Genomic DNA, 111,691 nt, shown 5'->3' with positions numbered 1-111,691 from the left:
CTGTTACATTCTGTTTATCATTTACATATTAATAAAACATTTTTTAAATGAAGACTTTCTTCCACTAAACTTTTTGTCATTCCGTCACGGTCATTCCGTCACAGCAAATAGATGTTAATAACTGCTAGCCAACCTGAGGTTAATTTTCCAAATTCACAATTTACATTGCTTACACTTTATACTAAAAGTAAAAAATGGTTCAGGAAAATAATAGTTGCAAAATTCACAGAAACTACCAGTTCTAAGCGGCATGCCGAAAGCTTGGTTGCCAAAATGTCATTCCATCACACAAGTAAAAAGTTCATAAAATTAAAAATAAAAAAATACAAATTTTTTTTTTTTAGTTTATGAATCACATTATACCAATAATAATGATATGCATGAGAAAAAATCATGTTTATTTGAAATTAGATGCATAGAAACTTCAATTAATTGTCATCATNAAAAAAAATACAAATTTTTTTTTTTAGTTTATGAATCACATTATACCAATAATAATGATATGCATGAGAAAAAATCATGTTTATTTGAAATTAGATGCATAGAAAATTCAATTAATTGTCATCATGCAAGTCAAAATGTCATTCCGTCACATATGGAATTGCCCATATAGATTATATTAAAAATATATAAGATTATTTGGTTAAGTGCTGGAATTTTTTATGCAAATAGTAACTCTAAAAATAAAAATAATTTAAATCCCATGTTATCTGTATTAACAGATTGAAATAAAAAAATTTGAGAAAAAGAACAACTTATTAACGTTTCTTTTAAAGCTTTATATTTAAATTGAAGTAGATTGAAATAAAACTCTTATAGTGGTAAATATTTTGTTTAATTCGCTAGCTTCGTGAATGTTTCATTTATATTTTCATAAATTCTTTTAAAAAGAAAGAAATTTATATTTACATTACCAGCTCTACTTGTTCTCGGCTCGATCACTTTTTTTTGATTATCTAAAAACTGTGTCCTTAGATTGTTAACCTTTTTTTTCACATTATCAACATCTGTATCAAAAAGCTTTTAGCTATGTCATTCAGAGATTTCTCTCTTATGTATCGATCTGAATATGATTGTATATTACTGTCCCACAATTCCAGTATATCCTTGTCCTCAGCAATGAGTTTGTAAATGGCATTTTTATTCCATTCCATTCTATAAAAATAAGAAAGTACTTTCAATAATTTAATTTATAAATTAAAATATATCCGAAAAAATTAGATTTTTAAAAGTTTCACAAAATTATATTCCACAGGATTAAAATTGACGAAAACGATCGGGAGAGATTAAAATATATAAAAACTGACAGAATAACAGAATATATGAAAACTGACAAGAAACAATTATATATGCCCGCTTGTTGACGTCATTAAACCTAAGACGCTGATTGGTTAAGGGAGAAAAAACTTGGATGGAAAGTAGAGCATGCTCTACTATCGTCCAAGAAGTTGAACCAAGTTCTTGGATGGTTGTTTACACGATCCAAGCTCAAAGCAAAACAAGTTTCCCATCAATATCAATCAATCTCTGTCCAAGAAATTGGACCGTGTAAACAGGCCTTAAAGCCCCATTTTGAAATAAACCATAATAAGTACAAAGATAAATCGATAGATTTTTTTGAAAATAAACTTAAAAATTTGAATCAATCTCAAAAAGTTATGCGGGTTTTGATAGGAGGTGACAATATAAAAATAATAGAAGTTTCTTATCGTATTTCGCTGTTAATTGCGAAGTGCAGTGCAGCGGAAACCATTGGCGAAATTTTAATCAATTCTGCGGCTAAGATAATGGCCGAAATAATGATAGGAGAAAAAGCGAAACAAGCTTTTGATCGCGTTTCTGTCTCAAATAATACAGTTCACCGACGAAAAGTCCTTATTATGCATTATAAGTCGATGAGTCCACTGATATTATGAATTTTGAAAATCATACGGCGTTTGTTAGATACGAAAAAAAATCAAGAAATTCAGGATTACTTTTTATTTTGTCAGCCTTTATTAGGTCACACAACAGGAAAAGATATCTTTAATGTTATCAATAAATTTATGCAAGAAAACAAAATTACTTGAAATAGATGTATAGGAATAAGAACAGATAAAGTAAAAGATATGGTCGGGTCGGAATTAATAAAGGACTTATTGAGAGAATTAAAGATGTTGCGCCAAATGTCATATCCATACATTGTTGCATACAAAGAGAGGCTTTGGCCACAATTAAAATGACCGCTGATCTACAGAAAGTTCTGTATGAAAGTAGTTCGCTAAAATAGTTAACTTTATCAAAACTCGCCCTTTGAATTCACGACTTTTTTCGCTTATGTGCGAAGAAATGGGAAGTAGCCATACCCATCTTTTTTTTAATACGAATGTTCGTTGGCTATCACGAGGAAATATTTCAAGCAGACTATTTGAATTGAGACATGAACTTCAATGTTTCCTTAATGATAATTTTGAACTAAATAGTTGTTTATATGATTTTCAGTAAACTGTCATATTCAGCTGACATATTTTCAGTTTAAAATTGCTTGAATTTATCTTTACAAGGTAAAGAAATTACATTGTTTCATGTGCATGATAAAATAAACACTGCCATCGCAAAATTAAATTTATGGCAAAGAAGAGTTAGTAATGGAGAAATAGATTCGTTTCCCTTTCTTCACGAGTTTATAACAAGTTCCGCTACTACAATTGATGCTCATACTCTGAAATGCATAACACAGCATTTAGAGAGTTTGCATGCGAACTTGAAAAACTATTTCTCCCGTTAAAAAAAATATTGAATGGATTAGATATTCGTATAATATTAATACAGTATCCATGCCTTAAAGATTGTCGCAGGCTGAAGAACAGCAATTATTGGAATTGGCTTCAGACGGATTCTTGAAAAATAAACATGAGTGTACTTTAACATCATTCTTGCTGAAAATGAAAATATGTATCCAATTTTAACAGAAAAAGTTGTGAAATATATTTTGCCTTTTCCAACTTCTTTTAATGTGAAGTCGCTTTTTCAGCATTCGTGAAGATTAAGTCGAAAAAAAGAAATAGATTATTGGACGTGGAATCGCATCTCAGACTAAAATTGACCACAAGAGGACCGAATTATGATGAACTGTTATCACAGCAAAAACAAGATCATCCTTCTCACTGATGCAAATAAACTTATTAACAAAACTTTGAACCAAAAATAAAAAATAAACATATTGTTTAAAAAAAAAACATTAATTTTTTTATTAGTGGTACACAGCGTTACGAAAAATATAGAAAGGGTAACGCCGGTTCAAAATTAAAACGACACTCCTGAAAACATAATCAGTGTTGTTTGAATGAGAAATGATTGCAGAAGTGTCGTTTTAATTTTGAACCAGCGATAAATTTGGGAAACATTAACGTAGATAAAGAATCAAAACAAAATACACAGTCAATGTTATCACTAAGTTAGGCCTAACAACGATATCGGTTCACAAATAGCTTATAGCATATTAATCGCTGGGAATATAACCTATCGAACGAAGTGTACTAAGAATTTTATAAAATCACATAGATAAAGAAATACTTGGTTGTTATTAATTATGAAACATCAGTCACAAATAAAAGGACGTGAACATAAAACAACTGCACACAACAGCGTGACCACAGAGAATGTAAACATGCACTGAGTTGGATGGGGTTGCCAACACTACAATAAACTACATAATATTAAAACAGATTTAGACCAGTTACCTCTGTTGCACTTGCATCGAGCATACGTTAAACTTACTCGTCCGCGAATAGGTCACACCCGGTTAACACACCTTCATTTGGTATTTGGAGAACCTTCTTCTCAATGCCATACTTGTAATGTTCCGCTCACAATTCACCCCATTTTAATAATCTGCCCATATTTTAAACGACAACGTTTTATCTTTTTTAGGGAGTTCAATTTTATGCATACAGGATTTATTGAATGACATTCATCATCCTAACATTTTTGCTTTTTTACGTGCTGTTGGTATTTTTGACAATATTTGAATGTTTTAAGCATCTACAATTTTATTCAGTTTGCAAACATCGTATCATTTCACTCATTGTATTTTATATTGTATTCAAACCCCTTCATCTGACTTTATTTATACCCTTTATATGATTTTATAAACTTGTACCATTTTATCAATAAAAATTGTACAATGAAAATGTTGTATACACCTTGACCTTTGCTTTTAAACTGTTATACCGCTATTGTAAACTGTTATTGTTCGGCGCAGCATGTTCTTATTTGGACTTTGTGCCATTAAACCCTACATTCAATCAATCAACGATGCTTACACTATCAATAAAGTTATTAACTACTTCAACCTTTTCAGGAACAAGATCTTCTTCAAAATACCTCTTACCTAATTGCTTACCTCTACAAATTGTTAAATATCCTCAACACAAGAATAATTAGTACCCACTAGGAGTATCTTTTCATTTCGGAAAATAACATCTCTACTCAGTATAACTTCGTCTTGTTCTTCAAGATATATTCTATAACTATCTTTTTCTCCACAATATCCAACAAATATACCTTTGAGATACCCATTTCTTTCTGTTTTGCTTGGGTGCGTGAACAAAATATTCTGTCCCGGAAACTTTTACATGATTGATACTAGGAACTTTCTTGTTAAACCATAGTTCATATGGACTTTTCCCAGATGAAAACTCAGTTTTATTTAGAACATGTACAGCTGTATTTATAGCCTCAGCCCACAGTTTTAAGGGAAGATTCTTTGAGTGTAGCATAGTACGTGCACTTTCCAAAAGTGTACGATTCTCACATACAGCAGCAACATTCTGCTCTGGTGCATAAGCCATAGATATGTAAGAGGTCACTCCTTCACTTTCAAGAATTCTTGGATTTTATGCCCAGCATTTTTGGCTTCATTCATGAAATTGTGAAAACTCTTGGTTAGTTCATTTATTGCTTGTAAGATGTACACTCTGCGATACTTTGAAAAGTTATCTTTAAAAAACACAAAATATTTTGAATTACCAAGAGATTTATCATGCATGTGTCCAATTACATCAGCATGTATCAATTCTCCTGCTTTTGTTGGGTGTTCCCTAGTTCTAAACGGCTTCCTGCATTGTTTTCCAAAGCAACATCCTTCACTCAGTTCATTTTTACATGCAACTTTAATATCATGGTCTATTTAGAATCTCCTTAACATGTGCTTTATTCTGGTGACACAACCTTTCGTGCCACAATTGCAAGTCATTTCTTGTAGCAATGCAAACATTTGCAGAGACAACAGGTGCTTGGACTCTCAGTTCTAAAGCATATAGGCCATTAGCTGAGCAGACACCCTTTAACCGCACATTTCCATTTCCAATAAAAACAAATTCAGTTCTTGAGGCTTTAAACTTAAAACCTTTGGCTATAGTTTGTTCAATGGAAAAAAGATTTTTCGGAATTTCTTTTCGGAAAACGCGATTGCAAAATGCATAGGAAAAAGAAACCCGTGAAATTTGGATACAAGCTCTGGATGCTTTCGGTGCTTTTCATATAATACCATATGAAGGAGAAAAGAAAGATGTAGAGTCTAACAAGAAGAAAGAAAAAAAGTCATATCAAATGGTTATTGAAAATTTGCTATCAATAGTGGAAACTCTAGCAGAGCATAAAATGTATATGGACAACTTTTTCACATCTTATGATATTTTCTTTAGCCTAAAAAGTTAAATCTTCTTCGCTACAGAAACCGTTAGAGAAAATAGAATGGGAAAAAAATTTCCTTCAAAATTAGCTAAAATGTTGGGGAAGATAGATCGTGAAGCATTCGAGACTCAAGAGATGAAATTGCAGCTGTTCATTGGAATGAGAATAGAGTAGTGTTTGATTAGTACCAATTTTGAAGACACGAGGAGAACGTAGACATACCATCATGTGTTGTTTCGTATAAGAATAGAGTAGACTTGTTTGAAAATCTCATGCAAACATATTGTTCTTTTCTACAAGGAAAAAAATGCTATTACCCACTATGCATAAATCAGTGTTTCTTAACCTTTTCGGTATAATGAACCCTTTTTAAAATTTTTTTAACAAGTCATGGACCGCCCCCCCCTCCGTGGAAAAAATAATTGCAAAAAACATCTATTAGAAAACATTTAATTTTTTTAATCTAAAAGTATACAACATTTTTGAAGTTAAAATTTTTAATGTGAAGGTTGTTGCTGCTTCTCCTTGATTAATAAATTGAATTGAGAATCTTTTTCGACAAAGCAACATTCAAACGATTTCGCTGTTTTGTTTTTGTCACAAGTGTGGGAAATTCCGCTTCGCAAAGATACACTGTAGCAAACGGAATTATAGCAGCCATAGCTCGCTTTACAAGCAATGGGTAGGCTTCTCTCACAGATCAGAACTCTCCGAGTGTTTTTGAATAAAAATCCATCCATCTTTAGTAAGGACTTTGTTCTAGAATCAATACGCTCATCTTTGGCAAGGTTCATAACACCGATACAGTCAATATCACAAAGAAAAGGATTACGAATCCAAAACTCATCTTTTATACTTATCTCATCCAAATTGAAATATTTTTTAAATGAAACTTGAAGTACTTCCAAGTGTTCAGATTTCGTTTTTCAAGTTATTCAGTAACAAATTATCTTGCCGAGATCCTTTTTCAGAAAGCACTTCGTCCAATATTTGAAAGTTTGCATACATCCTATTTTGAATTTTATTTTTTCAAAGTGATGATTCAGTTTTTTGAATTTTAATTTTATTTCAGTAAGAATGCTTGTAGTTTCTCAGTTGCATCCATAATGGTGATATCAGATCCTTGAATTGAAAGACTTATATCGTTCATGTGGTTAAAAGTATCTGCCAGGTAAGCCAGATTATGCGTGAAAAATCTTTTTTTTTTTTTAGTTCAGTCTCGAAAATCCGAGATAATTGGGGCTGACACTACCTCGGATTACTGAAAACTCGAATTTTCCGAAAAAGTAGAAACTTTTTAACAACTACAAATGAAATTAAATAACATATTACCTTAAAATTAATTATTCTTTAATATAATGACGTAAAAGATTCTTCACAATTTAAAAAAATTGTCAATTTTTTGTTGCTTCAGTATATTACTTCTCTTTGTTGATGCGATAGTCAGCCAACGCTTCAAAAGCAAAACATCTGCAGAGGTGGCTTCAGTTTGCTGTTCTACATATTTTAAGGCTAGTTCTAAGGCTGCAGAACCTTCACTATGAGATTTTTTTTCCTGATAACGGAGAGTCGTTTTCTTCTGTTTCATATTCTTCCTCATCTTCCATCATTTCTATAATACTTGAGTCTGTTATTTCCAGCTTGTCGTCACTACTTAGCCATTCATTTAGATCAACTAACTGCATTAGAGTTTTCGCAGCCTGGTAATTCCTTCACCAAATCTTTCAAAACAATTGTTTCACTATCATCATCATTAATTTTCTCAATAGGCGTAACCAATTCAGGTAGAAACTTAGTTCACGATTTAATTACTGTCGTAGGTTGAACTTCTTCCCAAGAATCTGCTATCCAGTAGACAACATCTCTCAAAACATCCGCAACACTTTCATCATCAGACTGAACTAAATGTTGTAACAAACGGTGTCGATATTTTTTCTTTAAATTTTCCAATACGCCCTGATTCATTGACTGAATCAAACTTGTAACATTGGCAGGAAAAAATATAGCACGGATTTCACCACAACGTAGCTCATCATCGTCAGGATGAGATGGAGCGTTATCTAATAAACAAAATTGCTTTGCAAGGCAAATTTTTTTTCTCAATACATTCCGTGTTTCTAGAACAAAATGTTCTAGAAACCATTGTTTGAAAATTTCTCAATTCATCCATGCACTTTTCTGATTTATGTAATGTACTGGTAAGGCTTCTTTAGTGATGTTTTTCAAAGGTTCTAGGTTTGGCAGATTTCCAAATCACAGTCAGTTTCATTTTATGATTTCCAGATGCATTGGCGCATGCTAAAATGGTTAATCGTTCCTTCCGTTTTTTGTGACCTGGAGCTGAATTTTCCTCTTTTGGAGCAAGGGATTTTGAGGGCAGCATCTTAAAGTTCAAACCTGTTTCGTCACAGTTATATAACTGGTCAGGTGTGAGCTTTTCCGTCAATATAATGTCTTCAATCCGTTTTTGAAATGCCTGCACAGCTGACGTATCTGCCGAGAGTATTTCTCCGCAAATATTTAGTTAACGTACACCATATCGTTTTTTCCAACGGTCTAACCAACCAACGCTTGCTGCGAAATCTTCTTCACCTTCTTTGAACTGATTTCTGAAAAACACAGCTTTTTCCTGAAGAATAGGGCCACTTATAGGAGTACCTTTGCTACGCTGTTGAGTAAACCAAAGAAATAAAGCCTTGCTAGTTTTTTCATAGTCTGATGTTCTCATAAATTTTCTTTTTTCTCCTGGAGTCTCATTGCACTTCTGTGAACAAAAACTGCTCAATTTTTATTCGATTGCGACGCCAGTCACCAACTGTTACCTCTCCAACACCCAAATCGGTAGCAACACCTTTTATTGTATCACCTGCATCTAATTTTTTTATAGCGTTCAATTTAGTTATCATAGATACAAATTTTCTCTTATTTTTTCCACTCATTTTCACAGCAGGCACCTTAACGCAACACTTTCAAGAGCAATAAGTTTCCAAAATGATAAGGATCAAGCACGTGTATTGAGTCCCTAACTAGCATCTAAGCTACTAGTACAATTGAACTTGGAAGAATAAAACTCTTGTAGATCTGGTTTGAAAATTCCTTTCCAATCCCTACCTAGCCACCTTCCAAAACAAAGAGAACAAAAGGTGGTGGGTTACTGAAATTCTTTCCAGGACGAAACGAAAAATAACAACTGCATTCTTTCGGTTGCGAGAGGAAATGGGAAGAGCGCTTTTGGTTTCTAGAGGGGAAAATTTGGCACCTCGAATTAAGCGGAACCTTGGACTTCTGAGACTCGAACTTTCGAGACTCTACTGTATTAAGGTTATCTTTTTCTTCTAGAAAAAGTGATGCTTCTGTCTTCAACATGAAAATTCGTTTCAAAACCAGCCTTCGTGACAGCCAGCGCACTTCCGTGTGGTGACCTCATGCAGTGTTTTAAAAAGACGATGATTAAGAACTCTACTTCTAATAAAATTCACAATTTTTATAACTATTGATAATACTTCTTTTAAGCTGGTTGGAAGAGTTTTTGTAGCCTGTGCATGTCCATGTAAAAAACAATGAGTTACAAGAACATTAGGAACCTCTTTTTTTTACCATCAGGTACAAAGTAGATTTATTGCCAAGCATCACAGCTCCATCTGTACAAAGTGAATGAAGTTTTTCTTTCCAGTCGAAGTCGTGTTTGGACAAGAAAATATTTAACATTGCTTAAACCAGGGCTTCTTAAACTGTGGGTCGCGACCCCCAGGGGGGTCGCGAGACTACTGAAAGGGGGTCGCAAAGATCTGATACTTTTCAATCATTATAAATAAAATTTTAAAATTAGTATACACACTACGTACAAATATAAATACAAATAAAAATCATACAAAATACTATTGTAGTTTTATTATAACTATTTTTTGAAAAAAGTGGCAATGCAAAACTGTTATGTAGGGCCTATAAATGAAAATATGGAAGTAGCATTTAAAATAATAAATACAACGCGCTCCTCGATTTTCAACTGAACGTTCGACATTGATGTCTGGCCGCCGGCGTCAGTGTTTGCAAGATAACTTAGTGATTATAAGTACCCAGACGCCGCGTCGCCTTACAGCTTACACATACAATACGGAAGCATAATCAAGCTAGGCTAGGCGAATCGGCATATTATTTTTATAAAAGAATAATAAAAAAAATTAAATGAAAGCTTCTTTTTCGGCGTCTTTGTGATACGGTGCCTTTGTGCGCTGCACACTTTGAACACGCCATGCGTCGGGGTTGATCTGATCGTAATTTGTTGTCATTGCACTGGTAAAGATTCGAGTGTAGTTATTTTTCTGTTTGTACTTCAGTTTGGACTCAGCTTTGTCTTCGTAGTGACATGTGTGTATTTACTGTGTAATTTTCAGTTGGTGTTTTTAATTATTACGTTAAAGTTCAACTACATTTTGTTTAATTATTTATTATTATTTAACCATCATGGATAAATGGCTAATTAAAATTCCAACTAATAAGTCTGCCACGCCGTCACAACCAAGTTGCAGTGCTTCAAATCCGACTTCTAGCAAAACAAAAAAAAGAAAATATGACGAATCATATTTGCAGTATGGCTTCACATGCTCTTCTCACAACAATGAAGAACAACCAGTGTGCTTAATTTGCAAAGAAGTTTTGGCTGCAGAAAGCATGAAACCGTCAAAACTGCAACGACATTTGAATACTAAACATGCAACGTTATCAAAAAAGCCAATAGAATATTTTGAGCGTCTTTTGCAAACATCAAATAAAGAAAAGAACACTTTGGAGAAGTATGTTACTTTGAATGATAAATATCTATTGGCATCGTATGAAGTTTCGTATTTGATAGCAAAAACGAAAAAGCCTTTTACTATTGGAGAGCAACTTTTACTACCTGCAGCTATAAGAATGTCTGAAATTGTTCATGGAAAACAGTATGCTGCTGAAATTAGTAAAATTCCATTATCAAATGACACTGTGTCCAAAAGAATTTCAGACATTAGCAATGATCAATTTCAACAGCTTCTTATGAGGCTTAAAGACAGCTCAAAGTTTGCAATACAACTGGACGAGTCGACAGACATTTCAAAAATGGCACAGTTGTTACTTTTTGTAAGATATATTTATGAGGGAAGCATTCATGAAGATATACTGTTTTGTCGTCCTCTGGAAGGTCATACTCGTGGAAAAGATATATATAAAAAAGTAAATGAGTTTTTTGAAAAAGAAGGATTAAATTGGAAAAATTGTGTTGGTGTGTGCACGGACGGTGCTGCAGCAATGACCGGACAAGATCTTGGTTTTACAGCATTTGTTAAAGCTGGAAATGATCATATTACATTTACACATTGTATGATTCACCGAGAGGCACTTGTTGTTAAAAAAATTGCACCAGAATTAAACACTGTGTTTTTTGATGCAGTCAAAATCATTAACTTTATTAAAAGTCGAGCACTTAATAGTCGATTGTTTAAAAATTTGTGCATTGATATGGATTCGGATTATACAAGTTTATTGCTACATGCTGAAGTTAGGTGGCTATCAAGAGGTCGAAGTTTGAAACGATTATTAACTTTAAAAGATGAAGTTCTTATATTTCTAACAGAGCAAAATTCTAATTTGGCCGATTATTTTCAAGATAATTTATGGCTTCTCAAGCTATGCTATTTGGCAGATATTTTTGATAAAATCAATGATATGAATTTATCAATGCAGGGAGTCTGCGTTAATATGTTTATGTTAAAAAATAAACTTGAGGCCTTTGTTAAAAAAATTCTTATATGGAAGAACAGAGTGGAAAGTGGATCGCTCGAAATGTTTCCATTTACTGACGAGTATATAATTAGTAACAATATTTCAAAAAAAGATACTCCTATAACAAAAATTATAGTTAATCATTTGAAGGATATGGAAGTTTACATGCATAGGTATTTTCCCAATGATATCGATACACAACAATGGATTTGCAATCCATTTTCAATTGAAATGGAAGAAATTAATTTTTTAAACTTAAAAGCACAAGAAGAATTTGCCGAATTAACAAGTGATACTACCTTGCGACTTAGATTTTCTCAAGTGCCTGTGCATGAATTTTGGATAGAAATCAAACCAGAATATCCCCTACTATCGGAAATGGCAATGAACAAATTACTGCCATTTTGAACAACATATTTATGTGAATCAGCCTTTTCCACATTAACTTACATAAAATCAAAATACCGTTCAACTTTAATAAACGTTGAAAATTTATTACGATCTGCACTAACTCAAATTGAGCCTAGATTTAATTATTCGTGTAAAAATAAACAATCACATCCGTCACATTAATATTGTTTGATGTTAATAATATGTTTTTATTAAAAGAATTGTTACAAAAGTTTATTTTTTCTATTGAATAAATATATATATAGTTTTATGTCATTCTATTTATTGTGTTTTATTACGACCGATATCCCGTCAACGTTTCCAATTATATATATGTGAAATGAATGGGTACGTATTCTTTAATCCTTATTTTATTTACATTGTAAAATAGTGCGATATTACATCGACATCTACGGTTAATATATATTTCATTATATGGAGGAGGGGGTCGTTTAAAATTTCCTAAGCTTGAAGGGGGTCGCTATATAAAAAAGTTTAAGAAGCCCTGGCTTAAACTATCAACTGCCTTTGTAGTTTGCAAGAGAGACTCAAAAATTAAGAACTCCTCTTTGAATCTGAAATAAATTCTAAAGAATTTCTCTCGTAACGAACAAAAACAAGAAATTGACTTCAATTCAAGATGTTTGTAGTTTCATCCAGTTGCATACTAAAGGGAAAAGGCGATGCTTTCAATTCATCGATGATCTGTTTCAAGATATTGCAAGAAATTTCAACTATTCTTGAATGTATCACATCATTGGACAATGGAATAGCGTCAAATTTTTTTTCTCTGTTCCTGTCCACAAACTAATTTAACCATAACGTTTCTTCAATAGTATGCGGTTTTTTGCTCTTGGCAATACGATATGCAACTTTGAAAGATGCCTCAACCAGTGCTTTTTGTGAAATACCACATCCAAGCTTGGTTAATGTTCCAGATTTCGAAAACTGGGCTTTCTTCTTAGTAAAAAATTCTAGATCTTTAGATGCGTTTTCAGGATTAAGAGATTTGAGATGCTCTATCAATTTTGCTGGTTTCATACTTGCGTTTGCTAAAACTTTTCCACACAGAAAACATTGGGGCTTTTCCGTACCATCCTTCATGCAACAGAATCCATATCGCTGGTTCAAAGTTAAAACGACACTTCTGCTCTCACTTCTCATGTTATTTGAATGAGAAGTGAGTGCAGAAGTGTCGTTTTAACTTTGAACCAGCGATATGAAACAAAATTTTCATCGTACATTTCGAATTAGAGTGGGGGCACAAAAAATATCAAATAATTATTAAATCAAATAATAATTGTACATAATCAAAAAAAAAACATTAAGAATTTAAATTATTCACAAATGAATAACTTGATTGAACTCACCCTCTAGTTGAAAAATACCGACGAAAAAAAAACACGTTACACGAAAAAAAAAATTTAAAAAAATCTTTAATTACAACTTATGAAAAAGTAAAACAAATATTTTGTTTTTATAAAAATTAGCACTTTACAAAAAACGTTACGGAACTGATTTTAACTTTATTTTCAATAGAATTGAAATTCGAAAGCTACTTTGTGTTTTTAAAATTTTTTTTATTTTTATAGGGTTTGCGAATGTTCTTTTCCTCATATTGTGGAAGATGACTGGCATATCTAAGAGGTCTCTATTGGGAAAGGGCAAAGGGACGTGTTAGAAACCGAAGGAGAATTCCAGTCAGTTCTTGGGCTCCATCTACCAGATGCTGGGTGCATTGGAAATAAAATAACACATAGTCCTTCTAAACACAAAAGAACATTTATTCAACAAAAATAAACAGCTCCGAAGTCAGAGCTTACTTCTCCGACGGAATCATAACATTGAATGACAAAAATCTGACGCCAAGCACAGAGGCGCGCATCGCCAACTCTTTCCTCACTTCAATTCATTTCACAACATCCTCCCCCTGTTGAAACTCAGAGTGAGTCTCAAGCTCATAAAATACATTATTAAACAAATCAAGATTTTTGGGGGTTCTTACACATCTTCCAGAGGAAGTATATCGCTGCATTACCGTCTTATCAGGTGCTGAACCACCTTTGATTTTACATTCAGCGCCAGAATTCGATTCCTCTACAACCTGTGTCTTATCTGCAATTATTGAAGCATCAGCAGCCTACAAATCAACTCTACAATAGTTGTATATTTTGATTAGATATGTTGTAATTCGAATTTTCATTAGGTTTCCAAAATTATTGTAAATATCGTAATTGAAGCGTTTTCCTTTTATAAAATTCCATAGTATTTCGAAACTTTTAACAAGTGGCGTCCGTAACAGGAGGATTATACAAGTGGCGAATATTGGTTTGAATATTGGAGATGTGGCTCTTCTTGAAATAAATTCTAAACGCATAAACTGGCCTTTAGGAATCATAGTTGAAGTTCTCCCTGGTGCAGATGGTCATTCAAGGTACGCCAAAGTAAGAACAGCTGAAGGAGAGAAATTGAGACCATTTCAGAAATTATATTCCTTGGAAATTGGTAGTTCTGAAATATCTAGACCTCTGCAACCTGAAGCTGTAGATGACCCCGATTCTAATGAAGATGATAAATTTCCCACCAAATTAGTAACAGATTTCGTCACTAGAATTGGTCGACGTGTTAAAATTCCCAATAGACTAAACTTATAAAATGTTGCAATCACCTGAATTGCAAGGTGGGAGGTTGTTGAAGTATCAGCAGCCTACAACTCAACTCTACAATAGTTGTATATTTTGATTAGATATGATGTAATTCGAATTTTCATTAGGCTTCCAAAATTATTGTAATTAAAGCATTTTCCTTTTATAAAATTCCATAGTATTTATTCTCTTTTCATCCGCCTGAATTTCTAGTGGGAAGATTCGTTGAATTGGACGTAAAATTGATTCATGCTGGGTCTTGAGTTAAACAGTGCGAATCTTCCCATCATGTTCTGGAATCAACTCAATAATTTTAGCCAAGGGCCAAAATAGACGTTTTTTTTATCATCTCCTATCAAGACTATTTCTCCTACACTGGGCTCACGAGATCGTTTCTCATTATGTTTCTGCACCAGCTGCCCAAGATATTCCTCTCTAAAGTGCTGTCGTAGGTCTTTTAATAATTTACTTCTATATTTTATTCTTTTATTAAGACTTAATGAATTTAATTCATCAATATGCTCAACATAGGAACTCTGGTTCTCTGTAAGAAACATGGCAGGTGTGAGAGGGATCAACTCCTGCGGATCTTCTGATACATAAGTTTAAGGTCTACAATTCATTACGGATTCACAATCACAAGTTAAACTATAGAGTTCTTCATAGGATAATACAGATTTACTCAAAGTGCGTTTTAACAGTTCCTTTACCATACGAATCAGCTGCCCCACCAAGCGGCAGTTGGGTGAATGAATTTCCAAAGAATTTTATCAGTCTCTTTTAAAATTTTAGTCCAATTTAGTTTTGGGTACCCTCGGCAGGACACTGGTGCTTATTGGAATGGAATTCGAAATGAAATTTGATTAAAATTCGAAACTGATTTTTTTTTTTTTTTTTAAATCTTGACTTTTGATTTGACAGAATTTTGAACTGATTTTTTGTTACGATCTTGAATTTCGATTTGATGGATTTTGAACTTACATTACTGAAAATTTGATTTGTGAACTTCCGATTTATGAATCTGAACTAGCTTTAATTTCGAATTGAAAATGGAATTAAATGCTTTGAAAACACAAAGAAAAGGACTGGAAAATTGCCTTCACTCACACCGTGAAGAAAATCGAAACGGAATTAGCCTAAGAAGTAAAAGATTTAAAAGCTCTATCGATTTTAAAGCTTCAACTTAATGATAAGTTCCAAAGACTTGAAGTTAGTCAAAATGCTATCTCGTAGCAGCGTTTGCAGAGTGAAAAGACAGAAAATGAATATGATGAAGATTTTGAAGAGTCTGAGAATTACCGAGACACGTTCTTAAATCGATGTGCTCAAATAAATTTGGAAGAACAACTATCCGTGCTGCCGACTGACAAGGAAACGAGAAATATAAACCCCCTAAAATAGAACTAAAAAAACTCTCAAGTGAAGCAAAAGATTACTTAACTTTTTAGAGTCAGTTCCAGAAAATTCACGATGACAAAACTATTGCAGACGAATATAAAATGCAGTACTTGCTACAATCCATGGAACCAAAATCGAAAGCAGAACGTCTGATTCTTAGTTTTCTTGCAACGGCGGCTAATTACTCTAAGGCTATTAAACAACTGAAAGAGCGTTTTGGGCGCAAGGATTTGCTGGTACAAATACATGCAAGCGATTTGTTAAATTTAGTCCAGAGGAACGCAGCAACAGAAAGAGCAAAAACTGATTTGCCATCCCTCTACGATGAACTTGAAGGCAAGCTACGATCATTTGAAAGCTTGGGAAGAACCCAAGAAAAATATGAGGACTTCTTGACACCCTTAGTTGAAAGTTGCCTACCAGAATAGGTACTGATTGCATGGGAGAGGAGTCGAAACCACGACTCCACTAAAAAGGAAGACCGATCTTTGGAACATTTGATGAATTTTCTTCGTCTAGAAGTGAAAGGAGAAGAAATGGCAGTGCTAGCTCGAACTGGTTTCGCCCCCCCCCACACACATACACCCGAGTCACCGTAAGAAAGATTGGCCGACTCGGCAACAGCAGCATCTCTGGTAAACTTCGATAATTCAACTAAGCAAATTCCAAATTGTATTTTCTGTGAGAGATCACACCCCAGTGAAAAAAAATTTTCCTCGAAGAAAATGTCATTACCAGAAAAACAACAAATATTATTAAAAAAGGGTGCTTGTTTTTCATGTTTGAAAAAAGCTAATCATATAAGTAAATTATGTGATGAAAAAAATCATTTAAAATGTTCTAATTGTAAAAATAACCATTTTGATATAATGTGTACTAAATTTAAAATTAATGACCAAAAAAGTATTTCATAAGAAAGTTCTCTTTTCTAAACGAAACAGTATATTTACAAACTCTTTTCGTTTTCATTAGATGTTAAGGTCGTGAGAAAATTATTCGATGCGCAATTGACACTGGGAGCCAAAGCAGTTATACCAGCGAAAATATTATGCATCTGCTTAAGGCGTGGCCTCTTAGGAAGGAGAGAGTGATCCATGCACTGTTCGGGGGGAATGAAACTAAACTAAAACAACGCGATGTATTTTTAATTGAAGTGGGAAATTTTAAATTTGGCCAGAGTGCCTCCTTTCAAAACCAATTGGCTCCAATAACGAATTTTGGTTACAGGGATGTGTATGATCCTGAAGAGGTCTCTGTGGCACCAGGTAATTCAAGCCCTCCAATAGCGCGTAGGACTAGGTCTCACGTAGCTACAATTCCATTAAACAACGATCAGACAGGCCCACTCGAGATTTGTGCATCTATCCAGTTGAAGATGTGTGTAAAACCATTTCTCCTATGAATCATTGTACAGATCCAATGGTTTATCCTCTACTTTTTCCTAGGGGAGAGAGTGGTTGGCATGTTGGAATGAGTCACGTGGAAGAGCGCTGCACTGCCAAACGTAACAGAGTTACTCAGCTACAATACTATGCCTACAGATTTGCAATTAGACACAGTTTCAGTCTTCTTCATTGTAGTGGGAAACTTTTTCAGCAGTTTGTTGTTGATGCATGTGTCAAAACTGAAGGATCGAGATTGAACTATTTGCGAACTAATCAAACAAATTTAAGAATAGAATTGTATCAAGGTCTGCTGGACGGTTTTCAAAATGAGGCATACTCAAATAACAAGAAGCTGGGAAAGTTGATAATATTACCTTCCACTTTTCAAGGATCTCCTCGCTCCATGCAACAAAATTACCAGGGTGCAATGACAATTGTGAGAAAATTTGGTAGGCCAGATCTTTTCATAACTTTTACATGCAATCCGGCATGGCCTAAAATTTGGAATGCATTACTGGGTTGCCAGCGTCCTGAACATAGACCTGATATTGTTGTTAGAGTCTTCAAAATCAAATTGACAGAACTTCTTGATGACATTATAAATCGGAAAATTTTTGGTATTGTTGCATCATTCATCTATGTTATTGAATTTCAAAAATGAGGCTTGCCGCATGCACATATATTATTGACATTAGATTCTGCTTCCAAAATTCGGACAAAGGATGATATTGGCAAATTTGTGAGTGCAGAATTGCCAGCTAGAACTCTTAACCCTTGACTTTTTGAAATTATTTCCAAGGGCATGATCCATGGTCCCTGTAGCACTCTGAATCAAAATTCACCGTGTATGAGAGATGGTTTGTGTACCAAGAGTTTTCCAAAAGATTTTTAAGAGACAACCCAAGAAAATATTGATGGTTATCTTGTCTACAGAAGAAGTATTATTGAGCCTATCAAAATAGGATAATTTGAAAATCGATGAGTTGTTCCTTATAACCATTGGTAGTCGAAAAAATTTAATGCCCACCTAAATGTTGAGGTTTGTGCATCAGTTAAAAGTGTGAAGTATCTTTACAAATATGTGTATAAAGGCCATAATGCTGCATCAATTAAACTTCAAATTAACAACGATTCTGTAGATCATAATAAAAGTATGACTTTTCTTGATGGCCTCTATGTTAGTGCACCCGAGGCTATGTCGATGGTTTATAAAGATACCGGCGCATCTGCAAATTTATAGTTTTGAGATTTGATTCATTTAAAGTTATTAATGAAAACTCTTCTGGTAAAAATGCTCCTATTCATTCAGTTTTCATTCAATCTGTATAATTTTTTGCACTTACCTATATTTCTACATTATCTACTAGGAAAATGAAACAAATTTCATATAAACCTTTAAATTTTGAAAATATTTGCAGATGTGTCATTATAAGATTTAAAGTTTTGCCCTGTAAGTGAGGCAAGTTTTATCTAGTATCGATGTATTCCATGTTATTTAAGTAGGCAAATTAAAAAAATTCAAATCTTTTTTAATTTAAATTTTTATTAAATAAATAAATATTATTAAATGATATTATTAGAACAAATAAATGTTAAACTAACTAACAAATAAATGGTACTTAGGTAACGTTAGGAACAAAATAAATAAAAAATGGTAATTAGGTAACGTTAGGAACAAAAATGACAAGGTTTACATATTTTCATAAAAAACTCGGTATGATTCTGGAATTACTCCTTTATCCACTAGTTGGATGATGGTGAATTTCTTATCATCCTTAACTTTCAGCTTTTTTTTGTAGAGATTTGGTAGGCCAACATCTTCCTTCTTAGCTGCATTCGATGGACGCCAATTTTCCTCCTCCCATTCGACTGACCCATAGTTGTTTTTGAAGAAAATTGTGCTTGGCTTGTTTTTCTTCATTTTTATCATGCATGCCAGGCTACTTTTAAAAGTATACAGTTTCACCGCTGGTAGTTTTTTGAAATTCTTAAAGTCCTTAAACACAAGTTCATTAACCTTATAGGGATTTCTTCTTCTTGCAGTTCTGATTAGTTGGTTGTACTGTTGGGGTATATAAATAGGGCCTGCTTCTAGTGCCCTTTTTATAGATTTCTCAATGCATGCATGCACTGAGTCCCCTTCATTCTGAGTATGGCCTGTTACTAAAAACTTGTGTGTGATGCTTGATAAGTGATCGTATTTTTTTAATGCATAGGAATACATTCGACGGACAAATTGATTTTTCTGCTGCCCAGAGCAGTTGTCAGAGTAGAATATGATGTCTAGAGGCTTTTTTTATTTGTAATGAGTACTCCTTCAAGCTTTCTAAATATTTCAGAAGGCAAGAAGCAATTTCACACGATCCTCTCATTCCATCAGCTTCCGTCCATGTATAGCAACACGTCTCCATGTTTTTTATGTTGCAAACAGTCAAATCATACATAGTGAATTTCGACACATAATAAAAAGAGGATATTTCCCCTCGTGGAAATGGCAAAGTTGCCTGAAGATCGTATACAGATACAATGGTTGTTTCTGATGTTTCTTTTTTGTCCGTTTCTTTTTCTAGCCTAGCAAGGTCTTTTTCTAAAATATGATTTTCATATTCGATTTGAAAATCTTTTCTTTTTTTCTTCTGGAATATTTTTGTAAGTGATACATGTATCACACTGGTCCTTTTTCGGCTTGTAAAAGCTTATATTGAAACTCTGGAAAATTTTATAATATTGGTGGTATGGCAGCACTTTTCTTCCTAAGGATTGTTGTTCCATTTCGTAATCTCTGTGAAGATCAGCANTGAGCTAGTGTCAGATTTTTTAAAATTATTAAAAACGTCTAACACGCATACTGAAACATCAATCCACGGAGGAATGATGCCTGTGTTAGTAAAAACCTCAATATCTAAAATGTTAAAATCATTTAAAATATTGGTGATTCTAATCCCAAACGAAACGAAGGTATATAAGATGGACGCGAGGAGAAGTGAGTGGTGTATTGTGGATGAACGACACAAGAGTATAGTGGATGAAGTGACTTCGATTTAATTTTAAAATAATAATCCAATGACAGTTTAGAGCGACGGAAATGAAGAGAGGGTTCCGAACATAACACATACAGACTTTCAACTGGTGAAGTCCTAAATGCACCTGATGTCCAGTGGAAGGTATCGATTCAGTCTCATTATTACGAGAAACCTCAAAATTATTACTATTACAGTCTTCATCAGTCTGGTGATTACCTGGAGCACAAGCTACAGCTACAGGTTCAGTCTCTTGATGAATTCCAGGAAAAGCTACAGTGTCAGTCTCATGATTTCCATTAGGTAACAAAAGATCACTTTTATAATTTTCAGTATCAACTGGCATCAGTTCAGTGTAAGTCAGTTCTGGTCCCATTTCAGCTTCCTGAACTGCTACGGGAGTTAATTGCAGAGGTTCCGGAATGTCAGCAACCCAGTCTGCAGTCCCTAAAAAATTAAAATACTGGAATGAAATCATCACTAGGTACCCTACATATTATACACACACCCACATAATATTCGTACAGACACTTTTAGAAACCCCTTTATTGTGTCTGATGATACTTGATGAGAAAAAACTACCTGCCAAGCTTAATCGTTTAATATAGGTAGGTGTAAATAGGAAAAAAATGATTATCCATTTATATTACGCTAATAAATAAATTGTACTTACTTTGATATGCCGAGGCTGCTGCATTATTAGATAAAACCTCCCACACATCATGCTCTTCATCCAGTAGAAACTGTTGTCTCGCCAATTTTACTATCAGTCTAGTTCGATTACTCATTATTATCTTACCTACAATGAAAAAAGGGAAAGCAATTTGTTGGTTTCAATAACTATTTAGGCAAATATAATTAGGACAGGTTTAGATTTTGAAAAGAAGGCCGCTTAGCTTTTAAAACTATGGCCAAAATATTATCTGCCATTAATAAGAAATTGACCTATAAGCACTATATGCGACTGTTAGATAAACTATTGTGCCACTGACGCACTCTGGCTAATGTCGATAGTGACTAAACTGCATGAAATGTCTTTGTAGCATAAAAGCAATGTTAATAGTAAGGGGGAAATTGAATCGTATAATGACATATTTGCAAGAAGTGTCGGTTTAGCATAAAAACAATATCAATATACAGAGAGACTTTAAAAAGATAATGACACAACAACCATTAGTTAAATTTACTCACCAGCTGCGTGACTTCTCCCATCAATGTTTTGCGAACGACTGACACAACGGACAAAGCGTCACTATCGGCTGCTGGTATAGGCTCCAAATCGCGCGTAAAATTAAAAACACTAAAGACACTAGTGCCTCCAGGAGGTAAATTTTTGAAGTTACAAAACTGTCGTTATCCTAGTAAAATAGAGCATAAAATTACAAATATTTTGATACCAAATACTCAAAAAGTCATTTTTTGCACTTGTGCCGGTATCTTTATAAACCATCGATGTGGCGACTGAATGAATTTCAGATGTCTGATAAGTCGCACAGTGTTATGCGTTTAGCTGTTCATTTACCAAATCAACAACAAATTGTTTATCATAGCGGGCATGAAGTTGAAGCTGTCGCTCGAGCCTCTACTAGAAACACAACTTTGACAGCATGGTTTGAGATTCATAAAACTGATGTGGAAGCTTGCAGTTATTACTATTCTGATATGCCACATTATTACGTTTTTGATAAAAGTAATAGATGGAAAAGACGGCAAAGAGGCGGGGATCAAATTATTGGCAGGATGCCTGTTGTCAGTATTCAAGACAGTGAACGTTTTTATTTGCGAATGCTGTTATTAAGGAAATCTGGTGCAATTAGCTTTGATGATTTAAAAACCGTTAATGGAAATCTCTGTGCCAGCTATCAACAAGCATGTAGAAAACTTGGTTTTCTTGAAGGAGATGAACACTGGCATAATACTTTGTGTGAAGCTTCACAAATACGTATGCCGCGCCATTTGCGAATGCTCTTTGCTGTTATCTGCGGATTCGGAGAAATTGAAAACATTCCTGAACTTTGGAGAGAGCATAGGGATCTTAGTGAAGATTTTGCACTCCAATACTCTGAAGAAACAGCAGTACAGTATGCTCTTGCTGAAATTAGTGAAATGTTAGTAGTTTATGGATTAACTTTACAGAAAGTTAACCTTCCAGAAGTCACCTTATCTGAAATTCGACAATGTTTACCAGTCTAAGATGTGATTCGAGAACATACAGCCGGCCAGAATAATTTTGAAAAGCTAAATGTGCAGCAACGTGCTGTAGTGGATAAAGTGTTAAGTGCAATTTACGAAAATAAACCTCAAAAACTGTGTTTCTTCGCTGGCCCTGTAGGCACATTTAAAACTTTTATCTATTCCACTTTGCTACATATAATTCGTGGCAAAGGGGATGCAGTTATTCCTGTAGCGTCAACAGGAATTGCAGCTACTCTCAAGTGGAGGGAGAACTGCTCATTCGACATTTAAAATTTCTATAATCCTAAATGATACGCCCACATGTAATTTAAATCTTCCATCTCAAGAGTCTACTTTACTGTTCGACTCCAAGCTGATTATATGGGACGAAGCTCTCGTGACTCATGTGCATGCTTTCTTAGCTGTGGATAGACTTCTACAAGACATCATGAATTGTTTACAACCATTTGGCGGGAAAGTTGTGCTGTTGGTTGGTGATTTTCGCCAAGTGCTGCCAGTGATTCCTAAAGGTTACCGCTCTCTGAGAGTTGCCAGCTGCTTAAAGAAACATCCACTTTGGGCTAAGTTGCAAGTTTTAATTTTGACCCAAAACATGCGTGCATTTACAAGTGAAAAGGAATTTGCAAATTGGTTATTAAGTGTTGGCAATTGCAAGGATGGAGAAGTGCTTATGTTGCCAGAAATTTGTTGTCCAGCAATCCAAGATCCTATTAAACAGTTATATTCTGACATTGATTTTAGAACAGTTACACCTCAACGACTTTAGGGTAGAGCAATTTTGACTGGCACAAATGATTCATTTGGGATAAGAATCATTAATATTTTCGATGATTTTAATATTTTCAATTTCGCAGCTTTTACTAATATAGAGACTATCGCACCTTGGATTGATGTCTCGATGTGTGCCATAGATATTTAAAATAATTTCAAAAAATCTGACACCAGCTCTAGTGTTTATATCCAAAAATTTTATGAACATCGTAATTATTAAAGTGATTTTAAACCAATTTTTATCGATGGTTCAAAACATGATAGCCATGTTGGTTCTGGTGTGGTTATTGAACATTGTACTATATCTGAACCATTGCACCAAGACTCATCAATTTTTACCGCAGAATGCTACGCGATTTTGCTATCTCTTAATTTTATCTCCGACCAAGCTCATCACAAGTGGATAATTTATACTGACTCTCGCAGTTTTATATCAAGTATTCCTCACAACGGGCGAAACCCCATGATTTGTCAAATTCAAAATTGCTTTACAAAATTGTGCGTTGGAGGGTTCCACATTACTTTTGTTGGATACCATCACATGTTGGCATACGCGGAAACGACTTTGCAGATATTACAGCTAAAACCTCTAAAAATGTAAGCAATAACCTTATAACATCTCTTGATTTTGAACGAATATGTAAAGCTTCAGAACACCAGATTTGGAAAGAACACTGGAATAAGCAAATTAATAATAAACAGCACGAAATTTATCCTAATCTTGACAACTTCAAAACAATAGATATTGATCGCAAAACCCAGATTATTATTAATAAACTGCGCATTGGTCATTCCCGTTTTACTCACATGCATTTACTAAAATCTGAACCTGCACCTAGTTGTTCTCTATCTCGTGTAAACAATACTATTAAACATATTTTAACAGACTGCGAACAATTCAAACATTTGAGGAACAAACTTTTTAACAGCTTTACTTGATGACCCTATACATCACAACCTTTTAAAGTTTATCAAAACTACAGGACTATATTCTCTGCTTTAAAATAATACAGTAGTTTGACTTAGAGACCGACTTATAACCTAGTGTCAGGCGCAGCATAGCCATTTCTGGCTCTTGTGCCAATAAAATCCAACCAACCAAGGTTATCACTCCCACAGGAATACCTCCCCATAAACTAAAAATTAAAAGAGGTGCCATAATTATGCCATTTCTATAATTTGATACCCTCTAAATGACTGTGTAATGGAACTAGATTAATTGTTACGAACCTTAGAAAGAATATAATTGAAGCTCGATTATTTGATGCTAAAGAAACTGAAACATTTTTTATTCCTAGGATACCTTTGATTCCATCAGACAACAACATGCCATTTTCTTTTAAAAGAAAACAGTTCCCAGTACGTCTGACTTTCTCAATGACTATAAATAAGTCACAAGGCCAGACTTTTGAAAGAATCAGTTTAGCAACTTTATGTTGGCCTCTCTAGGGTTAGATCATTTGACAGCCTAACAGTGATAGGTCCAAGTCCAGAAATTTATAATTGTGTGTTTAAGGAAGTTCTTAATCTTTAATAGTAATTATTTTTTTGTTATTAACAAAGCCCTTAATCTTTCTCAGTATTTGTTCGTATTAAGTATTTATTGCAAATTAATGTTTAGTTTCTGCAAGTTTTTCTTTTGTATGTCAAAGTTCTAAGACTTATACTTATGTTTTTAACAAAGTTTGTGAATCGTTCATGGTTATTATCTTTTAAAAACATAATGTTTTGTTTATGCAGGTTTTTCCATTGCAATTCACTTATTTCAATTTTTAAGAGATTTAATTTCAGCTAAAATTTTAACCTTTTTAAAGAGATATCAGTTTTAGAAATTTTATCTTAAGATTTTATACTATAGCACATTTCTAATAGGTTTAACGAATTACATGTCATTTATTTGAATCAAATTTATTTTAATGACTTAGTATTTACTAAAAAGATCTAGTTTATTTTTTTTTTAAAGTTGTTACATGGATTTGAATGATTGTTTTGAATTCTTAGAATTTTGTGCATTTGCAATGTACCTAAGTTAGTAGCGAGCGAAGCGAATTTGGTTTGCGAAGCAAACCATATAAGTATATTTATGCAACCAACTCTGCCTTTCATCATGTTCAACAACCTCAGTTTAAAAAAATGATTTCTGCTTTGAGACCAAGGTATACTGCTCCTAATGAAGTAAAAATAGGTGTTGCATAACTAGATTCTATAACCAAGAGAAAGCAATAACTAAATGAATAAATTGCGAACTTAAGCATAGATGGATGGTCAAATGTCCACAATGAACCAATACTCTGTGCTGTTGTAACCACTGAGAAAGGTGAAAATTATTTAGTGGATACTATTGATACAACAGGCTGTCCGTACACATCAGAGTACTTAGTAGAAGTTACTAAAAGTTCTATTATAAAATGCAAAAAAGAATTTAAATGTGTCGTTCGGAGCATTGTCACTAATGCTTCCAATGTGAAGGGTATGTGGAATAACATTCAAGGTGATCCTAATTTAAATCTGATCACATATGGCTGCTCTGCCCATTTGCTAAATCTTCTTGCAGAAGATATAAATACTTCGATTATAAAAGGACAAATATTACATTAAATGAAATATTTTAGGAAAAATCCATTTGGGAAATGCAAAGTGTAGAGAAGCTGGGGGATTGAAATTAATGATGCCTCCAGAAGTTATTTTGGAATACAATGGCTGACTGTATTTCGGCTAATTTGAAGAACTAGTCAATCATTGTTAAAGTTAGCGAAGAAAATCACAAAGATATTGATGATAATGCTCATAAAAAGTTACCAACCTTGGAATCAAACAAAATGCTGAAGATCTTTTAAGGCGTTTAAAACCCATTTTTGCAGCTCTAGATAAAATGCAACAGAAAGATTGCACCATTTCGAGAGCTGTTGATATTTGGAAAGAGATCTAAAAGAAGAGAGTCTTGATAAACCGTGTTCAGCAAAATTTTCAATCGCTTTAGTCAGGCGTTAGGCCCACCACATTTTCTAGCAAATTTGTAAGATCCCCGTTATGCTGGAATTAACTTGACCCCTGATGAAGACAGAAAGTTTAATTTTCATAAATGAAAAATACTCACAACCAATAATGCCTGTTATTATCAAATATCAGGCTAAGTTAGAGCTCTTTCATGAGTTCCTTTTCAACCCTAATATTGTCAATCAGGCAAGTCCTATAGATTGGTGAAATCTCAAATTGCCGGGAATGAGGATGTTAAAAAAGTTGTGTTAGATATGGTTTCACAGTTATTTACAGCGCAAGCGCAACAATGTTATCGATAGTCGATCTGCACTTGCAAAATCCACTTTAGAAGTCAGGGATTAGATGTTTCTTTTCTAGATAATAAAAGAGTCGAGAATTTACTATGGACTTGAGAGTTTTGCAGAAGCAACTCGTCAGCGCAATAGGGTGATGATAATTTATGGAATTAGTCAGATCTTTACCTGGTTTCAAGATGAGTTTGACAATTGTCTCAAGCCAATTAGAAGGATGAAACCTATATTCGGTTGAAAAGCTCGAGAATGTTGCCCAAGGAGACAGTATTTAAGCGGCGTAGCATGCCATATGTAATACAATCAAGGCCAGGACTTGTATTGGGAGCCTTTAGCGAGTGCTCGTTGTAATTCTGTAGAAGTAAATGCTTGATTATACTACAATTGCTGTCGAGTCTCAAAATTTAGTTTATTTATGGAATTGAAAAACTCGACTGTGACTGTCAGGACTGGAGACCGCAGCGAAAGCTTCACCTAGGATGTTACTCACGTCTACAGAATCTGAGTATGTAGTACCGTTTCTTTCAAACACCGGAAAATGGAATTCACGGTACATACCATTCGCCTTTGTAACTCTCGACCAGACTTGTCTGGGAGACGTTGTAGATGTGGTAGATGAAACGTAACACTTCCAAAACTCCCTTTGACTTTAGCGCCTTGTCCTACGAGAGAAAGCTCTAGCTCGTTTAAAAGCCACAAAATTAGCGCTTGTTGGATAGCAACGAAACATGTTCCACAATCTCTGCTTCTCTTTATGAGCAGCAGAGCATTTGGCATTCCACCAAGGTCTGCGGTGACGAGGAAGAGAGGTAGATGATTTTGGTATGCTAACTTCAGCAGCATGCATTATGACTGAAATTGAATTCTCAATTGCGTCATTTATATTGTTAGCTGCTCTGCTACTATATCTTCAGTGATATCTGCAAGCTGGTTGAAAAGACTCCAATCAGTCCGATGATGTATGAAAACAGGGGGTCTCGGAGTGATATTAACAGTTGCCGAATAAGAAATAATGATAGGAAAGTGGTCACTGTTATGAAAGTCATCATCGATCGAAAGGTAAAATTGTAAGTGACAGATCTATGCAACGGAAAGTCTGCGTGGGTGCATGAAAATTAGACCGTGGGCCGATTTTTGAATTCGAAACTTTCGGTAACTACCTAAGTTTCGGAACTTCGGTAACTACCTAAACTTTTTAAAGTCATATTTTTCATTGAACCAAAGTTTTAAAATCATAGTGTCTCCCACATTCAAGTTGCACATTTATTTTATAAAATGAGAAAGAATTAGAACTATTTAATGTTGACCTTATTACTAATTCATTGTTAGGCGAGGTTTGTTTCCACCGGTAGGTTGCGCTTTTTAATTTTCAAATATAGGAAAATGCATTTTAATCTATAAGATCAATTAAGAACATATTAAAAATAGAAATTAATATGCAAAAAACTTTATCACATTTCAGTTACGTATTTTAGATTATAAACAAATTTTAAAAATATTGTATTATTGCGCATTCGGTAGACAAAAAAATTGTAAACTAACAACTGATTTGATACAAGATATTTGACATAAGATATATATTTTTAAACTTTATTTACTATAATTTAACTTTTTACTATACCTTAACTTTTTACTCTACTATTATAATTTACTATAATTTAACTTGATTAAAGTTAAGTATGGCAAGTTTTAAAACTTGTAGCATCGAATGTGTCAGATAGCGAGAAATTGATAGTAAGTAGCGACTTAAGTTTAAATAGAATCATAGATTTTTCTCAGCAGTGGATTAATTTAGACGGTGTAGAGCAGATTGTGGCTTTTCAATTAGACAATTTGCTAAAAGAAGATGGTCCTACAATTTGTTATCATAGGAAATGCTACATGCGTTTTACAAACAAGAGCAGAGTTGAAAAAGCTAAGCAAAGATAAAGCCAGATGAAAATAATTTCAAACAAAAGCGTTTGAAACGTTCTGCCTGTGGCGCATATGCTTCACTTTTTCCCAATTCTTGTGTAATTTGTGAAAAAGACAATTATGTGTATACATTTGACAGAAAGAGAAAAAAAGAAAATCTTGCATTGTGCCAGACTTATAATGCTAGTGATGCATTGATTAAATCAGCTATATTAAAAAGTGATGAAATCCTTTTGTGCAAAATCCGTGATGAAGACTGTATTGCTAAGGAACTGAAATATCACAAAAGTTGCTTTCTGTCGTACACAAAAAGTTTAAGAAACAAAGACTCAATAGAGAATGGAGTCCTGCTGAACTTATTATGAAGAGAGAATCGACATTGTTGAATGAAAATTCTGCAATTAGTAATTCGACAATTAAAACGATGGCTGATGAAGGATTATCCTCAGCTGATTTTTGTGAAACCAAAGCAAAAAAACTTGTCAGACCTTGTGATAGAAATCAATATCCGAGCATGAAAGCTATAAGCTACTCTTTTTCATTTATAGTTTACTTAAGTTCATTTTTCGTATATTTTTTTTTAGTTGGCAACATACCAGATCAAAATAAAGATGTAAACTTGCAGCGTGTTCTTTTTACTCAGTGTTAATTGCTTATCATTTCTATTAGTAATAATGACTCTAAATTTTTTTTTCATCACGTTATCAGCACGAAGCTCTGTGTAAGTAAACATTAGAAATTCGGATGTAAGAAGATAGGCAGTAGAATAGCACAAATCGTCACCATGGAAGATTACAAATTGAAGAAGTTAAATGGTGAGAATTACCATGCATGGGCAATACGTGCTCGCGCACTGATGGTGCAGAAGAAATGCTGGGAGGCAGTGGAACCCGGCTACGGCCTTACAGAGATGTCCGAAAGTGAAACAAAAAAGAATGACGAGGCATTAACCCTAATGTTTTTGATAGTAGAAGACACGTTTTTGGATGATATCGGCGACTGCGCCAAGGCGAGGGACGCATGGGTTGTGTTGAAAGATATGCACAGTAAATTTGGATTGCTGCATGTTTTGCAGCTGATGAAGGATTTCTTCAACATTTCCTTGAAGCCAGGTGAAGCAATTCAATCATATTTGACCAGATTGATTGAAATACACCGAAAATTGTCGAGTGGTGGTTACGCTTTCACCGACAGAGAAGTTGCCCTTGTCATGTTAATAGGCCTGCCAAAATCATATGAAAGCTTAATCCTGAACTTAGAAAAGGACGAAGATAACTTGACAACAACCATTGTGAAGTCTAGACTCTTAGTCGAAGAAAAAAGAATATATAGAAATGTGCCCATTGCTGAAGAGCAGGAAGAACGTGCACTTCACACAAAAAACTACACTCAAAAAAGACCGATGCAGACAAACACTGTGAAGAAATGGGCAACGAAAAGAAACAATGAAACAGCTTCAAATTGGAAGAAAACTGTCAGGTGTTTTAGCTGTGGAGAATGGGGTCACATCTCCAAAAATTGTGACGAAGCTCAACAAAGAAATCAAAGTAGTGCCAAGACTGCTATAGATTTAAAAACGAACTTTGCCTTATTAACAAATAATTTTAAAGCTGAAGATTCAACAATCTGGATTCTGGACAGTGGTGCCACTGAACACATGTGTTCACAGAAAGAAAAATTCATGGAATTATTGCCATTAAGATCTAAGGTTGAAACCGCAAATGCTGAGAAAATGGAAGTTTGTGGGTCAGGTGATATTTTTTTGCAGCCCTCAATGAGGTGTGGTAAGGAAAATATTCATTTGACGAATGTGCTTTATGTTCCCCAGCTTGAAGGAAATCTCTTATCAGTTGGCAGAATCGAAGAAATGGGGATGACTGTTTCTTTTGAAGGGGGAAAAGCCATTATCAAAGATCCTAAACAAAAGAGAGCTATTCTCACTGCTTACAGATGTGGTAGACTTTATAAAATTGAAGAAAAACAAACAGGTAAAGCATTTATATCCAAACATGAAGAGCTTATGCATAGACGACTAGGACATTTGCATATTAATGCAGTCAAGAAACTAGTGAATGGTAGTGGATCTGAAGAAAAGCATATAAGAACTGGAGAGTGAAATTTGTTCTACTTGTGTTTTGGGAAAAATGAAAAAAATTCCTTTTCCAAAAGAAGAATCTGAAAGAGCTTCTAGACCACTACAGTTGGTACATAGTGATGTGTCTGGACCAATTACACCTACTTCCAGAGGAGGTTCTAAGTACATTGTCACCTTTATAGATGATTTTTCCAGATATACTGTCGTCAAGCCAATGAAATCAAAAGACCAAGTTTATGAGAAATTCATTGAGTATAAAAGCAGCGTTGAAAATTTTCATGGACTAAAGATTTCTACCTTACGAAGCGACAATGGTGGAGAATATTTAAGTCAAGCATTTGATGATTTTCTAACTGAAAATGGAATTGTGAGACAGCTGACTGTTCCTCGAACTCCGGAGCAAAATGGAATAGCAGAAAAAATGAATCACACCCTGTTTGACATGACTAGATGTCTCTTGATCGACTCTGGCATTCCAAATGATTTGTGGGCAGACGCTATAACCACTGCCTGCTATTTAAGAAACAAATGTCCATCCAAAGCCTTGCAGGGACAGATACCAGAAAATCTATGGACTAAGAAGCTGGTTAAAACTGACCACTTGAGGGTTTTTGGGTGTAGAGTATTTGCAAAGCTTGATAAAACTCAACTGAGAAGTAAATTGGATAAGCGTTCTCAGGAGTGTGTTTTTATTGGATACCCTGAAGGTGTAAAGGGTTACAAATTATGGAATATAGAAGAAAACAAGTTCTTTCTTAGTAGAAATGTGAAGTTCGATGAAACCTGTTCTTTACCATTCGGATAATCAGCCTCTGATTAAAGTTGTAAATAACAATTCCACTGAAACTTCATCTTCGAAATGGATAACATAGAAGTATCACAAAGTGATTACTACTTTGAAGATGAAGCAAGACAAAATCTTTACAAATCTGCTATATACTTATCAAAAATTAGAAAAAACTCACGATCAATAAATTGCGTTTGGCCGCCTACTGCAGTAGATTTAGATGAATCTAATTTAATGAAGATGATACCAGTTTTATTATTTAATTTTCTTGCCTGTGGTTCTAAAGAGACCGATGATGTTAAAACGAATCAAATTCCTGAACTTAAAAAAAAAAAAATACTAAGCATTGCCCAAGACATAATATATTTATCTTCCAAAGGCGGAAGCCAACGCCGAAGCATTCTTCTCTGGCCATGTCTATTCGTCATATCACAGGGTCTGCAAAATTAACAAATCTTGTGAGTGGACTAGGACATTGCATATCCCATACATCTGTATTGGAGTATGATACTGCTCTTGCAGAAATCCAACAAGATCAATATAACAATCTGCCTATTGGTATCGAAAAACAATTCACCACAATAGTATGGGACAATACTGATTTTCTTGAGGAGACCCAAAGTGGTCATGATACCACTCATCACACGAATGGTATTATAATCCAGCAGAACAATTTCAGTGCAAAAGTAAGCATTCCCAAGAGAGGTGTCAAATCTGGTAAAAGAACATTTGAACCACCACCCGGTAAATATTTTCGAGTATTTTGCTAAAAAAAACGCAATTGCAGTGCATTGGTAAGGCTTACGAACGCGCAATCGACGAACGGGTTTAAACTTTGGGAAGTGATCTGCATTCTAAGCGTAAGTGATTCGGCTATCTCGATGTAGTTCCTAATTATTAAGTTTACTCTATAATTATGTGCAGGTGTTTTTAGGTAAACATTAATGAATTTTTGAAATAATTAAGTTTCGAAACTAGAAACATTATAAATATGTAGTTATTAGGTTTGGTTAACGAAAGTTGATTTTTAAAAGCTTTCTGAGTTTCAGCTCACCGTCTATTACCCGCTGTCAAACTCGATCTGAATCCTTTGCCTTGTCACGTCTCCAAAGTGCAGATGTTAAACTTACCCGGCTCCGAATTGGCCATACAAGACTGATCCATCTTTATTTGTTATTTGGGGAACCTCTTCAATGCAACACTTGTAATGTTTTACTTTAATCATTTGCCCGTCTTTTAACAGACGTCTTACTTTTTTCGGTAGTTCTATTTTATTAATGGAAGATTTGTTAGATGACTCTCATCATCCTAACGTTTTTACGTGCTATTGTGTATAAGTTTTATTCTATTCATGACTTTATTCACTTTTAGAAGTATATTCTTACTTTTACACCATTTTACCTGTCTTACAAAATTTGACTTAATTGTAACTTCGACCTGATTTTATTCCATTATTGCCGTTTATTGTTTCTATATCATTTTATCAATGTTTAATGTATTTTAGAAATTAAATATGCACTTTATTTTCTGACATGTTTAAATATACAGTCAATTCACTATAACTCGAAGTACGATAACTCGAATATTACAAAAACTCGATTTTCTTATGAGGTTTCGACCCTTTTATCTTCAGTTTCATGTTAATTATTCTCGATTACTCGAATTTTACTGCCTTTAACTCGATTTTTTTAAAAAAAGATTACTGGATCTTTAAAGCAAGAACAAAATCCTAGGAGCTGATATCTTGCCCCTTTCTTTGCAACACACACACAATAGACTCAACTGGTCAGATAGAACAAGTTCAGTCAGAGTGAGAGAAAGGGATTAGTAACACCTGTGGGGAATGATAAATTTGTTTTCGGGACAGAACAAGTTTTCAGTGTGAGATAAAGGGATAACACTTGTGGGGAATGAGTAAACTTTTTTCTGGTTTGAACAAACTTTAAGCTTATGATTTGCTGTTAGAGATTGTGTGGAAGAAGTGTGTTAGATCTCAAAAATATACGCCTACGCGTTTTACCCTTATTGCGCCCCCCACTCCACTTTGCATCTCTGTCAGAGAGGCAAGCATTCGTTCACTCAAGAACTTCGAACAAGGAAGTTCACTTGTGAGCTCTCTCATGAGCTACCTTTCATTGTTTACTGCTATTGCAGCAGTCATAATAATTTTTTCGTGTACATAGTTCATTTGTTTTATTAAGTTTTGTCTAATAAATGTTAAATCAAACCATTACTGTCCGCTTTCTATTACATGTAATGCACAAAGTGTTTACCTCTGAAGACGTCGAAGCGAAAATTAAAAACTTTCAACTTGGAAGATAAAATTTATCTTATTAATGATGTAGATAGAAATCCAAACATGAAGAAAGATAAAGCGTTGAAGTATGGAATTCCCCCGAATACCCTTTCTACGATATTAAAAGAGAAAATATCCGATATGAATCTACGAACCCGCTGTCTAAAAGAATGAAAATGTGTGTCTTTCCCCAGGTGGAATCAGCTCTTCTGAAATGGTTTCAGCAGTACAGAAATCGAGAAAATGCTATTCCCATAAGTGGTGTTTTGCTGCGTGAGAAAGCGATAGATTTTGCTAAACTGTTAAAAATAGACAATTTTCACGCTAGTGCTGGGTGGCTAGAAAAATTCAAGAGCAGACACAATATTGTCTTTCGCACTCTGCATCTTGAAGCTAAAGCTGTCCCTCTTGAAGTATGTGAACAGTGGTTAAACGAAACGTTACCAAATTTACTTCAAGGATACAGTGAAAATGATGTTTTCAATATTGATGAAATGAGTTTATTTTTTAAATGTCTTCCAAATAAGACTGTGATGTTTAAGGATGAAAACTGCTCAGGGGGTAAAATGAGCAAGGAACGTTTGACTGTCCTAGTTGGAGGAAATGCGTCTGGGACAGAGAAATCGCCCTTACTTGTTATCGGAAAATACCGAAATCCCCGATGTTTCAAGAATGTAAAAACGTATCCTTTGGATTACAAGTCTAACAAAAAGTCTTGCATGACATCAATTTTATTTAAAGACTATGTAAGAAAATTGGATCGAAAATTCTTCGCTGGAAAAAGAAAAGTGATACTCTCTATGGATAAATGCACAGCGCATAGTGATCTACCTAATTTGAAAGCAGTAAACTTGCAGTTTCTCCCACCAAACACAACAGCAAAGTTGCAGCCGATGGATCAGGGTATCATAAAGTGCTTCAAACAGTTTTATCGTAAAAGGCTTGTCAGAAAAATGATAAACGATATTGAAAACAATATTTCTTGAAGCCATGAGGCTACTTTCCAGTGCTTGGAATAATGATGTTAGCGAAACGACAATAAGAAACTGTTTCCGAAAGTGTGGTTTTTTTAAAGAAACACAGAGTGAACCTGTGATAGAAGAGCTTCAAGATGAAGTAATTGAGAACTCCGATTTCATAAACTTCGATGAAAACATTGCTTTTTGTGGTGATATTTCCGACGAAGAATTTATACAGATCACAGAAGAAAATGACGAAAGTGCTGCTGAGGAAGAAGGTTCAGAAACGATAGTCTCAAACATACTTGAAGCGGCGTGCATCTCTTGAATTTCTTCAAAAGTTTCTAGAGAGTCGAGAAAGAATTGATAATTCTATGTTTGTGCACCTGCAGAAAATTGAAGATTTCTAGAGATTCAAAAAGGATTACCTCAACGTCAAGTGACGGATTACTTCAAAAAAACGTAAAATGTAGTAAAAATAATAAAGTAAGTTATTATATTATACTTTATAGTTTTTTCTTAAATATTGTAAGCATTTAGAAGATTTGTAATTAATAAGTATTAATTAAATAATCCGACAATATTTTGAAAGTCCAAAAGCGAAACTAACGGTAAGTCGAACTTCCGATAGGTTGAAGTTTTTTGTCAGTCCTATCAGATTTGAGTTATCGCGAATTCACTTATTATATGGCGCAGCATGTCCTCAATTGGATCTTGTGCCATTGAACTCTACATTCACTTCAATACGATCTAAAAACTGGCTACGTGCATCGGTAAGCAAACAATAAATAAAGCACTTCATCAACCTATTTCCAATGGCATAATCGAACGGACACGTTCTTTCACTGATGGCACATGCCACTTTGTTTGAGATTAGTCTTTTTCCCAATAAATGGCATGACTGAATCCTTCTAATCAAAAGCAAATTGTTTTATAATATCGTTTTTTTGTTGCAGTTAATTCGTAATCAGCTGATAGTTGAGTTTTGTTAAGGTAATTATTACTTTACAACAGCCATTTTTCCAAGCAACTGTACAAGTAAGCAGCTGTTATCCCAATATTGTGTCTGCTTTGTAAATTTTAAAAAAAAAAATGAAATTATTCTAATAACTTTTTGTGATATAAGTTTATTTTATATGTTCTTGTGAAAAAAAATAGAAATTAAAGATCTTTCGGAAAACGATGATGTCACCAAGCTTGATAAAGGTAACAAAAAACAAATTCCGGTGGGAATGGTTGGCTCAAGTGGATGAAGGCAACGAAAAGTTTGGTGTTGGTGCAAAAGATCGATGAAGCTGGAAAGTGTTTCTGTATTTGCTGCAACACCTCTATCAAGTATGCAAATGAAGGTTTAAAGTCTTTAAAAAAATCATTCAAAATCTCAGACGCACAAGCAAGCCCGCGAATCAGTTATTAGATCGCAAGTGAATGCTCTTTATCCAATTGATGGAAATATTTTTCAAAATAATGAAGATTAAGGCTGTCCAACTGGCGGCACGCCAACACATATTGTGCGGCCCGCCAAATTCTTATTCAGCATATTTCTTTTTTCGAAATTTTATGGTATCAAGAAGCATCCGAGACTACCATTCTTGGTCAAGCCGAGGTCATTGATCATGAAAAAGATCATACTTATGATTTAAAATATTTACTGTTCTTATAATTTTCTAACTGAACGAAACTAATTTCCAATTTAAAGCGCCATATTTTGCAAGTGCATAATAAAAAATATCATCATCAATGCATAGATTGTAATAAAAAGTTTATCCGAGCAAGTGATTTAAAAAGACATAGGGACTCTGTGCAGTTATCAGAAAAAATTGTATGTGAATTATGTAGCACAACATTCACCAGTCGGGATAATTTAGCAAATCATTTGAGCAATGGTAATTGTGCTCGAAAATTGGAAAGAGAATCTGCAAAGAAAAGAAAAACAGAGGACGTAATTATCTCCAGCAAGAGGGAAAAAACAGATCCATCTACATCTGATGTTCCTAAAACGGACTGTGGAAGTTCGTCTGTTAAAAACGTTCTTCTCAAACTTCCAAAAGAGACTAATAGTGTTTCTTCCGCTACAACATGTGATGAAATCTTAGATAATTCTGAAAATGTAATTGCTCTTCCAAAAGAGACTAAAAGCGCTTTCAAAAAAGCGTACAAAACTTTCGAACTCATGAACGACGATAGATCCCTGGGTATAAAAGATTTTTTACTCTTAAAAAGGAAGAAAGTATAATAATTTTTCAAAATGAGCGTAGAATCCATAAAGTTTTGAAAGTTAGCAAATGGATACACTGTATTTATGCTAAAGAAACCTATTCTGGAAAACAAATTAAGAACGTGGAGTTTAAAACTCCAAATAATGAAGTATTTCAGGAAACGAACCTAGATATTTTATATAGTTGCCGAAGCAGTTTGCCGAAACCAAAGCAATCATCAATGTTCTCAACAAAGATGACGCCCAATGCTTCAGGTGGGCCAGTCTTTCTGCTCTCTACCCCGCTATTAACCATGCGAACAAAACATCCAGCTATGTTTCACACGTTAACAAATTAAACTTTGAAGGCATATCCTTCCCAACACCTCTAAACGAGGCTAAGAAATTTTCGCAAAAGAACAATATTGCGATAAATGTGTATTTTTTTTTTTGAAGAGGATTTTAAAATATTTCCTCTTCTAGTGAGTGACTTAGTGTGCGAAAGACATGTTGACTTACTCTATTTAAAAAAGGAAGATTATGGGCACTATTGTTGGGTAAAAAACTTATCACGTCTTGTTTCGAAACAATTAAGTAAGCATCAACACAAGACACATATTTGTAGAAGGTGTCTAACAGGGTTTCAACTAGATAGCAAACTCCAACTTCACAAGGAAATTTGTGATGATAGAAGTCCAGCGAGAGTAGTAATGCCGTCCGCAGAAGGTAAGTTTTTGAGTTTCAGAAATTTTAATCATTGTTTGAAAATACCTTTTGTAGTATATGCCGATTTTGAATGTGTGACTATGAAATTGGATAGCTGTACCCCTGATCCTAAATCATCCTTTACGGATGCTTATCAAAAGCATGTTCCCGTAAGTTTTTGTTATTATATAACTTGTGATGGGCAATACTATCAAGATCCTGTCGTCTATAGAGGGGAGGATGCTTCTAAAATGTTTATTGAGATGATTAGGTGTGAAGCCCAAAAAATCGAACAGATTTATAGTAACCCAAAGCCCTTAAAACCTTTAACTGAAGTCGAACAAAGACAATTTAATAACGCACGTAATTGCTACGCTTGCAATCAATCGTTTACAGGTATAAATAAAAAAGTTCGTGATCACAATCACGTGACTCAAAAATTTAATGGAGCCTGTTGCAATCAGTGTAATTTGTATATGAAAACCCCAAAATTTTTAACCGTTTCTTAGATTCATTTAAATTTATGTCTACTAGCCTTGATAAACTAGTTTGTAATTTAAATAAGGATCAATTTTATCATATGTCCGTAAATTTTCCCTCAGATAAAATTGATTTACTACTAAGAAAAGGCGTTTTCCCGTACGATTTCTTCGATGATTTTTCAAAGTGTAAGGAAACATGTTTACCTGCACGAGAAAAATTTTATAACGAACTAAATGAGGAAGAGATAAGCGAAAAGGATTATGAACATGCAATAAACGTCTTTAAACAATTCCAACTTAAAAATTTTGGTGAATATTGCGACTTATACGTTAAGACAAATGCTGTTTTGCTCGCAGATGTTTTTGAGACATTTCGCGAACTTTGTTTAAAAACGTATAAATTAGATCGTGGTATCATACCTCCCCCGCTCTATCGTGGGATGCTATGCTTTATTTTACCAAAGTATCGATAGAGTTGTTAACTGACTACGACATGCTTCTTTTCATAGAAAAAGGTGTTAGAGGCGGTATTAGTCAATGCTCTAATCGTTATTCTATGGCTAATAACAAATACATGTCTACTTATAATGTCGATCAAGAAACAAAATATTTAATATATCTCGATGCCAATAACCTGTATGGTTATGCGATGAGTAAATACCTTCCCCTAAAAGATTTTGTTTGGAGTAATGTTGTTTTAAATGAGCAAGATAGCTTAAACTTATCCGATGAATCAGAATTTGGCTATATTTTGAAAGTAGATGTAGAATACCCTTCTGATTTACATGACGATCATTCAGACTTTCCACTTGCCCCTGAAAATAAGCCCCCACCCAATTGTAAACAACCTAGACTTTTAACTACTTTAGAACCAAAAAGAAAATATGTTCTCCATTATTTAAAATTAGGGTTAGTTTGAAAAAATTTTAAAACGCGGTGAACCTTTTTTGAATCACCCTGGCTTAAAAATTACATCGACTATAATACTAAATTGCGAACTGAAGCTGTAAATGACTTCCAAAAAGATTATTATAAACTTATGAACAATAGCATTTTTGGAAAGACGATGGAAAATGTACGAAGAAGAGTAAATATACGTTTATGTTCAACAGAAGAACAGGCGCGGAAACTAATTGCAAAATCAAATTTTGATCGTCGCACGATATTTTCTACTGATTTAATGGCAATTCATCTAAAAAAAACAAAAATAAAATTTTTAAAACCAATACAGGTGGGGATGGCAATTTTAGACCTTTCAAAAGTACTGATGTATTCCTTCCACTATGAGCATATGAAGCAACTTTATGGCTCAAAAGTAAAACTTTTGTACACTGATACTGATTCCTTCATATATGAAATAAAGACCGATGATTTTTATAACGACATGAAAGATAACTTAAACTTATATGATACTTCAGGCTATGATGTAAATAATATTTATAATTTACCAATTGTTAACAAAAAAGTAGTAGGAAAAATGAAGGATGAAAACAGCGGAAACATTATGACCGAATTTATCGGGTTAAAGTCTAAAATGTACATATATAAAACAAAGCAAAACATAGTTAAGAGATTAAAGGGAATCAAAAAGCAAGCTTTAAAAAATAAAATTTCTTTCGAAGATTATAAAGACTGTTTGTTCAATAGAAAACTAAAATATACCGACATGAACTTAATTCGATCCAAATGTCACACACTTCAATCAATAAAACTTAACAAACTTGCCTTATCATTTCATGATGATAAACGTTTTATTAACAATGATGGCATTACTACTCTTGCACACGGACATTGGTCTCTAACAGATCTGAATCTATTTAATGATTCCGAGGAATTGAAAATTTAATTGAATTTTAATATATGTTGTCTGTGGTATGATAACAAAAAAAAATCGTATTTAATATTTTTTTTTTGCTTAAATCTAAGTAAAAAAAAAATGCAAAGATGCTCATAAATACTTTGTTTTATATATTTATATGCAACTTTTTTTTTGTAGATTAATTTACATTAATTTATCCCACTTTGGTGTATTGTGAGGGGAGGAAAGTCAACATAGGCAGAAAATCATTGATCATTAAAAAGTATCATACCTATGTTTTTTTAATATTTACTGTTCTTTTTTTTTTTACTAAAAAAATGTGAATTTTTTATTTATAGTTTTTTTTTACTATAAAAGTAATTTTTTTCTGAAATATATTTGCTCGCTGAAATATATTTAAGCAAGCTAAAGATTAATAACTTACAAAAGAAAAAAAGCTATCGATTAATAAGTAACAAAATAATATAACAAAAAAACATGCTAACATTTAGTAATTAGCAACAAAAAAAGAAAAAAATCTAACAACAAAAAATTAGCAATGCAAAAAAAAAATTTATAACTATAAGAAACGAGCTAACAATAAATAACTAGTAAAAAACAACAAATTGTAGATTAACATTGTAAAAACAATTGATTAACAATTAATAACTAACAAAACAAAAGAACAAATAAGAACTACGCAAGAGATAGGACACTTAAGCAAAGGCAAGGATAATGGAAAGAGTTGGCTGATCAGTGTAAAAACATAGCCAAAGCAGCAATTTCCTTGCCTTGAACTAAATTCAGCTCCAAACTGAAACACCTTCTTTGTACATTCGCTTCACTGAGAAGTTATTTATAAGTTAAATACATTTAAACATGAAAAACTTCTAATTAATTCCGCAATTAATTCAAAAATAGCGAAGAACTACTTTTCAAAGGCGGAGTATTACATTCCCTTCCCTGCCCTGCAGTGCCAACTTAAGGTGAACAACGTGGAAACGTTGTATAGAAATAGTAGTGCCTCGCGTTGGCAATACCAGGCGGGGAGACAAGGAGGGAAGAGAGAAACATTTCAGATAAGCAAAACCTACCCGCAATTGGTTAAAAATAAAGACCGATGCGGCCTTTGTTGATTTTGAAAAAGAAATTGAGAGCTTACACTCGTCAACTCTCCGCTCCCTTCCATTGATGATCTTGATCTGACTGGTTGTGATGAATGTTAGGTTCTCAGATAAGCTTGCAGATTTTGGATATGAAGTTAACCTCTCTTGTACCGTAGCTATATTTTTTGGGGAACGTGTGAAAACTAATTTTATTGTTGATTGTGAATATTCGATGATTGTAACGATGAGTAAGAAACGGAAGATAGCCAGTGAGAAGCGAGTGTTCCAGGACGGTTGATTGATTGATTGTAGAGTTTAATGGCACAAGATCCAAAAGAGGATATGCTGCGCCAAACAGTTCGTTAATGCAGCTTAAAACGTAAAATGCTTAGCACATTTTTATTTCTATAAAATACATAAAGGTAATAAAACGACTAAGGAGACGAATTTATTTAAAAGTCACTAAAATCCAATAAAAGGTGTATTTATATAAGGTAAAACGGTGAATGGATAAATAGGAGTGAATAAAATCAGATAAAACCTTCTATATACAATATAAAATACCAATAGCTCGCAGAAATGCGAAAATGTTAGGATGATGAATTTCACCTAACAAATCCTTCATACATAAAATAGTGCTATTAAAAAAGGTAATACGATGTTGGTTAAAACAGGGACAAATAGTTAAAACGGGATGAAGTGTAAGTAAAACGTTACAAGTGTCGCATTTGGAGGTTCTCCAAATAATAGGTGAAGATGGGTGAATCGAGTGTGGCCGATTCTGAGACGAGTAAGCTTTACATCTGCAATACGTCGACGCAATACTGGTATATGATTGAGATCAGATTTTATATTATATAGTTTATTTTGAGTTTGAAGATCCCAATGTTATTGCCAAAGAGATACGATAATCTGCCGAATATGTAATTTAATATCGAGTATGGTACAGAAATTGTTAAGGCAGAGTCAGCCAACTCATTTCCTGTTATACCGACGTGACTTGGTATCCAACAAAATAAAATGTCAAATCCTTTCTTATGAAGGGTGATTAATAAATGATTGATGGAGCATAAAATTGGATGAGTATTACTGCGAAACTTTTCTAACTGCTTCAATACGTTCATACTATCAGAGTATATAAAATATTTTCGTTCAGAGCGTGATGAAATCAGCCGCAATGCCAAAAGGATGGCAACTGCTTCAGCAGTGAAAACAGAACAAATATCTGGGATCCTGTAGCTATACGTGTCATCAACGATTATGACACCACAGCCTACATATCCAAGAGATTTTGAACCGTCAGTAAAAATAGGCATATACTCAGAATATTGGTGACTATGAGAACTGAATTGTTCCAGGACGGCTGGGAAACCCAGTATTTAATCACGAATAGAAAGGACAAACTCCAGTGCTTGATTTGTATGCTAGCTGTGTGCAAAGAATATAATGTCAAAAGGCATTAAGCGAATCTTCGCGAAGGGAACCACAGTAAATACGAAGGAGAAGCAAGATCTCTGATAGTTTCAGAACTGAAATCAAAACTATAAAAACAAACTGGGATGTTTACTCAAGTAAAATCTGATCAATACAATGCTTTGCATGCAATTTCACTTAAGCTTGCTAAAGCGAAAAAACCTTACACTGATGGCGTCGTTGTTAAAAAGTGTGCTGTAGAAATGGCAAAAGCGTTTGGTGATAGCAAAATGGCTAAGCATTTTGACTCAGTTCCAGCTTCTCATCAGACCGTCCAACGAAGAGTTGCCGAAATGGGTGACCAAATACAACAGAAATTGACCTGCGAGATTGAAAAATGCTGCTATATCGACGAGAGTACAGATCTGTCGGACGTTAGTCAACTCTTGATTTTCATTGGCACTGCTAAAGAAGATTGAAATCAAAGAGGAGCTCCTTACCATGTGTTCTCTTCACTCCACAACAAAGGGTAGGGACATATTTGAAGCAGTGATGAAAGCGGTCAACAGTGTCGGAGGTTTTGAAAAGTGTTCCGTCCTAGCTACAGACGGTGCAAAGACAATGGTAGGAACAAAGATAGGATTGATTGGATGTTTGAGAGAAAATGGAATGAAATGCCCTGCACTTCATTCCATTTTCATCATTCATTCATTTTATTGCAACATTCACCAGCATGCTTTATGCGGGAAATCGGTGAAGCAAACTGAAACCCTCAAAAAAGTTTTGAAAGTCATCGACATGATCAGAGGCGGCAACAGGGCTCTTATGCATCGGCGGCAGTTCCGCAACTTTTTGGAGGAAATTGAAGCAGAATACGGAGACCTGCTTACGTACAATCAAGTTAGGTGGTTTAGTGCCAGAAACTCCTCTCTTTTCCTTCACCACTTTTTTCCATCAGAAAACCTTGAAGAAAAACTTTTAAGCATGGATTTTTCACGTCACCTAGCATTTCTAACTGATATTACTGGCCACCTTAACCATGTAAACTTAAAACTACAAGAAAGAGGCCAACTGGTGTCTGACCTAATGGCACACAGCAATGGGTTTAGTTGGTTAGTTGGATTTTATTGGCACAAGAGCCAGAAATGGCTATACTGCGCCAGGCACTAGGTTAAAAGTCGGTCTCTAGGTCAGACTACTGTATTATTTTAAAGCAGAGAATATAATCCAATAGTTTTGATAAACTTTAAAAGGTTGTGATGTATAGGGTCACCAAGTAAAGATTGAAGATTAGGATAAAAGCTGCCAAAAAGTTTGTTCCTCAAATGTTTGAATCGTTCGCAGTCGGTGCAATGGGTTTAGAAACAAGCTGAAAATTTTCCATGCAAGTACGGGAAAAATAACTTATCTCACTTTGCCAGCTGCAGTCGTTTAGCGTCAGTGTAAGCTGGATTTTTCTGAATTTTGCCCTGAATTGCAGACAATTATTGATGAATTCAACACGAGATTTTCAGAGCATCAAGAATGACGTAGTTCTGTTTAGTAATCCAGTCACCGCAAGCATTGAAGAACAACCGGCCAACCTACAATTAGAGTTCTGCGATCTCCAGGCTGACCCGTTCTTTCAAACAAGAACCGAAAGGATACTAACTAAAGAACTAAAGATCCAGTTCATGAACCTATGCAAGGTAATTTTGGACGAAATTTATTGAGTAGCTGGAGAAGCTACAATCAAGTACTTAGATCCAAGAGTGCTACTCCTGGTCCCTCAACCAGCCATTCAGAAGCGCAGGAGTCATCTCTAGTGGCAGAAAATATTCTGGACAACGAGGGTAACCAGCGGAGGAGAAAAATGCCACAGGACAATAAAAATAAAATAAAGCAAACAAAAGTAGGAAATAATAATAATAGGATATGGATATATTTATTTAGCTTTTTTGTTTGTTGAAAATATTTATACAGATGAATTAAAATAAGCTATGAGCATTTATAAACAGGTTCATTTCATTGACCTTTTTTTATGTGTGTTCTAACACAGAATTAATAAATAGCCTTTACGTGACTGATATTTCAACATTTATAGTTAAAACAATTTCAAGCTCTTTGGATTTATATTTGTACCAGTCAAGAGTATAGGTATATAATCAGATTTATGTTTTTATATGTTTCTTTTACATGTTATTTTCATTTGAAATCGTACCAATTTTAAATACAACAGGGTTTACACTATAGTGACTTTCAGGGTTTCTTTATATTTCATCCTTCACTTTCAGGGATTTTGTTACTAAGTCACTATCGCCCCTAATTTTAAAAAAAAAAATGAAATTATTCTATTTCAGAATAATTTTGTGACAATTAAACATTTTTATCAGCTAGTTCAGCAAAACTAAAGGCTTAAAATAAAATATATTTATTGATAGTACACAATTTATAACAATTAAGCATCATATAGCATAATGTATATTTAAGTAATAATTACTTTTCTCATAATTATTATGTTTTAACACTAAAGCTTAAGCACAATTTTATTGAAATTGTACACAAAATGTTTAAAAATTTGCATTTTAACAAAATATATTTTATAACTTTTATCAACTCCGAGTCATTTTATCTGCAGGCAAGAAACCTGCATCACCATAAGATTTAACTGCAACATTGCCATTAGGAAAGATAGTTGTCCACGTAATGCTACAATGATGCAAAGAAAACCGTAACCATGCCTCTGGTGGAACCTGAAGCAATCTGAAAACAAAACAAAATTTTAATAATTATTTAATTATATAAGCCTAACAGAGCACTTTTTACTTTTCTAACAAAATTTACAAGGGAAAAAAAAGATTCTTAAAAGTTTTTTTCCCCTCAAATTTATATATTTTTGTTACTTGATTTTAAATACTGAAAGCGAAATAATATATTATATTTTACTGTAAGTCAGTATTTTACTTAAGTTTACTTTAAGTAATATATTATATTTTACTTTAAGTTTCAAAAAATAGGGTAGAGGGCTCTAAAAAATAAATTTCATTAAGTTATTACCTAAGGTTATTGTAACTGGTTTAAAAAAAGTCACCTTTTAGTTAGTAAATGAATTTCCTAATTATATCGAAATCAGTTTAAACAGATTTTGCTATTTAAAACTTTTTGATATGTCTGTATTAACTATTAATTTTCTGTACTTTTCCTTCAGAAAAATGTCTACTGGAAAAACTAAATTTCAGCTCTCATGGCTTGAAGTTCTCGATAAAAATGGAGCTTTACTAAGTAATTGGAGTCAAGAAGGTAAAGCTGGGTATACAGTAATCTGTGTAACAGTTGTGTGCAATTTTCGAATAGTCGAATTTCCCAACTACTGCAACATTCTAATGGGAAAAAGCATTAGCTGGTGATTCAGAGTAATTCAAGGAGTTAAAAGATTCTGCATAATTAGCGGTTATTGAATTTGTTTCTGATATGATTCCAATTTTGGATTCCTATTTAGCACTTTTTTAAACAGAAGGATCTCTGATGCATCTTTTATACAACAGAACCAATGAATTGTTACAAAATATTATGATCAAATTTGTGAAAGAAAGCTTGGTTGCTACGAAAGAAGGCTTGCCTTTATACGACATTAGCATTGATGATGCGGCAAACTTGAAACTTCAAGACATTAACGTAAGAGTACCTGCCAAAGGGACAGTTTTAAGCTTAAGGAACCAGACCATAAGCGTCTCAGATTTGAATTTAAAAAATTCCTTGTAATATTGACAAAATTTATACGAGAAAATCTCCCCATTTGCATACTTGGTAATTACCCCGTAATTTCTGGAGGATTTCCGGAAAATAAACCTGATAGCTAATTTTTATTTTCCCTCCGATGACGTCACATAATCGTATTCCGCACCTCTTTCACGCCAGTTCTCTCTCCTCCAGTAAAAAGCATAAATTATATGTTATAAAAGCGGAAACTCTCTTTGTGAATTTTTTAATTGAGCACAATCTACCTTAATCAGTTGCTGACCACGGAGGTCCGTTATTTAAACGCATGTTCCCAGAAAAAAATTGTTTTGACAGATGTGTACTACTATTTAAAGAAAAGCGCAAAGAGAATTCAGCTTTTAAAGTTCTGCGAAGAACTGTGTAACCTCGAAAACAGCAAGGTTCTCAAATATGGGGCTACGAGGTGGCTAGCAATGGGCTTTTAGGTATTTTAGGGGCAGTCACCAATGGGCAATCGTATTTTAGAGAAGTGGGATGCCTTAAAGAAATTTTTTTTGTGAGGAAGATCATGGCTCTTCAGAAACTTTCATACAATTGAAGAATATTTTTGAAGATAAATCAACTCAACTCTACCTTTGCTTTTTACAGTCTATTATTCCATTGTTTGAATCATGTCATCAAATTTTAGATTTTATTATTCACCTGCTGATCAGAGAAATGGGTTTTATGAAATGTTTTGTTGGGTGCCAAGTCACGTTGGCATACCAGGAAACGACCTGGCTGATTCTTGTGCATGGTCTGCCACTAATCTCTTGCCATTATCTGTGCCTTTCATGGATGTTAAGCTAATTATAACATCTTTATGACAGCAAAGGTGGGATAACCAAACTCTCAATAAGCTACATAATGTTTAAACCAATTTGGACCATTTGCCTGTGCTGCGCCTGCGTAGTGCAGATGTTAAGCTTACTCGACTGCGAATCGTTCACACTCGGCTAACACATCTTCATTTACTATTTGGAGAGCCTCCTCCTCAATGCAATACATGTAACATTCCTCTAACCATTCATCACATTTTAATAATTTGTCCATGTTTTAACCCACAACGTTTTACCTTTTTTGGGAGTACCATTTTATGCCTACAGGATTTGTTGGTTGACATTCATCATCCTAACATTTTTGCGTTTTTATGTGACATTGGTATTTATAACTGCTTATAAAAGTTTTTATCGCATTCACAATATCAATTCAATTCATGTAATACAATGATGTTGCAGCAAGCTCCATTAATTCATAGATATTAGAGAACTTATTATTAAGCAATATTTTGTCTAGATTTATAAAACCAGCATGTATAGCAAATGTAAGTTTTTTTTTCTTTTCCGCATTACACTCCTGAAATGACTCCTAAAACTTCTGATGTTTTTAATCATTGCTTCTAAAACTTTTCTACTAATTGCATTTCTTAAAGGATGCGGAAGAGTTGCACCCTATCATGAGGAAAGACTACACTGACAGTGCTGTAACGAGATTGTGCAAAAAAACGAAACCTCTTCATCTTACAGATAAGGAAGTTGACACAAGTGTCAGAGAATGGCAAACTTATCATTTGGAAGAGACATCGACAAACTTTGTGATCAGTTCACTTCTCTCACTCACTCTTAAAATTCTGCTGTTAAGTATGAAAGAGTGGACAGTTATTGGGCCAAAATGCTCAAACTAACTGACAAATACACTGGTGTACAAAAACGTATCTTTGTTGGTAAGATCCTGCCTCTCTCTTTCACATGGCACTGCAGATGTTGAGAGAGGATTCTTAGTCAACAATGCAATTTTATCACCAAAAAAAGATCTAGTTTGTCTGAAAAAGTAATTATTGGCCTAAGATGCAGTTTGGAGGCATGAAAACAACATTTTAAACATTCCTATAACTTTCTCATTATTAAACTCTGTAACAAAAGCAATATTCTTTATATGCACATTCAGCATATAAAGAAGAGAAAGAAGCTGTTCAAGTTAAGATAGACACAAAAAAACGATTACTATCAGAATCGGAACAATTGCGGAAAAAACAAAAGATGCAAAAGAAAAGTTGCATAATTGTGAAATCCTTAAAAGATGAATGGAGTCTTTCCCAGAATTTACTGCAGGAGGGTAATGCTCGCCAACAAAAAGCACTGAAAACTAAAAACTTTAATGAAATGAGAATTGCTTCTGCATTCATAGAATTCACAACTAATCAGGTTAAAATATTAACTGAAAAGCTTGCAGAAGCTAATAAATAACAATAATACGCATATGTATTGATTCTAACTGAGTTATTCCCTCTTAGTATATTCTAGTGCATTATATTCATATTTGTATATACTCAATTCGAAATTTTAATTCGATTCGCTGTATTCATTAGCTCACGTGTTGCAAAGATGAGGAGAAAAATATTCATATAATATTACCAACATTATTACTTTTTTTCTTAACTCTGATGTTGTGTACTTAATTGTTTTTATTCAGATTTTCTAGAAATATTTGAAATATTTTGCTGGTTCTCAAAAATTTTTAAAAATCTAATTACTTTGTTAATTATCTATATAATTATTATTTTAAAATGTATAACACTATATTCTGATACAAGTCTACTGTTTACTCAAATATATTAAGGAATATATTCCAACCTGTCAAACAATTTAGCTATAATCAGTATACTTTTTTCCTCAGTTAGATTATCTAATAAATCATTAAGTTTTAAAGCCAAGATAAGGTTTTGTAGAAATGTTCTTGAATAACACATATATAAAAAATGTTCAATGCAAATTTAGAACCTATATTTTTTAAACAAAATATTAGGGATTCTTATACTATTTTCAAAATACTTATATAAAATTCCTATAATTTCTTAAATGACTTCCTATATTTCCTATTATATTTTTGCTCACAGTCACTTCTAGGCCTACAATACTTTTATAGTACCTTTGACATTATCAGATTTTCAATAAAGAAATTTTGTGGAAAAAAATTCCAATAAGTACATAGATTTTTTTTTATAATTTTTTTTAGCGTAACTTATCTATTTTGATATGGGATTAAAAATGAATATTTTAATATAAATATATGTAGATTAAATATTTATTTATTTTTTGATGAATGACTACACCTACAAACACAATATATTTATTTTGTCATTTTAAAATTCAAAAGAAAAAAAAGAAATCACAATTTTAAATGAAAATTATGGTTTGCGAATTGAAACGGATGCGAATGAATTATGGTTTTAATAGTTAAAGTATTCTTTAAATTATCTATTTCATCTAGTCTTTAAATTTCAATCATGCATTTGTTTCATAATGGTTGCTATGTATTATGAAAAATTGTTTTAGGTAGTTAGGCTTCTAAAATATTGTTATAATATAGTTTTAATATTAATTTAATTTTGATTAAACATTTATAAAGTTTTTCTTAATCAAAAATCAAATTAATTGCATTAAATTATTAACAAACCAGCTCTAGATATTAAGTTTGTATATTTTATTCTAATAACTTATTTAACTCCATATATTGAAAGATTTTTATCACTTCTACATCCTACTGTAACTCCGCCCTTGTATGGATCTTCGGATCCTGCAGGTCCTAAACCCAAATAAAGGAGGAGAGTTGAATGAAGGGTTTCCTCTTCCCAGTAACCAATGCTGGCAAAGAGTAAGAAAACCCTGAGGCCAACAAAACTGAAGAAAGCTGCAGGAAACGATTGCATTGCTCCTTAACTTCTGAAAACTAACCTTGAAACCAGCTCCATATGCATAGAAAAGCTCGTAAATATCCTCTGGAAGTATGAAAAAGTACTAAATCAATCGAAAGAGGCAATCTTTGTTGAATTACCAAAAAAGAAAAACCTCACAAGATGAGAGAAATGGAGAGGCCTAACTCTCCACTCGATACTTGAAAGGATATTTTGTAAAGTCTAAAAATCTGAAATCGAAGTACATTTACAAGTAGAACAAGCTGGTTTTTGTTCTGGAAACAAAACATAGCAAAATTTTGTATTTTGGAATATAATTGAAAAGGAATATAACAGATAAAAGCTTAGAAAGGAATTCAGCTTGATAGCTAAATTTTATTGACTTCCGAAAGGCTTTTGATTCAATCGCTCTATAAAATTCCAGAAAAATTTATTAATATCATTTGAGGGCCTTTATGATGGAACTAAGTACACATTGAGGTAGATGGAAATCTTACAGACTACTCCTTTGACATTCAAGCAGGAATAAGACAGGGATGCCTATTATCTGAATTTTTTTTGTCATAGTTGCCATTGATTGTATTATGAAGACTACAACCAAAAATGAAAAAAAAAAAAAAGAGGGATCTGAAGGCATTTTAACATAGAGAAACAAGTCTCTCCTTTAAAAAAGCCTTGAAATTGTAATTATTATTATTATTCATATAAAACAACTTAAATGTCAACATCCATCCAATGAAGTTCAAAAATATTACTACAACCAGTTTTAAGGGTTTTTAAAGTTTTAAAACAACTTTAAAATTGTAACAGTCATAAAAATTTCTTATCAATGATAATTGTGTAGTAGTAATTAAAAAATATATACATAAATGTTCTTACCTACAAACAAAATACCTTATAACATTAGCATGGCAGACTATTATTTCATAACTGTCAGATTTCTGGCCTGGATCGGCACGATGGAAATATTTTCTAAATGCAGCTTCAATTCTAGCACCATCTTGGAAACTCTAAAATAAGTTGAACAATAAATAATGACGACTTATATTTTTATAACAGTTTGTAACCATCATACTAAAAGTTGAAATAAACAGAAACTTTTAGTGTAACAAAACATAATAAATAACTGATTTTTGCTAGTCAAAGGCGCATTCTAGTGTGGTGGCCACAGGTTACTACGAGTTCAATCTTTGCATTCTTCTGCTTTTTGAGTTTCAGATTTTATTCAAATTATTTCAATGTTACCTTAACAAAATTGTGCTAGAAGATCTGGAGTAGTTAAATTTCCACAATTGGGAAAGGATTTAGCTAATTGGATAAAAGAACAATGTGCATAAAACTCACACTTAGGAATTTGCATTTCTTGTTGAAGTTAACTTTTGAAAAGAACGAACGATAGCTAATACTATAGTCTTCAAAACATCGTAAAAGCTACACTTCAGCTTTTAAATTAAAAGTTGTTGCTAGAGCGGAACAAATCGGTAACAGAGCTGCTGCACGAGATTTTGAAGTCGATGAAAAATGTGTTTGCAGATGGCTAGCCAATAAAGATATAATTGCGAAGTTACCCCAGCAAAATCGTGCAAGAAGGTCTGGAGTAGTAAAATTTCCTCAATTGGAAAATGATTTAGCGAAAGGGATTGAAGAACAGCGAGAGAAAGGATTTCCAGTGTCTACAATCAAAATTCGTTTGCAAGCAAAATTAAATGCGAACCAGCTGGACATTCAGGGTTTTAAAGGTGGCCCAAGCTGGTGCTATCGTTTTATGAAGAGAAAAAAGATATCTGTCAGAACAAACACCACAGCTGGACAAAAACTTCCAGAAAATTGGGAGGAGAAAAAAAATGACTTCTTGAAATTTGTAAAACACCTCATTGATGTGGAAAAATTTTCTCCCTCTCAAATTATAAACTTGGATGAAACACCTTTGACATTTGATTGTTCTGCTAGCAGAACTGTTGACAAAACGGGAACAAAGAGTGTTCCAATAATGACTACTGGGAATGAAAAAACATTGTTTACTTGCGTATTAGCCTGTACAGCAGATGGGGAAAAACTAAGTCTGATGATTATTTTTAAGAGCAAAACAATACCAAAAGGCAATTCCCCCCCCCCAACATAATTGTGAAAGCAAATGAAAAAGGTTGGATGTGTGAAATTATGGTAGATTGGCTCAATCTGGTGTGGAGAAGACGACCTGGGACTTTTTTTCGAAGCAAAGGTTTGCTTCTAATGGATTCAATGACTTCCCACCGTCTCGAATCTGTGAAAAGTAAACGCATCACTCACCATAATTCCTGCTGGCTTGACGAAAAAATTACAACCCCTTGATTTAGAGGTTAATCATTAATTTAAGGTAGAAATTCATAGTCAGTGGGGAAAATGGATGAGCAATGGATTGCATACTTTTACTAAAAGTGGAAAATGCACCGTGCATCTTAAGAAGAAATTGCCGGGTGGGTGTCTAACGCCTGGGAAAGGGCTGACGAAACCACTAAAACGTCCGGTTTTAAGGATGCAGGACTGGATTTTTGCTTAAAAAATGTTACTTCCTTAATGTCGGATGAAGAAGGTGATATAGAAAATGAACTAGATCATGAATTACAACGTTTGTTTGGTTCAGACAGTGAAGAATCAGATTTCGATGGTTTTGAATAAATATATGCTCAAAAATATTTGAAAAGTATAAATAAAGAAATGCTGATTTATTTTGTGATAAGTTTATTTTTTATCGTACACACATCCTCAACTTATGATTTTAATTGGTTATACATGTTTCTTCTGTAAGTAAGTATCATTCTCAATTCTTTCTTTTTGTGATAAGTATATATAAAAATGAGTATACATAAAAAAAAAGATTTATGAATAACTGTTTTCCAAGTATAGAATTTATGTTTTAAAGATTACTATTTTTTACGTGTATTTTCACGCATGTGATATTTGATAAAAATCTACGATCAATCGAAAAAACGAAAGTGCGGCCTTTATGACGGTGCGGCCTATAAGATGAAAGTTTAAATTTTTAGCAATGTTTTTTGCAAGTGCGGCCTATTTACCGGAAATTACTGTAAGCATCACTTTAAATTCTTTCTTTTTATAATAAGTGTATAGATATATATAAAAAAGAGTGATCCATATTAACCGTTTTCTGATATAGATATAGTATAGATTTTGTTTTTAAAGATATAAATTTTTTTTTAATGTATTTTCACACGTGATACCTAATGAGAATCGATGTTGTGCTCACAGTTCCGCATTTATAAAGATATTTATTTCTTTTAACTATGAATAACTTTTAATGCATTTCAAACTTAAATTATGCATTTGAACAGTGAATCATAACCAAATTTTTATGAAATACTTCATTGTAATTGAGTAAATCTAGTGATGTTTCATACTTTATTGTTGGCAATGAATAAAAAATGGAAAAGCGGTCTGAACAACGATAAGTGAAATTTCTATCGATGTTTTTCGCAGATACGGCCTGTACGACCTGAGTCGACAGGCACTGGTTATAACCGGTAAAAACTGGCAGAAACTAAAACAACGTCTATATTAGTTCTAGTAATTGCTTAATGACATTTTGTTTCAGTACACTGAAAAATGTAACTCCATTTTAATTCATTGTTTGTAAATATACATTATTTTGTTTACATGAAATATAAAGAGTGCAGTACAGTGGGTGATCGGTTAACGAACATAATCCGTTCCAAGATTATGTTCGCTATCCGAATTGTTCGTTAACCGATCATCGATTCACCATAGACTTCTACGTGAAATCGATTAATTCGTTTTGGAGATCCAAAAAATTAAATTTTAAAAAATTTATAATTTCTTAGTAAGTTTCTTAAAAAATAATACATGCATATACATGCAGTCTTGCATATTAATCAGTCCTTTTCATTTTATGCTTATGGGGCGTTGAAGAACATGTCCAATGTCGATTGCTTTTCTCTCTTTCTCAACCTACTGACATCAGCTTAGTTTGGGTGCCGTTCTAAGACCATTGCTCTGAAATCCTCCCTCTCTTTCAAAAGATCTTTAATGGTAGATGTCGGCATTGGTCCTCTTTCGTCTTCCTCTTGTTCAGACATTTCGCTGTGTTTCTTAGTGTTCTTCATTCAAAATTTCTTGGAGTTCTTCTGTCGTCAGTTCATCTTCATGTCCCCATTATGAGTTCTTCTATGTCATCTACTATGCCATTCAACTCCAATTCCAGATCTCTAGCAGTTGTCAAAATTTCAGGTGTCCCCCTGATCACCTCCGTCTCCTTGAACGAAGGATGGACACAGCTTCCGCCAAGCAGGAATCAACTGTCGCTGTGTGATTTCTGACCGCGCCTTTTGAATGATACGAATAGGTTCCAGAATGTCAAATTTTTCTTTCCGAAACTTTTTTAAAGTCATCGTTGAGGAGAATTGGCTTGCTTCAAAACACCGACGAAACAGCGCACGAGTGTACAATTTCTTGAAAGCCGCAATAACCTCCTGATCCATCGGCTGAATCAGCGAAGTCGTATTCGGAGGTAAAAACTGAACTGTCAGCCAGGGAAAGTCTGTCAACAAATTATCTTCAAGATCCTTTGGATGTCCTGGTGCATTGTCCAATAGCAGCAGTGCTTTCAACGGCAAGTCATTGGTATCAAGGTAGTCCCTGATGCTAGGGGCACAAACTAGCCATTCCTTGAAAAGATACTGTGTGACCCATGCCCTCTGATTCGATCCCCACATTACTGTCAGTTTGCTCTTAGTTATGGAATTTTTTTGAATGCTCTGGGATTCTCAGAGTGCTAAACGAGAAGTGGTTTAACTTCATATCACCACTAGCGTTAGCTCCCAAAAGTAACGTCAATTGGTCTTTCATAGGTTTATGCCCAGGAACACTTTTCTCATCTTTCGTGATGTAGGTACGGTTCGGCATGCGCTTCCAAAACAAACCAGTTTCATCACAATTAAATATTTGTTGTGGACGATACCCTTTTGTTTCAATGAATTCTTGAAATTTGAGACAGTACTTCTCAGCTGCTTCTTTATCTGCACTAGCAGACTCACCATGCATTAATACATGTTTAATTCCAGACCTTCTTTTAAACTTTGTAAACCAGCCAGTGGTAGCCTTGAATTCTAACTCCTCGGATGACGAACCTGGAGTTTGTTCTTTCAATTTCTCAAAAATTTCTCTAGCCTTCTCTTGAATGATAGGCATACTAGTTACATCTCGTTTCATTTCCCGTTCATTTATCCAAACTAAAAGCAACCTTTCCATTTTATCATGGATGGCACTTCTTTGCTTCGCAGATGTGATTTTCGTTGCTCCTTCATTCTCTATAATTCAAGTTTCATTTAGTAATTATCAATACTAAGCATGCTTTAAACATTTCTCCTTTCAGTGATCTTATTTTGTATGCAAAATGATAATAAATGTTTCATATAAATTTTTTTTAAAGTCGAGAAGTGTTCGTTAGAATTCGTTTTGTTCATTTTCCGAAATTTTTTTTCTTCCTGAAAGTGTTCGTTATCCGAACACAAAAATCTTTCGTTAAACGATCTGTTCGTTAACCGATCACCCACTGTATATCAAATAAAGAATAAAGTAATGTATTAATAAATATAAATATTAAATATAAATATTTTAATTTATTATATTAAACTCTGAAATTCAGTAATTATTATCATTTAACTCTTAACATAACTGAATAGAGTTATTTTCAAATAGACATAATTTGCATGGCAACAATCCAAATTAATAGAATTTTACTCGTCAATATTAACCCAGATTTTGTACCTTATGTCATAGCTTTGCAAAACAAATCGGCCCCATTTCCTGAAACTTATTTTTCCAGTCAAGTTTTGACAACTACCCCAACTGCTACATATTGGTCCTGTTTTAAAAACTATGCAATAGATGAAAGTTTCACAAATCTTGCTTGCTCCTTGATGGCAATGCCTGCTAGTTCTGCTGGACTTGTAGTATTATTCTTAATCGATAATGAATCGATTAAGTAAGATGATTATAAATTATTTATTATATGTTGGATGGCAACAGTCTGGATGAAAAATAGAACGGCTATGGTGAATAAATATTTGCTAACCTTCTGAATAAGTCTATCTTGTATTTAAAGCGATAAAACAACACTTCAGACTTAAGAGAATCTTCTCAAATTTCTCGTTCATGCGTAGCAAATTGAGAAATTGTTTAGGTTTAGAAACTGCATCAAAACTTGTCTTTTGTTATAGATTACTGCAGAGTGCAAACAATGTAATATTTGATTTTGAATGGTGATAATTTTGCAAATAAATTGTACTTGTTTAACGTCAAATTGTTTTTTCTATGAATTATCGATTGTATGCCAATCTCAGTACGTACTTTTGTCATTTTCTGAATTTCTGCCACAAATGTGGCAGAAAGGGGTTTCTGCCATGCCAGTTTTAGCTGGTTTCTATCAGTGGTTTTAACCACCTTGTCAGAAACTTGCCAACCTTGTGTACGATGGAGCGGCTTATCCACCGGAAATTACGGTGTCAGTTATTTTGTACATAATGCCTCTTAAGCATGTACATGTTAAGAGGTGTACATAATACCTCTTAATTAGTACAATCCTATTAGTTAATTTTCAAAAAATGTTTTATTTGCTTCTACAGAATAAAGAAAAAGCATAGAAAGTTAAGTACACTTTTTAAACTGCATCTGAACTACAACATGAAGTGAAAAATAATTAGTGATTATCGTAGTTCAGGCATGCCAACTGCTTCAGTTTGGCCGAAACTTTTCTGATTTGCAACTTTATTTTCACTCGCTCCGCTCAACCCCGAAATACGCTGCGTTTAAAAATGCTCATAAACCCTAAAAAAAAACTTGCCTCACTTAAGAAAACAGCAATTTCAATAGCGAACTACTAAAACATTCCTCTCACATGGAGACTCGTCTGCAAATAGGTCACACCCGGTTAACACACCTTCATTTGCTATTTGGAGAACCTTCTCCTGAATGTCATACTTGTAATGTTCAGCTCACAGTTCACCACATTTTAATAACTTACCTTTTTTAGGAGTTCTATTTCATGTATACAGGATTTATTGAATGACATTCACCATCCTAACATTTTTACATTTTTAACAGTATATGAATGTTTTTAATCATCTACAATTTTGCTCAGTTTGCAAAAATCGAATCACCTTTGTATCATTTTACTCATTGTATTTTATATTGTATTCATACCTTTTAATCTGATATTCTTTATACTTTTTTTTCTGATTTTATAAACTTGTACCATTTTACCAATAATAATTGTAGAATGAAAGTGTTGTATGCACTTTCACCTTTGCTTCTAAACTGCTATAGCGTATTGTTTGGCCAGCATGTCCTCCTTTGGACATTGTGCCATTAAACCCTATATTCAGTCAATCAAACCTCTCGCTTAGAGAAACCCATGCATGCACAAAAGAGTGGAACAGCAGAGCTATCTCTTGTGAAGGAACTTACAAGAGTGCGAAATAATCACGTGATATGATGTCATAGCACACGTTAAAGTAAGGAGAAAATGAGCCATATGCACTAATTCTTTCAAAACTTATTTTTATGGATTAAGCAACATAGTGGAGTTCGTTCGATGTTTACATTTTGAGAGTGGCGATTCCTGGCATGTTTTTGGTTGTGAATTAAGAGAACGTTTATTGTTTTAAGATGCCATCGAAGCAAACCAATAATCAAGCATTCCATGAGGAATATACTAAACAATGGCAAGTTCTAAAAGGGTCTAAGAGATCAGAAAATCATGCTTATATAATATGCAATCTTGATTTTTCAATCGTGGCGGCTGCAACTATTGCAAACGCCATTTCAATAATGCTAATGCTTCAGCAAAACATATCAAAATCTGATAATAACGTTATTTGTGCGAACACATTATTTACAACATTTTTACTTGAACACAATTTGCCGGTATCAGCATCTGACCATGCAAGACTGCTATTTCAGAAGATGTTCCCAGACTCTGAAATAGCTAGGACTAAGATGGGAGCAATTATCAATTGTCTGGCAGAAATTATGACCAGTGAGCTAAAAGGAATTTAGAAAATTCCAAAATTTGCCCTGACTACTGATGGTAGCAATATGAATACTGAAAAAATTTTGCCTATTGTGATTTTTTTTTTTTTTTTTTTTTTTTTTTTTTTTTTTTGATGATGAATCAGTTCAAAAAATTACACCCCATCTATTGAGCTTGTTTAAGTTAGATGGTGATGCTAAAAGTCTAGAGTATTGGATGAAAAGCTTCAAAATTTTTTAATTGAACAGCTTTTTTTATCGGATAATGCATCTTCAATGATTGGAGCTCATAAAGGTGTTCTCAAGTTTATTTTGGAAAAAAAAATCTAAAGTTAATTATGTGTAGGTGTTCTTGTCACCTCATAAATTTGGCCACTAAAAAAGCTTTTTAGGTAACTAGAGGAATTTTTTCAGTTGAAATTTTTTATTACTACCTGAAAAAAAATTCATAACGTCTTGAAATGTTCAAAGAGTGTCAAAAGCTGTGTGGCCTAGATAATCACAAAACTTTAAAGTGTGTTTCTATTAGTTGTTGTTGACAGAACACCGGAGCAATGGGAATGATAAAAGACCTTTTTTGAAGAAAATGATTCTTCTCTAAAATGTAGAAGCATCAAAAAAAATTTGAAAATTTAACAAAACTATACCTGCTTTTTTTGCAGAATGTATTGCAAATATTCTGCAATTCTAAGTTAAAACTGCAGACAGATTCACCAATGATACACTGTCTTCAAAGGGGATACGAAGGGAGAGATTTAAATCATTGAGTAAAAACCTATTTCCCTAAGATTTTATAAAGACTATCTCCAATTAAAACCTGCAAAGTTCGAAATTCATGGTTGAAGTACTGTTGTCTAAGTTGTTTGTATTTAATGTACTGGGTCAAAATGTGTTTGATTGTTAAAGGTTTTTGGCACCTCGACCATACGGAAAAAAATAGACTTTCATGAGAGCATCAATAATTATTTTGTTCTAACTTAAAGTTGTTTCTTGCACAAATAAATTGAACTTATTTGAAACAACTTACATATTTCTGCCACAAGTTCTTTTGTAATTGTAGAGCAGGGAACAATCTGGTAGTAACCATTTAAAGTATGGACATTAATGAAACTTCTCTTGCAAGTGTTTGGATAAAGTTGCAACCTATAAGAAATATTAATATTCAGAGAGGCTGGGTAAATTATGCCCACACTCTGATAATGACTATAAGATCTAAAAACTGCTTAGTTAATTTACTGGTAAAACAGCCAATAACAACGATACCACAACATTAACAATTGAATAAAACTTAAAATCCGTCTTGTTTGGATTGAAATCTTTCCATTTTAAAGATTATTATTTATTTATTTTGAGATAGGACAACTATTACCATTAGCCAACCTCGCTTAAAGAAATATCATTGGTTTTATAATATTAGGTAGACTAAGTAATGGGTATGGTTATGTTTAGTTCAGTGTAATATAACAGGGATTTTTTATGCATTAAAATTAAATACAAACCGAATAACAAACCTCGTGATAACAAACCGAATTAGCAACTTCAACCCTGAAAAAATGGTTTAAAATTTTTTTTAATGCAGTTTAGAAAGCAGAAAAATGAAAGAAAAATTGCTAAGTATTAATAACCGATAACATTACTACTGATACAAATTATTAAGTTCAATGAGTTATGTGAACCTCTCATCCAATCATAACTAGTCCTTCAAATTTGTCATTGCTTATGCCTCGTCTTTCTCTTTGGAAACATAGTTCTCTGATCAGTTGTTCTTTTGAATTAACAAACGTTTCTTTCCTCAACAGTGTAAGACTGAAGACAATTAAGGATCAATTTTGGGCATTGGGAAGTGAATTAATTTTTTGTTTGTGCATGTGCTTAAAATCTTGATCACATTTCACCTGGTGTTTGGTTAATTTTTAATTTGACTGAAAATATTGACTTTGAAATGACTGGAGAAAAAAGAATAAAAAATATGGGACACTGTTCAACAAGACCTATACTGAAGAATTTGGTGAATTGAAGAGGTGGCATTACTCAACACATTGAGAGAGAAAAACATCAGTGAATGTCAAGAACTCTCACTGAAAACACAACACTTGGCTTTCCTACTATCCAGAACGATCTGGCTGAATGTATGTTTACATCATTTATTATAGAACACAACCTGCCACAAATGTGGCTGATCATGTTGGTCTCCTATTAGGGAATTTTTTACTGACCTTATTGAAACATATTTACATATTTGCGATATAGCAAAACTTGTTTTGGATACTTTAAAAGTGAATGAAATTCCTTTGGAAAACAGCGTAGCATTAGGTGCTGATAATGCACCTGTTATGGTTGGGAGAAGAAATGGAGCAGGAATTACGAAGGATATATCAGTTATTTTTGCAAGGATGTTTGTGCCATCTAATTAACTCAGCTGCAGAAAAGGGGGCTAATTGCATTCCTGTACGCATAGAGAAATATATTATTGATATATTTTTTTTATTTGCAAAAAAAAGCATTAAAAGAAAAGAAAAATTTAAAAAGTTTCAAGATCTCCATAACACAGAAATTAATTAGAAACGTGATAAAACATGTTTCTACGAGATGGTTGTCACTGGAACGTTGTTTATCTAGAATATTACAACATAGGGAGCCATTAACTTCTTTTTTTAAAGGAGAAAAAAAAGGATCGTCTTCTGTTGCCTTATCAGAATATAATATTCCAGAATTAAAGTAATCTACCCCTATATCAGAATTGGAATCTATTGATAAAAAGAAGAAAAAAACGACGAATGATAATATTCAGCCTGCACCTAGGAAGCAAAGGATATGTTCTAATGCAAATTTAGGTTAACATTCTAAAGCAAGTAATATTCTTTCCAGAGTAGGAAGACTTTGTATGTTTTTATCGTCTGACCTTAACAAGGCATATGTAAACTTTTTGTCACATATATCTACAAAAATTCACATCCTAAGGCAATTGATGAATGATCTTTTTAAAACACTTTTATCCAAATACTGTGAAATCTTCCAAATCATTCAAGATAAATTTTTATTCAAGGAATAATCAAAAAGATTATGTTGGCCTAGTTGTGGGACAGACTACAAATAAAATTGTTGATTCTTTGAGTGATCAAAGTATGTGACTATATGCAGCAGAAATTTCCTCTAAATGATTAAGTTGTTAATTATGCGGAAGTTGCTAATATGGAAAACTTTGACAAAGCATCTTTTTCTAGAGTAAAATTTTTTATTGATTGCTTTCCAGGACTGTTGAAATCTTTAGGTGAATGTACAGTAGTAGATGAATTGCAGTCACAATTCAATTCTTTGCAGATGGAGGATTTTTTTGGTGCTGTTGAGAGTCAGAGCAAAGAATTGAATCTAAATGGGTTAAATTGTGTGCTGTGTTTAAAAATAAATATGATTTGTTTGTCTAAATTCATGTTGTCAATACCACACAGCAATCCTGAGTGTGAGCGAGGTTTTAGTTTGGAAACAAAAACACACACACAGTTTAGACCTAGACCTAAAAATTTGGAGATGACTGTAAAAAATTTGGAGAACCTAATCACTGTTAAATCAAAATATTCAGAACCCTGTTTTAAACAAAAATTTAATGAGGATTTCTTGAAAAGTGCAAAATCTGCTACTATTAACAAATTTGCCAGTTAATTATGTTTGCTATGATTTAATTAAAAGTCTATTACTATATTTATGTATTTACTCTTATATTATATTTAATTAAGAATAAGTAAATCTTTCTTCAAAAACTATATACTTATTTCTATGGTAATGGTCTTTAACTACATTAGTTTTTGCAATAAATATATGAGCATTACACTTAATTCCTTTCTTCCCCCCTTTCCCTCTTATTTAGAAGTCTCCTCTTTTTTAATTTTCAGAGATTAGCAAGTTTCTCACATTTTTTGTTTTGCAGTATTTTGTGCTGTTAGTACCACTGCAGTTCTCAATTTCACATTTTGTGGGTAGAACTCTCCTTGAAGTCTGAAGTTTAATAAACATTGATAGTTATTCTCTCAATAGTGTGTATGTTGCACCAAGTAAATTGTATGTACTGCATTAAAGTAATAACAATATGAGGTAAAATGTTAAGAAAGAATCTAATGTATTGTTTCCCTTTAATTTAACAAATTATTTTTAACTTCAATTCATCCTTCCACAAATGATTTCGCAATTTAAACCAATTTTGACTAGTAAATTTAATCGATTGTTTACATTTACGTATAGTGTTTCAAATTATCATTTAGACGTTGATTACACAAACAACCTCAAAGTTCATTTGATGTTAAGTTTAATAGCCTGAAAAACTAGAACAGAGATCGCAGAAACATATCATCTGACCAATTATCTCTCATTCCAGGTTGGCTGAAGAGCATTTCTCATGAAAAGTGTCAATTTATGTCCAAAATTAAATTTCACTACTTTTTTGATAAATAAAACCCCTAAACATTTTTTTCCAAAAAATAGTCATGATTTTGCACTTAATTCATCAAAAAACATTTAATTTAATCATTTTTTACTCACAAGAAAAAAATTTTAAAGTTTCAAATATCAGATCGGTAACATGTCCCACCTAAGGATTTTAAACATGCAAACAAATCATGTGCATTTTATAATATCGTTTTGAAACACTGTTATACTAAAACGTATTTCATTTTTAACGCTCTGTTTATATTTTATTCGATTTTTATAAATATCTTCTCGTAATTGGCGAACAGACGCAAAACAGGTGCGTCCCAAGTTTCTCTGTCAGATCGGTAACACGAACATATCAAAGCTATTTTCTGACTCAAAACTTTACTTCCGGCAGAGATACCACGTGATCGGAACAAGGTACGCAAGATGGATGCCGAGATATTCGCCATTTTTCGTTACTGTTCCTGAAATGACAGGTAAGATTTTTTTAAAGTAATTTGATTACATGCGTACTTTTTCGTTGATCAGATCGGTAACGCACCCTGAGATGCGAAAATTTTATCGTTTCAAATGTTATTTTATATCATATACACAGTATTTGATTACAAAACAACAACAACGTGTTTTTACTTTTGGATGAATCAGATTGCCGATGTAAAATGAAGAATATTTTACAAATTCGTCAGATCGGTAACAATCAGATCGGTAACATTTAAAAATGCCCAATTTGTTACCGAAATGACGCCAGCGTTACCGAAATCTCAAATTTTTTTAATTTCTAAAGATATACTTTTTTATACGAATATTTTTGTTCGTAGCAATAAATTTTAATAACATTAGCTTATTAGGTTGTATTTTTTGCATATTTTATACCTTGCAAGGAAGAAAGTAATAAAAAACTGAGACAAATTGATGTTGCATTAACGGGGCCGCGAACGCCAACTGCTACACATTTGGCGTAGAAATTACGTAGTTATAGAGATTTCTACGCACTACACATCAGGAAACTAAAATTACGCTTTGTCGCAATCGTACGAATGACGAATTGTTTCCAACCCTTTTTTGACCGAACATATTCGATTTTGGGGTTTATCCTGCAGCTCCGATTTTTGATCGATTTCTTCCGATTCCCGGAAATTTAATTCAGGAATTTCCAATCCGTTTGCATCCATTTCATTGTCTAAATTATTCTCTAAAATCATGTTTTTTCTTAAACTAGACAATGCATACATACTATCGTATTTTATTATTTCGTTTCCGATCAATTTATTAAAAAAAATTTGCATTGTGCTCAGAAATTTCAAACCCATCATCTAAATTTGTCCTGCTCCCTGGCTGATTATTCCCCCTCCTCCAAACTTTTTTTTTATTTTAACAGATATTAAAATCTTTAAAACCTTTTCAATGAAAAGAAAAATCTGCCATTATTAACTGGTTTGAAGTGACATTTTGTAATTGTCAAAAAAAAAAAATTCTTAAAAAATGTTTTTAATTTAAATTTTTGATTTTTTTTTCAAAGTTAAGCAGCTGTGTGAAATACATATTTTCCTATTTACAGTGTCAAGAGAAGTTTAAACTTACTCTTTGTCGTGGAGATGTCTAAGAAAATCTCAAAAAAGAAGCTTAGTGAAAAAGAAATGGATGAAAAACGTAAAAAATGTCGTGAACGTGTTAGAAAACACAGAGCAAAAATGACAGAAGAAAAGAAAGCTGAGAAAAAAGCAAAGGATCGAGAATACAAACAAAAAATGAAAGAGGCTGGAGTTATCAAAAATATAAATGAATTATCAAATAGACAGAAGCGGATGAAGCGGAGACAGTGGAAAAAAGACTCTCGCAACTACAGAAGAAAACAAATTATGAAGAAAGAAGAAATAGTAAAAGAATCAACAACACTTGGAAGAAAAGGATCCCCAAGGGTACCAGCTGGGAGAAAAGTGGCCAAACGTACTTATATGAAAATGAGAAGAGATATTCAATCAATGAAAACTAAAATAAACAAAAAAGATAAAAAGATTGAAACTTTAAGGAAACAAGTTTATCGCCTCCAAAACAAAAAAAATGTGGACCTTTCCCCTCGTAAACAAGTGAAGAAGATTGTAGGTAGAAAGAAAGTTTCACCTGCTATTAGGAAAAATTTACTTCTAAGTTATGCTCTTATGTCAGGCCTGTCAGATAAAAAGAAAAAAACCTGTCAAAATGAGAAGGAGAGACGAATGTTCAATCATATAATTTCCCTTAAAATTATTAAGAAATATAGAATGATTGGCCATCTGAAAAATATTATATCTTACCAAGAGTTCAGAAAAGGTTTAAAAATGAAAAACGTCTACTTCAAACGATCCAACAGAAATCAAAAAGAACGACTTAAACTGCAACAATCAGTGCACAAGTTTTTGGAGGAGGATATAAATAGTTGCATGGCACCTGGTGCAAAAGACTGCATTACAAGAAACAAAGTAAAACACCAAAAGAGATACCTAAGAAACACAATGCAGAATTTGCATAAAATGTTTCTGGAAAGAAATAATACAAAGATTAGCTATTCAACTTTTTGCAGATTAAAACCCTTTTGGATACTCAAACCAAAGGTAACCAGTCGGGATACTTGTTTATGCACAAAGCATGCAAATTTTGAATTTCTTTCGATGAAACTAAATTACCACCAACTTATAAAAGAAAGACAAGCGGAAGAATTATGCACCAAAGTTTGCTGCGATGAAAAAAACAAGGACTGTATGGAGAGAAACTGTAGTAGGTGTAAAAACAAGACTCTCCCGGTAACCTTAATCGGAACTTCATTAAAGGAAGAAGATGAGACATTTTATTACCAGTGGGTTAAAAAAAGAGAGAAGATAAAAGATAAGAATGGGAAGGACAAAGTAATTACAATTACAATTAAAGATAAAATTGTCTGCACAGTTGGAGAGTTAATCAGTAAAGCAAATATTCAAATTGAACCTTTTTTGAAGCACGTGTTTATCATGAGACATCAGTTTAATGCTGTCAAAAAAATAAAAGGTTCTCTCAATGCAAATGAAGTAATCGTTTTAATTGACTTTTCTCAAAATTATGCTTGTAAATTTGGATCGGAGATTCAGACCATGCACTTTGGTTCTAATAAGCCTCAGGTTACATTACACACAGGTGTTTTGTATCACAATGATGTACAACACTGTCATTATGATCCATCCAAGCTTGAGCAGGTTATATCTTTCTGTTCAGTTTCACCCTCCCTCCGTCATGATCCAAGTGCAATTTGGGCCCACCTCCAACCTGTATTAAAGTTAATAAAGGAATATCTGCCTAGTGTGGATACTATACACTTTCAAAGTGATGGACCAACTCCACAATACAGAAACAAATGCAACTTTTTTCTTCTAACTTATTTTGCCTCAGCATTTGCTTTTAAGGAGGTCACATGGAATTTCTCGGCAGCTGGGCATGGGAAGGGTGCAGCAGATGGTGTTGGTGGATCAATTAAAAATATTGCTGATCATGTTGTAGCTTGTGGATCTGATATACCAAACTCCAGTGAACTGCTTAAGGTCTTGAGAGAAAAAGAATTGAAAGTTAAGATCTTCGAAATTACAGAGGAAGATATTAAAAAAATAGATAGCTTTGTCAACATTTTATTGGAACCAATTCCAAACACAATGAAATTACATCAAGTTACTTGGAGTCACACGAAACCTAAAGACTTATCCCTAAGATTACTCAGTTGCTTCAGCTGCATGGGAGATGAAATTTGTAAGCATTTTGCACCAAGTCCTGCCACATTTACATTTCCTGAAGAAAATGTTCTTCACCAAAAAATTGAAAAGAAATCTACAAATATAGCTGTAGGTGATTGGCTAGCTGTTATTTATGACAATTTGTGGTATCCTGGTAAGTTTCAATTGAAGTTTTAACTAAGTGAAATTATTCAAAGCTCTTTAATTAAATTAATGAATATGTAAATCTTTTGTCTAGGTTCAGTAGAAGAAATTCAAGAAGATGGTTTTGTGCTGTCATTTATGCATTGTTCTGGAGATAAATTTTATTGGCCATCACCCGAGGAAAAATTTACAGTTCCTGAAAATGAAATTATGTGTATAATATCTGATGCACCACAACCGATCTCTAGACGCCATTTCATTATTCAAAATAAAAAAAAATATGATGACATATTGATTAACATTTTAAATTCATAATGTAAAAGTCATTGATCATGAAATAAAGTAAATGTGTTTATTTTGCTTTGTTTTTACAATCATGTTTTTTTTTTATGACTCAATCTTTTTCTTCTTTTTTTTAAGAAATGTATTTTTTAAAATTCAATTTGATTTTTTAAAAAATATTTTACATATAAAAGTCATTTTATACATATAAAAAAGTTTTAATATTACTTCTAATGAATACTGATGTATCAACATCAGATCCGTAACGCAAAGCATCAGATCTGTAACAGCTTAAAAAGTGACCCCCCTAGGGAGGGGGTACATGACTTTCTTCACCTTACCCCTGTTGTTTTCTTGTATTAACATCCAATTTTAAGTTGAAATGCACCATTATCTTTCTCCTATAAATTTTTTTAAAATGTGTAAATTAGACTATTAAATTGACACTTTCTGTGATAAATGCTCTGAAGTCCATATACACAAGAGAAAAGGTTGTAAAACTAGTGTTTACCCAATAAAGGCAAATCTTTTCAAAGATTATATATATAAAATTAGCTAAGTTATAATTTACATACCTCATATTCATAACGAAAACTTCCACTAGGAGGTTCATTAGGAATAGGACAGCCTTCTTCTAATAACTCTGATGTTTCTAAAGGAACGTCGAGGATGAACTTATGAATAATATCAGATGTTTCAATTGCTCTTATTAAAGTAGATCTAATCAATTTGTCGTAACTAATATTCAGATCTTTCAATCTTTTCCCAACAAGTTGCGCTTGCTCTCGTCCTAGAAATACAACATTATATTGGAAAAAATAAAATTTATAAATTTATCAAGTAGAATTGTAATATATAACGAATGCCCCTTGCCATTTATGACATCCCACAAACACATTATGTCAACCCACAAGCTGGACTCCTTCAAGAACAAATGCAGCACCAAAATGTACATAGCTCTGGCTGTAATTCCCGGAGGTCTCACAAAGAAACTCTAGCTGCTTGATCTTACAATCAACGGCATATTTATACAGGAAGTGAGATGGTTGTGGGAGAATTGGATGGAGTGGGACATCCAGTTCTTCACAAAAGCTGGCCACATAAATAGAACCTTTCCTTAGATACGTTTTATCTCACTAAAGTTTAGACTAAAATTCTGGGATTAAGTTTTGGGCCAAAATTTATGGGTTTAGTTTTTTGACTGATTTGCTAGGGAGCTGTTGTTTGGATGAATTTCTGTGTCATTCACTTTTACTTATTGTAGGTCAGTTGCTGCATTTCTCTTTTCCATTTAAGTTATTTTTTAGGTTTCCCATGTATGTTATGTACCTGTAGTTTCAGGTAGAAGAAACCATCAAGTTTAAGAGATTATGCAGTCAAAAATTACGAAAAACTATAAATCGTTTTTGATAAATAGGAAGTTCCTCAGAGGAACTGCATTCATAGGATTTGTTGTGGATAATGTACAAGCTGTGCTAGGAGAAAAATAAAATTTTTTGACCAATAAAAATGTAGTTATTAAAAATATTTAATTGTGCACAATTTCACTACTTCATAATGAAATACACAAATGCTAAAAATAATTTATTTCGGAGATAGGCCTCGTGTTATTGATTTATAACTTGAAAATTTAGTAGGAAGGCGTATCTAATGGGGTAGTGTATATAGTATTACTTTTTTTTTCCTTTAAGAAATTTTTACTTTTTAGAAGCAAAAAGGAAATTTCATCATTTTTTTCACCTGTTACTAGTGCTTTTTATTTATTTTTTCACGCTTAATGTTACTCCAAAGAATGGTCAGCGCACCTGGAATTTTTCCCTCGCCCTACTTCCCCATTCTTTCCTGGAATCACTTTCTGGAGACCACTATTTGCAAGAGAACAAAAGTCTCTATTTTCCTTCAGCCATAGCATCAGCTTTTGAGTGTAGGGAACGTGCGTGGAGTGGAGAAACATAAATCAGAAAGGAATGAATAAAGAAAATCAGGGTGGTACCAGTTGATGACATTCACTGAAAACAAAAGTTTTCCCTCCGCCCATTTTTCCAGGAAATCATCATTCAGCCTTTGGATCAAGGTGTGTTAAGAAACCTCAAGTGCCACTACAAAGAAGATTTCCTAAAAAAATGATTGATTCATCTAATGAGGGGAAATCAATACAAGATTTCCAGAAATCCTTCAATATAAAGGAAGCTATATGGTTCCTTTACATATAAAGGAAGCAAAAGCCTGGAACTCAGTAACTCGCAATATTTTAATGCATGCATGGCGCAAGCTGATTCCTACATCAATATTTTTCGAAGACAATCTAGATTAATCGCTTTTCGAAGGTTTCAAACTTTCCACTGAGAAAGCCTAACAGAAAGAACTTTAAGAATACAGTAGGAAGTGGATCAAAAATGATATTTTCACAGAGTCTGAAATTGAGGAATGTTTTAACATTGACAACAATGTTCCGATTGTCAATGAACTGTCAGACGCGGTGATAGTTCAGACGGTTTTTAATCCCGGCACAGACAACGACAAAGTTGGCGAAATCGATGAGGAAGATGAAAACCAAGGAGCCTTTATTTCGAACGAACCATGTATCGAGTTGACGAAAGAACTCATTAAGGGGATGTAGAAAAAACCGTTTGTGGACGAATCTCACATTATGTTAATTTATAGATTCAGCAGTTGTTTATGCAACAATAACCAAATTTCCGTCAACAGAAAATGGAGGATTTTTTTTTTTTTAAAAATGCTGATATTTTTTTTTTCATTTCACTTTTTTTTTCCTTTTAATCTTATTAAACTTATGTATAATGTGTGACTTAATCGTTTTTTCTTCTTTTTAAAACTATTTCTAAATAACTTTTTTTAAGTTAGGTTTGATAAACAATAAAATAAAAGGTGTTTTGAAGCGAATCAGAAAACCGCAAAAATCAGTTATCCGGAATAGCGATGGTCCTAATTGTTCCGGATAATCGGTTCTCTACTGTAACTTGTTTTTAAGTTATACATTTCAAATGCCTCTCATTAAGAGGAAAAGTTATACGGCTACGTTTAAGCTCTCAGCAGTTAAAAGAGCTGAAGAAATCGTTAATCAGGGTGCTGCTCGAGAATTCGATGTTGATGAACGGTGCATCCAGAGGTGGAAGTAGGAAAACGAAATATTATCTCAACTATCCAAGACTAAGCATGCTCAGTGTAATGACATTGTATGATGGCATGGATTAAAGTCAAAGGGTTGTCCCGTTCCACAGTCTGGATTTGCATACAAGTGAAATTGATTGCCTGCTAGATTTCAAAGGAGAACCAAATTGGTGTTTCAAATTTATGACTGTAGAAGAAATGGGAACAAAATCTGTGGCCATAAGCCACGAAAAAATATCCTTTACCTGTGTGTTAGGATGCTCTGCAACTGGGTAAAAGCTTACCTTGTTGCTAATTTTCAAGAGGAAAACTTTACGGAAAGGTAATTTTCCTCAAGACGTGATAATTAGAGCAAATGAAAAGGGGTGTATGTGCAAGGATATAATGCTACAGTGGCTGGACTTGGGTATCGGAAGCACAAAGGTGTTTTTCTCCAACCACACGGATTATTGACCCTCGACTCGCTGCACTCCCATAAATTATTTTCGGATCACTTTCGTTGTACTGTGAAGTGATGTCAATATCAGCAACTTCGAATCGGAGTTGTTTTTATGTGTGAGCGTTCATTTTTCTACCTAGCTTATTCGGAAGAATTTACGGGAATCATTGCTTCTAAAAAAGGAATGAATTATGCCTTCTGCACGTTTTGTTCTGTGGATTTTTCAATCATGCATAAAGGCAAAGGTGACATATCTGCTCACGTTTCAAGACAGAAACATGTAGATAATCAGAGGATATGACCAGAAAATAAAAAAATTGATTTTTCTGTGAAAAAAATTTACAATTCCGCGATCCGCGCTCTTTACATCATTTATTGTGGAACATAACATTCCCATCAATGTTGCCGACCATGTTGGTCTCCTACTGCAGAATATTTTCCCAGATAGCAAGATTGCAAAAGAGTATAGCTGTGCGAGGACAAAAACAGCGATTGTTGGGGAAATGGCTAGATCCAACAAATCGGAAATTACTGATCTGCTAAAAAGCAACGTGTTTTCAATTTCTACTGATGGAAGCAACAAGGGAAGCAGCAAATTGTTTCCAATTGTTGCTACTTTCTATGATGAAAAGAAAACACTGACATGTTTGATATCTGCGCCTGTTTTGGAGGGAGATGCCACTGGAGTAAATATATCTAAACTCATTTTAGATACTTTAACTTCTAGTGAAATACCTTTGGCAAATCGTTTAGCTTTAGGTGTGGATAATGCTCCTGTGATGACAGGGGAAAAAAATAGAGTGGCAGGAATCTTTACTAAAGACATTTCAGACTTATTTGAGCAAGGATGCCTATGCCATCTCTTAAACTTGGCAGATGAAAAGGGGGCAAAGTGCTTGCCAATAAATATAGAGGAATATATTGCGGACATATTTTTTTATTTAGAAAAGAGTAAAAAGCGCAAGGAGCGTCTTAAAAAATTCCAAGAATTGCATAATACTGAAATATGAAAAATGTTGCTACTTGATGGTTGTCGATTGGACGTTGTCTGTCAAGAATTTTACAACAATGGGAACCACTTACTTCTTTTTTTAAACTACAAAAATCTTGTGAATTCACAAGATTTTCATGCTTATTTTTTGGATCTTGATATTAAAATTCTTAAAAACAATAAAATTTTTATTGGTGTTTATGATAAATGAAAAGTTTTTTAATTTATTTTGTTTTTGGTCAAATATTAAGATTTAAATTTATTTGTAACAACCGAACAGATTTTTTATCAGCTGTTGGGAATTTAAAAATTAGTCTGAAGAAAAATAAATTTCCTTTTAATTTCAATAATTTTGATATCTTGATTAAAAATATTTTAAACACTTTATATTAGTTTGGCCGCATTGAAGCCTGCATAAACAGGCCTATGCGATGAGCACTAAGGATTTCATTTTCCAAAGCAGATGGCAGCACTTGGATTTTTATTGCTCATTGATTAAATGTTTTACTTTTCCGGAATTCCTTCACAGGTGTCAGCACTTGAATTTTTTTCTCTTACTGATTCAGAATTTTTGATATTGTCACTTTTATTAACTGAAACTCTGCTACTTTAGATTTATTTATATTGTGCTTTAAGGAGACATTTCATTCAAATTTTGATTTAAAATTTGTACCTTTTAGGTGTGATTCTTTTTCAAATTTATAGATATTAATTTGTGGTAAAAGTTTTTTTTTCCTTGTCTTTTCATGAAGGGGCCTCGGGGCACCGTTAAATCCACTAACAATAGAAAGGCTCCTGTGTGTTTGCAGGCAGTGTGTCCCCTGATGAGGTAGTGTTCTGCAAACACACATTTATATATTATATTTTATTTTCAATTATTAAGAATTTATGTCTTATCTCTAGGTTATGGATTTCGCATCTCTTCTACCAATGAGGGAAGGAATCCAGCTTCTGTTGCGAGAGCACTTCTCGTTACCACACGACTTCTTGTTTGCCGACGCGAAAGAAAACGTTGAAAGAAAGTGGCATGTGTAAAAACGAAATAGTGGTTGATTTATGGTAGGAAATTTATTTTATTATTCGATAAATCTTTTTAATTTATTATGGCTGAGCGAGAAAAATACAAACAAGCCCATAAGGAATCTTATTCACTTGAATTTCTATTTATTTCTAGATCGAATCTTGGAGTACATGATGTACGTTGCAACGCACATAAAAATGACTTTAGCAGTGCACATTGTGGTAACCGACAAAACACCAGAAAAACAAAGAATATTTCTGTTCAGCAAAGAACGTGATTTCTTTTTTCCAAACAAGCATTAATGAAGAAGCCGATATAAAAAAAGACAAATGTTGAGTGCATCTTCACAGCTTTTTTTAGTTGAGCATAATTTACCAACCAGTGCAGCTGACCAAACTGGAAAACTTTTTAAAAAGATGCTTCCTGATTCTGATATAGCAAAAGAATTATAGTTGTGGCAGAACTAAGAGCTCTGCTATAGTAAATGAAATGGCCAATAAACTGCAGAATTCAATTGAAAAACGTTGCCTTTGCGATTGACGGGACAACTGACTGACTCAAAACTCCATCCATTAGTGATAAAAAAAAATTTGATTAATTCATTCAAAAAAGTCAAGAGTTGTGTTTTAGGATTTACTAATATAAGAGATGGTTGTACTGGGTTAATATTGGTAATGATGTATTGGTCAAGTTGAGCACTCTAGACATTTCCCTTTCAGAAATGTATTCCATTTGATGCTGATAATGCACCTGTCATGATCCGTGTCAAAAATGGTGCACAAAAGTTTTTGAAAGATGTGAAAATGAATTGATTATTATTGGATGCACTTTTTATCTTAATTTAGCTGCACAGAAATACATTTCTGCAATGAATTTTCCCCATGACCAGGCAGTAATTGACATCTTTCACTATATGGAATTCAGTTCTAAGGGAAAAGAAAGATTCAAAGTCTTTCAACAATTTCAATGATGTTGAAATGAGTAAAATTTTAAAACATGCCCCTACTCAGTGGCTGCCTCTTGGTCGATGCTTAGATCAGTGGGATCCTCTTCTCAGTTTATTTCTCGGTGAAGTAAAAAAAGAAAGTTTACCTACTGGTCTAAAACAGAATAAAACACCCAAATTAGCAGAAAACTCATCCAATCATTTGAACAATGAAAAAAGATCAACAGGGGCCTTCAAATGCCAAGAAAAGAAAAGTAGACTCAACAGNAAAAAAAAAAAAAAAAAAAAAAAAAAAAAAAAAAAAAAAAAAAAAAAAAACATCAGGTGAAGCAGCAAGTAGAAATGATTCTGTAAAAAAATTTTTTATTTAATTTTAAAACATTAATAAGGCATTTTGCTCTTTTACGTTATTTGCCTCCGCAGCCCTCAAAAGAGTAATACACTTTTGCAAACAAGTTCACCTCTAAAACATAATCTGAAGCAAATATTTACAAATCTATTGAAAACCATATTTCTTTACTTTATTGATGGTAATGGTTTAAAAAATTTTGAGTTGATTAAAGTCCCTTTTCAGAATCCTACTGTCCCAAAAAAAAAAAAAAGGTGGTGATCTACGTGTGGCCAATCGCACATTAAGTATATTGGAATCGTTACCAATTGAGGAAAGAAAAGAATTGTATGCCTAAGTCAGGAAGTTTTTTATAGCTTTGTGTGAATATATTGTAAAGAGATTTCCTCTAAATGATGAGATATTGAAGAATGCTGAAGTGACAAAAAAATAAACCCAGTAAAAAAATAAACTTCTGCAAATAAATAGACCCAGTTCTGCTCATGGATGTCTGATGAGACTTTCTAAACACTGTTAATAAATAAATCTAAAGAAGGTAGACATTGTTATGAAAGAGATTTTTTGAAAGAATTTTTAATGAAAACAAAAGGTGCTACTCAAAAGGTGCTACTAAAGCATCTTTGAAAAATAATTTTATTCAATGTAATTCTTTTTCCATAATTTCCAATAAGTTTATATATATATATATAATGCATACACTATTAGGCTGTATGTGGCGTCGCTGCGGTAGCGATTACTATAGGTGAAGCGAACTGAAGTGGTGCAGATCTTCAGAATATAAAAATGACGACATGGATGCGATAATTGCTTTTCTTCCACGTATTTTCTTCAACTGCTAGCTGTATCGAACGAGAGCACGCTGGGCATGTGAAATGATTGTTTAATCTAATAAATGTTTTCTTTAGCTGTTTACTGTCAAGTCTTATTTCTTGAACACAGGATAGTTTCAAAGAGTTCACCAGATGAAACTACATTGTAATTAAACTACTGTAATTTTGCGGAGACACGCCACGGCATTATTGATTTAAAACTTGAAAATTTAAAAGGAAAGTGTATCTAACGGGGCGGCCTACACAGCATTCCTTTTTTTATATATATATAGCATTGTTATAGAAAATTTTGCCTTTTAGAAGCCCCACTGGAAATTTCATCATCATTTTTTCCACCTGACTGGTGCTTTTTATTAATTTTTTCATCCTTAATGTTACTCCAAAGAATGGTCAATGCATATGGAATTTCCCCATCCCCATGTTTCTTAGAATCACATTGTGGAAACCGCTATCTGAAATAGAGAACAAAAGTTTCTCTTTCCCTTCTGCCATAGGAACAGCTGTTGAGTGCAGGGGACAGGCATGGAGTGGAGAAGAATAAATCAGAAAGGAACGAATAAAGAAAATCAGGGTGGTGCCAGTGATGACATTCACTGTGAATCAAACGTTCCCCTGCCAGTTTTTTTCCAGGAATTATGTCTCTTCCACTGGTTATGGTTTTTATCAGTAAGCATCCACTCCCCCTTTTTTTCAACAGCTTGTTAAAAACATGTGAATGCTTGCTGAATGAATGGTGCAATGAGCTTGAGACGACGTAGAATATTCTTATAATTAAATTGTTCAAGAAGAATTTCTAACATTCAACTGAAGGTCAGTGAAGAAGAAGCAATGTGAGAGAATTTTGCACTCTCCTAGGCGGAGTCAGTAAATAAAAAAGAGCTGTTTTCGGAGGTCTAATTTGAGAAGAGAAAGTAGGGGGAGGAAAAGGGGAATATAGAAATGTGTTTTAAATGTTTTAATATATTTCAAATGCCTCCCATTAAGAGGAAAATTTATACGGGTGCGTTTAAGGTCTCGGCAATTAAAAGAGCTGAAGAAATTGGAAATCGGGGTGCTGCTCGAGGATGTCGATGAACGGTGCATCCGGAGGAAGTCAGAAAAGGGTATATTGTCTACACTACCCAAGACTAAGTGTGCTTCGGCGCAATGGCACTGTTGGGTGGCCAGTGCTGAAGGATAACCTGGCGGCATGGGTAAAGGAACAGAGGGACAAAGGGTTGTCCCTCTCTACTGTTCGAATTCGCATGCAAGCGAAATGAATTGCTTCCCAGATGGGAATTCCAGATTTTAAAGGAGGCTCGAATTTGTGCCTCCGATTCATGAAGAGAAAGAACTTGTCTGTGAGGCAAAAAGCCACAGTAGGTCAACGATTGCCTACTGATTGGATTGAAAAAAAAGGCTTCTTTTTTAACTTTTGTATCGAAAAAGATGGAGGAACGTGGACTTAATCACAGACAAATGATAAATATGGATGAGGTTCCGCTTTCCTTTGACTGCCCTCCAAACAGGATTGTGGTAGAAATGGGAACTAAGTCCGTGGTCATAGTAACCACTGGCCACGAAAAAATGTCCTTCACCTGTGTGCTTGGGTATTCCACAACGGGGAAGAAGCTTCCCCGTTGTTGATCTTCAAAAGGAAAAACCATACTGAAAGGTAATTTTCCTCAAAACGTGATAATTAGAGCCAACGAAAAGGGGTGGATGCGCGAGGATATGATGCTGCAGTGGTTGGATTTGGTATATCAGAGGAAAGGTGCTTTTTTCCAGCCACACGGATTATTGATACTCGACTTGCTGCGCTCCCATAAAGTGGACTCTATCAAAGATTTGTGCACAAAAAAAATTGTCCACGGAACTTGCTATTATCCCCGACGGCCTAACAAAGGTACTGCAACCTCTTGACCTTACTGTCAATGGGGTTTTCAAACAAGAAGTGAGGCGGCTGTGGGGGGAGAACTGGATAGAGCGTGGCATCCACTCCTACACTAAACTTGGACACATGCGGCGGGCAAATTATGAGGAGGTCACCGCATGGGTGTCACAAGCGTGGAAAGCTGTGAAAAAAGAAACCGTAATAAATGGTTTCAAGAAACCTGAACTCATATCCGGGGGGAATGAAACCGAAAGTGATGAAAGTGTTAGTGACAGGGATGACCCGGCAATAAACAATGAACTAAGAAACTTATTTTGCTCCGATACAGAGAGCTCAGATTTCTAACCGTTGGATTTATATGTGATATCTGGATATATGATTATATGTGCTTTCTGAATAAATTTAAGTTTTTCTTTGCACAAAATTTGTTTAGATTTATCGCTTAATGCTGATTTAAAAGTACGATTGTTTTATTTTTAACAATTTTAATACTTATTTTAATGTTTTTTGTTACATTGATCATTTAATTCATATTTTAATGATTACTTCAAATTGAAATTAGAAAATGCTTAATATTGACTTAGATGATGATCTCGCTCCAAGGAAGAAACAATTGTTACTTAGTTTGTTGCAGAAAGTGGAAGTGTTAAAAAAGTTAGACAGTGGAACACCAGTTAAAATGCTTTGTGAAGAATATGGCGTTGGAAGCTCAACGATTTAAGACTTAAAAGAACAAAAGGCTGAAATTTTGGATTTTTATGCAAAAAGTGATTCATCTAAACTTATAAAAGACTGAAAAACTTTGCATTGTTTCAAAAATAAAGATTTGGATGAAGTTTTAATGGGATGGATAAGGCAAAGGCATGCAGAAAGGATTCCTTTAAATCAGACAATAATAATGGAACAAGCAAAGGAGTTTCATAAACTCTTAGAACTGGAAACTGGATGTGATTATTCTTCGCGATGGTTTAATAAATTTAAGAAGCGACATGGACTTAAAATTTTAAGAATTTTGGGTGATAAAGCATCTGCAGATATTCAAAACGCAGAATTGTTTGTAGAGGAATTTACGAACATTATGTCTGAAGAAAGGTACTCCAGATTTAGTCTATAATTGCGACGAAACTGGGTTGTTCTGGAAATACATTTCGAGGAAAACGTATGTTGCACCAGAAGAAAGTGCCCCTTCTAGAGTGAAAGATTGCAAAGAACGAATTACTGTTCTTGGACGTAACAATGTGATTGGTACACACAAGTCTAAATTGCCAGTGGGGGGTAAAAGTGTAAAAAAAATCCTAGGGCCCTAAAAAATACCAAGATATTATATATAAGAGCAACAAACGTGCCTGGATGATCCAGGATATTTTTACGAACTGGTTTGATGATCACTTTCTCCCTGCAGCCAAATCTCACTGTAAATCTGTAGGTTTACCAGATGATTCCAAAATATTGCTGGTGTTGGACAATTGTACAGCTCAACCAAGCGCTGAGATGCTTGAAAAGGATAACGTACGGATCATATTTTTACCCCCGAACTGCACATCTTTAATACAACCCATGGAATAAGGAATTTTGAATTCCTTAAAATGTTTCTATAAAGGGGATTTCATCCGAAACTGCCTCAACAACTGCAATTCTGGCGGTACCATCCAAACTTTTCAAAAAAGTTTCAACATAAAAGATGCTTTATGGATCATTGCAAATGCATGACATTCAGTAAAACAAGAAACCCTAATCAATGCGTGGCATCGATTGTGGCCCTCTTCAATTTTCATTGACGGCGAAAGCAACACACAAGAATTTGAGGAATTTCGGATTTCAAGCAAAAATTAAATGATACAAGAACTTTTAGATTATGCCAATTCAAGCAAAATGGAAAATGTTCTAGATAAGAACATAATTGAAGACTGTCTATCAACTGATGAAAACACGCTAATTACCTTGCAATTGACAGACGAAGAAATTATTAACGTAGCTCTCGACAAAGAAAATAGCGAGGAAGATTCTGAAAACGAAAATAGTGAGGAGACTGAAAAAATTTCAATTGAACATATGATAGAGTTAAGCAAAGAATTAATTTAAAAAACATGACATTTTATCTGTATATAAAATTCAGGAAATTTTGTTAAAAGAACAACCTAAACATTTAAAACAATTAAAAGTTAGTAATATGTTTAAATCCATTAATAAAAAGTAATTGCATTTAAAAAAACAAGTATTTATTTATTTTGTCCTATTAAATTTATATCATTAATCGTTAAAATAGTGAATATTCAAAGGTAAGTACATGCATTTGGCATATTTAATAATATATGGGCGCCATATTGGAATTTCCGAAAGAGATCCGAAATTCGGCAGATTCCGAAATACAGAATTACGTCGGTCCAACGAGTACCGGATTTGGGGTCCTATACTGTATAATGATAAATTATTACCTAGATATGTTAGCTTCATTTCTTTATCCGAAGGAGCTTTTGTGTCATACTGTCCATGGCGTATCAATAAAATGTGTCTTGTAGCTGTAGCAGTCAGCGTGCATAACTTTTCATCCTCACGCTGCTTAGATCTTTTCTTAGGTTTCATCAAACAATGAGGTTCACGTCTAAAAAATGATTGAAATTTAAAATAAAAAAGAATACTCAAGAATTAACTTAAACTAAAAAATTAAGTAACCTTAAATACTTGGCTTTACATTTAGAAGCAGTAAAAACATAGTACAAATCTTTAATCTCTTAACAGATGAAGGAGTATTAAGGGTGCACAGTTTTGAGTAAAGGACAACTGGCACAGAAGGTTAACCAACAAATAGTCGCATGCACATTTGCATAATTAAAAATGCTGATAGCAAATATTATAATTTTTATATAAACATTGGTGTTCTAAGCAGTATCAGTCAATTTAGTGATATGCTTGCAAATATCAAAACATAACTTTTTAATCAGATAATATAAAACAAAAGTTTACGAAAACAAATTCTTACAATAAAGAAACTGCAATGCTCACAGAATTGAATTAAATAATAAATATTTTATTTAGTAATATAAACTAATTAAATATTTTAATTTGAAAATTTAAAAGTTAAAAATGATTTAAATTAAAATAACAAAGCAAAGTAAACGGCAGCAACTGTATTGGAAATTTCTCTCTAACTTCAGACATTGGAAATCTCTCGGACATTGGAATTGGAGACTCTGTAAATAATCATAGCTTTGTAAGCATGACAGGTCATTGGATAAGTTATGATTTTATTCACCGTCATCATGTAGTATTAAGCCAGCTTGTTATAAGATATGGGGGAGTAATATGGTTAAAGGATTATTTATAGCAAATATTATATAATTTAATATAGCAAATAATGGTCAGAGTGGTATTTTTTACTTTTATTAAGTAGTACCAGATATTTTATCTTCATATTGAATTGAACATAAGGTTTTATAGCAAAAGGTACATATTTAACTTCACATAAGTTAATAAATGATCTCATTGCAACAATTAAAAAGACTGTCACTTCAGCAATTCATTTATCACAAGTTACAAATTTATTCAAGATGTATCAACACAATGGAACAGCACATTTTATATGTTAGAAAGCTTGAATGAACAGAAGCATGCCGGTTCCATATGTACCACTGAAAAGTGAAATAAATAACTTATAAATCAGTGGATACTTACAGAAAAACTCCTAAATTTTTTAATGTGGGTTTAACAAAATGTCTAATTTCAGTAATATTACTCATGATTAAGACCATGAAACTATATCTCTCTAAAGAAGAAAAGTTTTTAGTGTTGGAACTATTAAAGATGTTATTATACAAAATTTGGAATTTTTGCTCTTTGGTAAACGATGACAGTTATATGATTGCTACAACTTCATATCAGCAGTTCAAAATCAATTTTTTAAATCTTTTTTTGGTAGAAGTAAATGAAATTCAGAGAAAATCACTTTGCTGTTCGGAGAAGGAGATTTTCCTAGTTGAACTCAGGAAAAAGTCTCAAATGTAACATAAGATAAGCGTTCTTCCTTTTGGGACTGTTTCTTTCAAATCAAAAATGAGCCGTATATTCCGACGTATAACGTGCACCCGTAATTTTCCAATACTTTCTTTCAATTTTAAGATATACTCTTTGTATAACGCGCACGAAAATTTGGATTGCACATGTGCAATATCTCATCTTTCAAGATCGTAAATAAAAAGTTTTTTTTTCCCCTATCTTTTGCAAAAATAAAAGAATTGAATTTGACATGTGTGTGAAGGTAGAGTTGAAAGAGTAATAATGTAATTCTGAGAAAAGAGATTGTTGTATTCAGCAGTGCAGGTGTGTGCAAGAATGTTGTTCTCCACATTCCAGAAGTAAGGGGGGAGGGGTATCTGGAATGCTGTCTATTGTGTATGTCTCAAAAGCATTCCACAAATCAGGAGACAAAACGTAATTCCTCTTCTGCCAATCGCACCATTTGATGCTCTGCCTTTGAAAAGTAAACATTGTAAGCTTTAAGAATTCAGTGCAGTTTTTAGTAGTAGACATGGCTCCTATAAAACGAAGCAAACACAGGGCTGGATTTAAATGCAAAGTAATTCAATTTGCGAAAGAAAATGGAAATCGGGCTGCGGCGAGACATTTTGGTATTGGGGAAAGCTCGGTGCGTGAATGGAAGAAATATGAAGAGAAAATAATGGATATGCCTAAGGATAAGTGTGCATTGGGTACAGGACTAACAAAATGGCCAGTGTTAGAGGACAATGTAGAAAACTAGGTTTGGGAAAATCGGCAACATGGCTTGATTGTAACAAGAAACTGTGTTCGCTTGCTTGCTCTAAAATAGGCAAAGATTAACCCACATGAGAGTGAAAATTTCAAGGCTACCGTGAGTTGGTGAAGCCGACTTATGGCTCGAAAAAATTTAGTTCTACGTGAAAAAACCAAAGTATCACAAAAACTACGAAGACTTGGATAGCAAATTGTTAAGTTTTCAAAAATATATTATAGAATTGCGAGAAAAAAAAGGAATATTTACTTTCGCAAAAAGGAAATATGGATGAGATCCCAGTAATGATTGGTAATAAAAAAATTTAAAGGGAGTAAACTCTGTCAACGTAAAAACAACGGGACATGAGTAATCTCATTTCACGGTAGCCCATTCCTGCTTAGCGGATAGAACAAAACTAAAACCAATGGTTATTTTTAAAAGAAAAACTTTTCCCAAATGTAATTTTCCAAAATTTATTTTTGTTCATGTCCACGAAAAAGGCTGGATGGACGAATATGGTGTTAAATTGTGGGTAAAAAATTTCTGGAAAATCCGCCCTGGTTGCGTAAGAGCCTTTTAGTGTGGGACATGTTTAGGTCCCACCTTACAGAGATAATACAAAAAAATTGTTGAAAGAGTGTAACACCCGAAATGGCAGTTATTCCGTGCAGATTGACACCATTAGTTCAGCCATTGGACGTCAGCTTAAACAAACCATTTAAAGTCAATTTAAGAAAAACAGTGGAACACTTGGATCTTGGAGGGCAAGAAAACCTTTACGAAAGGAAGACATATGCATCATGCAAGTTTGGAAACAGCGTGCGAATGGATATTAAAAGCATGGGATGAAATTAAGCCTGAGGTGGTTAGAAAATCATTCAAAAAATTCAGCATTTCAAATAATCTGGACGGATCAGAAGATGAGGGTAACACAGATGAAGACGAAACAGATTGTGATGATGTGCCTGAAGAAATAACGGAAGACGAATATAATGAACTATTTATGTAACAACGAAAATCAATGAAGTATATAGGTAAGAGTATGTTATTTTTTTTAAATAAAAAAGTATTTTTCTACATTTAATTTTTCTTAGTCTATAATTTTTTATATTCGGCGTATACCACGCACCCGTAATTCCAATGTTATTTTTTGTATTAAAAGTGCACGTTATACGCCGGAATATGAATGCAACAAATTTTTGTAACCTTGCTAATTTGGCTCATGATGAAATAGGAAAATAATTTATTTACGAAAATAAATTTTAAACACTATTTTCCAAACCTGTGAGTCTTATTAAATACAGTTTGAAAACAACTTTTAAAATATAGAACTTTTCAACTAGTGATATACTTATTCTAAAATTCTTGTGCTGTTGTATTCCTTGTTGTTGAAACACCAAAGCTTATTCCAGAACTGTACATAACATAGGACACAACAACCATAGTTGGAAAAGTAATGCAATGCATCGTTGCATAAATATATTTTTCATGTTTAAAAATTGAAGTCTTCCATTTGAATTAAAATAAATAAGTCATTTATTCATTAAAACATTTAGTTGATTTACATTATTCCAAAACAGAATAGCCTTAATCTTACAAAGGTAATTGAACCCTATTACTATCATTAAAAATTTTGTAGCTAATTTATCAATGCAAAATGAATTGATAATAACATGAATTAATAATTATGGAAATAAATAACGTAATAATTTATAAAATCAATGGTCTCTGTTAATACAGAAAGGCTTATTACAATAAAGAATGAAATTAATGATAAATACTCAAATTAGTTTTTAAAAAAACTCCTAAAAAACGCAGGTTTATTTACAACACTGGTCGCTGGAAACATTTTCCTTCAACTACATCTTTTTTTTCATCATTAACAAAAGTTACTGTTTCTTTTTTCTAAAAAAGAAAAAGTTGATAGAATTTTTAAAAATCGATGCAAGACTTTTCTAGTTTCAAAAACGATCCAAACAAGTATTATTAATTTCACAAGAATAGCATTTGTGATAGAATCGATAACACAAGACAATACATATCAGAAAACAAAAGATGCTGGATCAAGATTTCACGAGAGCAATGCTGCTCTTAGGGACTTAGCTGATGGAAAATCCTGGGCTAGCCTTCTTGATGGCCAGCAGTGCTCTCCTCTTTCCTTACTTCCCAGGACCGATGGAGTTGCTTGTCTTAGAATAATTACTGGACATGACTACTTGCAGGCCCAACTATTTAAAATTAACCTGGTCAATTCACCTATTTGTGTACTCTGTAACACTTCGCCTATGACTGGGGAGCATCTATTTGATTTCCCCTCTTCCTGACATTCGTTCCTGTGACGACTTTCGCGCCCTCTCCCTTTCTGGAGCTACTTCACTATTGTATTGGATTGCAAGACGCCTTGTTTGAGAAGATGATGGCAGGCATATTTTTTTTTTAAAAAAAATTCCACGATAGAAAATTATACATTTTACTGTAAATGCCCCAATACATAGAACTGAACACAAAATGACAGATTTCACAAAAAATATTAAAAGAAAAATTCCATGTAAAATATTATATGCAATACAGCTTACTTATCCCAATTAGAATTCCATTTCCAAACATTCTTTGCTTCACTAGTTTCTCTCATTGCCAAATCGTCTTGTTTTATTGTATAAAAAACACTTCCAGCAAGGCAACAACCAGCAACTCCATAACACATCTTAGAAACAAAAGAATAACTAGCCATAACACAATTTATAATGTATCATACCGCCTAAAAAATTAAAACAATACTCAAAAAGATATATTGAATTAACAATAAACACTCATATATATATAAAAACCATACAAAGTAACTTTATAGCTGAGTAATTTCTTCAATACGTTTTGATAAAAATAAAATACATAATTAAACAATTTTAAAAAATTTTAATTGATTAAAATACTGAAACAGATAGGGATATTTCTATCAGTGCCTATTTACAATGACTACCATTGTCAAGATGCCACAATCGTTTTTGTACTTTCTAAAATGTTAAAAAAAAAAATGCTATGGTTTGCTTGGAAGTAGTTATGTTGGTCCCCCACTGTGTTGTGTTTAGTAACTCTCACAGGTTATACATACTGACAGGTTATCTCCAAATCTTGGAAACTATTATAACATAGGTGCCAATTACAAATATTTTTCAAAAATATGTTAATTTGAGGGAAAAAATAAAAATTTTTGAAAAATAATTAACTTATTTTCTAAAAAATTTTTCATTTAACTTTTTTATCAATATTTATGTTTAATTTTAAGATGGAATTCCTATCAGACCATAAAATGAAAATATATTTCTTAGTCTAATGAGTGCATAAATCATATAATTACAATATATGTATGTCACATTGTTTATCAAGATTCGCACATACGCAATTTTGAACTAACATTCACAAATTATTCTGAAAAAAAGATTAAATATATATTTTTTAGAAAAAAATACTTTTTAATAACTTAGATGTGTTATATATTTAATAAATGGCATTTGAATACTGAATCTGGTCTAAAATTTAGCCTTCCAACTCAAATTGTTCAATTAGTTGCTTAACAATTAAAATTGCTAAAAAATATTAATTCGGAAACAATGGCTCAAATCTGAACTCCAATATTTTTCATCCATTCTGCATTCTACTAACTAGCATGAGCTACAAAAACTAAATAAAGACTTGAAATTTTGATCATTGGTTGATTTGGTGTTGAATCAACCACTAATATTCCGATACATATTGCCTTTAAACAGAAAATTACAATACATTTAATTGACTTAAAAAATGTGAAAAGGGAAAATTCCCTGCATTTATTTAACTGCGTCAAGTCAGATTAATATACATTTGCAAGATTAATATTAATATATTTGTCAGATTAATATACTCTGCAAAAAAATTGACATGGCAAAAAAGATATATATCAATGTCATTATCACAGTTTCCTTTGACAAGGAAAGAAAAAATAAGAGTACTCGTAAAATAAAAAAAGATAAAATTGATAATTGTTTTTAAAAAAAGGAAGAAAATATCTTTTCAAACGGGCATTGTAATCACTTGAAACAAAATAAATATAGTGATCCTACATGGAAGATCTACTGTAAATACTAGACACATATGAAAATTATTGCTGATTAAGGGCAAAAATACAAATTATTTTAGAAATTTCTTATGGTTTGATGTCACTGTGGTATTTTAAATTGGATGGAACTAGCTGTATCAATTTAAATTTCCAGGTTACATTTTTTTTTATATATATTAAAATTGCTTAAATGTGAACTCATACTAAGCAACATTGAAAATTTTCGTTTTGAAATATATAAAATAATAATTTTAAAAAAAATAACAAGAAATTGGAAAGCTTACAGCACGTTCAAATTTTTATTTGTTTATTTTCAATGTAGATCGGTTACAGTTAGCGGTTATTTTAACCCCCTCTGAACCAGACATACGATAAGGTAACACTTCAACTTTTACTTTGATCGATTTACTCGGAAGCCCTTCTCCCTTTCCTCTCCTCTTCCTCTCAGTTGTATAGGAATGTACTAAGATATTTTTCCTTTTCTTAATATTTTTTGTTTTTAAATAATAAAAATATTTTTTTAAATTTCCATGATGCTTTCTTTTAGATCTATGTTAATTGTAGTTTTCAGTTCCGTATAGTTTCCCAACTTAGAAGATTTTAATCTATATGAAAATCAAGACAGAACGCGGGGCTTAGGCCCTTCAAATTTTTGGGGCCCTTAGATCAAATTTTTATTTCGTATATTTTTTATTTATTCAAATATAAAAGTTTTTATACATCTTTTCATTTAAGAAAGCATATTTAAAATTAAAATAAATAATAATAAATTAAATTTTACTTTATTTTATTAAATTAGAACTAAAAAAAAATCATAACATTTTGAAAAATCATTGTTTTTCTTAATTTTTTAAAATTTATTTTCAAAAAATTCATTTTAAGGGAGCCCTAGGTTATGGCGTAATGGGTAATCCGGCCCTGCCGAATTTACTTCCTTCTTCTACGTTAAAAATCGCAGAATAGTTTCACAGATTAAATAGTGTATTAAGAGTCTCGAAACTTTTCACGACATTCAAAAATCTTGTTAGCCATAACATACAATTATTATTTCTTTATTATTAGTTTTTTAAATACATAGAAAGAATTCGTTGCATTTGACTGTGGCGTTACAATGCTACGAAAAGTGTTTCTTGAGTGATAGGACAATTGCGAAAAAAAGTTTCATATACGAATTTATATTATGTAATAAAAAATGTATGACGATGTTGGTTAAAACTCAGGCACATGATTAAAATGTCATGAATCGTAAGTAAGACATCACAAGTGTTGCATTGGGAAGGAGGTTCCCCAAATAACAAATGTAGGTGAGTCAGTCTGGTATGTCCGATTTGGTTTAGTCATAAATAGTAAATTTAATTGGAAAGATCATGTCAAAGCAGTTAGAAGCAAAGCACAAGTAGCCTGTCACACATCTCTCCTCCGAACACTAAAAAAGAACTCAGAATCAAACGCTTACTCTACATCTCAATGATCCGTGCTAACCTAACTTATACATCTTCAGCTTGGTGTAACATCTCCACATCATGTGGAGCTCGAGGAGTCATGAAGACCACATGACTCCTTCCAGAAACTCAAAAGATGCCAGAATAAAATACTCCGAAAAATAACACAAGCAAGAGGGTTTATCCGAAATAAGAACATACATCGCGATCTAAACATAGATTTTTTAGGTTATCATATCGCAAAGCTAAATTCCAAATTTTTTGAAAAGACTATTAATTATGACACTGCAGAATTTAATGAAATTTTTACTATTTTTTAATTTTTGTAAAGACGCAACTTTATCTAATATACAAAATATTTAATTTTTTTTCTCCACTCCAATTACCAGAAAGAGCCACCTTAAAGATAATATTTCATGATGGATGGGAAAAGGGCGACCAAAGGTCTCAGGCACCCAGATAAATTTCGATGATGATCGCTCGTTCTTGAACCATACATTTAAGTTTATACAAAGTCGAATTCGTAGGAAAGACCTTCTGTTGTTTGCTCAGTTTTAACAGGTAAGTTTACTTACATTCTTATATGTCAGCAATTTTTGTATGAAGTGATTATTCAAATATCTTCAGCTTCGAACCGTTAAAAAAGTCTTAGTAACTCCAAAAAAACATATTTAAATTTCAAATGAAACAAGTTTCACTAAATTTTTAAGCCTCATGAACCAGGATTTTGATAAATTAATTTAAATAACTTTAATCAATTTCTTGTAAGTTGCTTTTGGACTTGCATCAAAACACTAAATTGATTATTCAAAACACCTTAAATACAGTAATGTAACTTAATTATTGCTGCAGTTTAACGATATTATCAAGTAACAGTCATATTTAAACTTTATATTACTTATTTTCAAGCATCTAGATGACATTAAAAAAAAAAAATTTACACAATATTAATGTTTTCATGAAGTTCTATTTGTTGCAGAGTTCCGATTCCTTATTTGACATGCAAAATGTTTTGAAACAATAGAAAACTTCACTGATGGTAAAGGTGCTATCCTGAATAACGATACTTTAAGTACTTTTAATCAAAATAGCTAATACAAAGCAGCACTTTGTTAATGATATCACTTTTTCAGTTTCTCTTAACTTGCTTTCATGTTTACAGGAGTTGGAATCTTACAATTGAAACTTCAACCCTTTTGAGACCCATTTAAGAGTTTGATCTGTTCAATAGTTTTCTGATTATAACAGTCGCCAATATAATGGCTCAAAGATTATTTGTAAATTCCGGCAGCTTTCTGATTGACATTCAAGTTTTAAATTGCAGCTCTGCTGTGCTTTCCGGAAATCATAGTTTAATGTTTTTTCTCACTACTATAAGCAAAATGTATAGACAAGCAGGATAAATGGTTCTATAAATTTTACAAAAACCAAAGAATTACTAAATTTTTAAATTCATTTCAGCAAAGGTTACTGATAGAAACTAGTTAAATTGTTGAAAAAAATGCGTAAGACACAATGCGATAATATGAGGCGAATTTAAGAGAGCTTTTGAATTTAATGCTTCATAATTTTTTATTCAAGAGTCTAGGACTATGCCTCTCGGAGCAAAGGGCCACTACTTGCCCTGCTAATAATGCTCGATTTCTCTACAAGTCCACAAAAACGCAACTTTTGTAAGTAGTTGGTTTCGGGACGTGACATTTATTATGCCCCGCAATATCAAAAGCATAATAATTTTATTGAAATTGACAGTACTGATGGTTAATGGTAGTTTCTTATTTTACACGAGAATACTGCCATGCAAATGGAAAAACAATACAATTATCTCGGTATATTTTAAGAAAATTGGCTTGCCAACTATTTTCTACAAATGAGGAATGGGATATTAGTCTAAACTGATTCTCTTCAAGAGCCTTTAATTGAAACTCAATAAACAAGGCAATCAATATCATGAAATAAAATGTACTTTTAAATTTTTAATTAAAAACTATACAGTTTAAATACTAATCTTAATCTTTATTTTATTGAAATTTTTTTTCCTTACAACTTCTACACTTTTAAAGGCGTTATGGTGAATTATAAATTCTATTCTGTGACTTTTAAAAAGTTTTTTAAAGAAACAAGATTTTTTATTTGATTGAGAAAATTTTAAAACTTATACATATTTTTCTTGCACTTGTGAATTTTCTGGTCAATAAGAATAATAACGTGTCATTGTTTGCTTAGACTTTATATTATAAAGAGTAACTTATGTGGATCAAAAAATCGTTTCATAAAATTCCCTTTAATTTTTTTTTCGCAGATTATAAAATGAATCTTAAATTTAGAAACAATCTGATTGATAAAACATTCTGTAAACAGCTTTCTCTATCTAACCAAAATAGTTTAATTTAGTGGTGGTAGGAAATCCTTACAATGCATTTTAGACTGAGAATTTCATTTTTTAAAAATAAAATATTCCTTTGAATGCATTCATTCACTAATGTAAGTGGTTTATGGCCTAATAATTATAGTTAATATTTAATTGCAGCGTGACTATTGCTGAACAGGGGACTGAGTTTCACAGTAAGGGACTAGCAGCGTGACTATTGCTGAACGAAGGACTGAATTTCCCAGTAAGAAAGGGACTAGCGGCATGACTATTGCTGAATGGAGAACCGAATCTCATGGTATGATGAAAGAGACTAGCAGCATGGCTATTGGTGAATGGCAGACTGAATTTCACAAAAGAAATAGCAGCAACATTTTCTTGATTCACAGACATAACCAGAAATAAATTTCGGCTTTAAGAATATCGCTGCAAGGTGTGTAATGTTAGATGTCTTATATTCTGTAAAATATTTGTTTAGTAAAAATCCTTCGGCGTAAACTCTATCTCTGGCTTTTGAATGAAGATTAAAAATTGCTTGACAATTTCCACTAATACTTGCCTGAAATTACTTTTTAAATCAATAACATCTATAATTGGAGTTTTATATGTTTTGAAATCCCACAACTCAATGGTAAAAATTAACTTAATACCAAAATAAGTGATTGTTGGGGGAAATATTTACGAATGGTTTCTTGCTCGCTTTAATATTGACACACTAATCTATTACAATCTCAAGTTTTAATTTGGTGATAACTGCATGGCATGGGGCAGCATCTTTTCCGGTTGGTAATTTCGAAACTGATTAACTTCTCGATTCTTGGACATTTGGACACCAAGCCTCAGAAATTTTGCACAGTTTTTTGAAAACATTTTTGTATGAAATTGACATTAATTATCATTATTGTCTATTTTTTATTTATTGAATAACGAATGTTTTGATGTTTATCTTTAAGCCTGTTATGAAGAAAAATCTATTTTCTGTACTCGCTGAAATCAGAATAATTCCAGACATAGGCATACCTGCCAACTTCCACTCTTTCCGAAAATGGATTTTCAGAGTGGTTGTAAAACAATAAACAAAAACAATCTGACTCAAAAATATATTTATATTTTGATCCTGTTGAAATTCGCTTGCGCAAGGATTATTATGCTTTCATTTATTTATATGTAGTAGTGATCAAACTCATTTATAATTATCATTATAATTCAAAAAGTTAATTGGAATAACCCGAGTATTGCTATCACTTTAAATATGAAAATAAAATCTTTGAAAAAGAGTTGGAGAAAAGAGAATAAAAAAAGAGTTGGCAGGTATGCATAGGACTTTTTATTGTACTTTCAAATGGAATTAAGATAAGGTTAAGTTGAGTTTCTAATGGGAATAAAATAAGATATAAGTCACTGTTATAACACAACGAATATTTAAAATAACAATAGCACATAAAAATAAACATAAGATGATTGCCTTTATCTAAGAATCCTATAGACATTGAATAAAACTAAGAGAATGAACTTTAGTTAAAGTCTGATAAATTTTAAGAATGTTGCAAGTATTTGTGAAAATTCTACAAAAAGTAAATTTAGGTTCATTTGTTGACTATCACCAATTTAAAGACAAGGGAGCTGAACATCTGTCTTGCAACATATATGTTACGAACTAGTCACTCCCTCAATCGGAGATCCACCGAAGCAGTAATAAAATGTAACCGTAACTCTTTACGCTTAGAACAGTTCTATATTTATTCAGGCGAGGAGAAGTCGAAGAGAGCAACCGCTCCGATTCAAATTCATTATGCATTTTCCTCTGTAACTTTTTCTGTAAATAGTCTTTTTTTTAACTAATTAAACTCCTATTCTTTATGTTAACTATTTCAGTTTTATTGAATTTCATTGCTTATTAGAAGAAAGACGGCCTCAAGAAGTTATTAGGTCAAACCCGGAAAATTACGAACTATAGAAAGGTAAGCTTTTTTACCTTAATATTATTATTAGTTTGAGAAGAAGAGAGGTTATTTTACATTTAATGGCATCCCTGCTGGGATCTGGCCTTTCTTGAGGAATAAAAATAAGTTAGCAAACGAGAAAGAATAGGAATTGAAAGTGAAAGTATTTGCTTATAAAACGAGCTTGTCAGATTCAGAACACTTAAGCAATGGCTGACGACGCAATTGCTCGTCTTAAAAAGCGCAGAGGAATTGTAAGAACATCAGCGACTAATTAAATGAAAACCATCGAAACTGAACTAAAAAAGAAACTGTTTCAGATTGTTTAGAAGAGTTGTTAAAATTGTTGACGGAATTAGCAATTGAATTACAAACTTTGGACAGTGAACTACAAAAAATTCTGGATCCTAAAGAACTTGATGCGGACATTAATTCGGCCATGGATTATCGCGAAAGAATAATTACATGGAAATTTAGAGCAAAAAAGAAAATAAACTCACAATCTACATCTCGAAACGAAACCACACCCGATTCAAGTTTAAAGAACACTTTAGAAAATATGTTTCAAGATAAAGTTCGAATAAATCTACCGAAATTATCAACCCAAAAATTCTATGGAGAGATAAGCCAATGGCTTAGTTTTGGAACTCGTTCGAATCAGCCATACACAGCAATAATTCATTAAATAAAATTAGCAAATTCAATTATTTGAAATTTTATTTGTCAGGAACAGCGCTTCAGACTGTCGAAGGATTTGCTATAACGGCTGAAAATTATGATAATGCTATTAAAATGTCAGAAGATAGATTTGGACGCAAAGATATTTTAATCGACACTCACATGAATAAAACTTTGAATATTTCTCCCTTAAAAAACTCCAGTGATGTGAAATCATTCCGAAAGCTTTTTGATTCGATTCAAACAGAAATTGGTGTGTAAAATATTCGTGGTTTTAGGGCTTGAAGCTGTAACTACAAAGACATTGCTCATGGGCTGCAATAGTGGCACAACTAAAAAAACATGTGTTTTTGACTAAGAAATGTAACAGGTAGCAGCAATACTAGCACAACACTTAATTCAACTTGAAGATAATTTTTATATAAGCAAACTAAAGCATTTTGCTTAGCAATGAACTTATCTCAAAACTCTCGAACTTATCTTATCCACTTATCTCAAAACTTGATTTTTTGAGTTGTGCTGCTATTGCAACGTATGAGTGACATAGTTAAGTATTCAAGACATTTATTCAAAAAGAAAGAAAAAGAGATAATTTCAAAACGTGTTGTAAAATGATGTCACTCAATTGTACTAATGTATTTAATTTTATTCAAAATTAAAGATGAAAAAACTTAAAAAGAAAAGACAATTGTTAGCATCTTCATAAATATTATTGAAATTGTTTCTAAAAACTAGTCAGTTCTTTTAAAAAAATAAATTATTACAAATTTTGTAAAAAAGTTAAACAATCAAACTTGACTAGGTTTCATAGAAAATATCACCTGCGATTAGAAGATTATTTGGCAAAGGTCCAGGTTGAGGAGACAAAACCTTTAATATACGATTTTCAAAATCTATATCTTTCACACAGATAAATCCCAAAACACTTGTTGTAATTACTTCTTCAACAGTACTAGCATAACTGATAGCTAAAATTTGATTGATCATTAAATGATCCAGTGGGACATTTTTAATATCAAGATATTTATGAGGTTCATCATACATATATTGGCTAATTTTATTAACAGTGTTACATATCCTTATTATGCGAAAATCTCGATATTCTATTTCAAATAAATAAGAGTTTAAAATTCTGTCAGCACCATAAAAATATTCCTGAATGAGCTCCTTTCTTTTATTAGTTCGAAATGCCTTACTTCTTACTGTAACACCATCTAATTTGTTTAAAAATGTTACTGTGGCTGTAGGCAATTCTTGTCTAAGATTAGCATAAAGTTCTCGATCTTCTATAACAAATACTGTTGAAACCTGGAAAGATCTGGCAGCATGAAGTATCGCCAAATAACCTTGTCCAGTAATCCAACCACACGTATCAATAATGGTACCTGATGAAGAAATCTTCGGTGAAACTTCTAAACGATTATACATGGTGACACTTAGTTTATTAATGAGCTCAAAGTATAGTAACATATTAAAACCTGGGCTCTTATGACCAAAAAAGTAAACAGATAGTTTCTGTTCGCAATATCCTTTGACAAGATCACCAGGACAGTCAACGGGCAATATACCTACAGTGCCTGGTAACGATATTGAGCTTTGGCCAACATCTAAATCTATAAATATGGGCTGTGTATTGCATCGAACAGCGTAGTTTAACAATGAGCGGGTAATTGTACTTTTACCAACATCAGTTGGGCCAGTAAATAACACTATAGGCCCTAATTTGCCATCCTTAAATGCTCTTTCCCTACTATCTTGAAGATTTTTGTGAATGTCATAGATAACAGAATTAGTGGATTGAGTTCTAATTCCAGCTGGAGCACCAATAAACTTCAAAGAACAACCACTGCTGGTATGCACAGCAAAAGAGGAAGAAAATGTTCTCACTGCATTTTTAATCATTTCAACACCAAAAATTTCAGCACTACCATCTATAAGTTCAACTGACACAATTTCCGATGGGCTGCACACACTTACACTGACTTCTTGGAAAGCATTGAGTCTGATTATTTTATCACTCACACTAGCCATTTTTCGTTTTGAATTTGATTAAAAATAAATGAGAATAATTACCAAGAATATAAATACTTTCATGCATCACTAAATAAATTAAGAAAGAGAAACTTTTACGATCAGTTACATTATCGCATTTCTGTGTTTATTTACATTAGGCAGCGTCTATTGCACCGACTATCGGTAAGATATCCTCAGAGCTATCGCGCCGACGTTGACAACAGCGCCACTTTACGGAAACTAATTCATCGGTACAATACCTAAAGTTATGCTTTTCTACCTGTGTATGTGAAATTGGTAATGGGTTGTCATTGTTTGATGGGTTGTCATTGTTTTACCAACAACAAAAAATTTAAAAATAAAAGAACATTATTTCTTTTTTCCTTAAAGCGTATAAAATTTTTCATAGAATTTTTAAAAACTAAATTATTTATTAACATTATATTTGATTTATTTAAATATATTAATTCTTTCGACTCATTTATATTTTAATTAATAATTTAAATAAAGTTTTTAATAAAGTACAAATAAAGGGGTCTTTTCCTACTTTTTCAAAGGGTACCAAAATTTTCGAAATTATTATTTTTCTTTTTCAATGCTAAGGAAAAACTGTAGTCACACTCATTTGAAGCAGCTTTCTTCTACATCCGCATGTTATCAGAATATTCTGATTGGACGTAAGTTTGAGGCCAAGAAGGCTATAAATACAAGTAACTTTGTTTCTCTGATATTCAATCCAGTTAGAGATTTCATTCAACTAGGACGTTATTTTCATTATGTCTATACTTTTCGAATCGGGCATGGGGGAAAACGGTTTTCACCGCCGACCCCAAGTCGCACTGATGTTGATATATATAGTTATTTTAACAGTCCTGATTATGATGCCGAAGTGATTATGAAGCCTTCTTGAAATCAATTGGTAAATCAGACTCTACTCCAACGAAAACACCTGATACCACAACTGAAATAGTTGATCAGCAGATGGTAACTCCTTTATAAGAGCCTTTGACTAATAATGAAAATCCTCCACCCAAAAAGAAAAAGGCAAAGAAGAAACCCATCCTGAACGAGAAACCAACATCGATAGCTACGGACTCTGAGTTGGAAGCTCCGCCCTCTGAACAGCCAATCAGCGACGAGAAAGAAGCGATCCCAAGACCACGAAAGATCCGTACAGTTATCAGAGGCCTCCCCATAGATACTTCTTGCGATGACATAGTCAGCTAGAATCTTCCGAATTTGAGATATTCAACATAGTGCAAATGAAGTAGAGAGAGGGCTATAGGCCCCTCCCACTTTTTATCGTCATCAGTACAGTCTTTACGTAGGGGAACAACCGGGCAGTGCCCGGGGGCCCTGGGCGCTCAGAGGGCCCACGAGAATCTAATTCTTTATAGATTATATTAAAAAAAAAAAAAGAACAAACTTATGATAAATAAACTTAGAGCTTATAATTCTTTTTTTAAAATATACATTATGAAAGAATTCCTTCATTACACACTTTAAAGTACTTTGCTTTTCTTTCTACAAATAGTGATTGGTTACAGTGAAAACACCTTGGTCTAAAAAACGAGTGCTTGGTTTAAATAAAAGGTGAAGCCCAAAGTTTAACATTAGGGCGTCAGCGCTTCCTTCAGATTGCTGCAGTGCTCCGAATTGAGAGTAGGACGCTGCAGTATTTCTGCTACTGATCCAGAGTTTTATGCTTTTTTAATTTTTTTGTGACCAGCGTCTCGGGTAAGTATTGACCGACTAGCAGTGGAAACCCTAAGACTTGTTCTGCCCGGTGTCAGCGAAGCTGCTAGGAGGTGTTTGGTTTTCTTCTGGGTGGGACCAGTAGGATACTGCTTGACTCCACATGAGCTTTAATGATACGGAAATTTTAATTTCGGATAATGTCTCAAATTTAGACGCTAATTTAATTTCGTCAGACTTAATATTCCCCGGCTCCTCGAGTATGGAAGTGTCGGAAATTGAGTCCGCTAAAGGCCCTTCTGAGGGCCAACAACTACCCGCAGCGATTCCGATCGGCGCTTCCAATACCGTAGGAAAAGTTAGTGTTAAACTAGGAATGGAATCAGATTCCTTAGAACTTCTACTAATCACCCCCCGATAAGGAATGCGATATAAATGAACTTAGAAAGGACTCTAATAAAATTACGAATTACTTCGAATCAAAGGCAAGCGACGAATCGCAAAAAACTCTGATAGGATTCCTAAATGGATATATCAACAAACTAATCACAGAAAATGAGAGGATTAACATAAGATTGGATAGGATCGCTAAGGAAAATAGAGACATAAACGATCGATTATTAGAACTCGGCACGAAAAGGCCGAAGGATAACAAAAATAAGGCAATCAAAAATGCCCCCCCTCCCCCATTCCCAATTAAAAAAGTAGGGAAAACGATACAAAATGCTAAGCTAAATTTTGCTAGCAATAACAAATTCCAAATCTTGGATGAAGAAGACGAAAATAATAGCATGGAAACTGAAAATTTTCCTCCCCCCCAAAGGCCAATAACGCCAACAAGAGAAAGAAAATCGACATCGATGACTCCGAGCTATCTGAGGAAGAAAACCTCGAAACTACAAATTTGGACAATCAAGTTCCTTTTACTGGACCCAAGAAACACTCGAAGATTCCGCCAATTGTCATTGTAGACAAGGACTTCGAATGGAAAACATTCAACGAAAGAATGAAAAACCAGAATATTACTGACTACGAAGGGAAAAGAGTCGGCGAAAGACTGACCATAAAGCCAAAATCTATAGATACATACAGGTCAATCATCAGAGACCTCAAAAATCTTAAGAAAAAAGACTCAGACAAAGATATCGAATACCACACTTTTATGCTCCCAGAAGAAAAAATGATCAAAGTAGTCATTAGAGGTCTACGTAAAGAAACCGACACCGGGGACATTCAAAAAGCCCTCATGAGCGAACATCAAATTTCCCCGGAAACGTAACCCAGCTTACGAAGAGGGTAGAAGGGAATAAAATAAATATCCCACTATTCTTAATTACACTTAAGAGAAATGAGCAAAATAAAAGCATATATCAGATAGAATTCCTCGACAGGATGAAAATAAAAGTCGAAAACTACAGAGGCAGGGGCAAAGGGCCAACTCAATGCCACAGATGCCAGAAGTTCTAACACACACAAACGGGGTGCAACCATGACCCCAGATGCGTCAAGTGCGGCGAGGGCCACCTAACCCAAAATTGCTCAAGAAAGCAAGAGGACCCTCTAAAATGCGCAAATTGCGGCCAAACACATACAGCATCGTATAAAAAATGTCCGGTCTAAGTGGCAATTGCTGAAAAATCGCACGCCAAGAGCAGTAATAAACCAATTATCAAAAGGACTGTTTTCGAAAACAAATCATATGCCGCCGCCGTGGCAGAAAACCACGAAACTTCATATTTACCCGACTCAAAGCTTAAGGAAGCACATGAAACTATCGCAGAATTTAAAGACCTCTTGCAAAAGGCCCAAGGACTGGTGACTGTACTACTAGGCCTCGACAAAAACCATCAGGAAGCCCTCAGAAGACTTTATGAACAAAGACAATAAAAACACCTTCACGCCCTTAAAAATTGCATTCTGGAATGCGAACGGTCTATATTCGAAATTTAAGGAATTAAAACACTTTGTCTACGAGCACGATATAGATATTATGGCAGTAAGCGAAACACATATTAACAAGCCAAATAAATGCAAAATCGCAAACTACAAAATTTTCAGATGTGACAGAACCGCATTCAGAGGCGGCGGAGTTGCGATATATGCCAAAAACACATATAATCCTGTTCTATTCAGTAAGAGCGACACCCCACTCCACGAAGAAATCTCAATCCTTGTAAATCTAAAAAACGATAAACAGATCAAGATCACAAGTTTCTATAATCCCCCCCAAAGCACTATCGAAGAAGACGTGGTCAGAGATCTCCACAAATTGATTCCATAGTTGTGGGAGACCTCAACTCGAAAAATTCCATATGGGGTTGCAGGAAAAATAATGCAAACGGACACATTTTAAATGACATCATAAACAAATATAATATTAATCTGTACGCCGCATCAGAGCCAACGTACCATTCTCACACAAGTGATATCCTATTAACAAATTCACTGCAACCTTTCACTCTCGAAGTCATGCACGAACTTGGCAGTGACCACCTACCAGTCATAGCAAATACATGCTATACCAAAGAAAACAGAATCATCACCAAAAAGAAAACTGAATGGCTACTTTATGAAAATATTCTTAACCATCACTCGAACTCCATCAACAATAATCTCAGCTCTATCAACGACATCGATAATGAAATAGAGAAACTAACTAAGGACATCCAATATGCATTGCAAGAGTCCACAGAAGAGATTAAAATTAAAGAAGAATACAAATTCATCCCAAAAAATATCAGGGAAGAAATTAAAATTAAAAATCGACTGAGAAAGGATTATAACAGGAACCCGAACCCCCAAACCAAGGCAGAAATCAACAGAATGCAGAAAACGATTCAGAAACATCTCTTAAAGTTTAGACAGGATACCTGGGACGAAAAAATACATACTCTGAATACACAAGACAACACAGCATGGAATATGGTCAAATCGCTAAAAACGAAAAGAACCACCAACATGCCTTTAAATTCAGGAAACGGAAAAGTCTACACTGACAATGATAAAGTTGAGATCTTCGCCAACGTTATAGAAGAACAATTCACCCCAAATAACAACCCCAGAGATATCACCACAGAGACCTCGATAAATAATGAATACCAAAATTACTTCAGTAATAAAAATATTCCTCACTCAACAAACCCAACGGATGAGTCTGAAAATAGGAAGATAATTAGTAAACTAAACAACAAAAAAGCCCCGGGGCAAGACTCGATAACAAACCTGATGCTGAAGAAACTCCCATGCAACAAAATTAAACAAATATCCAATATATTTAATGCCTGCATTTCGAACTGCTATTTCCCAACTACATGGAAAAACGCAATCATAGTATTATTCCCGAAACAAGGGAAAAACCACCTAAACCCAGAAAACTATAGACCAATTAGCCTTCTAAACACCCTTTCAAAAGTACTAGAGAAAATTATACTAACTAGACTCCTCCCCTCCCTCGACTTTCTGCCTAATGAACAATTTGGTTTTCGAAATAAACTCTCCACAACTAAGCAACTCCTAAGGATAATCGAATTTATCAGCCAAGGTTTCTACAAAAAAGAATCTACTGCAATGGTAATGCTCGACTTTGCAAAAGCATTCGACAAAGTTTGGCATAATGGCCTCATGCATAAAATGATAAACTACAAGATCCCAGATGACCTTATTCACATAATAGATAATTACCTTGCAAACAGGACTTTTAATATCAAATTAAATTCGGCCCTTTCCACCAAAAGAAGCATTAAAGCAGGCGTGCCACAGGGCTCAATCCTAGGACCTGTGCTCTTCCTCATTTACACGTCAGATTTCCCTGTTATTAGAAACGATATAAACATGCAAACTGCATTCTATGCCGATGACACGGCAATACTAGCCAAATCAATAAATACAAAAACTGCAGCTCAAAAAATACCAAATAGCCTGAATAAGATGCAGGGATTCTAGAGATGCGACCGCTCCCCAGCATCCCTTCGATAGACGCGACTCTCCCAGGCCCTAAATAGGGCATTAACTCACGCCGCACACTCGCTCCCGTTCGACCCCATTTGTACATATGTATATTTATCATTAATATTGTTTCTATTTTATACCATTTTATATAATCCAGATTTCGAAATTCGTCATATCATGCATTTCCGATGCATGCTATCAGTATGTTACACACAATGGGTTATATGAATGGTTACGTTTACCTTTTGGTTGGAAAAACGCCCCAAGCATTTTTCAAAGAACTATTCNATTTTTTAAATTCAGAAGAAAATAGTTTTGAACTTCCCGCATTACATAAAATCGATATTTCCCAGCATTGGTTGGTTGGGTTTTATTGGCACAAGGGCCAGAAATGGCTATACTGCACCAGGAACTTGGTTAAAAGTCGATCTCAAGGTCAAACTACTGTATTTATTTCCCAGCATTGAAATAGCATTAAGAATTATTTTGTTCATGATGATTACAAATGGTACCGGAGAACGGTCGTTTTCTCAGCTTAAAATGATAAAAAATCAATTACGCAGCGCTATGGGACAGCTACGCTTGAACTGGCTATGTCTGATGTGCAATTGAAAGTGATGTGCTAATGACTATCGAATTTGACGAAATAATCAAAGAATTTGCGAATAAAAAAGCTCGCAAAATTTGTTTAAAATAATTATTAAAGGTTTTTATTTTGCCAAGGTGGTTATATCTTTATTTTTGTTCATTTAGTTATTGCGATTACGGCTGGTTACCATCTCAAATTTTTTTAAATAATAAATATCTTGAAAATGTTAAATTTTACGTGTATTAAATTTTCAGAGAATTCAAAATGTGTTCAAATTTGTCAAAATTATTGCATGTTTTAATTATTACATGTTGGTGTGATCAACGACGAGCCTGGAAGCAGGAATGTCATGACGTCGTCTTTGCAGACGAATCTAGGTTCTGTATACAGCATCAGGATGGCCGCATCCGTGTTTGGCGACATCGTGGAGAACGGGCGTTCTCCACGATGTCGCCAAACACGGATTGGCAGCTTGCATTTGACATCGTCACACTGACCTATCACCTGTAGTAAGGGTATGGGTTGCCATTAGATACACGTCTCGATCACCTCTTGTTCGTATTGCCGGCACTTTGAACAGCAGCCGTTACATTTCTGATGTGTTAGAGCCAGTTTCTCTGCCTTATCTTCGCTACGTTTCTGCACAACCGCATGTTCATACCTGCCAACTTTTACGCATTTGGCGTAAAATTTTATTTTTATATTTAAAGTGGTAGTAAACATATACTACTTTTTTCTTTAATAAACTTACTTTTTAAATGTTTTTGATCACCACTATTCTTAAAAAAAAATAAGCATATATATTAATATGCGTTATTATCCACGGTGGTCAGCTAAAGTCTTTTAAAATACAACAAAGTTTTTGCTTACAATTGAAATTTTAATTCTATTCCACTACCACTGAGAAAAAACATAATGGAACGGATCAAAAGTTGGCAGGTATGCATGTTGCCCGCACTGTCCAGACCTTCCTTGACACAGAACATGTTCGCTTGTTGCCCTGAACAGCACGTTCTCCTGTCTCAATGGCAGGCTTGGTCTCTCAATAATTGAAAACGTCTGGTCAATAGTTGCCGAACGACTGGCACGCCACGACTCGTCAGTCACTATGGTCGATAAATTGTGGCATAATGTTGAGGCTGCATGGAATGCTGCACCTGTCCATGCTATCCAATCTCTATTCGACTCGATGCCCAGGAGAATAACTGCTGTTATTGCTGCCGGGGAGGCTGCTCTGAATACTGATTCCTCAGGACCTATACATCCAAATATCCTGAAAATGTAATCACGTGTTCTTCCAACTATAATGTATGCGCTCAATAAATATCATTCTGTTATTTGCATTCCTTCCTGGTGTAGCAATTTTAATAGCCAGCAGTGTATATGATTAATTCATTAGTCAAAAGAACGCTTAGCCTTCAAGTCTTGAATTTAGTTCAGGATTTTTTTTTTCCGAGGTCAGTACCACTCATGGATATCGTTAACATGAATATGAAATTAGATGCTTCGGAACAGCAAGAAAGAGATACCTACTACGCCCAAATTCGAGAGGATAAATATTTTACAATATCTCATGAGTATCAGTTTCGAAACGGTCGAATCTATAAATCTGCTATAGCAATAGATTTTACGCAATGGTCATAATTCGGTCAAAAACGCAACAAAGTTAATTGTAATTATATTAACTTAGATCACAATGCCATGCAGTTAAATGAACTATTCAAACAACACACGACATGCAGTGTTCTCAAAAATGTGTCTGGCGAAAATATTGAAAGAATAGCTTCTCCAGCCATGAATGATAAACTTATGAACTTCATCCATGAATGATAAACGACAGATGTTGCGTTTTCGCAACAATATTTTTTTCTTCTGTGCTGCGTATATTTTGAAAACTTTTTTTATATATCATGGACAAAGCTTCAATGCCTCTGAGAAAAAAAAATTGTTCCTCTTACACAGTAAAGTGAGTAAATGTTGTATATTTTTGGAGTAAGATCTATGATTTGGCTATACACTCCTAAAACGAGGTTAAAAATTTGCAGACCTAGCCTCACCGGATTTACTAAAAAAGTGTCTTTCAGGAAAGACACAAAATCAGAACGAGTCGTTTAATTCGGTACTGTAGAGGATTTGCCCTAAAACTTCGGGCTCATCCAAGCACATAACTGACATAGCAGCTTATGATGCTGTCATCACATTTAATAGTGGTAAAATAGGACGAAAAGCAACTTTGGAGAGTCTTGGTTTAAAAGTTGACGCTTATGAAAACTATGCACAAAAAGCAGATTAACTAAGAGTTAAAACTGCTGAAAAGCGAGCTTTGATGGCAAGCTTAGAGGGAAGATGAACAAAAAGACTTAGTGAAAAACTAAAAAATTAAAAGAAAGGAAGGAAATATTTATGATGCAGGAGCATAACTAAAATGTTTTTGTTGTGCAATTTTTGAAAAAAACATTCTTCTCTATTTCAGTATTCGACATAACTGTAATAGTATTTGAAAATTTTTTTAAATTATTCAAAATTTTATATATGTCATTTAAATCAAGCAATTTGTATTTTATTTATTTTCTTGGACATATTTGAAACACAATTAAAATGTTTCTGATATTTTGAACTTATTTTCAATGAATACAAATATAAAAAATATCTGGTTTGCATATTCGACGATAAATAATTTACATTTCTACAAGTCAATAAAGCTAAATGTTCTTATGCCAACTTTAATAAGAGCTTATTATTTATAAAGAAGTTATTAAGTATTACTTAACTTAAATGTTTTGTGAAAATATATTTAATAATATATTTTTACTTATATTTTAATGCATTTCAAGACTTCAGAGTGGATTTTCTCAAAAGTGTTTTTCAGCCACCGTCCGTAAGATTTTGAAAAAACTTTTCTTCCAATTGCCTTAAAATTTTGCATACACATATTTATAAGTAATATCTACAGAATGAATTAATATTTTGCAAATCCAATTATATTTAATTAATAATTTTTTTAAAAAATTGACTTTTTTTGAAATTTTTTGAAACATTTAAAAAATTTGTGTTTTGAAAATAGCAATATTTGAAATATTTTAAATTCCTTAATTCATTCTGTAGAATGAATTAAGGAATGTTATGAACAATTTAAGACCATAATGAGGCAAATAAGTCATTTTGTTGTATAGTTATCTTACGGACGGTGGCATACAGTAAAAAAAAATGACATTTTATCCATTTGCAAACCTATTTATATTAAAAACTATTTCATGTAATGATTTTTTTTTATCTGTTCTTAAATAATGAAGTATCAGTGTACCAAGAATCAAATCTGTAGATTAATTTTTGTCCCCGTGACAGTCTTTCGAAAAAGATGATGCATTTTCATCAAATTAAAGCGTTTAAAACCCCCTAGACCCCTTAATAAGGCAAGATCAAAGTCCTGATCGAGTTGCCCCGGTCAAGCTTTACTATTGATGATGTCACTATCTTCTGACTCTTTCTTAACTTCTGTCCTTTTTTTTTCTTTCTACTGTGCAAGTTAGGGGGCGTTGTTTTTATGTTTATTTCAATTTAGTTGTGTCTTGCAATCAGATGTGTTATCTTGTTATTGGATTTTTGTTTCAAGTAAACTTTTGTACGTAGTATTCTTGTGTTTTTGTCTTGTTTTTATTCTCATGTATTTGCTTTATGTATTATATTTTTTTCCTGGACTTTAACATAACCTTTGGGGTACAGAGAGAGCAATTTTAGACTTTTGTCGCGCTCTCTCGGTAGAAAGGGTTTTGCTTTAATGACTTCCGGAGCTGGTGCCCCCTGAAGACGTCAGCTTCGGTTGTCATATTTATCCATTTTATTCATATTTCATTGTTTCTCTTGTTTCAATTCCTTTCGGATTCACTGCTGCTTTGCGCATTCTTCCATTAGAAGAATTAATAATTTCAATTGCTTTTCAAATTTTGAATTATTTTCTTTATCTGGGTTAATGAAGGTCATTAAAACTTGGCAGGATATAAATATTAAGATCAGATATGCAGTTTCATCATCAAATTTGACAGAACTATAAGACACATTGGGAGAAAAGAAAGATTTGTTCCAGATGCCGCAGATGTATTCGTAGGGGGGGGTGGAGATTTCAATGTAGAAATAGACGGTAACCATTTTGAAAATTAGTTTAAAAAGTATTGCCTCAAATTAAGACCGAAAAGTGTTATTGTTATGGATAATGCTTCCTACCACTCTGCCAAAGTGGAGAAAATTCCCACTTGTTCTTGTAAAAAAAAGCTCAATCCAAGAATGGCTATACAGCAAAAATATTGTATGGGATATCGATACGCTTAAATAGAATAGAATTGAAAGTATGGTTTAATGGCACAAGGTCCAAAAAGGACACGCTTCCCCTAACACACGGCTTTGAAACAGTAAGAAAGGTCTTCCGTTACATTTATGTTCATGAAATACATAAATATATGATGACTAGTAAAACAGCATTGGAAAAAACTTATAAAAGTTGATAAAATTGTAAATACAATAAAACATTTATATACAAATTAAAATACCAATAGCATGTATAAATGCAAATATGTTAGGATGATGGGTTTCATCTAACAAGTCTTTTACACATAAAATGGAACTTCCAAAATACGTTAAACGATGTTGGTAAAAAGATGAACACGTTATTAAAACATGAATTGTATAAGAAAACTAGCTCTGGCAGGAAAGTTAGGTTCAATCCAAAAATTTTGTGATGTAGTCCGTGCCAGTGGCACTAGAGAGCAATGTGGGATACACTGACCGAAAGAAAAAACCATCTCCTCTGAACAAAGTAGTGGAAACCAGCATGCCAGTCTGAACTTACCACTCTTGTGTAATCCGCAACTGACGAATACACTATTTGTTAACCACAACTGAAATATGGGGTTACTCCAACTTCCGAGTCGCACATTCTTGTTAAAGTTTCGAACGAGCTAAGCTCATTACGGTGTCGTATTAATACTGCTCGTATTCTTTATTCTTTCATTTATGTAATCCTTTATTTTAACCAAGAACTAAATTTTACATCTTAGAACTATGTATAGATATCAAATTCTTTTGTTAGTTATTTGGTGTTCTCGGCGCAAGAACCAGAAATGGCTATACCGCACCACAAACTTGGTCTAAAAAACGAGTACTTGGTTTAAATAGGAGATAATTACTGATTTTAAACAATTGTTTTATATTTTGTGAAACCACTTTCTCTGAAGAATTATTAAATATTTATGAATGAAAAGAAAGTTTTAAAACAAAGAAACATTCTAAAAATGTAAAATCAGTCATTATGAAATTGATCGAATACTGAAAAACTTGTGGTTTCAAAACTTCCATCTGAATGGCTTCTTAGTTTCTAATAAATGATGTTTGTAATAACAAGTAAAAAGGTTTAAAAACTATCTGCACCTGTTCTTTAAGTTACTCTGAATAAACTATACTTTAAAAATTGCTAGTAATACCAGGTTCATTCCCAGTGCTGAAATCATTCTTTCTTGACTTGTAAGATGATTAATTGAATCGAAATAACACCTGAACTGTATCAATTTTTTTTTAAAGTAAAACTTTATAATGATACTGGTATTTAGAAAAAGAGAGAAAAATTAATATGAGAGAAAAACAAAAGAGAGAAAATTAATATTTCAACAAACACTGATTATCCTTNCATGATGTATTTGCAAGTACTTTTAAGATGTTTAATTTTGCATAACAGGATTTTCGTATGTTTTGTATGTGAGCTGAAAATGTTAATTTAGAATCTAGTGTTACACCCAAAAATCTCGTTTCTTGAACAATAGGAATTTGTGCATGATTAATGTATAATTCTGGATCAGGGTGAATTCCTCTCTTTCGGCAAAAATGAATGCATGATGTTTTAGAAGATGAAAAGGTAAAACCATTGAGTTCAGCCCATTGTATAATTTTGTTTATCGAAAGTTGTAGTTGCCTCTCAATTGTGCGCATGCATGAAGCTCTACAAGTTAAACGGAAGTCATCTACAAATAACTCTCCATTGACTGTATTTGGTAGAATAGATAAAAGCTCGTTTATTTTGATGAGGAACAGCGTTACGCTTATAACGCTTCCCTGTGGAACTCCTTCAAGCTGGTTAAAATTATCGGATAAAATTGAATTGATACGTACCTGAAAAGTCCTGTCAGATAAAAAGTTCTTGATGAAATGAAACATGTTTCCTGAAATATTATATTTGATAAAGTCCATTAGAATACCATGTCGCCAAGTTCTGTCATACGCTTTCTCAAGGTCAAACAACACTGTTATGAGGTGTTGTTTTTTGAGGAAAGCTAATCGTATTTCAGTTTCGAGATTTTGTATATTGTCGATAGTTGATGATAATCATCCTTGCTCTCATAATGACCAAATTAATTTGGTTTAATGTTGGTAAACTTTTAAAATGTTTTGTTATTAAAATTTTATTCCATATACTTTGCAAGACTTTTTGTTTATTTATATATTTTTTATTGGTATGTTTTCAAATTTGTGAAATCTTTTTTATCATCAACAAATTCAATTTTTACTAGAGGTAACGTAACAAAATATTCACCTACTATGTGAGGTACAAATGCAAAGTTTTATTCCTGTTTAATAATTTCATATTTTTAATTAAAAATGTGTATGCATATTTTTAATTAAAAATGAAACTTACAGAATTTTTTGTTATAGATGTCTGGAGCTTATTATCAACAGCTTGATAAAATTTCTAAGAAGCGGTATAAGGAAAAACTAACAATTGGGGAAGACACTCTGCCTGGCCCATTAGATGAACTTATACGAGAAAATTTGTTCAAGATAAATAATTATCCAGCGTGGCCGAATATATCTTTTGGAGATATATATATGTATCTGGTAGTAAAGAAGTGCTTTTATACAAACTATAAAGGGTTGCAAGCGTATAACTTTTTAAACGAGTGGCAAAATTTCAGCCATTCGTTCTTTTAAAAGCGACAAATTAGATGTCGTTCTTCTTACTTGCGAAGTACAAGGTAGCCAGACTTTAAGGAAGTTTCACGAGCCTTGGGCTATAGAGGAGATGACTGGAAAAGTTATAAGTGCTTATTGCACATGTATGGCAGTATTTTATTTCTGTATCATAAGTTATATAACTGAAGATAGATAACTTAAAGCATTCATTTTTATAGAAAAAAAAATGTTTTGTTTTATGAGTGGACCAGCACTTACTGCTGAGTTCTATTGAAAATTTTTTTATACAGGTTAGGAGAGGTATTCTTTCACGTGGCTCACCTTTTGTTCACCATAGAGAGTAGAATACGAGAGGGTTTGAAGAATCCATCTTGCACTAGCGAGCCATGTCAATGGAAGAAAGTTTCCAAAAAGGTGATTATAATGTTCCTATCATGTTTATTAAAAATAATTTTGAATCTATATTATAAGCCATGTTTTTCTTTTAAAATGTTGTAAAAATTTACAAGAGACAATGCTGTAGGTGAATGAACAAGTTACTTTTTACATGGAGTAATCTGTATTTTGCAAAACATTATGTTTAGAATTTCTGGTCAGTTTATATGTCGGACTTTATATTTGAGCTATTTTTATGCTTTTCAGATCGAGTTTTAAAGAAAAAAAAAAGAGGCGTTATTATTGATATATTAACTACACAACAAGAAGCATTCCATTCTGAGAAATGCCAAAATTGTGTACATGATATAGATATAGGGAAACTGAAATTTTTATACCACATTAAGTGGTACTGGAAGATTAGGACATTACTACATGATAAATTGCTGTCAAGAGCAGTAGAATTCTGTCAAATTTCTTAATTGCTGAATTAAAAACATGCATCAAAGATCGTCATCAACTGCCTACTTCTTCACTTTAGCAGAAAGGGATATAGTTTCGTCAAAAGTTTCTACACTGGTATGAAGATCATAAAGATGATGATTTTGACTTCAAAAAGGAAATGGAAAGATATTGTCGGTAAGGGATGAATTCATTAAATAAATTCTACTAATGAATGCATTTTCGGTTTGATAACTTAAGCTCTTCTTTTCTTTTTTTAAATTTCAGATGAGATGTGGACATACTGAGAAAGTGTTGCCTAGAATTTAGGAAGCTGTTCATCGAAATTTGTAACATCGATCCATTTTGGTAATATATTAATTCTGTATGAAAAAAGTGATTTCTTAATTTTATCCTTTTCGAATTCGTAAAGATATTAATTTTTGCTTTATTTTTTTTAGCCATGTGACTATCGCTGCATCATGTATGGCCCTGCTTCAGAAGCAACCACGTTACACCAAATACAATTGCCATGGTTCCTGTACATGGTTATGCAAATGGCAATTACAGATTCGATGGAGTTCTGTGGCTAGAGTATATTTCTTTTATAGATAACCTGATAATTAAACACGCTTTAAATGGGAGAGGTGGACAGGTTTTGTGTTGAAACACAGTATACCAATATCACGTAAGTATATATTCATATTTTTTTTAATGTCAACGTCCCTTCTTTTTATACATATTGAATAGGCGTAAGATTTCTTTTCTCATTCTAGGGCTACTTTTTTCACGGGTGTGAAAAGTGTTTCGATTCAGATTCTATTAATCCTGCGTCTAGCGAAACAATGGAAGTATATGAAAGGCTCAGAAGAAAAGGATATGAACTAGCAGAAATATGGGAGCACGAATTCAGTCCGAGCTTCAAAATTTTCAAAATTTTTTGGAAAATCTTGAAATCGTAGATAGACTCAATCAAAGAGATGCTTTTTTTCGGCGGACGTACCAACGAAGTTATACTCATTTAAGAGGGGCGTGCTAAGTACTTGATTTTACAAGTTTGTACCCCTGGTGCAATAAATATTGTCGGTACGATAATTTTTTTTATTATTTACTTGCGAATGTTTAGTATATATACATAATTTTTTTTTTCATATTAATTATTTTTTTCACTAAAGTAACCCTGTTGGTCATCCAACCTTTTGCTTTCTTGGTGCCTCACCAGACGGTAAAGTCATATGTGATTGCTGCGATCCAGCACTAGTTGAAGTGAAATGCCCATTTACTATGGAAGGTTCAAAAATTCAGGGAGGCAAAAAATCTTTCCTTGACGATGATCTCAATTTAAAGCCTAATCATGCTTTTTATGATCAAATTCAAGGGCACATGGGTATTTGGGATATACATCTCTGCTACTTTGTACCTTATACAGAAACTGATATCCATGTACAAAAAATAGAGTTTGACGAGGGGTATTGGAACAATATAAAGCCTCGATTATTTTCTTTTTTTAAAGAATATGTTTTACCTGAAATTTTGTTTCCCAAGTAAATTTTTATGTCCATTTTACTTTAATTAATATTTTTTAAAAATTTTAATAATTGGGGTTGTTTTTAGTAGTTAATTTTAATGTGTATATTTCTTTCTTTTTCTATTTTATATATGTATTTGTTTACTTACTCTTAAGATATTTTGACTTATTAATATATAACGTTTATAGTTTACAATATTTTTCTCGGTAATTAATTGAGGAAGGGGGGATGGAACACAGTGAAAGAGCATCCGGCACCATAAATTAAAGCCCCTATGGAAAGGTTATTGTTACAGACCAGTTATTGTTACAGATTAGTTAGAAGATACCTCCTCGTATTTCGGACTGATTAAGTGCAAAGTTATTCCACTAAGGAAATTGTATCACTCAATGTTTCCGTACAGAAGTCACGGCAAGTTAGTGCTTCCTCTCTGTAAAAAGTGTTGTGATGCAAGCCAGCAATCTGAATGCATGCATTCTGATAACGAAAGAGCATTCGTGGGCACTTGGGTTTCCGAAGAAATGAAGAAAGCTATTGAGAAGGGATACAAGATAGTTAAGGTTTTTATATATTTATTACTTTGAAATTCACTGCACGCTTCATTTCACTTTTTTCTTTTATTTACTTTTCTTAAATATTATTTATTTTCAATTTTTCAGATTTTTTCAAAATACATTGAAAATATTTATATTTAATGTATATATAATAGCAGAAGTTATATATCTATTTATTCTGTTTGTCTAATTTATAATGTGCAAGTGTTTTTATTTTCTGCTTATTAACAGTTATTAATAGCAAATAATGATGTTTTTAAACTTCATTTTCGTAGAAATGATGTGACACGTTTTTAGATGACCTTTACAGACCTACAATGTGCATGGAAGAGGCAGAAACAACATTAAAGATCTTGCCTCGACTCAGTACCGTTTCAAGATTATTGTCACGTAAAGAGAGTGGCAAATCGGATTGTGTTTAGTGAGGAGGATAAGGTTAAAATATGCCTCTCTTTTCCCAAATTCCATCCTGGGAAAAAGTTATTTTAATCAGTGTAAATTAAACAATGGTGTAACTTCATTATTTTATTATTACTTTTTAATATGCTCAATATTCTATTGGTGTATATATGTTCCCATTTCAGTTTTATTTGTTTGCCCGAGAGGCAGTTTCATGTAAGTAAACTTCTGGTTAACGTTTTTTTTAATATTTTGTGGGGCGCTGTTTCATTGTTGTTAAATTTTGGCCACTTTTTGGTTCAGTAACTGATAAAAGAACTATCTGGTGTGAGTAAGAGGATTCACATTTCGCTCAGTGCTTCTTGCGTATAAGCTAAGTTTATAAGTATTTAAAAAAAATTACTCACAAAGTTATTAAATTCCCATATTTTAATACTACTATGGGTATTTAATTGTTTTAGTTATTGTTCATAAAATATTCATACCATAAAAACAATTTAAAAACTTCAATGTTAACTTCTTTTAATTATATAAAAAAATTTTTAAGCAGATTCTTACACCCAATTACATAATCTTGCCAGTCTCATCAGTTTTACTGATTTTAACATCTTGTAATTAATTAAAATATAGCTTATTAGAATGGATACTTTCCTTTTGTTACAAAATAGATATTAATGTTGTATCTCGTTTCCACCCTTTAATTTCAGAAATCAACCAACCTCCTTTAACACCTGAAGCCCCTCAGAAATGCTCCTTTCCAGTACTTATAACCGCCAGGTTATTAGTGATAAAGAAGTAGCTGCAGAAGTAGATGTATAAGAATTGATAATATAGCGGATAGGAGGTTATTCGAATGTTACATTCAACTGACTCATGAAAAAGCTAAGGATCAAGGAAAAGCTAAGGTCTAAGGACAGTAGGACAAGAAAATAAAAGAATTACTAGTTCCATACGTTATGATTTGTACACTTATACAAGCAACAAAAATCCTGACAGGGAAAAAAATTGTTAAGTCTGTTTGCGCCTTCTTTTAAAGGAAAGCCAGCGACGAACTATGGTAAATATGTTAAATTTGTAAAGCCACATTTTTTTCTTAATTAATGTGCTATCTGATCATTTGATTTATTGTTGCAGGTAAGGATCAAAAGAGTGCTGCGTATAAAATATCAGAGGGAAAAAAATAGTCATAAAGATGGAATTAATTGTGCATCCATAAGTTGCTTGGATAGGGTTCAGTCTTGATGATTTTATTTTTAGATATATCAGTGCCGAAAATGCTCAAGGTGTGTTGTAGCGGAAGAAATGTCCGAAAGATCTACACAAATGTGAAGTTAAATGCAAGGAATATTTTCAATCGGGCCATCTATACTTTCGGATATGAAGTAGAATGAAAGAAACTTAATCTCATCATTTTCGATTTTGATACGACGCACGTGACGGGTGAGCATTTTGTAAATGATACAACTCTTCAGTAAGGTGATGCTGCAAAGAGCGTGTTTCAAGAAGAAACTCTCACAAAATTATGCTCTTACAGTCATTGAAAAATATATTTCTTAAAACTAAATTATTTTGTCTGCTTTTATTTCACATTCTTTAAATAAAATAAAAAAAGATAAAAAGAAAGAAAAGTTTTTTCTACCCTTGATTAAATTTTAGTTTAAAATTGAATAGTTATTTGCAGGGCCGTTTTATCCATTAGGCACTGTAGGCAACCGCCTAGGGGCCCTGTGCTACAGAGAAAAAAATTGACAATGTTTCTTAAACAGTAAAAATTTAATTCGAAATTTCAATGACGATTGTCTTGCTCTGTACATTACATCGACGCTATTTTAGTACATTTCTGAACGCATTCCAAATTAGATATTAATATTATGGTAGTTAGTTCATATATAACGCAGTAATATAATCGCAAGCAATTTTATCGCGGTAATTTTAACGCCGACTAATCAGATGACTGTACAGCAAGAGCAGATCAGTCGCATCAAGAATTCAAAAC

The 111,691-nt window shown here is 33.3% G+C and overlaps 10 protein-coding genes across 13 annotated transcripts; 5 read left to right on the top strand and 5 right to left on the bottom strand.

Annotated features, from left to right (window-relative positions):
• Window positions 1-7,473: 7,473 nt before the first annotated feature.
• LOC139425236 (jerky protein homolog-like) lies at window positions 7,474-8,582 on the bottom strand. The gene is made up of 3 exons (XM_071179178.1): window positions 8,499-8,582; window positions 8,242-8,440; window positions 7,474-7,736 (listed from the first exon to the last, which is right to left on the bottom strand). The coding sequence occupies exons 1-3, from the start codon at window positions 8,580-8,582 to the stop codon at window positions 7,474-7,476; spliced, it is 546 nt and encodes a 181-aa protein (XP_071035279.1).
• Window positions 8,583-10,140: 1,558 nt separating this feature from the next.
• Window positions 10,141-11,841, top strand: LOC139425235 (zinc finger BED domain-containing protein 5-like). The gene has a single exon (XM_071179176.1). The coding sequence runs from the start codon at window positions 10,141-10,143 to the stop codon at window positions 11,839-11,841; it is 1,701 nt and encodes a 566-aa protein (XP_071035277.1).
• Window positions 11,842-12,630: 789 nt separating this feature from the next.
• LOC139425234 (protein FAM200C-like) lies at window positions 12,631-12,987 on the bottom strand. The gene has a single exon (XM_071179175.1). The coding sequence runs from the start codon at window positions 12,985-12,987 to the stop codon at window positions 12,631-12,633; it is 357 nt and encodes a 118-aa protein (XP_071035276.1).
• Window positions 12,988-20,188: 7,201 nt separating this feature from the next.
• LOC122268789 (uncharacterized) lies at window positions 20,189-24,658 on the bottom strand. The gene is made up of 2 exons (XM_043039121.2): window positions 20,945-24,658; window positions 20,189-20,718 (listed from the first exon to the last, which is right to left on the bottom strand). Exons 1-2 carry the CDS (start codon window positions 21,057-21,059, stop codon window positions 20,189-20,191), a joined length of 645 nt encoding a protein of 214 aa, XP_042895055.1. The 5' UTR covers window positions 21,060-24,658.
• Window positions 21,724-23,233, top strand: LOC107454337 (uncharacterized). The gene is made up of 2 exons (XM_016071498.3): window positions 21,724-22,410; window positions 22,679-23,233. Exons 1-2 carry the CDS (start codon window positions 21,724-21,726, stop codon window positions 23,231-23,233), a joined length of 1,242 nt encoding a protein of 413 aa, XP_015926984.3.
• A 17,768-nt stretch (window positions 24,659-42,426) lies between the features above and the next one.
• Window positions 42,427-42,759, top strand: LOC139425232 (zinc finger BED domain-containing protein 5-like). Its single transcript, XM_071179174.1, has one exon. It carries the CDS (start codon window positions 42,427-42,429, stop codon window positions 42,757-42,759), a length of 333 nt encoding a protein of 110 aa, XP_071035275.1.
• A 22-nt stretch (window positions 42,760-42,781) lies between these two features.
• On the top strand, window positions 42,782-43,450 carry LOC139425230 (protein FAM200C-like). The gene has a single exon (XM_071179173.1). It carries the CDS (start codon window positions 42,782-42,784, stop codon window positions 43,448-43,450), a length of 669 nt encoding a protein of 222 aa, XP_071035274.1.
• A 1,224-nt stretch (window positions 43,451-44,674) lies between these two features.
• Window positions 44,675-85,203, bottom strand: LOC107454343 (serine/threonine-protein phosphatase PGAM5, mitochondrial). 4 transcript variants are annotated; one of them, XM_016071505.3, is made up of 6 exons: window positions 85,049-85,203; window positions 83,251-83,432; window positions 78,360-78,526; window positions 66,919-67,133; window positions 50,592-50,722; window positions 44,675-45,022 (listed from the first exon to the last, which is right to left on the bottom strand). In XM_016071505.3, exons 2-6 carry the CDS (start codon window positions 83,403-83,405, stop codon window positions 44,872-44,874), a joined length of 819 nt encoding a protein of 272 aa, XP_015926991.1. In that variant the 5' UTR covers window positions 83,406-83,432; window positions 85,049-85,203; the 3' UTR covers window positions 44,675-44,871. The 4 variants fall into 4 exon arrangements, with proteins under 4 accessions (XP_015926991.1, XP_071034614.1, XP_015926992.1 ...); XM_071178513.1 differs by having other exon boundaries at window positions 84,740-85,057; XM_016071506.4 differs by having other exon boundaries at window positions 84,769-85,057.
• Window positions 62,152-66,416, top strand: LOC122268794 (structural maintenance of chromosomes protein 2). The gene is made up of 3 exons (XM_043039132.2): window positions 62,152-62,659; window positions 63,742-66,071; window positions 66,156-66,416. Exons 2-3 carry the CDS (start codon window positions 63,779-63,781, stop codon window positions 66,374-66,376), a joined length of 2,514 nt encoding a protein of 837 aa, XP_042895066.1. The 5' UTR covers window positions 62,152-62,659; window positions 63,742-63,778; the 3' UTR covers window positions 66,377-66,416.
• A 6,793-nt stretch (window positions 85,204-91,996) lies between the features above and the next one.
• On the bottom strand, window positions 91,997-93,229 carry LOC107454342 (protein CLP1 homolog). The gene has a single exon (XM_016071504.3). It carries the CDS (start codon window positions 93,227-93,229, stop codon window positions 91,997-91,999), a length of 1,233 nt encoding a protein of 410 aa, XP_015926990.2.
• Between the last annotated feature and the right edge of the window lie 18,462 nt (window positions 93,230-111,691).

This window comes from Parasteatoda tepidariorum, chromosome 3, assembly GCF_043381705.1.
Source record: "Parasteatoda tepidariorum isolate YZ-2023 chromosome 3, CAS_Ptep_4.0, whole genome shotgun sequence".
In the NCBI taxonomy this organism is placed as follows: Eukaryota; Metazoa; Arthropoda; class Arachnida; order Araneae; family Theridiidae; genus Parasteatoda; species Parasteatoda tepidariorum.
Note: the sequence above shows the minus strand (reverse complement) of the source record. Positions and strands in the feature narration are given on the sequence as shown.

Excerpts from the sequence above, each read along its gene's own strand:
- LOC139425236 (XM_071179178.1), bottom strand. The coding sequence starts at position 8,582 with ATGATAACTAAATTGAACGCTATAAAAAAATTAGATGCAGGTGATACA. Across the intron at positions 8,441-8,498 it reads CCGATTTGGGTGTTGGAGAG|AAGTGCAATGAGACTCCAGG; the intron begins GTAACAGTTGGT and ends TTTTGTTCACAG. Across the intron at positions 7,737-8,241 it reads AGATTTCGCAGCAAGCGTTG|ATAACGCTCCATCTCATCCT; the intron begins GTTGGTTAGACC and ends TTTGTTTATTAG.
- LOC122268794 (XM_043039132.2), top strand. The coding sequence starts at position 63,779 with ATGTCTAAGAAAATCTCAAAAAAGAAGCTTAGTGAAAAAGAAATGGAT. Across the intron at positions 66,072-66,155 it reads TGACAATTTGTGGTATCCTG|GTTCAGTAGAAGAAATTCAA; the intron begins GTAAGTTTCAAT and ends TCTTTTGTCTAG.
- LOC139425232 (XM_071179174.1), top strand. The coding sequence starts at position 42,427 with ATGTTTACTCAAGTAAAATCTGATCAATACAATGCTTTGCATGCAATT.
- LOC107454343 (XM_016071505.3), bottom strand. The coding sequence starts at position 83,405 with ATGGCTAGTTATTCTTTTGTTTCTAAGATGTGTTATGGAGTTGCTGGT. Across the intron at positions 78,527-83,250 it reads TGGAATTCTAATTGGGATAA|ACGTGAACCTCATTGTTTGA; the intron begins GTAAGCTGTATT and ends ATCATTTTTTAG. Across the intron at positions 67,134-78,359 it reads AATGAAGCTAACATATCTAG|GACGAGAGCAAGCGCAACTT; the intron begins GTAATAATTTAT and ends TTGTATTTCTAG.
- LOC139425234 (XM_071179175.1), bottom strand. The coding sequence starts at position 12,987 with ATGAGAAGTGAGAGCAGAAGTGTCGTTTTAACTTTGAACCAGCGATAT.
- LOC139425235 (XM_071179176.1), top strand. The coding sequence starts at position 10,141 with ATGGATAAATGGCTAATTAAAATTCCAACTAATAAGTCTGCCACGCCG.
- LOC122268789 (XM_043039121.2), bottom strand. The coding sequence starts at position 21,059 with ATGAGTAATCGAACTAGACTGATAGTAAAATTGGCGAGACAACAGTTT. Across the intron at positions 20,719-20,944 it reads AGCAGCCTCGGCATATCAAA|GGACTGCAGACTGGGTTGCT; the intron begins GTAAGTACAATT and ends TTAATTTTTTAG.
- LOC139425230 (XM_071179173.1), top strand. The coding sequence starts at position 42,782 with ATGTGTTCTCTTCACTCCACAACAAAGGGTAGGGACATATTTGAAGCA.
- LOC107454337 (XM_016071498.3), top strand. The coding sequence starts at position 21,724 with ATGTGGCGACTGAATGAATTTCAGATGTCTGATAAGTCGCACAGTGTT. Across the intron at positions 22,411-22,678 it reads ATGGATTAACTTTACAGAAA|CGTCAACAGGAATTGCAGCT; the intron begins GTTAACCTTCCA and ends TTATTCCTGTAG.
- LOC107454342 (XM_016071504.3), bottom strand. The coding sequence starts at position 93,229 with ATGGCTAGTGTGAGTGATAAAATAATCAGACTCAATGCTTTCCAAGAA.